Source organism: Alosa alosa, chromosome 18 (genome assembly GCF_017589495.1).
Source record: "Alosa alosa isolate M-15738 ecotype Scorff River chromosome 18, AALO_Geno_1.1, whole genome shotgun sequence".
NCBI classification, from domain to species: Eukaryota; Metazoa; Chordata; class Actinopteri; order Clupeiformes; family Clupeidae; genus Alosa; species Alosa alosa.
The window spans coordinates 11,699,877-11,844,055 of record NC_063206.1 but is presented as its reverse complement, the minus strand read 5'-3'; the positions used below and the strand labels follow the sequence as shown (position 1 = coordinate 11,844,055).

Sequence of the window (144,179 nt, the reverse complement as noted above, 5' to 3'; positions counted from 1 at the left end):
GGCTCGGTCAGCGCCCGCTGGCTGTACAGCTTCAGCAGCGAGATGTTGAAGATGGTCTGGCTGGAGCTGTGTCACGCATGACCGTGCCGCCCTGGTCACGAGGGAAGGACGGGCCTGGGGGCACCGCTGGGACGGGCGACACGCCTGTGGGACAGCACCGCCAGCGCTTTGCCTTCCAGCCCCTCTTCATCCTCGTCCAGCTTCCGCTTTGCACCTTTACCCAACATATATCTGCAGAGATGGAGAGAGAGAGGGATAAAGAAGGAGAGAGAGAGAGAGAGAGAGAGATAGAAAGAGAAAAAAAGGATTGAGGGCAAGAATTGAAAAGAGGAAGAGGTGCCATTAATAGAGGGAGCAGCAGAAAGAGACAGAGGTAGAGAGAGAGAGAGAGAGAGAGAGAGAGAGAGAGAAAGTGTGTGTTAGAGTGAGCGTGAAAAAAGGACAGAGGGAAAAAGAGAAAACAGAGAAACGAGAAACAATAATCAGCACAAAGCCACTCCAGACACAACACCGTCTGCTGCAGCTCTCATGCGATGTCACCTTTTTACCTTCTCAGCATGAAAGCCCAAGTGCTAGCACACCATATGCATCTGACACACATCGTTCCAGAATTTGAATGCAGATAAATATGTACAGGCACATTTTTATTTTCAAATTCAAATTCCAAAACAACAATCAGTCATCTTCAAAAAACATTTTTCCAAGTTACAACAAACTCCACAACAACAACAACAACAAACTCCACAACAACAACAACAACAACAATCTTAAGAACAAAACTGCCATAAGAAATCAGGGGAAAACAAACAAGGAAAAGAAAAACAACGATACTCAAACGCTGTTGCAGTGATAGCCGCTTATTTAGTAGATGAAGGTGGCGGTTACACGTGGTTAGGCAGATAGTCACCGATCACAGGAACAAAAGAACTGGAGAGATGAGCTGGAGCATGGGGCATGGGGGACGCAATACACAACCAACAGAAACGGACAACCAACAACCAACCGGCGCAGGGGCAATTGGTTCGAGCATAAACAACTTGACAAGAGGGGGTGGGGTGGAGGGGGGTGTTGTGCGGTAATGGGTACTGGGATAAAAGAGAGAGAGAGAGTGAGAGAGAACAAAAAAATAGGCAGAGGGGCAAAGAGAGAGAGAGAGAGAGAGAGAGAGAGAACCGTTTCTATTACCGGGTTGTAGCTTTGTTGCCATGACATTGGCCTGCGAGCGCGCGGTCGTCATGAGAGCGCGGTGAGGCTGTGCTGCTGGAGGGAGATGCCCTGCCTGCCTGGTGGCTCTCTGCTCAGCCAGCTCAGGGGGAGAGAGCACACATTACCTAACAGCGCCAACGCACAGCCGCTGGGACACAACACGCGCGCACACACACACATACACATACACATACAATCACCCTTGCTCTTTCTCTCTCATTCACATCTAATCACTCTCTCACTCATTTATATAAACACACACACACCAAAAATTACATACAATCTACGTATCTCTCACACCGACTCACATATAGATATTTAAACACACACTCATACACACAAATCACAAACAAATACAAATACAAACAATTCACTCCTACAGGCATCCATACATATATGGACAGTACACCCATTCTGACACACCATAAATACATTCATAAATAGGCACACAAAATCGCACACACAAACAAACTCATATGCACACAGGTAACAGTGACAGGACAAAAAGAGCTCTCAAAGCAAAGCATACAAAGTAACCAAAATCCATTCATGAAATATATCAAATAACTACTACTGCCTGTACAAAAGGTTTGTCATCCAAAGCTCAGCTTGCAAAAACTTAACAGGGTCTTAATGACATACGGGCACAAACCCTTTCAAAAGAAAAAGGAAAAAGAGTGGGTAAAAAAGGAATGACAGGTTTCATGTCTGACCACAGGGGCTTTTTAACGAGAATCACACTCTCCCTTACTGACCTGCCAATTCCTTCTTGGGACGTCACACTGCGTCCAGCGAATGAATGAATGTGTCAGATTGACAGCCAGTGGTAACGTGCAAATGTGTCACATGAACCGGAAGTGTGGACACTCACACACACACACACACACACACACACACACACACACACACACACACACTCCCATTCTGCACTGAGTGACCAGTCACGGTGGAGCAGAGGAGGAGCACTGGTGGGTTGTGGTATGGGCAGGAGCTACCTGATGCTGTGAGGCCATGTGATACCTGAGACGGGTTTATGTTCTTAGGGCCCACCATGCAGTTACATGACTCTGACTCACAATCTTCCCTTTACTAGAACCATATAGGCATTAGTCACGCACACCTAAGTATGCATACTGATACACACCCAATGCACAAACACACACACACACACAAACACTACAAACACACACACCCACACACACACACTACAAACACAGACACACACACACTACAGACACAGACACAGACACACACACACACATACTACAGACACGGAAGCCAACTGATCCAGTGCGAAATATATAAAATACAAAACTACATGAGACAGACAGAGAGAAAACAGAAGGTAGCGAGCAGGTTTCTTTAACCTTCCCCCCTATCACTTTTCTGCACACTGTGTGCAAACGCTTCTCTCTCCAGCACACTATTAAAAATTAACACACAATTGACGGAGATAGGAGCTACTGCATGTGATAGATGTCATAATAATCTTGTATGCATAATGTGCGAATAAAAGCCAAAAGGAACATGTTCACATGCAGCTGGGCTGGCTCTCCAGTGTAAAATGAAAACCACGGTGGAAAAACAAAGATCCTCTCTGTGATCTAAGCACTGAAGGAAAGAGAGGGAGGAAGAGAGAGAGAGAGGGAGGAAGAGAGAGAGAGAGGGAGAAAGAAAGAAAAAAGAGACGCTGCTCCTGAGGCCTCTTGATTTCCATAAAGTGGAGCCCAGTAGCGGTAGGCAGCGTTGCAGTTCGCTTGAATCTAATCCAGGCTGACAGCCTCACGCACCCCAGCCATGTCTGAGTGCGCACACTCGCGCGCACACACACACGCACACGCACATAAGCATTACACACACACACACACAGGCATACACGCACACACACACACATGCACATAAGCATTACACACACACACACACACACACACAAGCATACACACACACATGCACATAAGCATTACACACACACACACACACACACACAAAAAGCATACACACACACACATGCACATAAGCATTACACACACACACATGCAGATAAGCATTACACACACACACACACACAAGCACACACACACACACACACACACAAGCATACACACACACACACACACACACACATGCACGCAACGCGCAGTCGCAGCTTTGCCAGGCAGTCCCACTCACTCAGGAAGTGCAAGTGGCTGGGCCAGTCGCTTCGCCGCCTGTTACCATGACAAACACAGTCAGCTGGGAATCCACCCAAAGAGACGACAAAGAGGTGGAGAACAGAGGGAGAGAAGGGAGGGAGGGAGAGAGAGAGACTGGGGGTTAAAGTAGAAAAAGAAATGTTTCTGCTCTCTTGGCTTTCAGCTTGCGCTCAAGAGAAAAAAAGACTGCTCAGAGAGAGACACAGAGAGAGGGAGAGGGAGAGGGAGAGAGAGGGAAAACAAGAAAACGTCCTGAAATCTCCTGAATGTGCGGAGTACACTTTGATCCTGATCATGCATATTCTGGGAAGACTGCAGAAGTGTTTCTTCGAAACAATGGGACACACTCAACAATAAAAAAACGCTATATTTGAGTCTAGAGAATAGTATGCCATCAAATCAAGTGGAAATAAGAGAAATGGGACTTCATGTGATTAAGAAGCACACTTTTCACCTCAGAGCACGTGATGGGGATGACTAAACGGACAATCATCACCAGTCCCAAATGTGTACAGGCACTTCTCAGAGAATGTATGGAGAGAAACCAAGAGTGAACAGACAGAGAGAGAGAGAGAGAGAGAGAGAGAGAGAGATTGAGAGGGGGTGAGTAAGGGTGAGAATGAGTCACAGAGGTGAGGAGTAGAGGCTGTGGGCGTTAGGCTGGGGCAAGACAGACAGAAAGAGTAAGACAGAGAGAGAGAGAGAGAGATTGCATGAATGTGTGGAGGAATCATTAAGAGTTGCTGAGTGTGTAGCCTACTTGTGTCTGAGAGAGAGTGTGTAGCCTACTTGAGGAGTGCTTTAAGAGTGAGAGGACTCACTGCTACTGAACAAAACACACACACACACACACACACACACCCTGCGCACAAGGGCTTGAGGGTGTTTAGGGGTGAAATGATATGCTGAAGAGTGATAATGATTATTTAAGAGAGTGTGAGAGACACAACTGGGGTTATGTGTGTGTGTGTGTGTGTTTGTGAGTATGTGCATGTGAGTCTGAAGATAAGGGGGAGAGAGGACAAGGAATGCTGCAGCAGCTGAAGCTGTCCTTGTGACTCATTCTGGTGTGTTTTACACACATACACCACTCACACTCACACACACACACACACACACGGAACACTTCTGCAGGACTGAAATGCCACTGCAACCCCACCCTCCACATTCCATTTGATTGTGTTCTCCTCTCCTCCTCTCCTCTGTTCTACTCCTCTGTCCGCCCCTCTCCCTCTCTTCGCCCACCTTCCGCTGTCTGCACCAAGGGTGAAAGGTCACGCAAAGAGAAGACTGAGTTGAACACAGATGGGGAATACTGGCCCCTGGCCTCCATGTGCACACCTACACAGACTCACACACAACCACATCCAAAAGAAGGGAACGTCCCATTAAACAATACTGACATGCTTCTTGGGGCCCGTTAAAGCACCTTTCTTTCACACATGACACAGAAGACACTCTCTCCCAAACAAACTGTTTTAATCGGTGCATAGTCAAACTGAGACCTGCCTGGGATGCACAGCTACAGAAAAATCACCTCCCACCAAAACAATAAAAAAAAAAACCAACAACAGTAAGATGAAATCCGCACAAGCTGTCCCCTGAACCGGCGCGGGAGCCTTTGAAGAGGGGTTATATAACGGACATTTTGCAGCTGCACTCCTAGAGGCCGGTCAGGCCGGCCAGCCACCCTTGCTTCCTGAATGCAGCTCCCGGTTTAAGATGAGTTCCTGAACCGAGCCGCAGCAGCAGGCTTCAGCCAAGAGGGGCTGGGAAGAATTACTGACTGGACAACACGTGCCATGTTGACCATGTTACTGACACATGGTCATGTCAGGGGCTGGAGCGGAGAGGGAGAGTGGAGCTGATTGACTCAAGATTGATTGACAGCTGCCAGTGTGAATGGGTTGGGGATTGTGTGGAGGGTAAAAATGCAGGCGATGACAGTGGTGGACACAGAGGGACTGAAGTGGCCAGTCCAGTGTAAGACAGAGAGGGGGACGGGCTTTGCAGTGATATTATGATCCTGTAACTGGATATGCACGTTTCCATGCCTGAGCTTCAAGCATACCCTGCTCACCTCCTACCCAACCAACCCCCTCTCCCTGGCCTCGTCGCTGCTCCATGCTGTGCTTTTTTTAGGTCCTCAGGGTACACACACACACACACACACACACACACATGACTGCTCACATATGTATGTGCTCAAACACAACACAAGCTTGCAATGTTGTCATCATGCACCAACACCTGGCAAACATACACAAGCACAAACACACACACACACACACACACACACAGAAACAGACTATTCGCAAAATATAAAATAGACACAAATACACATTCTGCAAATGCATTCCAAGCTGAGAGGCAGAGTAACAGCAAAGAAACAGAGACAACATGAGAGAGATAGAGAGAGAGTGAGAAAGGGAGGGAAAGACTGAGAAATAGACAGACACAGAGCAAGAATAAAAAACTGAGAAACAGACACAGTCAGAGAGAGAGAGAGAGACAGAGTGCAAGAGAAGGAGAGAGAGAGAAACAGACAGAAGAAGACACAGGCAGAGAGGATGTGACTGGCTGAGAAAGACGGAGGGAGGGAGAGAGAGGCAGTACGCGGCAGCATGCACTCCTGGGCTCATCTTACAGTATCATTACAGGCACATAATACATCCTCATCCTCCTGTGTGCCGGGGCTCTGGGAGCCCTCAGTGCGCTTTGTCATGCCACTTGACGGCACAAAGAGAGGGTGTCACTGGTGCAGGCCCTCCTGATGGAGACTCAATACCACACCGCCACCATCACCGATAGCACACATAGCAAACAGAAAGAGAGAAAGAGCAAGGGTGTAAGAGAGAAAGAAAATAGGGAAACGATAAAGAGAGAGAGAGAGAGAAATGGTAAAAAGAGAGAAAGAGAAACGGTAAAGAGAGAGAGAGCAAAAGAAATGGTAAAAAGAGAGAGAGAGAACCGGTAAAGAGCGAGAGAGGGAGAGAAAGAAATGGTAAAAAGCACAGACACAGAGAGACGGTGTGCCAGAGGGATGGACAGACAAGCAGACAGAGCGAGCGAGAGAGAGAGTGAAAGAGAGAGGGAGAGAGGGAGAGAGAGGAAGGGAGGGAGCGCGAGACACACAGGGAGAGAACGCGAGAGAGAGCAAGCAGCAGAAGCAGCATGCGATGGAGATGAGGGGGTGAGCCACATGCGGCACGCTTTGAAAATGCCTCGTGAGGAGAAACCAGCAGGCATTTTGGCACAGCAGAATAAAACGAAATCAGCCCTGCTCTCCCTTGGCTGCGTTAATACCACATATAATATCAGGCAGCACAAAGACAAATGTGACAGAAAGCTGCTGTAAGTTGATCAAGGCTGCCAGGTTCAATAAATATTTTGGGGAAACAAGTGTAAGTCGCATGAATCTCCGCAACAGTGTCAAAAAGCCACCGTGTTCCAGTGCTGGATGGGAAAGCGATTCATTTTTTATTGTGGAAATGATAATAAATTATAACACAGCTTATTATGGAGGCTGCTGTTCTGATGTAAATTCTGAGCTTTGGCATCCGTGGCATCTGAGAAGCTCTCCAAGCATGCAATTCAGAGGTGATAAAAATGGCTACAGGGAATGTAACAAGCTAGCAAGCCTTCAGCTGACATCTAGACTGGTCCTCTAAGACTGGCACACAAACACTTTGGGGTCTGAGACTCCACAGAGAGCGTTTGAGGCCCCGTTAACAATGCTTTTCTAGTTGGGAGTGAGTGGTCGACACTGATAAGACAGCCAGGTGATGGGAGGATGCGGCAGCAATGCTGAACTGAAAGTGAACTCAGTAGTGTGTTGCTTCGGAGCACCAAGGCCAATCGGACACACACACACACACACACAAAGATACACACACACACACATACATACACACACACAGTCAGACAGAAAAACAGACAGACAGACACACACGCAAAAGCACATACGCTACAGACAAGTTGTAGCACCAGGCAAGTATTCACTTGTGTATATGTATACATATAATAGGCTATGACATACATGTAAACACACGTTAACTGTAGTAGTAGTAATAATCATAAAAGGGAATTCCAATTAAAGAGCAACATCATGTTACATGTTACAGTTCTGGGCTTGTAATCTCTGTGCATGCACTTTTACCTCAGAGCCAGAAAAAGTGAAAGTAACTGCGAAGAGGACAACCCAATTCACTTGAAACCGGTTTGACTGGAGGGGCCAAAGGCTGCATGTCATGTGTGGGGGTGTGAGGCAGACACGCGCACACAAAATTGCAACAGATACATGCCTTCTCTCCCTTATTAAAAAATATGCTTACTCACACGTCCACAATGATGTTCACATCGTGTGTGAACTCAACCTCTTCGCCTGAGCATGAAATTATTTTGAGGGTTTGGATTTAGGCAAAACTCCAACCTCTAGAGGTGTCTTTTCCAGGGAGTGAGATGGGAACTTTTACTGTCCGAGCAGAACACAGCTGGAACAAGGTATGATCTTAAACAACCATGCATTTGTTGGTGAAACTGAACTCACGTGCAATGAGTATGGAGTCAATATGATCCAGTTTTATCCAAATCTTTCCCACACAAGCTATCCCTTCAAAACATGACTCTTCCTTTACAGACAACATTCATATGTGTGAGTATATGGTAAATAATACTCGTATTGGCGGATTCTCCATGGTCTCTACACATTGTCACTACAAAGGAGCCATGACAGAACAGAATATGGACAGAACGCGTTGTCTGTTACATAATGCTATGACACACTCAATTACGGTAAACAATTGGCCACTGAGACCAAGAAGAGAGACGACAGGACAGTCATCCCTGGAATGAAGCAGATGTTTGGGTGCACTCTGAGAAAAGACACACAGGTTTACAAGCACAGGCTCCCAGAGGCAGGAAATAAATTAATTAAAAGAGCTGAACTAAGGAACTGTTTAACTGGACACCGTTTAGGCATGTGGCTGGGTGCGCATGCACATTCATTCTGCTATATCATTCAGATGTATGTGAAAAAGCTACACCCTAATGTTTTTTTATATACATGTATATATATAGGCCTACTAGGGAGTGTGACTGACTGCAAGGGTTAGAAGAACAAAGAGGGAAAGCTCCACTTATTCACAGTGAAAATGACTGAAGCCAGGGCTGCATGAGTACTGGCACTTATAATCTACTTTGTTTCATGTGAAATTAACATTGGTTAGCAAATCCAAGTGAACTTTGAGCTCTCTTGAACTGAGAGAGAGAGAGAGATTGTGTGAGAGAGAGAGAAAGAGAGAGACTGTGTTCACTTTTGCTCTTTGGACTCTGAATTCACAAACCAGTGCCTTTCATATGATCTCAACCATATGCTTATCTGAGTGACAAACCAACGTCCAAGGGTATAATTCAGAGAGAAAGAACTTTTACACAAATTGATGCACACACAATTCGACATCACCTTTCAGACGATTGCTGTCAGTCTCAACTGACACCAAACCTAAAAACCCAATTGATCTGAATGAGATTTCACCAAGGAAATTATTTCCTTGTATCAAATGAAGAATCATTCTGTTAAGAACAGCACATATGTCCCACAGACTCAAACGGAAAAGTCTTCCATTTGCTCTGCTGTGGCAGGTCTTAGTCACACTTGCATTTTCACGGCCTGAGATGTTAGTCAGCTAGGCAGACTAATGCGAGACACATAAAAACCATGTAGAAGAGCGCCCTCTCAGCCCGAGACTTACAACCTGTCTTCACACACTTGCCGACTCTTGAACAATGCAACTAATACACGGTGGTCAGCCGAGACGATTTTGCTCTCACCTGCCAAATTTCAGGTTCAGTCAAACGGTTAGGCGATTCCAGGCAGACAGTCTAAATGGCCACCAGGGTGGGAGCGATGTTCACACACTCACTCTACAAGAATTTGTGAGGAGATAAGAGCTGCGGCAAAAGCAGCGTTGTGGGATTAACAACAATGACTTAATTGAAAAGGAGCCCGTGTCAAGTTTCAAATGTTAGCCTACATATATTAGATAATGAAGTCCTACTTTAAATAACTGTTACAATGTTAGAAGACACGGCGAGTGACAGTAGCAATGGTGGAAAGGAAGGAACCATAACTCCCGTTCAACAAGAGAAATATAACCTCAATATCGTGTGGCAAAAGCAATGACAATGTAATGATAATTATCTGAAGTGAAACACAAAAATACCGCCCAAGCGTTACCCAAAAACAAGGCACAATCATCCAGAGTCGTCTGCCCCAGCCTCACACAACAAAGATATAATTTACATAAGAAGTATAAATTAAGTAGCAGACTAATTTGAACCTAGAAGGTCAATAACGGCAGCACAGACTATCCCTGTTGGCTGTCGTGACCTGCCTGCACTGTTTTGCTGGCTTAGTTCGCAACATGCAGAAACTTCACGGAGCAAACGAGTGGCACAAGAGTGAGCGTAAGACAAAAAAAAAATAATAATGCGATCAGTCGTATTATGTATATTTAGCCTACTGCTTGTGTCTAATGTTATTGTTTAAAACAGTACATTAGTTCCTCCTGTAAATAGCCGACATTATGTTAGTGTAATTCCCCTGTATCCCAGTGAAATAGCCCGTAAGGATTACCTACCACATATAGTTCCAACGGAGGTTTAAAATGAAGCATCAGGATGAATCTTTCTTAATGTGAAGTGTTGGTTCCGAGGCAAGCGACGGTAACGTTAGACTAACGATTAAAGTCTTTCTCGTTTACACTTGCACTTTAATTCCCTGTTTCTTGAATAGGCTACAAGGAGTCGTGCCGTTCAGCAATGGCGTTGATTCGGGCTAAGCGAGAGAATAAAAATTGCCGTGTGGTGGTGAATAACAGAGTAATAGCGCTGCCACCACAGTTGTCCCCGAAGAGGAATGACGTCGAGTGAGGCTTTAACTACGCTGCAAGTCGGCTATATGTCGTCGGTGTTGTCCGCCCGCCCCCTACAGACGCAAACAGCATGTCTCTCTCTCGCTCGCACGCTCTCAGGCTCCTGTAAGTAAGTTGCACTCCTAGCATTCTGTAATGTAGTGAGAGCATATTTTATTTCTTCCGTAAACATATATTTTCGTTTGTTTGCTACTATTTAGTCTGAATATGTAGTTTATGCCCTGGTGTCCTTTTAAACGTTATCTCCTTAAGAATAGCATTCTACAATAGCATTCTACAATAGCCTCATATTAATAAAACAATGTTAACACAAAAACAAGTATGACTCGTGGTCTGAAAATAGAGTGGGCTAGAGGCTATTCTGGTTATCTAAGTCATAACTGCCAGTCCCCGTCCCACTCGGTAGAGTGGGTAGATTGAAGTGTGACGACCACAAGAAGTCTGTTAATCCTTCCACAAAAATCAACTAGCACGTCTTGTGATTCCTAAAGGTCTATAGTTCCTCTCCTGACAGCTATGGCTATGTTTCATGTCTTAATAAAGAGGCCAGTTCCAACATATGTCATCTACCCTGAGCAAGGAACATATGCTGCCTATCTGTAATAGTTCACCTCAGGCTTTACTGACCAGAGAATGTAACTGTCACCAGATGGCAAGGACAAGCCCGGTACACTTCACTACAATGGAGACTGGTCGTGTCTGGTGGGTAAAGTGGCACCCAATAGCATACTAAGAGTGCCAAGTGGTGCCAAATGTTGTGCGGCAGTTTTTTGATTGTTGAACAGATCTTGAAATATACAAGTAATATGCAGCCTGTGAAAAATGTAACAGTCAAGTTGGATTTGAATGCACTGGAGATATGTTCTTTGAGGCCAAAAACATCCTCTGTAGTCCAATGCTTTCTTTTGCACCTCTGTGAGGCACCATTTTTAGAGTCTTGACTACTGCAAGACCGACTAATGACATATGCACACGTGACTCACACCATTTTCACCATGGCAACCTGTGGTGTACATCAAAATCAAACACACCATAACACAAGCTTTACACCTCATACAACCTGTGCTTAAACCTCAGACCTTGGTGGTTCATTCACATTACTCTCAGATGCATCCCACACTTGTGGCTACAGAGCAGACTGGGTGAACAGGCAAAAAGATAACTGTTAGCTCCCTGGGCCATGGCTTGCATGCCCACACAGAGCACCATTCCTGAATCATATGGTTTCGTGGGAAACTGTGCCCAAACAGTTGCTGAGCCTACTGCACCAAACCAAACCAGGACTCCATCCATATGAACATGAGACAGCTTGGAGAGAGAGCGAGAGAGAGAGAGAGTAAGAGATTTAAAAAAAGACAGGTGAGAGATACAGAAGTCCAGCTAGATACTTGAGAAAGAGAAAGAGAGAACAGGAATGACAAAAAGTATAAGTGTTCAAAAAATTACAGCTTCTAGTTATCACCAACATATATATTAGGCATGTGCATGAAGGTTTTCATAGAGAGAGAGAGAGAGAGAGAGAGAGAGAGAGAGAGAGAGAGAGAGAGCAGGAATAGCTCTCAGAGGAGAGTCACGGCCTGTGTGACTGTCGGTGGGGCATGACGACTGGCTGCAAGCTCACCTATTTTAAGGCTGCAGCATTCTCAGATTTAGGGCAGCCAGTTTCAGGAGCCAAGCAGCAGCAGCAGCAGCAGCAGCAGCAGCAGCAGCTGGTTCAGCAACCTCTTCAGACAGCGAGCGAGCAAGCTTGAGGACACAGCTTTGGAATAATCTGTACCTTTCTACAGGCAGACGAGCAACCAAGAACATGTTCCTGTCTGTATGTGGAATATATAAAAAAGAAAAAACCTGGGAACACATAAACAAGCTGAGGTCTCCCAGACAACGGATGGTGTCAGTTTCAGCCTGGATCCCCGGAGTCTCTCTCTCTCTCTCTCTCTCTCTCTCTCTCTGTCTGTCTGTCTGCCTCCCTCTCACTCTCACTGCTGTCTCTTTCTGGTCATCTCAGTGTTGTCACGAACGAACGGGGGAGTGTGTGGTGCGTGTCGTGTAGTGGAGAGAGAGAGCTGGTTCTAAATAAAGCGTTTTCAGGTCAAAAACAGGAAATGGCTCAGTGAGCAGTCAGGGCAGGACTGAGCACAGCAGGCTGCTGGGCGGCATCCACAACATCCCCTTTGTTCCCTCTCCAGAAGGAGCCACAGCCCTTCTGCTCTGTCCCCCTCCCTCTCTCTCTCTCTCTCTCTCTCTGTCTCTCTCTGTCTCTCTCTCTCTCTCTCTCTCTCTGTCTCTCTCTCTCTCTCTCTCTCTCTCTCTCTCTCTCTCTCTCTCTCTCTGTCTCTCTCTCTCTCTCTCTCTGTCTCTCTCTGTCTCTCTCTCTGTCTCTCTCTCTGTTGGTCACCCTCTATTACCCAATCAGTTCTATTCTCTCTCTTTCTTTCAGTCTCCCCTTCTCTCATTCCCCCTCTCTCATAGCTTTTTAAAAAAAAATAAATAATATTTTTTATATATTTGTTAAAAATGTTATTTTTTCCTAACTCTCTGTCCTTAGGTCGCCCTATCGTCTTCGCCTTACAAACTCTGTCCAGTTGTAAACACATCTGTCATATACTCTCTCGCTCTCTGGCATTCAGTTGTGCTCTCTCTTAACTTGTCCCTCAAACACACTGTGATCTCTTGTAGCCACTTAGTGACTGTCTTTCTATCTCTCCTTCTTTCTACCCCAGTTATCTCTTTCCTCTTTCTTGTCTCCTTCTGCTGGTTTCATACTTGATGGAATTGTTTCCCTTGATCCTATCATCCTCTTTTCCTCTCTCTCTTTCTGAATCTGTATCTTGTTCCATCTTTGCCAAGAGTGCTTTGGCACAAAGCTATGATAATTTATTCTGCCCCCTCAACTCCCTCCCTCCACACACACACACACACACTGACTCAGCAGTGAGCCAATGAGAGGAGACCATGTGCGTACATCGTGTGGGTAATCATCACTCACTAAAGCATGAATCACCATGGCACAAGCAACAGTTAGCCGCCATGAATATGTACAGTACGTGGTCACAACATGTTCGGAGAGACAAGCATCAGAAAGTCTCACATGCCACATTATCATAGAACACAATATGGCAGGACTGTTGACTGAAGGTTGATAGAACAAGGCCTCATTACAGTTGGTGTAATTTTATAATTGATCCAAGATTAGGATTAAGATTATGTTTTTTTAACTACTGCAATGCAAGGCCATTCTAACTGGAAAAACAGACTATAAACTTTTTCTAATGCCATTTGGACTTCCGTACAAAAACAAATCTGTAGAGGAAAGACCAGTTAATAAGTTAATATTGCTAATGGAAGAAAAAAAAAAACAGAACAGAAACTACAGTATAGAGTCACAATGAGTTGTCTGTATTTATATCTGAGAGGGCAGAAAAATGACACTACCTCCTCTAAAATCAAGCCTATTATAAACACCGTCACGCAGACAAAAAGGCTGCTTGATTATAGTGCTCTTAATGACAGGCCTCTGCAACAGAGAGCCACTACTCTACGCCAGCCATTCAGCCTACAAGCCGCCCCCCCACACACACCTCTCTCACTCCCCACCTCTACCTTACTTCTGCATAAACTCCTCCTTTCTGTCCATTTCTTTGGTCTCAGTAGCACACACACGCTCTCTCTCTCTCTCTCCCTCTCTATCTCTCTCTCTCTCCCTGTCTGTCTGTCCCCACAGTATCTCTCTTTTTCTCTCTCTGGTCCCCTCTCTCCTGTCTCACCATCAACTGGAAGGCCCTCGGTGGGTGCACCCCACTCCCCCCCTTCCGTCATGATCTAATTAAGCTCGTTAACTAATCTGCCTCTTGGGTGTGGAGGGTGTAATTGAGAGAGTCCCATCAAGAGCGCCTACTTCATTACCGCCCTCTTCTCTCCAGTGGCAGGCGGCTCGGCGAAGGTGAGTTTTGAGAGAGAGAGAGAGAGAGAGAGGCCTTGGTAGCTTGATGCTGATTCAGGCTCTGCATACCATGTTCAATGCTTTTTGAAATGGCCAGTGTCGAATGAAAAAAGGCTGTCTCAGTTAGCAACAGGCCTTGGTAGCTTGCAACAGGCCTTGGTAGCTTGATGCTGATTCAGGCTCTGCATACCATGTTCAATGCTTTTTGAAATGGCCAGTGTCGAATGAAAAAAGGCTGTCTCAGTTAGCAACACACGTGCGGGCGGCATGATGGTCCTAGCAGTGCCCAGTGTCCTGAGAGATACAAGAGGGTGTTCAGCGTGTGGGAAGGATGCTACCCACACTCACGCCACCTACTGCCATCAGCCCCCCACGCTCTGATGTGGGCAGTGAGAGTACTGAGTACTAAATCAGAATTCATGTCTTATGATTTTTATAGATATTATTATATATAAGTATATATATACAATTATATATACTCTTTTGATCCCGTGAGGGAAATTTGGTCTCTGCATTTATCCCAATCTGTGAAAAAGTGAAACACTCAGCGAGGTGAAGCACACACTAATTCAGGCGCAGTGAGCTGCCTGCATCAACAGCGGTGCTCGGGGAGCAGTGAGGGGTTAGATGCCTTGCTCAAGGGCACTTCAGCCGTGCCTACTGGTCGGGGTTCGAACCGGCAACCCTCCGGTTACAAGTCCGAAGCGCTAACCAGTAGGCCACGGCTGTTAACTATTATAAATAGTTTAGGTCCTTATGTTTCTTATTTATGTTTCCTATGTGTCCTTATGTTTAAAGTTAAATTTATGGTTGGATAGAAGAACTCAACTAAGTTAGCTGTTTCAATGTTCTGTGTTCCCGAGTATATCTTTGTGTGACTATGTCTTTAGAGATAAGAGGAAATATTGTGTTTTGCAGTGTATCACTGTTCTGCATGAATGCATCACCCTGCATCAAAATAGTTATCTGCTCTGATTGGCAGGTTGGCACTAATTAGTGTCTCATTCAGTGTGGTCCACGTAAACTGGGATGACCAACAGCATCTCTTGGCAATCTTGACTGTTTGCTTATGCAGTGAGAGCAGCGGGTGGATCTTTATGTGAAGCCAGGCTGTTTCTCCTCATGATGCGTAGCATTGTAAATAAAACTCTGTTAATGACTTTCCCTATCATTGCCTGACTGCTGGGTCTTCATTCATCTGTGCTGCTAACAGAGCCTGTGATGAAGGCATTTAGATGACAAAAATGAAAATGAAAAAGTTATTAATGTGTCCAAGCTGACAGTACTGTGTCTAACCAGTTAAATGACATCTAACAGGACTGTGTCTAACCAGTTACATGACATAGAACAGGACTGTGTCTAACCAGTTACATGACATCTAACAGGACTGTGTCTAACCAGTTACATGACATAGAACAGGACTGTGTCTAACCAGTTACATGACATAGAACAGGACATTGTTTTTGCACTGATAGCATGGGACATTGGGGGGCACTCTTCCTCTTCCCTGCTGGACCTGGGGCTCTGACTCTTCACTACTCACTCTAGACATGATCTCATGAAGTCACGCCATATACGTTAAATGCTGCTGTGCCCCTTCCAGTCTTGAGATATCAGTGTGCATGTGTGTCTCTGTGTGTGTGTGTGTCTCTGTGTGTGTGTGTGTGTGTGTCAGAGAGAGAGAGAGAGAGAGAGAGAGAGAGGGAAGTCTGTCCAGTGCAGACCACTGTCTCCTTGTGCTCAGGCCTCACGGCAGCCTTTCTGTCTGAGTCTGGTCCTCAGCTTCCTGTCCTCCTCAGCAGCACACAGCTAATGATGACTCGACACTTTTCAGCAACTGGAAACAATCTGACAGGAATTGGTGTGTGACTGAACGCTCGTGAACATGTGTGTGTGAGTTTGTGTGTGTATGTGTGTGTGTGTGTGTGTGTGTGTGTGTGTGTGTGTGCACATGCTCGTGTGTGGGAGGAAGAGTGCTGTTGCTGATGGCTCACACTGGTAGAGTTTTGCCAGGAAGAGAGGAAAGAGGAGGAGGAAGAGAAGGTAGAAGAGGAGGAGAGGAGACAGGCAGAGGACAGAGACAGAGAGAAAGTCTGAGAGGCAGGCAGATGTAGAGATGGGATTTTTGTTGCATTCATTGCAAGTGTTTGTCAGTCAACACACACACACACACACACACACACACACACTGCAGAGACAGTGCTTTGTTTAACTAAACAAAACTGTTTCATGAAGCAAACTTAAAGCTGCGGGAGTGGTGGGAAAATACTATTTACAGCACAGTGGCACTAAAGACGCAGCATTTATCGCATTGATCCATTTGCAGGCACTCTCTCGGCCCTGTGGAGAGGGCTTGTTAACCAGACGAGTGTGCGTCTGCTGGAGACTAACTGGTGCCTGTGCCGCCAGAGACGCTGAGAGCTCAAGAGTAAGCACACGCTCTGTTGTTTAATCCCGTTGTCATGGTAATCATACAGAACAATGTTGGTTTAACCCAAGGTTTGGAGATATCACACACCCCTACCAACACACACACACACACACACTCACATACATACACACACGCAAATACACACTCACATACACTCTCACACACACACACACACACACACACACACACACACACACACACACACAGCACATGCTTGCACATACCATTGGCACACACACATATTACATGAACACACATACACACACCCACGCGTGCGCGTCTGCACACACAACCGCTCTCAGCTGGAACTAAACCAAGACAGTAATGGCTGTGGTTTTGGAAGTGGACTCCTCGTATGACAGGCGCCCATTCATCACACTGTTTTTCCTTTTCATTTTCAGACCTCTTGGCCCCGTCGCAAGAGCAGCCAAAAAAAGAAAAGGGCTCTATGTTGCGTTTATTGAGAGTAAATTTCTTAAAAGCAATGAAACAAAACAAATTTTAAAAGAAAAGGGGGAAAAACTGTGCAGAAGTTTCACATGAAAAGGGGAAGGAGGAAAAATGTCTGACCAAAGTTCTGAACTGCTGTAAAGCTGTGGACGATGACGTAGGGATTGGAACTGAGGTCCATTAAAAGCTGTGCTGACAAAGAACAGGAGAATTCTAGAGAAAGAACAGAATATTCAGGAGCGAAGACAAGAGAAATCAGTGTGCATCTGATAAATGATCTTGGATGTGTAAGCCTCTTACACATGCATACATTATGTGTGTCAATGCAAGCTTGTGTGTGTGTGTGTGTGTGTGTGTGTGTGTGTGTGTGAGTGTGTGTGAACACATTGGCTGAGCATGCAGTGTCCATACCCTAGTGGGCCCATGTGTTTGTGTGCTGCTGGATGAACGGGAGCCTTTGCACTCAACCCATTTATGATCCTCTGTTTGACTTTGATGTTGCAGATAACAGCTTCACCAACACCCTGCTCAGATGAGCAATAGAGTTTCACCTTCTCTTTCTAAGACGTGAACAGCAGAACAGCACTAAGCTCGGGGTCCAGTCCAAACAGGGAGGTCCTACCTACAGTGGCTTCCATCCCACTGTGCCCTCCCCCTCTCATACCTAAAAAACAAGAGCAGCAATATCTGCAGTTGAGAAATAGGTGAAACATATAGGTCAGTGCAGTGTGCCTCTTGGCTTGCAAACATTTCAGTGTCACCTACACATCGCTGTTTATAATTTTTCTTGTTATGTACTGCAAATGCCTGACCACATTGATACACATTCCAGTGTTTTGGACATTGACCTTTACTCCAAGTTGGTAAAAAATATTTCGCCCACACAGTGCTCCACTGAAGCAAATCCCTATGTCTCAATTCCACATCAGACTCCTGAACACAAAACTCATCTGGAATATTTATCTATTTAACATTATTTTATTGCTTATTTTTTTCTTTCTTTCTGTACTTTCTGTAAACAATTACCACCAACATTGTTGTGTGGCAATAAAGTATATCTAAAGTATATATAAAGTATATCTAATCAAAATCCAGTTACGTGTATAACAGAAAACCATGCTTTTTATGCAAGTAGGTGTGAAGATAAAGAAGCTTGTTAGGTCTGAAAAGGTAGCTTGTTTGTTGTGTGAATTATGCTTGTGTAAACATGAGTGTTATACTTTGTGTTGCTGAGTCCAATGAAAAGAGGTTAAATGCAGTAATAACTGCACCACACACACAAGCACACATGCACACACGCACATACACACACACACACACACACACACACACACACACACACACACACACACACAACACACACACAGTCACACACACACACACACACACACACACACACACACACACACACACACACATCTCTTGAGTGTCTGCAGTACTGCACCAGCTCCGGGTCTGTCTGGAGCTGGCATGACGCGTGCAGACACAGACCAGCAGGGCAGACACACATGAAAAAAAAAACCCAGAGATCAAGTATCTTGGTGAAAAACAAGCCAGATGAAAGGCAATCATTTCAGCATTTAGTGCCCCTGGAAAGAAGCACCTTCTTAGTTAGAGACAGGGAGTAAAAACTCTTGTCAGTATTTCCAAACTGTGGGCTCAAATGGAATGCCTTGAATGCCGATCTGTATTCGTCTCCTCTATGTGTGTGTGTGTGTGTGTGTGTGTGTGTGTGTGTGTGCGTCCCCATGTATTTTATTATTTTGTGTTTTTTTCTCCCTTGTTTTTTTGGAGTTTTTGGGTTGACCATTCCGGTTATTTTAAGTTGTTGGTAACACACTGGGCCATTTGTCTCCCCCCATACACACACACACACACACACACACACCTCTTGTGCATGAGAGCCTTGCCCCAGGAGAATGTGGCTCTCAAGGTCACGAGGAACATCAGTCGCACCAGCGTCAAAGACACCTCAGTCCCCCCGCCCTCTCTCTCTCCCTCTCTCTCTCTCCCTCTCTCTCTATCTCTCTCTCTGTCTCCCTCTCTCTCTCTCTCTCTCTCCCTCTCTCTGTCTCCCTCTCTCTCTATCTCTCTCTCTGCGTTCGGCCACACGAAAAATGCATTCTCAAAAAAGGAGTGCCCATCACCACCGCCACACTGTGGTGACTTCTGCACAGAACACTCTAACCAGACTGACCGCTCACAGTCCTCCATCTAAAACACTCTCACAGGCTGTTTGCATTGTGATATCTAGCAGGTTAAACGTCAGGTGTTGACCATTAGAAACCATTAGAATATACTTTACTCGGATATTCCACCCATAGAGACTTACAGTAACAGATAATCTGTTAAGATTCAAGTACAGAATGTAAAATTGTTATTGATTACTGTACATCACCTTAACCAAATCTGACCCCTAACCTTAACCATAACTGTGGTTAACAGTATCAACAGACAGTTTGTTGATAAAATCTGAGCTGAGTAGTCTGTGGACGGACTAGTATCCAAGTAAACTGTAACAGATTATTTTACCATATACCACCACTCTGGATAAAAGCAAGGCATTAATAATACCTGCACAGTAATAAATATGTGGTTGACCTCAGTTTATGTGGTCTGTGTTGACTGTTATTTTTTAAATCTATCTATCTATCTATCTATCTATCTATCTATCTATCTATCTACCGGTATCTATCTATCTATCTGTGTCTGCCTGCCTGTGCAATCATGAAGTTGTGCACTTGTGAGACAGGCTCAGTCACGACGCCTCTCACCCCACGCTTGTCTGTGGGTGCTCTGTGGGCATGAGCGACCCACAGTCATGTCTGGCAGCGCAGAGGCTGCAGTGGGGTGGGGGACGAGTGTGTGTGTGTGTGGGGGGCGTTGGGTGTGTGCCTGTGCGTGTGCATGTGTATGCGTGCGTGTGTCTGTGTGCGTGCGCTGCTCACACGAGGGAGGAGGACCCCTGTGGTGAGTTCATCTACAGTGTCTGCTGCCCTACAAACCACCAGTCTCTCTCTCTCTCTCTCTCTCTCTCTCTCTCTATCTCTCTCTCTCTCTCTCCCCAAACAATAACAGCCTAGTCTACAGCAGTCTCCTCTGCAGCCTCTACCAACACCAGATGAGTCCTTTCCCACTGAACTCATTGTATGCGGCTCTGCCACTGCTGCCGCTGCACATGCCTTTCACAAGGGCTGGCACTTTATATTCCGCTGCCCTCCGTATACCAGACAGTCCTCATACAATGGCGCGCACTGTTTCCTTAAGTCAAATCAGTGTAGCAGTCTTTCACCAACAATCACACATAGTGAGCGACGGCCTGCTGCTGACGTTCCCTTGAATCTTCTCCAGTCTCGAACAGTAACTCACATTGTATGCTTAACTTAACCAAAAAACACACGCCAGGGAAGATTTTTCCTCACAGTTTCTTGCGTTGTACACAGCTGTTTCTGGATCAGTGTAGTACAGCTGGATGAACGGGAGTCTGTGCGCTCGATCCATTTATGATCCTCTGTTTGCCTACAGTGTGTTGCAGATAACAGCCTACTACACTGTCTGGTTTCAGTGGCAATTGTGGAAAGATAATGTGGCTAATGTTTGGGTTACTTGTAACAGAAACACTGCCTTTGAGAATACAGGCACTCAAATGACCACTTTCAGGAATCGGAAATGAACAAAACCTGCTCCTACCCTTCCCTTACTCTAACACTTCTGTTGTCTTTTGAGAATTGAGTGTTAAATCTAAATGTCACAGGTCTGCAGTTTCACATTCTTTTCTTTAATTATTCTTCATCATTTTTGGTTCCACAACAAAAATTTTCACCTTAGTATTAAATATGATTGAAATCAAGATTTCTGCAATCATGTTTTGGCAACTGTCCTTTCTGGCGATCTGGATACCTATTTTTACACCCCCCCATCTCTCTCTCTCTCACTCTCTCTCTCTCTCACACACACACACACACACACACACACACACACACACACACACACACACCACACACACACACACACACACACACACACACACACACACACACACACACACACACACACACACACACACACACACACACACACCACATGATCTGGACAGTCCCACTCCTGAGCGTTTCCCTCCTTTCTTCCCCCCCTTTCCCTCTCCTTCCCTCCCTCCTTCCCTCCCTCCCTCCCTCATTCCCTCCCTCCCTCCTTCATTCCCTCCCTGGCTCCCCTCCCTTTTTTCCTTGGCTGGCTGGGTGAGGCGTCCGGGCAGGCAGCCGGGCGGGCGGGCGGGCGGGAGGAGAGACAGCTGAGTGATCAGTGGGCTGCTGCATCAGAGCAGAGCCTCCAGGGCCTCCGCCAGTGCAGGGGAAGGGAAAGAGCTGCAGCCCCCACAGCTGTTCCTAATGCTTTAGTCCCCATTGCCCGGCAACTGAGAACAAAACAAAAGCACCCCCCCACACACACACACACACACACACACACACACACACACACACACACACACACACACACACACGCCTCCTCCCTCTGTCCCAGTCTCTCCATCTCCTCCCCTCATCTCCTCCTGCACCAATACCACCACCTCCAGTCCCACCCCAACCCTTACCCCACCCACTTCACACACACACACACACGTACCCTTCTTGCCACACACACACCCACACCACACTCCCCCCACACACACACACACACACACACACACACACACACACACACACACACACACACACACACACACACACACAAACCCCTGCCCATCCACCCACACCCGCCATCAACACACATACAAACACAAAGTCCCTTTGTCCACATTTGCTTGGCAAAATATATATTTTGAAGCGATTAGGAGTCTGGCCAAAACAGTGGCAGAAACAGCACAAGAACATGGGACTTTCCGCCCCCGATACAAACAAATAATCATGTGTCTCCAAAGGCCGCTACGTGCCTCCGTGTGTCCTGTCATGTGCTTTTTTCTTCCCTTTTTTCACTTATTGTTTATGACAAGCGCAAATGAGACGTGTTTGTGTTGACAATGAGACACTTTTTCACATGCTGTAAGAAGTGACCCGGTAAACATGTGTGAGTGGGCCCGGTAAACAACTTGCTATCAGAACAGAACATTTGTTTACACGACTGGTTGTACACGTTTACAAGTTCTACATGTCACCTATTAGCAGACCTCAGAGAGTGACTGATGAAGGCGCTAATGTCATATTGCTACACTTGAATCTAATTAGACAGACAGGCTGGCAGACAGACAGACAGACAGTCAGGGCAGATGTGTTCTCAAGTTGAGGGGTTGAGACTGAGGTTCCTATTCAAGTTCTAAATGCTATGAGCTCCCAGACTGACTGCTCTGGTGTGGGTGAGGTATGTACTTGTGAATACAGAGACCAACAGACACACATACATAGAGCTGCACACACACACAAATAAGCAAACACAAATACACAGACACACAAAAACATTCACACACACTAATAAACAGCAGAGACACATATACAGTACACATGGAGCATATATGCTGACCCAAGAAACACAGACAGATACAACATTAGTTAAACACAAAGGTACAGGCAGACAGAAAATGACCCGAAAGATAGACAGACAGGCACAGAGACAGACAGACAGACAGACACACACACACACACACACACACACACACACACACACACACACACACACACACACACAGACAGGGCAGACATTTAGCAGTTGGAAGGTGGCAGCTGGCTCCCACGTACCCAGAATCAGACCATGGGAGTCACTGCAACTGCCTGTCTGTCTCAGTCTCTTTGATTTCCCTTTATAGGAGGTAACATGACCAGGGATGGCCCACAGGCTAACAAAGGCGCAGAACCCTGATGCTTGCGATGCCTGGGCCACGCACAATGGAGGCAGAAGGCCGGCTGTTGTGAGGAGTAGGCAGTAGGCAGTAGGCACAGTCTGTGTTCAGGTGACGCCACAGCACCGTGCCATGCTGGGAACAACACTGGCAATCTCCCCTCACATCTGCTCCCTATCCCCTCTCCCTCTCCACCCTCTCTCTCTCTCTCCACACACACACACACACACACACACACACACACACACACACACACACACACACACACACATACACACACACACACACACACACACACACACACACACACAAACCCTCTCTCTCTAATACCAAAATCCTCACAAACACTCACTCTTAGGCAATCTCTCTCTCTCTCACACACACACTCTGTCTCTCTGTCCCACCCACTCTGTAAAACTGGACACTGGTCCCATCCTTCTCCACCCCTGCTACTCTCCCACTTTTCTCTCCTACTCTATGATAAACAGACTCTCCACAGGGCATCTATCCCCTCTATACAGGGCATCTATCCCCTCCATCCCTACAGGGCATCTATCCCCTCTATACAGGGCATCTATCCCCTCGATCCCTACAGGGCCTCCATCCCCTCGTCCACTGGGCGGCATGTTGGCCTGCATCATTCACATCTGAGGGATCACACAATGCTGTTGTGGCCGGAGGCGCTTTCCAGTGGCTGAGTCTTTGTGGGATCTTTGTGTTGACACTGGGGATATAGTATCGAAGACCTGACCTTCAGCCCAGCTGTAAATGATAGGCCCGGGCTGAGGCTGATTTGTTTGCTTTAAAATGGCTGCTTTGGACACTTATTGTATATTATCACAGTTGCACTTCACTAGATGAAATGATGGCAAAACAAACAACCAGATATCCTTTTCAGAGTCTCTTACACAGTCTGCAGACTCTTCACAGTGTGTATAATGAAGCGGACCACACCAGAGGAAGGTAAATAAGAAAAATGAACAGCTACCAAATTATGACAAAAAAGAAAATAATTGGACAAAACCTCCACTGCCTTTGTTCTCCAAAGGCCACAATCGTGCCATTCCACAGGCATTCTGATTTCCCCAACACTGTCTCTAAAATAGATAGTGGTGATTAAGCCAGCCTGTGGGAGACAGAGTCTTGGAGCCGGTGTGGTGTGATAATACACAGTATTATAACTGGGGTGGAGTGGTCCTCACACCACGTAATGAGGGGGTTTGGGATGGTGGACCGGCCCAGGCAGTGGGGGGGGGTGTACTGGGGTGGGGTACATGAGGGCGGGTAAATGTGCCCTTTATTCTAGTCGTCCCCTTTGCTGACTGCTGCCTCTGTTTGCCCACGTCTGCCGGGCATTTAACAGGCCAGCGTGTCGCGCCATTAGACTGGTGACGTGCATGCCGAGACATAACACCACACATGCCACTCATGGCCTTCATGCTAGAATTTTAATCATTCAGCACTTATGTTTGACGTCATATAACACCAGCAAACAACACTATAGTGTTAACAACTTCAAATTAGTTGCACTCTGAATAAAAAGCTGGAAGCTATTCAACTTTACACTAGGATCATCACTGCCACAATGACATCCATATGCAACAAACCCCCACCCATAAGGCAACCCACTTTGTACTCTTAGTTGCCTAGTTCACCATCACTGACTGGCAGACTGAACTTGAATTAGCAGGTCAGATCAGGATAAGAGGTCTCGTTCATGTGACCCCAGATGACCAGGACATCCCAAGCTCAGCCCCCCGGATATCTGACCCTTTCACAGGCAGAAGCATGGCACTGCAGAGCAGAGCGCTTCCCTCTGATCACTGCCCAATGTGACACTTGCCGTGAATTATTGAGAGTAAAACAATTCAGAGTACAATGAGCAGAGCGGCGCAATCTGTCGTATTCACAAGCAAAGAGGAAAGCAAGTTTGGCGCATTAAATCGTTATCTCGGGGGAAGCGACTCACCCAGTGGAACTCCACCAATGAAATCGTTTCTTTAAAAAAGGGGACGAACAAACTTTTCAACAACTTCATAGTCCCACATGTAACAAATATTTGTGCCCAAAAGTTACCCACACATTTGTTCCCAACATTTAAGAGCAGCCCTGTAGCGTCCATATCAGCTCCATAGCTGTGATTGTAGTATAATGACCATACACGCAGACCTACAGGAGGGAAAGTGCCTTGCTGCTGAGTCATCAGAATTCCCCTCCTTTCTAATTTTGCACACATCGGGGCAGAGATACTGGGACGAGGCAGGAAATGAGACAGGCGAAAGGGAGGGCCCAAGGCATGCAATCTGCTATCGAATGCTATCTATTACACCAACTGAACATCGAACACAAATCACGCTCCAATCAATAGACAGCACAAGCATCCCTCTGTAGTTTCGATGTCGGAAGTATCTAGGTGGCTCTGGCAGCTAATGTCTGTAGAATGAAGTGTTCATAAGAACAAAAGTCACTTTGGTGTATGTATGTCTCAGATCAGAATTGAAATACCCAAAACTACTCGCTCAACCTTCCCATTCACTACACATATGGTTATTATGACTTTATTGGTCTGAATTATTAAGTTATAAGTAGGCTATATCAGTATCACGACCACTCCCATTTTTGATCAGGTGTGGGTCTGGACTCTGGAGGGAGGCTGGAGGGGTTTTCTGGTGCTGGAGGATCTCCTCCCTGACTGGCTTTCAGCAGACAAGTAATAACGTTCCTAAACTGAGCCATACACAAGAGGTGAAAATAATGGATTATAGACAGACATACAGACAGATGAATAGATAGATAGATAGATAGATAGATAGATAGATAGATAGATAGATAGATTGTGTGTGAGAGAATGAGTGAGTGAGTGTGTGTGTGTGTGAGAGAGAAAGAGAGAGAGAGAAGCCTGATGTGTTGATGCTGAGTCTCCTCTGACTGTGTGTTGCTCTGCGTTGCTCTGCTTAGATCAGCTCTGCTGAGGAGAATCTCCTCAGTCCCAGCAGGTCGTTCGTCTGAGGCCCCTCCTTTCCCTCCATTTCCCTCCACTCCTGAGTCTCCTCCTTGCCTTAAGGTGGGTGCATGAAATATTAATGCTGCAGCACTGCCGGCAGTAGAACCCTGTGTGTGTGTGTGTATGTGCATCCGTGACAATGCTAGTGTGTGGGGATGTGTGTGTGTGTGTGTGTGTGTGTGTGTGTGTGTGTGTGTGTGTGTGTGTGTGTGTGTGTGTGTGTGTGTGTGAGTATCAGAGTGTGTGAGCGTGAGTGTGTGTGTGCCTACACTGACACGGCCGTTGCTCCAGTGACACCCGATCCCTGTCTGCACTTCCCTCCCTCCTGTGCTGAGAGGACTACTGCTGCTGCTGCTGCTGCTGCTGCTGTGGACCTTAATGTATAGACCCTACTCCACCAGCAGGGAGCTCCACCTCAAACCTCAGGAGTGAACTATAGCTGTGTGTGTGTGTGTGTGTGTGTGTGTGTGTGTGAGAGAGAGAGAGAGAGAGAGAGAGAGAGAATGTGAAGTACAGAAAGACAGAGAAAGAGGGAGCAAAAGAAAGGGTGCTAGTGAAAAAGAGATAGAGAGAAAAGATTTATTCCAACGTCGTTGTGTTTGTTCCAACCTACAGCATACTGTGTGTTGGACAGATGCAACGAGGGCTGCATCGCCACTCCACATCAAGACCAGCCCTTCTGTATATAACCCCAAGCAGCTCACGACACCGATAGTACGTGTGCGACGTGTGAGAAAGAGAGTAGAGGGGGACTCCAGGGAGTGAGAGGCAGAGACTTATAAGAAATGAGTATGCTAAAAGTGCCACAGCACATGTGCACATTTTCCTGTGTGTTTCCTGGGTGAGGTGCTGAGTGTGATACACATATGACAGGCCCCGTTCGGGGAATCCCGCCCGAGGCCAGCTGACACTGCCAGCAACCACCCCCCCCCACACTCTCAAAATCCCAACACCTACCCGACCCAACCACTACCACAACCCACACTCGCACACAACAGCCGAGAGTCACAACATGGCCACGACATCGGGAGATTGACAGTAGTAGGAGAAGTCTAAGCTGACTTCACCTTGGTTGCTTGTCACATAAAGGTGCTTCCTGTGAGTGTAATAATAAAAAGGAAGCCATTACCCCAAGAGGCCTCTGCTGTTAAATTTACACTGAGCTCATTTCCAATATGCTTCAGCACCTCAGCCAGACCTGATTATTACTTCTGGTAACAGGGGCGCTGCTAGAAAATTTGGGCCCTATGAAAGACAATAATTCTGGGCCTCCCCCAATAATATATAATATTATTGGGGGGGCTCTCTAGGGCCCCCCAGTCAGTGCTGGGCCCTTAGAATTGTCCTAACACCCCCCCCCCTCCTTTAGCGGTGTCCCTGCTTCTGAATATGGACATAAGAATGAGATGCTGGGATGGTGACTTTTCTAACATGACTCCTATTGAACCATCTCTACAGGAATGCACACCGTATTGGTATTGGTGACTGATTACATTTACAGCAGTTGATGTTGGTGACTAACTCTGAGTAAAACGAAAGCCATGTCATAACTGAAATGTGCAGAAAAGGGAGAATCCATGGTGCACCAATGCACACACCACATTAGCACTGAATTTGCGTTTGTACCATGCAGCATGAACTCCTACTACTGAACACGATAGCATGCTAACACAATGTGTACCATTAAGTACAATTAATGGACATTAAATATTTCATTACAAATACTCAAACAAATTACAAATATGTATAACAATACATTATTGAATCCATTCTCTGAATCCAGTAGTTGACGGACTTCTTTAGACTGATAGTGGTGACCAACTGACTGCGATCAACTGGAACACACAGCACAACCCTCGCTGTCCTAATCTGGATTATAAGTAAAATTAGACATGCCTGTCTAATCCGCCATTGACAAGTGGCGGCCACAGTCATTTGATGGTTGAAAAAAACCTGGATGCTACATAATCCAGCAGTTACAGGTCCATCTCCAAACTTCAATTGATTTTGACAGTTTAAAGAAGGGTGCAGCTAAACTGCTACTTTGATGTGTTAGAACAAAACCACATTGTTGAAAATGTTCAGTCAAATACTTTCTAATGAGGAGACACAGCACTCAAAAAATCCTCAATAGAAATGCATGGGGTTAGTTTGTAACGCCAATATGGCAATTGTCTACACTTATCCACCCATGGGAAAACGTCGACGTGTGAATACATTGAGCCAATCATGTGTTGTGTTGTGAATACATTGAGCCAATCATGTGGTGTGTTGTAAAGACATCTTGCCAATCATGTGTTGTGAATGTGAATACATTGAGCCAATCATGTGTTGTGTTGTGAATACATTGAGCCAATCATGTGGTGTGTTGTAAAGACATCTTGCCAATCATGTGTTGTGATCTCGCCGCTGGAGCAAGGTTTGTGTCGTGAAGCCTAACGCACGCACATTTCTGCCGAAATAGATGCCCGATAAGTGCCCAAAAGGTGTGGCAATATGGCCGCTGAGTGAAGGGACTTGCCAAAAAGGACTTTGGTTCAGTCTTGTCTTTCAGATGCATGAAGTGGGCAAGTTGCAAACAATCAGTGCTGCATGCATATCTGACATTAATACCTCAACACCTCAAAAACTACTCTTACTCTTCAGACAATCTCTAGGGAAGTTGCTAAACAGGTGTCCAGAAATATGGGTGTGCTTTCTGACTTCAATGTTTGCTTGATCAAGTGCATGGTACAGTCCTGATGTAGAAGTGAGTTCATTTTTGAACCATGAAGTTACACTCTTAAAACTAACATACTGTGTCTATGTCCAGATAGGGATAACACAGTGTGTGTTGTTTCCAACACATTCGTTTTAAGTGTACAAAATACTTTTCAATGAGTTTATCCTCTCATGCCTTGATTACTCTAATGATCTATTTTTCTGTGTCAAGTGGGAAATTACAAACACATTCAATTCATTCAAAATACTGCAATATGCCTGATAATGTCAAGGGAACCCACATTGTCCCAATTCTGGTTTCCATGCAGTAGCTCCTCAATATGATATTGGGCTCTATCGGATACTCGCTTTGTATACTCGCGCTTTTGTCTTTCCTATTTTGCAGTCAGCGCATATTGGAATTTTCCCTCCACAGGTACGTGCCTGTAAATTAGAAATTGATTGCCCACCGGGCGGTTCAGCTTAAAAGATCGGGTGTTCGGTAAACGTTCACTGTTGATATTTTGCTGTTTCAGAAAACAATTCCGCCACAGACCAGGAACTCCCTGGTCTAAAGTTTGTGGCGCAAATGCAGATGCTATTTTGAGGGCCTGCGTGAATGAATGTGTTGCACACCAATCTACAGACACCCCGTGATAATATTTGTCCATTTCCGTTTTTGTTCGTGCATTGGTGACCTAAAAATTAGTAGCCTACAACATCTACATGCAATATATTTACAACAACAACGCCTAATTATGACCTATTCATTTGGACAACTTTATACAGCCCTATAAAGGCCAAAGTTACCTTTAGTTTTGTTCCAATTTACCGTTATGTATGGCTTTAAACATAGCGTGCGCTTTAACATCAGCCTAAGCATTATTCCAGCTAAACTTAAGGGTTTAAGCACCAGAATTTTGCCTACCTTGTTGTAGCCCATCTGAAATAACTCCAAGCTTTATGTTCCCTCCATCCTTTCGTTATTTTCAAAAACGTTTTATATCCATGATGGCCTTAAAGTCTTGAGTTAGTGAATTAGCTTAAATCAGCTTTTATGAGCTGTTAACCAGCAAATAGTTACAAGAAAGCAGCAAGTAGGCTATGGCTACAATTTCTGTAGTTGCTGCACCCATTCATTCTCTCTTGCTCAAACTTAATGTTGTGCGTGCATTAAGTTGATGATAAAGTGTTTACAAACTCTACTTAACAGAAAATATTGTAAATAGCCTACTGTCATGCAGTTAATGGGATATACTGTGCAGAGTTGAAAGTTAGGTCAACTTGGAAACTGTTTCTCACAGGCGCCTGTGCTGCGCCAGCGCACACTTTGCTCCACTCATCTATACAACATAGTTCCCATTTCGTAAACCATACATAATTTCAAAGAAAAATATCACCACTCGAGGGAAATCAGTGTGGTGTCCATTAAGATGTGAAATCTAAGCGTACACATTTTCCACGAATCACGGATGTGTTGATGACATAAATTAGGAAATATTAGATGACTTAAGGAGGCGTGATGTTGAATTGCATGCCGATGCCATTTAACCCAAATGCCCCAGCGGCAGCAGGGAGAGAAGAGATTAACTGACAGAAGATCTGCATTGTCTATAGAGAGGTAATGTTAGATTACATTGTACATAGCAAAAAATATCACCATGCATTCATAATCTCGTGATTCAGTGAGAGTGATCCCAAAACATCGGAAAGTATGTCTTTGTGACAATTCTGTATTACATTTTGTCAAGAGGAAAAATCAATAGCTGACAGTTCCTAACTGAACACTAAAATTATAAGCTGTGAACGGCTCCTGGCTGCGCCCAGGCAAATACGCCACCATAATAGCAATCAGCTATGGAACAAAGCGTGCCTGTTGTTAAAGGGAATGTGAGATGGCCTTCCCTGATTGGTTTATTGCACGTTACGCCCAAACCACACCCATGATTAATGTAGCTACTTCAGACCACCCCATTTTAGATTTGTGCCTGGCGCAACAGTCAAATATCCCGCTGGTAAAATAGCATCAGCGCCCAAGATCCGCCCACAAAGTGACTTGCGTTTTGCGCAAAAACACTTCCGTTTCAGACCGTTAAAATATAGCCCTTAGAGTTGATATTAAAATGATCTTTATCACCTTTAAAGCATTACATGGTCAAACATGCACTTTATACAACTACTCAATTTGTACAGCACTGCAAAGCGTTTAAGGCCTTAAAACCATGACCTCTTGGCAGTTCCAAATTCCTACAATTGATAAAGCCTTTACAGTAGTGTACCGTCCCCATGACATCACAACACCGCCAACACCGTCCCCATGACATCACAACCACTGACCTTTTCATTGGCTGGCCATCACCATAGTATAGAACTGAATATTAGGTCTTCTTATTATGGATGTTTATTCATTTGATTATTTGTTTACACACATATTTGTATACTAACTTGATCTGTCTTGGTCCTGTTTTGAGTGCTCCTGGCATGTCATATTGGTTTTCTTCCTCTTTTATTGTTGTTTTGGGCTATAAAGCACTTCAGGTGTCAATGCTTGATTAATGCAATATAGATGAAATCACTGAAATATTATTCATTTTCATGAGTTAACACTGCAATCCACGGTGGATAGAAGCCTTTAGCCAGAATCACGGCAGAAGCCACATCCTACACTCTTCCCACACCACACACACACACACACACACACACACACATCTTCATTCATATGACATTACGGAGTGCTTGAACATGCTTTTGCTTGCATGATCCTTAGTTATAATGTATGACAGTCATTTTGAATGAATAATCATGAGTAAATGCTGGCAAAGTATCAGCATGAATTGATGAACTTGAGTAAGCCTGCTTTTGGAAATGGTTCTCGACTAGTTTGTGCCCTAGCTGATACACATATCATTATTTTCAAATAGTGCAGCCAGTGTCTTACAGAACTAAATTAGTCTAAAGGCTTTGATTCTATTTCCATTGGTCTGGCACATAAGGGTATGTGAAACAGCCACTTTATATTTTCTAAAAAGGAAAAACACCAACTGTCCTATCTAGGTTACTAAAAGGGACCGTCATTGCAGTAGAAAGGAGCATATCAGCCAAGTATCCTGCCCTTACAAAACTGTTATATAATATCGCCTCGGCAAATGTGTCCTGCTTTCCCGGAGGGAGAAAAGAGGTGCTGCATGCCTCTGACTAGGTCATATAAGCGTCATTGAACGGTTTGTAAGGTTACATTTTTAAGAATTCAACAAAACAATCAAATTGCCAGAAAATGCTGACTTCTTTCACGGATATGTTACACGTTTGTCCCTGTAGTGGGCTACTTGTGTCAGGTTCATGACTGCTTAGAATGACTTGTACTTCTAGTGCGCTCCCTGACAACCTACACACACACACACACACACACACACACACTCTCTCTCTCTCTCTCTCTCTCTCTCTCTCTCTCTCTCACACACACACACACACACACACACACACACACACACCGTAACTCCCTGACCTAAATTACAATGTATATATCATGCGACAGTCCACGCTGCGCTTACACTTTTGCCAGTTAAATCATTCACCCTTACCCGTTTCGGGAGTCCGGTCCAGTCCGGTTCCACGGAAATCAGAAGTAACTCATGAAATAAGACAAACCAGCAAGCTACTTCAAAAGACCAGCAGGAACGACTCAGCTGTATTCTTCTGTACACCGTGATTCGGGCTGCATTCAACGAACACTTTCTCTTTGAAAGACGCTCTCTAAATTCACTGCGAGAAGGCGATCATTCGCTCATCTCAATGTCACAAGTCCGGGCTGCCCGTGGAGTAGGCAGTTGGTTAGAGTCGGCAGCTGCGAGCTCCGGTTGCAAGCGCAAGACATTTAATTTGATTGATGGGCTGTGCAGTGGCTCGTGGGCAGAGTCTTGGCGACACGCCCCGCCTATTCGAGTCGCCAGCTAATCGGATTGCGCGGCGATGGAACTCTAGTGGTCAACTGTCTTCCATTTAGAGAGACTTGAGGTTGCCATTACACCACAGGCCCACGAAACATATTTGCAATGAAATATATAAGTGTTTACGTTTTTGCACAGATTCTCTATCTGATAATACAGAACTTACAGAAGAAAGGTGAACACAGATTTTCAGTGTCAATTTCATAAACCCAATCACACGAGTCCACGGTAAGGATGTAGACCTAATGTTCTACCAAAGAGTTTAACACCTTTCTCTACTCACTCAAGTTCAAATGTATTGATTTGTGACACGTTTGATCAGATGTGAAGTTGTCTAGACTAGAGAATAGTCAAGTGTGGTGGAATATAATAGTAGGCTAACAAGTGGTCTATAACCAGACTGTATTTGATGCTGTAAAATTGGCAAATCTCAACAAGCTGCCGATTTGTTGTTTCAAAACAGCAAATGGAGAACAAAATGCAGACTTTGGTTAGAATAGCTAATATTCATTCTAATAGCCTATATTGTAACTGAATCACAGCATAGCCTCTAATACACCTAGTAGTCTTAAAATACAATCTATTAGGCTAATTGATTGTCTATATGGTTTTAGAGAAAGTAGATCAACATCGAAGGCTTTGATGGAACTTATGGAAGAGCTTTCAAGTAGGCCTACAGTTTGATGTTAATTTTGATACCATAGATTTAATAGAGACCCAGTCAGACCAATAGTATGAAAAATCAGGAACAGAGTTTATTTACAATGATGCGCATCAAGGGAGAGACAGCATGACTTCACCTCCATCAGCTGTTCTAACTAGACAAGGAAATAGTTAGGGTTTAAGTATCCTTCCAGGCTGACAGGAGATGGCGTTGGTCATCCCATCTCACGTGGACTACACTGAATCAGACTCTGATTAGTGGCAACCTGGCAATTCGGAGCAGATAGCTACTGACGCAGCCATGCAGAACAGTAAAACACTGCAAAGTCATAATATTCCCGCTTATCTCTAAATACAGTCACACAGATATACACAGGGACAGTACAGATATCATACAGTCATTATAGAATCACACTTTTAGTATCAAAGTGACCCACTAATGAGAAATGCAGAACATTAAACCACATATTGGAATATTGGGCATAATGCAGAACATTAAACCATATATTGGAATATTGGACATAATGTTCTATTCCACTTTCTCTCAAGTTGATGATAAGAAGTTTGCAGTGGGAGTGTTCATAGACCTTAGGAAAGCATTTGACACCATAGACCACAATATTATGTTGGAGAAAATGGAAAGGTTTGGAATGGCTGAAGAGTTATATAAAAAATAGGAGATAGTACAAGTGGGCAATGCCATGTACAAGCTAGCTAACATCATGTGCGGTGTGCCACAAGGTTTGATAGTTGGACCAAAATTATTCATTTTGTACATAAACAATATTTGTAAAGTGTCCAATATGTTGAAATAAATCATTTTCACAGATGATACCAACACTTTCTGTTCAGACGACTGTTTACAGAGGCTAATGGAGAAGGTGACAGTAGAACTAGGTAAATTGAAACTGTGGTTTGATGTAAATAAGTTAACTTTAAATTTGAAAAAAAAAAAAAAAAAGAAGTTTACGATTTTTGGAGATCGCAAAACACATGTAACAGCTCAGGTAAGCTTAAGGATAAAAACTGTTGAGTTAGAAAGAGTTGGAAACCACAAGTAAACCATATAAGATCCAAAATTTCCAGAAGCATCGGGGTATTGAGTAAAGTCAGACGCTTTCTTAACCACAGATCTATGAACACTCTTTACAGCAAGCTGATTCTACCTTACTGTGTTGAGATCTGGCGTAATGAAAGGTTTCATTCATTCATTCATTCATTCAATGCCTGCAAAACCACTCTACAGACAGTGTGCGCAGTTCAGATAAGAGCAATATGAATTGTGAATAATGTTGGCTTCAATGATCATACCAATTCATTATTTCTTAAGTCAAAAACACTGAAATTCACAGACCTGGTGAACCAGAAAACTGAGATGGTTCTGTATAAAGCTTGAAATAACCTACTTCCTCCCAACAAACAAATCATGTTTAGAAAAAGAGAAGGGGGTTATGCCCTCAGAGGCGAACTCAATTGGAAACAACCTACCCATAACACAGTGATGAAAAGCAGGAACATATCTGTCTGTGGCGTGTTATGGAACGCATTGCCAGATTAATTAAAACATAGTAGGAATGTCTTGACATGACACTAGATACAGTATAGATATTGAGTAGTATTATTCTGTGAGAATGTTGATAATGGTGATGATGATGATGAACATTGTTATTATCATTATGGTTCTCATCATTATTTTAGATATTATTCACCTTATGGTGGCAAAGTACTGTATATAAGTATTGACTCTTATGGGTATATGTAGGCATGTATGTATGTAGGTAAGTGTATGCATGCATATGCAAACACACTGTATGTATGCATGAATGTAGGAAGTTATCTGGGTGTGTATATTCTAAAAGTGTATATATTCTTTTCTTTAATTTTATCTTGCTTGTCTTGTCAATTTTTGCTTGACAATGTGTTTGTTAAAAATGTGAGAAGGGGGGCCTGATAAAAGCTGAAGCTTCTGACCCTACCCTTTGGTTACGACCAATAAAATTAATTAATTAATTAATTCATCCAAAACTGAATCCCAGGCATGCAGGATAGGGATGCTACTATCAGCCACTGGCTAGGGGAGGCATTGGGAGGTGAAGTTTCAGATTATGCCAATGTAAAAGTACAAATTAGGGTCTAACTCCACTGTTACTGTTGACAACACCCCAAGATGCCATTACAAATGCCTTGTCATGCCTTTTGTGGCCGCAAATGTTCCAATATTGCAAGCCCACATCAATGACATCCTTTGTGACAGCATGTTTTGGGTTTTGCTATATTACTTCATTAGCACAGTTACTATATTGACCAGATCTTGAAGAGGGGCATGAATTCTAATGCCTGATCTATTTACTGGACCACCTCACTACAACAAGATGAAGCCAGCCCAGTCTATCTTCACTAAGCATGTCGAGTAGTCTTCTGCGGTCTGCCAAAGAGCTCTATATGGACTGGGTCTTGCCTGGAACAGACATGCAGACAATAACATGAGAAAGACAGGGTGCGGGAAAGTTAAAAATAAGTCCATATTGATTGCTCCACAGTAATGTGGAGTAACCCTGGGATTAACTTTTAAAGATGATGATGTTCACATTCTTTGTTTCAAACAGACAGACTCAGCCCCTCAGTTGGGATTCAGCCTCTACTGTCAGTGTGCGTGCACTGTGCACATGCCGAATAGTTGGCAGGCTGGGGTGGCTGACTGTCTGGAAGTGTCCTGATTGGTTAACAGAGCTGGTTAGTGTTGAAACTTTATTTACTGAATCCAGATCCTAGGGGAGTCATAGATATATAGTTCTCCCTCAGAGCATCTATTTGTATTAACTATGTGAGTATGAAGCCAATAAGTTAAACTATTATTTTTAAAAAAAAAAAGGTATCGCCTGCAGTAACTTTGCACAGGCAGCCCTCTGAATAAACTACTACTTTGGGACAAATACTCGATGTAACGCTTAAGTGTAAACCATAAATAAAATTGACTCTGTTCCACACTATTACAAACGAAGCGTCAAGTTGCACAATTTGGATATTTATTGATCCCGCCTCAGTTCAGCGGCTGCAGTTTTACAAGCAGGCCGCCGAGCTTCTCCCTTCATGAATCGTGCGCCGTCAGCGAAGGAGGAGGGAAGCAGAGAGAGTAGCATGCACTGGCACCATGCCTGCTGTGCTTGGCTGGATCTTTTTGTTACAAGTTCAATCTGTGCTGCATAACAGGAAATGGAGTGCTGAAGTACCATATCTGAAAATAGTCAGAGAGCTAAGACAGCGATGTGAATCTGTTTCATTTTTAGTGTAATGACCATTGTGGGCTGGTCGAGGAATATGCTAATATAGGTTGCCATTAGATCCAGCACATAGCTGGTGCAGTATTGTTTGCACAAGACTGAACATGTGAGAGCTAGTGTGTGTGTGTGTGTGTGTGTGGAGTGCACTGTGCTTGTGCACAAGAACACTGAGTGTAGGCCACACAGTCATTAATCTTGGGGTCTGACAGTTGATGTTGAGGTAAGGCTGGTCATTATCTGTGAAGGGTTTCATCTTTCATTGTGTGCTATAAAACACCAGTTACATTACATATTGTGAGTAGGTCTATATGAACAGGGGTGTATTTGAGTTATACGATTACTAGATCTCTTATTGGTTTGCTAATAAATTAATTAACAGTAGGCCACTATATCATATCATTATTGCACTGCTAAATCACAATAACTGAGCCACTGATTTTAACTGGACTGTCTGTAGCCTACAATTATTCACAACAATATGTCATAGGCTGTTGGCATTACTCAGAGATTACTCAGAGGTAAAAATACTTTAAGGAAGACTCTTCAGATTTTCTGTATGATGGGCTAGAATCATAAATATTTTTACTCTCTCTCACTCTCTCTCACACACACACACACACACACACAACGACAACTTCCAGAGAAAGTTGTGAGTATTGCTCCCCCAGGCGTTGCCAGACAATAAAATTAGCCTACATGAGGCTTCCTCATTTTACTTCATTTGGTTCCACAAAAAACACACAACACATATGCTATATGTACGTTTAAAGACATTTTCCTATTAATTCTCATTTCTGTCGCAGAATTAGTAATTGGTTATTTGCTTACTGTAGTTGCAGTTGGCTACAAGAACAGAACATGAACTGAAACAGCTCTGTGCAGCCTTTGTTTCTACGGAAGGGAGGCTATGCCATCTAGTGGTGGAGTGAGTGTACAACTTACATTAAAGTGGAAATGTTGAAAATAGCATGGTATTTCGTGCCATTAAGACAATAAGTTAATAGCTTTATTTAAATAATGCCTATACTTCCAGGTCATCCATGCATAAAAGAGTAACTTTTCTTGTGGTTTCATAATTCCTAGAATTCATGTAGGCCTAGTTATTCCACGTTCAATAAAGAGATGTTGAACAAAATTAATAATTTGCCAGTCATCTTTAAAACAATTACAAATAGGAAGGGAATGGCTTTAAACAATAACAAATAGGAACGGAATGACTGGACTGCTGAGTAAGCTCCTCAGCTCGTCTCCTTTGGCAGCTGATAGTTGTTATTTTAGGAACCCAAAAACAAGTATGTGTTTGGTCATATAGAGGGGCAGTCTCCGGCGCCAGAGATGAACAAAAGAGAAAATGGGAACTTCAAATCACTCGCCGAGTTTCCCCAGTCCCTTGTCAAAAAGGGAAAATTATTAATTTGACCGAATATGTGTACATTTTCAACTGAACAAAGCAGCTGATAGCTTACAAGTAACCTGCATATTATGTTCCTAATGTTTAATTTTAGAGTAGGTCTATGCACATTTTAGGTAAACATTTAAATGCAAATAAAAAACATTTATACTTAACATGCAATAAGAGCAGATGCTGGCAATATCTTTCCTTGTTGCATCATTTTATCCTAGGTTATAAGAACGAGAGGGGGAAGTGCGCATGCTTGGCTCTTTTTTGTCCAGGCACTCGCTCGCCATTGGCAGATGAGCACGCTTCGCCTGGCAGAAGTAGGACTATAGCTGAGCGTACATCCCACACGAGCGCACGCCTTGTAGAGAACAGTACCGGTACCCGTGAAATCCGCGTGTTTCATTTCGTTCGCTATGGAGAAGTGTGAGTTAAACGGACACACTGTGTCTAAATGCCCAGAATCTTCCGGCTCAGTCAAATGTGAAAAGAAAGGGTGCAAAAACAGGTTTATGGATTTCTTTAGGAGAAATCTGTTAGTTATTCTCACGGTGTCAGGGGTTTTGGTAGGAGTTGGACTTGGTATGATTATTCGGAAAATGGATCTCACTCGGGCGCAGATGACATATTTCGCCTTTCCGGGCGAGATGTTGCTGAGGATGCTGAAGATGATCATTCTTCCCCTAGTGGTGTGCAGTCTGATCTCAGGCGCTGCCAGCCTTGACACTCGCTCGCTGGGAAAACTTGGAGGAATCGCGGTGTCTTATTTTTTGGTGACTACCCTGATAGCCTCATCCATCGGCGTGGCTCTTGCATTCATCATCAAGCCCGGTGTCGGTGCCGGTGCTCTAAACACCAATAGCTTATCTCTGGAAAGCGTGAGCACCGACAAAGAAACTACGGACTCATTTTTAGATCTTGCCAGGTAAATTATTCCACTTTCTTCTCTGCAGAACTTCAACAGCATTATAAAAACCCACAGTGATTGAAAACCACGCACTACAATGCGTTTAACATGGAAGGCCAGGCTAGAATTGGCACTTGCCCACTCGCTCACTTGCTCACTCCTACCCATCAGCGTGATTAGCCGTATATGGGTTATACACATGGACGCATCCGACCATGCTGTCACTGAACTGGCAGAGACCGGTATTGCGCGACTCGAGAGTCTTCTATTCTTAAAGCAATAGGCTGGTTCATACCAGCTAATGTGAAACTTCATGCGTATTATATACTCTGCCCTATTCACTTCAGTGAAACAGATGCATGGTGCTTATGCTTAAATGTCATGCTCTATTCCAGATCTCTGCATGATGAGAAATCAAGAACTCATAGAGCATATTTTTCTTATGATCTGTGTGGCTCCAGAACACGAAGCTCAGGGCTTGTGCAATGAACTGGCTCTAAGTTGAGGAAAAGCAGACAGCTGTTAAAACACAATCACGTTCCAGTGGACCTGAGTAAGTCTTGGCTGGAGAGTGTCCCAACTGGCAAAGCCAGCACATGCCACTTATCTCTAGCCTTTCCACATCCCACTCTGGGAGAACAGTCTGCTGTTTATCTCCTGTTTTTCCAACTAGGGCTCCACATGTTGGGTTGCCTCTGTTCAGCATGCACATGTTGGTCAGTGTGAACCTTAAGACATGCCAGCAATTACTACTTGTTCACACTAATTCAGCCTATCCCTCAAGCTCACACACTACCCCAGATTGCTAAGAACACAGAGGCACTAACTGAGTTACGCAATGGTGGGATTTTAAAATCACTGGACAATAATGGGCTTTGATTGGGGGTGTTGTGAAAACCAAGTTATCGCTCCATTTGTCCGCTTGTTTCAGAAAAGGTTGTAATCCTGATCCTTACTGACGTCATGTGATATGATCAGCTGAGAACTGCTTCTCTCCACCCCCTTTAATACTGTATATGTGCATCCACTTTAACTGCTCACTTAAATATCCCATCAAATGTGCTAACTAATTTGAGCAGAGCTTGTCTGAAACAAAGAGCGAAGGAGTCGTATTATACAACAAACTCTGTTGCAGCTCTCTTCACTGTAAAACAGAGTTCATAAAGAACAGCTGTTGTGTCCCATGAGGTCCTCAAGGTAACAGTAATCCTGTGTGCAGTTCAGTTCATGTAAATAGAAAGCAATCAAATCCACTGGTGCATGGATTCTCCGGTTCCCCAGCATGTGAGTTGCTTGTAGAGACAGTAGGAGTAGTGAGAGACCAGTAGGGAGAGGGTAAATAACAGCTGTATCTGTTCTCACTTAGAGGAGGACACAGGCCAAGGACCCATGCTGCTGTGTAGCTTAGGAAAACGGAACCTGGAGGTTTATTCAAACAAGTCAAGACACATCCCTCCTATCGAGTTATCAAGTGAAGTTGTCTTAGTGTTTTTTGTTTTTTTTTATTTGCTCACTCTTTCCACAGAAATTTGTTCCCGTCAAACCTTGTGGCAGCCGCATTCCGCTCGGTAAGTTTCTCACGAAGTTTTTCCCAACTCTCACATGATTTTCCTCACATCTTCTCCCTCTCAGCACACACAGCACACACACACACACACACACACACACACACACACACACACACACACACACACACACTCACACACAATTGGCTGAAAAAAAAGGTGAAATAGAGTCCAGTCTTCTGCACGGTGTGTGCTACCTCATTACCCCTGGGTAGTTAGTGTGGAAAACACACACACAATTCTCAGCCACCAGCTCCTGACGTTTTATAGGATACAACCCCCTGTCCCATAAAGAGTCTATTAAAACGCCCATGAGGTGCGCTGGTTGAGTGTAGAGAGCATTCCTCTATCTCCCCTGGATAATGCCTGCCTTGTAGCTCTGCTCACCTTCTCTCATCAGGAAGAACAGAATGGCCATCTCCACGGAGATGGGCCATTCTTTTCCACCAACTCCTAGCAACGGCGCTCACACGCCTCACTGCCACCCGAAGTCTGCTGCCAGGGCCAGTCTCTCGAACAGAATGGAAGTGGAGTGGAGGGAGGCTTCTCTGTGTGCATATGTGTGTGTGTGTGTGTGTGCATGTGTGTGTGTGTGTGTGTGTGTGTGTGTGTGTGTGTAAAAGAGTCAACGTTAAGCTTCTGTGTGTGTATTTAAAGAGTCAGTGTGTGTGACTGAGTCCATGCAAAATGTCAGTTTGAGCGAGTGTGTGTGTGTGTGTGTGTGTGTGTGTGTGTATGTGTGTGTGTGTTTGTTTGTGTGTGTGTGTGTGTGTGTGTGTGTGTGTGTGTGTGTGCAAAAAGCTTCTGTGTGTGTATTTAAAAAGTCAGTGTGTGTGACTGAGTCCATGCAAAATGTCAGTTTGAGCGAGTGTGTGTGTGTGTGTGTGTGTGTGTGTGTATGTGTGTGTGTATGTGTGTGTGTGTGCGTTTAATAGGTTGGTGGGGACGAGGGTCAGGGGGTTCATAGAGGTGACTGGGTTGAGCAGAAGTCTCGCTTGCTCTCTTTCTCTCTCTCTCTCAGCCCATCGCGGCTTTAGCCAAGAGGTGTGTGGGGGCGGACAGATGGATCCCCGACTCCGGTTAGACTAACTTACTCAGTCAATAATGAGCCCATAAACGGGTCCGTCCGCGCCTGTTGCAGCACAGAGCTTAAGGGCCTACGAGACCAACAGGACCACTGAGGGTGGTTGTGTACTTTTCCACATCCCTTGCTCATTGAGAGAGGGGGACAGAGAAAGAGGGGAGAAAGAGAGAGAGAGGTAGTGGTGGTCACCTGGATACAGTCCAGAATGAGGATTAAAAAGCAAATAGGGGAGGAGAGAGACAAGATGGGACCAGTGCGACCTAACCATATGGATGAAAGATGTTTTAGCCAATCAGGAGGGCTTATCCTCAGTGTCACAAAGAACCTGTTCCAGGCTGTGGGAATTCCATCTCAGTGCAGGAGTCATGAGGAGATTCCAGTTTGGAGACCACAAGAAATTAAAGCTGTGTCATGCTTCTGGTCTCCCACAGAATTTGACCTTTTAACTAACATATATCTTCCTGAGGAACTATTAAGGGCTCAAAAATCTTTAACAATGTCTGATCTGGCCATTTCCTGGGTCATATCTTTCAATCAGCACCTCAAAATTCTTTGGAATTTGTTTTAAACTGAAAATTATGCAATTTGGTTTTCATTTTCCGAAAATAAACGTAGTTATCAGAGGAACCTCAAAACCACTTCTAAATGGACCATCTCACCAGGGGCCCTTAGGAGGCCCTTTAAAGAGGCCCTTCTTTAGGTCCGGCTGCTATGGCTGCCAGTGCATGTGGTGTGGATGTGGTATTCAGGGCCTGGGGGGGGGGCACATACCCACATAGTGGGTGGGATCTTAGGCACGGGAAGCTCTGAATGAGCCACTGAGGAGGAGAGGGTCACCAGCATTGTCAGAGGGGGAAGCGGTTGCCAGGTTCTCCTCAGTGCTGCTCTGAAGGCGGCTTTGTCCCAGCGCTGGCCCAGCGCCCAACGTCTGATAGACGTGCTCAATGCAGGGGGCCCTAACTACATGATGTAACATGGAGAGAGGCTGGCAGGGTAAGAGTTAACCGTGTTTAGGGAAAGAGGAGTGCCATTGAACATTGAAGCAGGACTGTCTGCTGTCAAACTTGAGTATTAACTGCTTTGCCTGATGTCTTTGACATGGAGAGAAACTGGCAGGGAAGGAGTTAACTGTGACGTTCAACATTGATGCAGAACTGTCTACTGTCAAACTTGAGTCTTATCTGCTTTGTCTGATGTCTTTGATGTTTGTGTTATAGTATGCCACGGATTACAAGAACATCTCAGTGAAGACAGGCACCAATGGAACCCTCCTCTACCAGAAGGTTGTCATTCCAAATCTACTGATTGTAATGGTTTATTTAAAACAAATCTGTAACAGTATGTGGTGAAAATAATAATATTAAAAAATACTACTACTACTACTACTACTACTACTACTACTAATAATAATAATAATAATAATAATAATAACTGTAGTGTGAAAATGATTAAAAGAATAGTGTGGATTTGAAATGGGATGCTTGTTTGGCATCTTTCTGCCGGGTTGGTGAAAAAACTCCACACGGGCTGTTTCCTTTTCAGGAAACACTGCAAACATACTCAATGAATCAACATGTGTGTTTGTATTTGTCAGTCAGCTCTCGCAATGAGCACAGGGCATGTAGAAGGAAGTCCGTTTTGATGACGGAGAGTAACAAGTGGGCTGGGTGGACATTGGACACAAACATAATTGACTGTAAGTGACAGACCTATTAAGGAAAGAATTTGGATTATGGTGATGAAAAAAGACCTCTGAGAAGACCCCCTGTCAATGTGTATGTGTCAATGTGTTTCCTAGTAGTCACTCATCAGTATTGCATTGCATCTATGCCATTCAGAATCAGTTCTGGCTCTCAGTGGGGACATTTCCTTCACTGTGGAAATTCACCCCTGAGAGGTAATCCCTTTCTGGGAAAAAAAATCATCTCTTGTTTTCTGCTTCCACTGATCCTTCACCCAGAGTCATTTGGCTTCAATTAGAGTCACAGTGATCCAGCAGCGGAGCAAGTCTCTGTGACCGTGCCCTCTCGAGTGTGCACAGGGCATGAAGTCCACTCTGGGCTTGGGAGCGAGTGAGCGAGAGAGGAGAGGAGTGGCAGCAGCGTCTGCAGTAGCACTAGTGCCCTGTGTTTCTGGGCTGTCTCTGGGCCTCGACCAGCTACTTGGCTGTACTTAGATAGCACGCTGTTTGTTTGCCTGTGTTGGGGGCGAGGGGGGGTGAAGCTGTTTGCTCCAACTACCGGAGAGCTCAAGTCAAGCAGCTGGGGATGGCAAGTCTTTCCCAGAGTGCTTTTCAAAGGCTCAGCATTTTTTTTCCACTGAAAGGGCCTTCAGATAGAATGCCTCAAAAATCCTTATTCACTCCAGTGTCAAGACACAGAGGTCTTGATTAAAATAAAAGGAAAATAGAATTTTCTCTTACTGAGAGAGAAAAAGAGAAAGGCTCTGAATACCTCACCAAAAAAGACAAAGCAAGCCTCACTGGGTTCAGTAGTTTCTTGACAAGCTAAAATCTGATGGAGGGCACCTCTCCACCCGGACCGTGATGGTTCTTACCCACTGGTGCATATCTAAAGCAGGGCGCAATCGTTGTTGATCTGTGGGGATCTCCATTCCTGGCCCTCGGTCAAACTGGGGCTTACTCACACCACACACACACCCAGCGCAAACCGTGAGCCAACCCTCGCCGCCTGACATGGCCCTGAACAAGGGGAGGATTGAGGCGTGCGTGAGCTTCTGTCCTGTCCGATCCCCATCACAGACACTTTGGTGCCCAATGCACCCCGTAGCCCCTACACCCCTCAACCCTCCCTTGAAAGAGATGCAGGCCGATAAGCTCAGTCCCTTTAGCCCAGGGCCTTTAGCAGCTCAGTTAGCCAGATACAATGAGATCACACACACTCGGCTGTGCATGGGCAGGGTTAGGGCCGTGGGATACCCGGAAGTGGGAATCACCATCCAGGTGCCTGGACGATGACATGGAAGTTGTTGTTGTTGGAAGTAGTTCAAAAGGAGAGAAGTGAATGCTACTCTATTAAGCTACCTTCAAGTCCCACTGCATGAACAGAGGCAGCTGTAGACAGTTTATTCACCCTGTGTTAAAGTGACTGTGTGCGACACAGCTCCAGTCTGCTCCACCCCTGTCTTCTGGCTTCCATTTCTGCTGCTGTGAACTCGCTGCCCTTTTGGAAGCGCAGACCATGAGTTGGAGCCTCTCAGAGTTTCTGATTGACAAATTCTCACTGAGAAACTCCAGAAGGGAATGTCTCAATGCAGCATGCCGCCCAGACTTCTTGCTCAGTCAGCCTGGCTTCCAGAGGAGTTTGCACTCCGAAGAGTTGTTTTCAAACATGTACTGGTAGTTAATAAATGTTGCACTGGTTAAAATTAAACACGGCAATGATTAAATCCAAAAATCTGTTTTGGTGCCTACTTGAAAACATGTTTTGTCATGGCCACTACTACACAGTGCATAACAATGTATGTCTATCCACTTAACAACTCCCACCGTAACCCAAAAGGATACCTGCACACTAATAATGTATAGTGGATAGTGGTAACATCCAGGGTACTCATGCTGTTGTGCTGGCTACAGGTTCCTTATGGCACTGAGACAGATGGCATGAACATCCTGGGCCTGGTGCTCTTCGCCATGGTGTTCGGGGTGGCCCTCAGGAAGCTGGGCTCAGAGGGAGAGGAGCTCATCCGCTTCTTCAACGCTTTCAACGAGGCCACCATGGTGCTGGTGTCCTGGATCATGTGGTAAGTGAGTGTAGAGAAGACCAACACTAGTACTGCCTCAGCAGCCTGACCAGTGGCTTTAGAGTCAGCCCTTCACCAGCTACATTTTCATATTTTGTTACCACCACCAGTCAGAGTGTATGTAACATTTACAACTAACTATTTGCTGTAGTTGTCAGTATTCTCCAAAGCAACTAACAATATGGCTATGATATCCATTGTATCCATATGTGTGGTAGGAAACACATCACTGACAAGTACAGCATTCGACTGGAAAAGTTTGTTAGGACTAGTAGGGTTAGGGCTATGACTCTATGAAGTAGGGTTAGGGCTATGACTCTATGAAGTAGGGTTAGGACTCTATGTGGTAGGGTTAGGGTTAGGACTCTATGTGGTAGGGTTAGGGCTATGACTATAAAGTAGGGTTAGGACTCTATGAAGTAGGGTTAGGGTTAGGACTCTATGAACTGGGTTAGAGTTAGGACTGATGACAGTCAGCAGTAACATAAGCACCTGACAGCCAGTAGTGCACTATCTGGGCAGCCGTGGCCTACTGTGGGCAGCCGTGGCCTACTGTGGGCAGCCGTGGCCTACTGGTTAGCACTTCGGACCTGTAACCGGAGGGTTGCCGGTTCGAACCCCGACCAGTAGGCACGGCTGAAGTGCCCTTGAGCAAGGCACCTAACCCCTCACTGCTCCCCGAGCGCCGCTATTGATGCAGGCAGCTCACTGCGCCGGGATTAATGTGTGCTTCACCTCACTGTGTGTACACTGTGTGCTGTGTGTGTTTCACTAATTCACGGATTGGGATAAATGCCGAGACCAAATTTCCCTCACGGGATCAAAAGAGTATACTTACTTATACTTATCTGGCCCCATAAACCTGTCACCCAGATGACCTCCGCTGAAGAGTTGTAATGTCTGTAATAATAATAATAATAATCTTTATTTATATAGCACTTTTCAAAACAAAGTTACAAAGTGCTGTACAATATCAACATAAATGAAAATGCAAATAAGACATAATAATATAACAATCAAATAATACGAATTCAATTAGAACTTAACATAAATTTGAAAAAGGAAAATAAACTTACACTGAAATAAAACTTACTGAAATAAAACTTGACACTGAAATAAAACTTAAGATACTGAAATAAAACTTGACACTGAAATAAAACGAAGGCTTGCTTGTAAAGATGAGTTTTAAGGAGGGATTTAAAAGAGCAAACACTACACTCATTGGTCAGCAGGGGTATCCACGTGTGCTCCTCATTGGTCAGCAGGTGTGTCCATGTGTGTTCCTCATTGGTCAGCAGGCGTGTGTGTTCCTCATTGGTCAGCAGGCCTGTCCATGTGTGCTCCTTATTGGTCAGCAGGCCTGTCCATGTGTGCTCCTCATTGGTCAGCAGGCATGTCCATGTGTGCTCCTCATTGGTCAGCAGGTGTGTCCATGTGTGCTCCTCAGGTACGTGCCTCTGGGCATCATGTTCCTGGTGGGCAGTAAGATCGTGGAGATGGAGGACGTGGTGCTGCTGGTCACCAGCCTGGGCAAGTACATCTTCGCCTCCATCCTGGGCCACCTCATCCACGGGGGCATCGTCCTGCCCCTCATCTATTTCGCTTTCACCCGCAAGAACCCCTTCACTTTCCTCTCAGGACTCATAACGCCCTTCACCACAGCCTTCGCCACCTGCTCCAGGTAAGCTTATCTCGCACCACTGTTTGCATACAGGTCATAAACACCCGTTTGCAAATCCATGTATACACTGTATATACGCATATACTGTTCATTTACTTTTAGTAGTTGTACTAAACACTCACACATAGTTAAGCTTGAAGAGGCTCAGACAGCTTCCTATAAGGTTGTGAAAACTCTTGGCTTGACCTAGTGGTTTTTATTCTCCTTTAAGATTCATCCGCTTAGTGTATTACTACAGGGCTTTGTCCTCAGTCACTCTAAGGACTGTAGGCCTTACCTTTAAACCTTTGTCCTACTTGCCAACAATACCTTACAGTTCTCTTTCTGCTAGGTGGACAGATTAATCCACAGTGCAACAGGCATTCTTAATGGGTTTTATATGTTAGTTAAGAGTTCAATCTAAGGTTGTCTCACTGCCAATTTAAATTAAACCCAGCTCTGCATCTCCTTACCACTGCTGGGTGTTTCTTGACCTCAAAGTGGTGTTTGACCTTGATGAACCTGATGAACTTTGACCTGTGTTCCATCAGCTCAGCGACCCTGCCTTCCATGATGAAGTGTGTGGAGGAGAACAACGGCGTGGACAAGAGAATCAGCCGCTTCATCCTCCCCATCGGTGCAACCGTCAACATGGACGGGGCGGCCATCTTCCAGTGCGTTGCCGCTGTGTTCATCGCCCAGCTGAACAACCACGAACTGAACGCCGGCCAGATCTTCACCATCCTGTGAGTGTGTCCAGCTCTCCCTGAGTCAGAGGCTAAGCCCTTTGTGAGCATGGCCTGAGTGGCCTCTTCCACAGGATGTTTGTGAAATATAACAATGTCATTTTCCTAGAGATAACGATCTCCTGCTTTCTCTTTAAGATGTGCACAATATTCAATACAATTTAGCACATACCGGTACTAATAGGAATATATGTTTGTGTAATAAACAATGAGCGCTGGGATGTCTTCGGAGCTACGGTGAAGGGCTTGCATTTATGTGTACATGCAGACAGATCCATAGAGTTGAGCAGGAACTATACTTAAGTCAGAAGTGAGGCATCTCTCCACAGGCCCCACCAGAGCAGGAAGTCCAGAACCACAGTCTTAAAAACAGAGAAGGGGTGGCCTTCTAGGAGAGAGAGAGAGAGAAAGAGAGAGAGAGGGAGAGAGAGAGAGAGAGAGAGAGAGAGAGAGAGAGAGAGAGAGAGAGAGGGAGAGAGAGAGAACCTTAGAGACAGCATGATATGAAAGAAACAGAGAGGAGGAGGATCCCTTAAGTAAGAGGGATAAAGTTTCATGTCTGAAATGCCATTCGTTCCCTCGATAGGGTTACTGCCACAGCCTCCAGTGTTGGAGCGGCGGGGATCCCAGCTGGCGGAATCATCACTATCGCCATCATCCTGGAGGCCATCGGGCTGCCCACCAACGACCTGTCACTCATGCTGGCTGTCGACTGGATTGTGTGAGTGCACCACCCCGGCCTCCCTGCCTCTATTTCCTTCCTGCCTTCCTTCCATGTGCACAGACGTGCCTGCATGCACACACACACACACACACACACACACACAAACACACACAGACAGACAGACACACACACACACACACACACACACACACACACACACACACACACACACACACACACACACACACACACACACACACACACACACACACACACACACACACACACACCTTCACACGCGTGTGTACACATGTGAATACAGACAGACAGACAGACAGACAGACAGACAGACAGACAGACAGACAGACAGCCTACATTCTTCCCACCACACACCCGGGTGTATGTGCACACACATGCTCAGACATACACAGATAAGCGTGAAGACACTCATCTGAGACAGCCAATGTCTATATCATTGAGACAGCCAATGTCTTATCTATAACGTTAAAGAATCCGAACCATAGAGCACATATTCTTACTGTTTCTCTGTACAAGCCAATAAGGTAAAATTGTGTACCTGACAAGTTTCGGCTACCTTGCCTCTGTAGCCTTCATCAGAGGTGTCACGTGATGTTGGTGTGACGTCATCTGAGCTGTGTTATATGGAGTTTTCCATCCCACCTGATGTGGTGGGATGGCTGTGTCCCATGGGGTGCTCCGGGGGTGGGGGGGGTGGGGCGCCCTCTGCTGTCTGGTGGTTTTTCATACAGCCGGGGGCAGCCCTGCAGGACTGTGTCCCAGGTGTGGGATAGCTGGTAGGCTCCTTCATCCCGGTTCACAGCCTTTGGGGCCCGCTCCCCAAAGTATGCTGTATGCTGCCCAATGCCTTTAATGTAACATAATCACAGACGCAAGCTGTACTTTACACATCTATTTTTGTAATGATCTCTCCTAATGCCTGGGCAACTAGATGAGAATCTCTCACAATAGTAAGCAAGCTATTTTTGAGGAAGGTAGACCTCACTCGTGAGCCCTCTAGAGGCTCACTAGTAAAAGAAACAACAGTCACTGCTCTAATGTCCCTGTCTACAAGTACAGTAACTCCCCTTGTGAATCCGAGACTTCTAGTGGAGGGAGGAACTTTGTGTAATTTTAGCACTGTGCGCTGGACTAATTGCAGTGTAAGAAGAGAGGACTGGACTAGCGCTGGACTGGACTAGTGGTGCAAGGAGAGAAGTATACTGTAATAGCAGCAAAGTGGTGTGAAGACCTATGTGCTGTGAACACCCCCCCCTGACCTACATGCATTAAAGCTAAACTTCTAAGCTTCAGCCTCCTAGAAAGTGCCGCGATTATAAGGCAGAGCACACTTTACAATGAGCAGTGCATGTATGTAATGAATTTAACATGAATGTCATATATGATTTTGCTTGCATATGTGTATATATATATATATATGGTATGATACTCAAATGTATGTGTGTGTGTGGGACCCTGCAGTGACCGCACTACCACCGTAGTGAACGTGGAGGGCGACGCCCTGGGGGCTGGCATCCTGCACCACATCAACGAGGAGGAGCAGAAGAAGCTACGGCAGCAGGAGGAGGAGGAACAGGGTGCGCACGAGCTCGCCGAGGTCAAGGTGGAGGCGGTGGCTAACGTGCAGGCGGACGGCGAGACTTCCCCGCTGGTCACACACCGCCCGCTCGCGCCAGACTCGTCCTGCGCCAACCTGCTGGACAAGGAGGGCATGGAGTCCGTGCTCTGAGCCCAGGGACCCTGCATGTTCTCACACTCTCTTCTCTCTCTCGCTGCCTGTGTCCAGTACTACCACCACAGGGTAGTACAGTTAACGTACGCCGAAACGCATACTGAACACTGTTACCTCTTACCTGGAAAGTTTACTTGTATCTGTCATTCTGTTTTTCAGTTCAGAGAAAAAATAACAACAGAGAAAATGTCTAAATGTGCCATAGTTGACATTGTTCTGGTGACAGATGGGCCATGGTTATGTTTGTGTGGTGAAAGTGCTTGCAAGTGTCCTGCAGAATCTTTTTTTCCAATCACTACTGCCCTTTCTTCCTTCTCTCAAATTTAGTGGAAGAGGAAACTGCTTGTTTGTTTTTGTAAATCCAAAGGGAACTCTCCCAAGCTTGAAGTAGTCAGTGTTAGTGTAAACAAATAGGAGAATTATTTGCAGAGTAACCCAGGTTTTTTGTTTGTTCTATACTCTACTTGCGTGACATATTAACCGCATATTTTAATGCTAGAGAAGAGAACCTGTTTGTTGTAAATATTTGCGTGGGTTGTTCAGTGATGTATTTTTCTGGCCAGCCAGGGATGCTGGTAAACGGTATGGACTGCATCTCTTTGTGACCGCTCAGTGCATGTTCACCAGTCCAGTTTGAATAGTCTGAGTCAAATCATGGTAGACACAACACCCTAACTGCCAAATATTCATGAAGTAGACAAATATTCTTGTGGATCATGATCATCTCTTGCATAATTTGAAGAATGAATCCAAAACTTCCATGAAATGGAAGGATATTTTTTGTCAAAATGTTGTGTCTTATGGAGATGGTCATGGGGAAACATTGGTCCGTTTTTGTGGTCACACAGCTCCAACTGCTGGTTCTTTTCAGAAAACCTAAATGCAGAACTTTTTCTATGACTGTAGCGCCACCCTGAGGTAAAATATCAGTATTCATTTTCTCTAAAAGAGAACTGTGATATTCAGCTAATTGTTTTACTCAACATAAACATTGTCTTGTGTCAATACAAAGATAACCACTAAATGAAGGGATTGAATGACCATTTAAATTTTGCAATTATTTGAAACATTTCTCATCAATGTGAATCTCAATGTCAAAATGAATGCTAAATGTATATATTTAAATGTATACTTTTCTCACATCATGAGCTTAATATCATCATTTTGTGACGGTCACAAATTTTGAGCTGGTGAAAAGATTATCTAAAAGATCATCTGAAATGTTGTATGCATGTTAGATGATATATAGCACTTGTTTTCTGCAATTTCTGGATCTGGCTTATTTCATGGTTGCTGCAGCAGATAGATTTGCATGTTAAATGTTTGGGTTTCCCCTTGCACCTTATTAGTGCTTTGGATCAGCCAGACTGAGGAGGTGTTACACGGCCAGCTCTTGGTTTTATGATTGTCGCAAATAGTCAAATGTATGGATCAGCTCTTAATGTCAGAAAAGTTTTGCTGAGCCGGACTGCAACCATTACAGAACTGTTTAGTTAGAAGTGCAGAATGTGTCTGGAGCAATCACAGATAGATAAGCTAAATGAAAGACTGTAATTTATTTTAATTATTTTGAAATACTGTGTAATTTGTATTGTGTTGGATACGATGGATGCCATGTCTGAATTTATTGTAATCAAATTGCAATATAGCCTATATTTTATTAACATCTTTAACACTATTAGTTTAAAGAGGGCTAGTAAAAAGTTATTATCTTCTTAACTGTGTTATACTGCCTTTCACCTTTATGTGTGAACTATCTTTGTAATACTTCTTTATACTTTTCATGGTCAAACCTCTGCTTTTAACATTAAATCTGAGCATCTATGTTGAATCAGTCTGACAAAAACTTATTTGAGGAGTTATTTATTGATTAATTGATTTATTTGAGAGTTTTCTTCATAATGGTTAATTTGTCCTGCTCTTTGTATGCAGGACCAAACTGTCCAATGGGTGGCGCCCAACCATATCATTTGTACAGAGTACGGTCCCCTTTTTTTGAAAAGTGGGCCATTAGCTTTTTACACAGATAATGTAAAAATAGCGCAATGACTGGCGTCAGGACATCTTTATTGACACAGATCTACATAGTAACCTAGGCTTACACACTACAAAGTACAAGTTACTGATACTTTGTTTGAGACCGGAACGTGGACTGGACAGCCTTTGTCTTCTTAAAAAAAAACTACAGATGTGTGTCATTGGCTGGTAGCAGCAATCTCTTCCGTTAGCCCCGCCTGTTTGCAAACCATTTCCTTCACTGGGAGGAAGAATGGCTGCTGATGTTACCTCTTTGTAACTCTAATTCCGCAATTTTAGTGCAATGTATCTTATCATGCGTCACTGAAACAGATCAACGTTCTGGGAAGCGTCTGGTGGAGAAAACGGTAGGCACCAAACGTTTTAGGTTTACGGAATTGTTGCTCAAACTTGTGTTTAATTCAATCAGCCTAACCTAATGATGATGTCTGATAACCACAGGGCGAGAATCATGCATTAACTATTGTTAATGCAATCTTATATAGGCCTGTAGCCAATAACCTTAGGCTATGTCAGTGAGCTTGTAGAGGCTAAATCTATAGCTTGAGGATAACCTACAATAGCCTACTCATTTTCAGTGCTCTCATCATCATGCCACTATAACAATACATTGGGGTTTATATTACAGTGTTATACCTAATAATTGATACCCAGCTGAGAAGACACAGACACAGCGTTTGTTTGTAGTTAAAATGTGTCCTTTCTTTTTATCTCCCGCACTCCCTTGTTCAACTGTTTCAAATATAGCCAGTGGTGACGAACGAATTCTTTTACACGTTCCTTGCTCTCATTCCAGAGTCTCAGATAACTTTCCATGAGCTAGTTTAAGTAGCCGTGACTGGAGGAGTCAAGCGCTGACTTATGGTCTGGATGACGCAATGACAGCAAGTAGCCTAATGATAGTAAGTTAAATTGTTTGAGAATAGAGAATCACTAAGAATCTAACATACTTAGACTCTGGGTTTCACTCTGCTTTTTCGTGACGTGATTCTGAGTTGCATAGGTTTATTTGCAAAAAGTGATTTGCAAGACCTATTCTAGGTCCTGTCAGCTAGGTCCCAATGCAAACATAGCCTACTTATTTGGTGCCTAGATGACACTATGGTAACCTGAGAAGTGATCACATTGCTCAGGACACAGTTTGTCCAGTTTAAATAATAGAACATTCCCTGTTGAAAAGGTTGTGAACTCAAAGTCCTGCTCAAGTGGACAACCTGAGAAGATCTTGTTTTGAGGGCTGACTATTATTGTGGGTATATCAACAACATTTAAGTAGCCCGATTGACTTTTGGGGTCTTTGCATTCTGGGGTCATTTGTTTGGGGTCCTGGACCACCTGTTGCTATGACACCCAGCGAGGTGGTCCAGGGGGTCTCTTTGGATCCTGCATGAGCGTGAAGGGTGCAATCTCTCATCTATTCCAAAGTTTGTCCCTCTCTTTTCATCTGTGTGACCTTAGAGCTGAAACTATTATAACAGTCTGTGTCCTTCAAAACCTTTCAGCCCACAAAGCTTCCACATACCCACCCTGTCATGAAGAAGTCTACCATAACTTGTGGAAATATGCTTGCTTTTAGGCTTGCTTGTTAAAGAGATAATATTTTTTTTAGATATTAATTTTAGATATTATTTTTTTTTAGAAATAAATTCAATAGACCTGTTATGGCACTTTTATCATGTTGGAACGCTGGCTGGTTTGTTTACTTCAGAACAAGCATCAGATGCGTTCTGAAGACCTCTCTCTCTGGACTCTCTCTCTCTCAGGAATGAGGAGTGCTGTTCATATCTCTTGAAAGTTTTGAACAGTTTTCTCGGTTTTACATTTTTGCCTGTCATGTTCAGAGTTAACCAATTTAAATAACCCATAGATTCCCACAAGTGTCAATGTGTCACATCATGTCACAGCTATGAAACCACAGTTGTGCTATAACTTAAGTGTTTCCCATACACTGACTTACTTGTGGCGGCCCACCACAATATCAACTTTGACCACCACACAATGATTTGCCATGTTGTACTATTTAAATGGGATGAAATAATTTTATTGTAGAGCTATAGGCACCTTTGCGAAGCCTCTCCTCTCTCTCTCTCTCTCTCTCTCTCACAAACCTGCCCCTCCTCTGCATGCAAGTTTAAAGAAAACATTGTCAATTGTGCAAGGATTGTGGTTGGCATAGAAGATGACTGGTTAAATCGTGGTTAAATCAGGTTAGCATCATAAACATGATGCGTAAAACTGTTGCAACCCCCACCGCTACCTACCACCACAAGTAGAATTGAATTCTGTGGGAAACACTGAACTTTGATGCACGGAATAATATGTTAATTTGGGACAATCTGTTTTTAGTGAAGTCTCCTCCATATACATCCCTCTGCAGGAATAACTGACTTCAAAGCTGGCACACAACACTGGACAGCCCCTAAATAATTTTTCGTCATGTAATGATGCACAATTATTCAGTAGTGCTGTAAGTGAGATTGTAAACTGGGCCTGAAAAAGACTCCAATGTAAAGCCTCAGTCAGACATTAGTGAAAGTAATATGATGTCAGATACCAGCTGGTACCAGAAAGAAGCTGGTCCTCTGTTTCTCAAGGGCACTATAGATACATGTACTTACAAGACCTTTGAATGAATAATGTTGTTTTCTGCGGTTGTTTAGGATTTTTAGGTAACAAATTGAGCAACACCTGTTTGCCCCATAGACACCAGCCACAAGCCAACAGTTTACTAAATTCAGGAAGTCACATTTGTAAAGGAAATGATCAGCAGACACAAATAATCTGTCTATGGAAGTTGAGAACTGTGATGAATAGAAAACTATTGACAATAGAAAGAGATAGACTTGGCTTTGTGCATATGAAAATAATGTCTGTCATATGGTGTAGCCTGAACCCTCTCAGGTTTTCATTCTCTCTCAGCCTCAACACATGAGCTCTGGAGTGATTTACCGTGTGCAGACAGACACTTCACTTCAATTTGTCTAACATCGTTTATGGTGTTTTAGGTTCCCTGGTGAGGCGGTGAAAGTCAAAACCGAAAGGTTTACATGCCAGAAACAGCACTCAGTGCACCCGTCTTTGTTACAGACAGTGTGCCATCCATATTTCACAGACTCCTCTGTTGTTTGCCATGGCAACCAGAGGTACTTGAAATATGGTGACCACAAAGCACTACAGCAGCCCCACCATATGAATCTGACAATCACCAGCAGACTGGATATGAATTACTAAAATACATTGTTCATTAACACCCCTTTCTGTTTAGACGGTTCATATCAGAATTTTAATAAATGTATGTGTGAATCTCTCTCTCTCTTTCTTTCTCTCTCTCTCTCTCTCTCTCTCTCTCTCTCTCTTTCTCTCTTTCTCTTTGTTTGTCTGTCCATGCCCAGTGTAGAGGTGGATGAAGCACTGTGTTGTGTGTTTGGTCTCAACAAGCCTGGACATGCAGCCTTAATAAAATTACTGATGCAAGCCAAGAGCAAACATATCATTACCCTCAGCTGCTCCGTGTACTTGTCCTTGTTTTGTAAATGGCCAACCTGAAAAGAACCTGCCCTTTACAGGACATGTAATATCATTACCTTGTTTCTAAAACAAACCAACCCAATAGTCCATTAAAATGAATCCTGCACAGCTACTGCAAATGTGAACACTGCTTTGTTTGTGCGAGCATGACACAGCCATGTTATGTCATTACACAGCCATCACCGTGGCCACATGATGCATCAGTGGGCCTCACTGGGTTGCCATGACGCTGGGAGTTGACAGAAAGGTGCCCGAGACGCTTTGTCAGATGGAACAGACGGGGAGGTGGAGGACACGGATACCCGAGTTTGTCCGGAGCGGGCATGCTCACAAGCGATCCCAGGCACCAGGGGACAGAGAGCGAACACAGTCCACACCCAGCAATGGGGCAAAGGACTCGGACAAAGAGAGGAATTCTAACAAAAAGACGGTCACCATGGCACCAATGTCCAGGTGCATGACAAGCAAAGGGCAGTACATCGCTAGAAGACCACTAGTGTCCGCAGAGCGGCATACGTCAATATTAAAGAACCCCCTCTCACATGAGCTCATGGTACAGGTGAAATAAAATAATTTACGTTATGTTATGTTATGTCATCTTTGTTATATGTGTTATGCTAATGTTATTGACTAATGCTAATGTTATTCACAGTGCTATAGAATTACATGGATTTTGGACTGTATGGAATTAGTGTTAATTTACATCCCTAATCTCTATCATTACATACAACTACTGTAGTGTGTTTGATTGATAGTATGTGTAGTGATTTGTTTGATTTGAATTATTGTAGTGTGTAGTGATTTGTTTGATTTGATTGAGATAGTTGAGAAGACCTAGACATATCTGTATTAAATATTTAATTCAATGTTTATCCCTCTTACAGGAAAAACACCAAACTGGTTTTACCAGAGACACCCTTCTCCACAATGAGAGGGAGTCACATTCCCATCGTGGGTTCAAAGACACTCTTACATGCCCCAGCCCTTCCAAGTCTTATGGCCTGTCCCCCTCAGTCTCCAGGGAGGACTTGACCTCTCCTCTCACCACTGCTGATCTGAGGACCTGGTCGACATGGGAGGAGCCGTCCTTCAGGTCCACGGCATCCCAAAACACGCCATCCAAAAAACACAGCAGACGTAGTCTCTCCAGTCCCCCGATGGACGTCTACAGCCTCACAGTGCCTCTGAGCCCCAAGTTCTCCTCCACTCAGCGATCCACCCAGACGCCGTCATTACGTCCATCGAGAAAGACCGACGCAGACCTTATGTACGTACGAGAGCCTGCTTTGAGAAGTAGCAGTAAAGTCAGCCCACCTCCATTTCATCAGATGTCACCTTACCAAGCAAATTACTGGACTTGTGCCATTCCCACTTCTCTGCCTCCTTCCCCAGACCGCAGGTCCCCAAACTGGGACCCGGACAAAGAGTACCAAGCCCTCTTGGACTACACCTACCCCCTGAGGCCAGGTCATACTAGCAAACGTGACTCTGTCGATTTAGGATCACATCTGAAGACGGACATGATTTTGGAGGACTCGGGGATCGAACTTGACCGTTTCTGTAGCTCTTCCACCCTGTCCTGTTTAGATCAGTCATTATGTGCTACTAGAAGGGGCAAAGGAGGCAACCCTCAGTCAGCCCACAAGCCTTTAGGACTGCATGGTCTCAGTTCAAGAGAGCTGTCTCAGTCTAAATCATCAGACGGCAGACTGTCAAGTAGTCTGTACTCAGTCGACCACATTGGGCTTTCAGTCGAAAGCTTGGAGTGCGACGGCAAGCAACAAAGTCAGCAGTGGTTTCACTATAAAAAACTCGGTGTTTTCTCCACATCAAGGTCTCCCTCGACTTTCATCCCCACTCTGCATGTCTTGCCCCGTCCGGGGCTGCTAGGAGACAGCGACGAGGAGTTCTTGGCTCTGCCTGATCGGCTTCAGGAGATCCAAGCACTCTCCCAGCACCTGAAGGACATCTCAGCCCAGATCAGCCAGCCTGCCACCTCCAGCTGGGAGTCTCTGGAGAGGGAGACCTCCTCTACAGAGAAGCAGTCTGGAGAAACCACAGTGGTGCAGGAAGAAGATGAAGACACAGTGGAAGAGGAAGAGGAGGGAGAGGGATCTGTCTCCGGGGGTCTACCGAGAATTGAGGAACCCTTGGAGGAAATGTTTGAGTCCAGGCTGCACATGTTGAGCACAGAGGTTAATCAAAGCAGTGTGAGGGAAGTGGCGTCCATTATGGATCGGCTGGGTGGAGTTTCTCTGTCAGAGTTGAGGAAGAGCTCACAGATGGACCAAGAAGATGCAGACACCAAAGAGTCGCTCATGCAGCACATTCAGGTGAGAGTGTCTATGGTAGTTATCACTGGGAAGTATTACAGGTACAACAAGAAGTTTTGGTTATACTGTAAATTCTGTGAGATTCAGAAAGGCATATCACTTCACTTCCCCTCCTTTAACACAAAAGATTGTCTCCGATTAGCATACATAACATTGCTTGCCATTCACAAAAGTGAACATTGCAGCATCTGTCGTTGTGTATACTTAAAACACAGCAGCCTCTTCTAATATGTTACAACTCGTCGGTCTGTTTGCTTTGGCTTCTCCAACAGACATTTTGTGCAAATCTCCAAGAACTTATTCAGTGGCTATACAGGGTGGTGCATAAAATGGAGGTCCTCACTCCACCCTCTGTGGATATAGAGAGTGTCAAAACCTCTCTGACGGATTACAAGGTAAGTGGTTGTAACAAGCAGAGTGCTAATTATGTCAGGATGCACTCATTTCAAGCTGCGCCTGGAAGTATTAACTTGTCCTCCATCTTTTTTTCCCTATACTCACTTCCCCTTTCTGTTTGCCAGAATTTCCAGAGGGACGTCCAAGCCCATCGCCCTCTGACTGGTGCTGTCCTGCACACAGGGGAGGCTCTGCTGCGCTGCATGAACTCTACCTCTCCTGGTGAGGCTCTCCGGTTCTCAAGCTGATCAGCCGCATCATGAATGTTTAAACACAGAGAAAGAGAAAGATACACACCCAATACCTGGAAACACTCAGAGGGAGCAGAGACTTCAAAAAACACTCTCACCTTAACCTAAAGGACCTTAACCTAAGGACTGTTGCACATATCATTGTGTAGAGATCAGTAATAAAGAAGCGCACAGCAAATCATGTAAGAAGTTTGGCTGTTATTCACACAATACCACGGTTTTACCTTTACATTCTCAGGACTATCATAAATGTACACACCCGGTTAGCTATAGTGAGTTTATCGCCTCCTAGTGTTCAACATGAAGTCCGCCCCCCCAGCTCCTTTGATGTCAGTTTATGTTGTGTTGTCGTTTATGTGTTCGTTCTTGCTAAACTCAAGTGTTCCTTACGCATAAAATGAAGGCTGGGCAGGAGAGAAAACCAGCCGAGCTGCTTGTCAAGTTTCTCTTCATTCAATCATTTTACAGAAGTGAAACAGAAAACCAAGTTACCATCAAACCTTTGTAAGGGGGGGAAGAATGGATACCATTGTGTTCCTCCTTTGTCCCAAACAATGGGAAGTAGAAGTGGCCTAATGTGTCATGAAATTCAGCTGAACTTTTCAAATGTTTTTTGAAGACCATGTGGCCAAAGCCATTATTGCATTCTCCTCCAGCAGAAGCAAGTCTTTTAAATGTCTGCAGCAGGTCAGCAGATGTCCCTGGCTTTGTTCCTCTGTACACCACTGCAGGATGTGGTGCTGTGTAACTTCATACCCATAGTCCCCTGTTCTGGCTGGAAGAGGTAGAGAGGTCAGCCAGGAGAGGGCAGCCATGCATGTCCATCCAGAAAACCAGCAGTGGCAGAGGTCTCAACTGTTTATTTTTACTCTAGTCTCCAATCCAGCCATACCTCACAAGCAAATGCTCCAGTCTCACTCCTGCAGATGGCTAGGGCTGTTAATAAACTATATTTGGCCATCCTGTGCTCATTATCTTTCTCCTCACTCTGTTGAATGGTGTTAAGTCTAAGTCTAGATGTGAGAATGTACTTGTTGCTGCGTAACCTATTTTGGCTTTGGTTGGTCTGTAATGTTTTCTCATCTGTCTCCTGTCAGTGTTGAAGGAAACTCTGGAGTTGATTGAGAGACAGTCCCGAGCCTTGGAGACCCACGCTGAACACCTGTTCTCCTCCATCCTCTCAGCTATGGACAGCCTCACAGAGGCCAGCTCCAAAGAGGGTACTGGTAAGCAGCTGACATTAAAGTCTGGTTTCATACCAAAATTTGTTGTTGACTATTTTCTTGTATCGGCTACATTATTTATTGATTCAATGACTGAACAATGTTTTACAAAATTAAATGACTGAGCGCTACACTTCACCGACTAACTAGCCACCAAATATACAGTTTGTCCTAATTTTTTATTTTATTTTTTCTTACTTTGGAGGTATGTTTTTGATTTATTCCCCACTGCTAAACTCCAGTGAATTCCACCTAGTGTTTCCAACTAATAACATCCAGATGACATCTCGTTTTTTGTGGCCAAGTCTCAATACTTTATGATAACCCTTGTTATTTTTCCTCCACAGAATGCTCTGACTAGGAGTACATGTGAGGTGCGGGCTTCTGAATTTCTCTGCCTTAAGGTGTGGACACTTCTGAGGACCAGCAACATACTCCACAACATCACATTAAAAGGAGGAAAGCCACCTTTAAATGCATTAACATCACTACATAGTGTCTAGTCTCACTTTTCACACAGACACAGTCTTTTTTTAACAAATACTGTAAGTGTACTTCAGCCATAAGTGTTTGCGGTTCACTTGTTCACCACAGTTCAAGCATACATCAATGTACTTGTCACCAGCTCCGCTCTAGAATCTTTGCTTGTCACTCCCATCTTTGACAAATGTTGTCCTGAGGTTTTTATGATAACTTTGTTTAGCCACTATCATTCTCTTTGAAATGACTTGTCGTCATCTCAAGGTGTTGGCACAGCTGCACTAATTCCCAATAATGTTGGAGCTGAATTTGGCTATGGTGGTAGCAGTACAGATCATGACTGTGATCTCAGGTAATTGCCTTATTAAATATGAATGAAAAGCACAGGGCCTGTTCTTGGCAGCTCTTTAGGTATTAGTTTTCAGTTTGAGAGATGTACAGTATGTTTACTGGTGTTCAAGTTGTGTTGTATTCTTATTCACTCAATGTGTATTATGCTGTGTAATGTTCTATCATAAACAGTGTTAGCCCTGCAATAATACTTGCTGTTTGGTTGGGATGTAACCATGCCACCTAGCCTTTGCTCTGGGAAGTTTGGAGGAATTTGCACCAATTCTGTTTTTATATTCAGTATTGACAGTTATTACACACTCACTGAAATACCTTGAGCACCATATACTCGGTGTCCTCGAACTGAACACTTAAAGTTAAATGTGAGGTCGTTGTCAAGTTTCAGGAAAGAATATTAGCCCTTCAGGCAAAACAAAATATGAGTTTTCTAAAAGCAGCTTTAAGCACTTTTTACAAATAGGCAAACTGGCCGGCTTTACACTGATTGCCATGGCAAAAACAAATGGACTAAAAGATGGACCCTGGACTATAACAGGTTCTGGGCTTTATAATCGGTAACATAATTTCCCCTACCATACAAACCAGTCAGGAGGACTCGGTCCGGCCCGTCACATATTTCGGTATGAGGACTGAAGGGAAGTGAAGTCCAACTACAGCTAAGTCAAGACATGTTAACATCTCTCCTACAGCAGGAGTAGGACTATGAGAAATAAATCCAGAAGAATGGAGCATAACTTGTTTTTAATACATGAATACTCACCATCTTCTAAATAAATGTTTCTTTTTTACATAAATATTCCTCGTCTTTCTTGAAGCCACTTGTTGATCTACTTCAGTTTGGAGGAATCTTTGCTGGTCAGCTTTAGTAACTAATCCAATAGCATTCCTGGAGTGTATGGGATTCCCTGCCCTAAGCAAAATTCTTATCATTCTGGGCCAAATCCTTGGGGTTATGAAAAGGATGTCTGCCTGAATGTCAGCCTGAGTAGAACGTCTACTTTGTATGGTATTTAACAAACACTAGGTTACTATGGTGACAGCTTTGATTGCCAGACCATCCAAGGCTGGTCATTGGGCAAGACCCTGCACTAAGGAAAACATGGGGACCTCACTTTGCGCACAGGGCCAGGCTGTAGTAAATTAATTTTAGGTAGGTGTGCTGAAACTGAAGGATTCTAAACAAATAGCTAGATACAATTTTACCAAGTTCCTTTAAAACCGAAATCAGTTGCCTTTATTATGAAAAAAGAGAACATAGTGTTTTATATATGCAATTGTGAAATTGCCACTTGCAATCAAGATATTCCACAGGTTATGGCCAATTTGTCAAACAGATTCTAAATTGGAACAACATATTTGCCATATGAGTGTAGAATAAATAATTAAAACACAATCTGTTTTCTACATGTTTCACCAAGAATTGCAGACATATTTAATATCGTACAGTCCGGTAGTACAATATTTATTTAACTTTTTTCCTGTTAAATGTTACATATTGCGCAACAAAATTACAATAGTCTGCAGCCACAAATTAATAGCAAAGATTGAGAGGTAAAACTACTCAGATAATGCATTTAACTACAGAACTAGCAAATCAGATCTTACATATATATACATAATGTTTATGTACATATATATTTCACTAGACTCTTTTTTTAAGTTGGACAGTGAGACACTGTTGTGCAGTTGGTTGACACGCAAATTGGCGATAACACCTTCCAAGGGGACAGAACTACACACGCCGATATAGACAGCAAAAAAAACAAACAAGAAAGAAAAAAAAGAATTTAAAAAAAGACAGGAAAAAAAAAAAAAGTCACTGAATTTTGACCACAGACCAGCCCTGCAGTGGGAATGCAGTGAGAAAACACATGTTATTCCAGGAAACCTGCACACAGAGAAGATTTCAAACGCTCAGTGGAAAAAAAATGTGTTCTCTCTACAAGGGGTGGAGAGGGGGCCCATGGCGGAAAAAAACAAGTGTGTGAGTGTGTGCGTGTACAGGGCAAGTGGCAGGCTATGGGATGGTACCGTTAATGGATCATAAACCTTACTGAATTCTGTTTGGGGCAGGGGGCATTTTGTACTGAATCTGTCATTTTACATAACCATTGCTTTTGGTAGTGCGGCTACATACAGCACAAATCAGGCAACTTGCTTTAGTTTTTTTTCTCTTCTCCTCTCCCTTCTCGCTGCACCTTGTCCTCTTAACATCTGCCTCTTAACATCTTGTCTTGTGGGCATTGTTGCAATTTATTTTTTGTGACATTTCAAGTGGTGGGGGTGAGTGTGTTTTGGGGGGCAGGAGCAGGAGACTGGGCCAGAGGAGCTGGGTTTGTGAGCCGGAGACGGGAGGGCTCAACAACAGCCCCCAGACGCAGGCTTCACTGGAGTGCTTGAGATCTTCACGTTGGACTTTTCTGAGCCTCCTGCAGTGGCCCCGGGGCCCATCCTCTTCTTGATCTCCGCAGCCATGGTCATGAAGGCCTGCTCGACATTAGTGGCGTTTTTGGCGCTGGTTTCCAAGAACGGGATGCCCAGGGAGTCTGCAAATTCCTAGGAGGAAGAGGGGAGGGGGGAGCAAAGTCATTTGGGAATCACAACGTCATTTGACCTTACGGTAAATACAATAACAGACAAATGATGACAAATGTACTGAAAGTTTAAACAACTTCATCTAAATTCAAATTGTTCAGTTAAAATGATTTATGTTCAAGAGCCTGTTACCTTCGCTGTTGTGTAGTCCACTACTTTCTTTGTTGTTAGGTCACACTTGTTGCCAACCAATAGCTTGTTGACGTTTTCACTGGCATAGCGGTCAATCTCCTGTAGCCACTGTTTAACGTTATTGAAAGACTCCTGTGAGGAGAAAACAAAAAGGTTGTTTTTTAAAAAAAATTATTATCAGGGACTGGTAAACACTTGACTTCCATTAGTCATGACTTCCATTAGTCAAGATTAGGTGAAGACACACAGGTACAAAATGTATTCAAAACTACTTAAACCGTTTGACTATCTTTTTGTTTAACAAAGTTAGCCAAACGAACCAATAGCACAGTATTCACAAGAATGCTGTTCAATTGGATAGACTATTGTGTAAAATCAAACAGAACCAATGGAATGCACTTGTGTGTTGAACCCACCTGATCTGTAACATCATAGACTACGATAATGCCGTGAGCTCCTCTATAGTAACTGGAGGTTATTGTGCGAAATCGCTCCTGCCCCGCCGTGTCCCACTACAGAGAGAGAGGACATCATATACAGGAGGTTATTATGACGTGTAGCCTTCAAGGACTCTGGTTTCTCCTTGCAACACAGAAAAAGTGGTTCAGTTCAGTCTTTGTCAGAGAGGAAACTACTATTCATGGCATGCACTTGCCCAAGGAAAATTTGGCAATATTTGTAACTGCCCATGGATCTCCAACATGTCCACATTGTAAAAGAGTGATTACATACTGGTTAGCATTGTAAAGATGGAAATTTAAGACAAGAAAAAGCAATGTAAGGGACTTACGATTTGAAGTTTGATCGTCTTTCCGTCTAACTCTATAGTTCTTATTTTGAAGTCCACACCAATAGTGCTAATGTAGCTCTCTGTGTATGTATCATCCTGAAAAGGAGGGGAAGAAGGAAGTGGGTCAAGGAAAGCTGGGGCTCTGTGCCCTGGAAGCGCAGAGTCACATCCTGCACTGCACGCGCATACACACACTCACTCCAGTCGTTTCGCACAAAGCCCTGGCCTGACTCGGCAAAATCCACTAAACCCTGCCAAATCCTTTCTGTGCGTAACTTCAGAAGAAAAGTCTGTATGTGAGTGTGTGGTCCCACACTAAGCAGGCCTGCACAGGTAAAAGGGCTAACAGCATTTTTATTCATCGTTGACTCACCTAGTGCCTTTAACACACACTAGGCAACATGTAAAGGGAGCACAGCTGGGATACTTACTGCGAATCGGAGGAGGAGGCAGGACTTTCCAACGCCAGAGTCACCAATCAGCAGCAGCTTGAATAAATAGTCACTGAGGAGAGAAAAGAAGAGGAAGGGAGAGAGTATGTGTTAATGAGCATGCTCGCTAAAATAGCTATAAATAACTGTGATCAGTGCGCCTTGAGACAGGAAATGGAATCACGAATCATGCTGCCATGACTTCTGGGAGAGTGGACACAGTGACACTGCTTGTGACCCATCCTAATCAATCTGACCCACAATCCAGCGCTGAATCGACACACTGGACCAGAAACCCACAGAGATTAGACATCAAACCCTGCCAGTGTTGAGCAGAATGAATAGGGAGAACAAGGGGTACAAGGCTGACATTCACACAGGGAGAGCACTAGCCTGGGCCCTGCAGGCTCTGGAGTAAGGCCTAGTCATTCACAGTCACGCACCATGACCTACTATAAACTCTAACTGCCATGTGCATCATTATCTACTGCACAACTAACACTTACATAATCCTGGCTTCTCCTCTGACAACAACAAAACAGAAATCTTGACGACTTCCATTCCACACCGGCTAATAACTTTCCCAGCCTTTGTGAGCAAAAAAAAAAAAAAAAAAAAAAAGAGACAAATAGAACAGAAAGGGTAAAAGAACTATGGACATAGTGATAGTAAAATCAGCACTATGCTTTCCCCTCATGTGACTTCCTGTCTGGGCAGACCTGCATTGTCATATCCCAAGACCACAGTTCATCCTTTAAGGACAGCCCATCCTTTTCCAGTGTATAGTTTTTTTCCCCTCCAAAAGATGCTGAGCTGGCACCACATACCATTGCCTCCTTGTTAGTGAGAGGTGTGGTGAAGTGCTCAAAGGATCAGACTAGGGCTTGGCAGTTTATTGCAGTTTTTTTTTAATATAGGTTTGGTGCATTTAGCTAACCAGCTAACAATATATTCCAGCCACGTCTGCGATCCATTCGCCAACAATATGTCCCTTTTGGTAGAGTTTTCCTTTGTGCATTCACCACCATTAAACAGCTAGGAATAGCCATCTCATATGGTCAGCCACAGTTATCCAGTCAAGATTGACTGATCTAATGAGCACTCAGTCGTGTGTGCACTCACTTTTTCCGTGCCGTGGAAAGTGAGTTGTATTATTAACTTTCTGGTGAACTTACTTAGGCACCAGCCACAGGTTTAGATAACTGCAGACTAACTTTGGTTTCAGACAAGTTCAAAGTTACTGCTGCACCACGCACAGCATGAACGTTATAACAGACTAATTAGCCCACTGTGAAGTGCTTCGCCCTTTCATGAGTACATTTACAGGCTTGCTCCTGACAATGCAACAATAAAGATCAAAACAGATAGGACTACTCATACGCATGCTTGCAAACATGCCGAAATAGCTCCATTATACATACATAAAAAAGTAAATAACATGAAATCAAAATCAGTTCGCAAATTTCTGTCCAATCAATCCAGTCAAAACAATGTGTTAAATATTGGTGGTTTTAAAAATGTTACAGTCCCCTTGTCTCAGCCACAGAAATGGCTGAGACAGGATGTTTATTTGTGAGAAGACTGAATGTTTCGCCAAATGGTAGTCAATTAATTGCTCCCCCCATTCAGACACATTTACATCGCAAAGGTGTTTTGGAGAACCCGCCCAGGATGCCCGTATTTGGACTTTCCTGTAGCTGATTTGCTCTCTCCCATCTGACTCCAGACAGATACCTGTGGAGAACTGTTTGTTTAATGTGTATTGTAATTTCGCTATTTCTAACCAAGAGCGTTATGGCTCAGGGAGTTCATGGTCTTGGCTTCACTTTGCAACAATGTGCTGTGCTGTGTGTACAACAGAGCTATCAGAACTCTATTGTTAACATCCAGAATAAAGAACTATTCTTTCGAAAGCCAGCCTCAAGTTTTACCTGCTTTTAACTACACATTAACAAATGTTACAGTGAAGGAGACATCTGTGTTTACGTTCCCACTCGAGCTCTCCCGGATACAGCGTGTGACGTCATCCACTCCACAATCGCAAGGCTTCAAACCCAACACACTGACGCCTTTTTTGTGATCTCTGGCGACTTCAATCACATAACACTGGATTCCACACTCACAAATTTCTACCAGTATGTTGACTGCCCTACAAGGAAAAACAGGACAATAGACTTCATGTATGCAAACGTGAGGGATGCATACAGCGCAAACCCCCTCCCCCCACTGGGAAAGTCAGACCACAACCTCATTCATCTCCAGCCAATGTACAAGCCCAAAGTACAGAGGCTACCAGTTGCCACACGCACCATCAGGAAGTGGACACCTGAAGCGGATGAGGCTCCGAGAGACTGCTTCGAGTGCACTGACTGGAGTGTGTTACAGAATGGAGAGGACTTAAGAGGTCACACAGTGCACAACTGACTACCTGAACTTCTGCATGGACATGGTTGTTCCCACCAGAACTGTACGCTGCTTTCCCAACAACAAGCCTTGGATAACCAGCAATGTCAAGACCCTTCTTAACAGGAAAAAGATGGCGTTCAGAGAGGGGGGCATGGCAGAGCTGAGGCACGTGCAAGGGGAACTCAAATTCAAGCTGAAGGAGGCTAAGGAGGACTACAGAAGGAAGGTGGAACAGAAGTTGCAGGAAAACAACTTGAAGACATGGGACTGCATGAAGGTCATCACTGGCCTGAAGAAGAACAGCAGCTCTGTGGAGGGGGACCTGGACAGGGCGAACCAGTTGAACCACTTCTACAACAGGTTTGACTGCACTGCTCCAGCTCCAATGGCGGTGGTCTGTCCACCATCCCCCACCCCCTCAATACCAGTGCAACACTCACCTCCATCATCACAGGCTATCGTACCCCCACCATCACTGGATTTTGCACCCCTCCCCCACATGGCGATCACGAACAATGAGGTGACAACGACTTCAGTCAACAGCCATCAGACACACAGATCCCAGATGCACCCCTCCCCCTCCCCTCCCATCATGTCTCACCCCTGTCCCTAAGAAGCCACACCCTAGTGAGCTTAATGACTACAGACCTGTCGCTCTTACATCACATGTGATGAAGACAATGGAGCGATTCAGGATTCGCCCCAGGTACGCCATGCACTAGACCCGTTACAGTTTGCATACCAGGAGAATGTGGCCGTGGACGATGCCATCACTTATCTTCTACACAGGACACATTCCCACCTAGACAAGGGGAAAAGTGCTGTGAGAATCATGTTCTTTGATTTCTCAAGTGCTTTTAACACCATCCAACCCCTCAGATTGGGAGACAAGCTCTTGCAGATGGGTGTGGACGCTCACCTGGTAACCTGGATTACAGATTACCTGACCGAGCGACCAGTTCGTCAGACTGAAGAACTGTCTTTCTAACACTGATCAGCAGCACCGGAGCGCCACAGGGAACTGTGCTCTCTCCAGTCCTGTTCACCCTGTACACATCTGACTTCTGCTACAACACCGAGTCATGCCACATGCAGAAGTTTTCTGATGATACTGCAATTGTGGGGTGTATCAGGAACGGGCAGGAGGAGGAGTACAGGAGCCTGGTGGAGGACTTTGTGCAATGGTGCAAACTCAATCATCTTCAACTCAACACTTCAAAGACCAAGGACAAGGAGATGGTGGTGGATTTCCGCAGGTCTAAGCCCACTCTGCTACCAGTCCACATTGATGGGGTCAATGTGAAGGTGGTAAGCACCTACAAGTATCTGGGTCTCCACCTGGACAATAAACTGGACTGGTCAGCCAACACTGATGCACTCTACAAGATAGGGCAGAGCAGGCTGTAATTCCTGAGGAGGCTGCGGTCCTTCAATGTGTGCAGCAAGCTCCTCAGGATGTTCTACCAGTCTGTTGTTGCCAGCGTTCTCTTCTATGCAGTAGTATGCTGGGGAGGAAGCACAAGGAAGAAGGATGACAAGGGCCAATTGACAGGCTGGTAAGGAAAGCTGGCTCTGTAGTGGGAGCTGAACTGGAGTGCATCACTTCACTATCTGACAAAAGGACCCTGAACAAACTGATCAACATCTTGGACAATGAGTGTCACCCACTCCACAGCACTATTGTTAAGCAGAAGAGCCTGATCAGCTGGAGACTTCGCTCAGACAGACAGACTGAGAAAGTAATTTGTCCCCAGGGCCATTGAACTGTTCAATGCTTCACTTAAGGGAAGAGGAGAGATGGACTTCTCTGCATAGTCTGTCTGCCTCTTCACCCCCTCCATGTTTGGATACTGTCTGTCCACTAGCCACTTTTACCACTGTCTTTCTGCCTCACTGTTTGCCTGCTATATTAGCACATATGCATAACCCCTCCCTCCATGCCACAGCTGAACTGTGGCCACACTTATACCTTTTCTTAAAATAGTTAAATATATAGACTTTATTTCTGCATTGTTGCACTTACTCATTTGCACCATCACCATGACCACTATCACCATTGCAGTATCACCATGACACTCATTCACACAGAGCAGCTTACCTTACCTTACTATGCACAGAGAATCACAGGCTCAGTCCCTGCCTCAGTCATTGCAAGCGCCTCTGATTGATTAATCACCACTATGTGGATACTGTTTTTAGAATTGATTTAGATTAAGTGTTAGTTAGTATAATTTGTATTTTAGTTTATTCTTTATCTTCTACTGTCCTTATTGCTTAGTTGTGTTTTTATATTATATACTTTAATTACTTTTTCTGCTGTTAAAGAATGTGTATGTGTTGTCTGTATGCTGCTGATACCTTGAATTTCCCCTGGGGATCAATAAAGTATCTATCTATCTATCTTCTCAGAGATTCTGAATTTGGCCTATATCGCCCAGCCCTATATCTGACCTGAACCAACAGACAAAAGCCTCACCCTGCATACAAGCCTGAAAGGAAGAAAAAAAAAAAAAAAAAAAAAAAAAAAAAGAGAAAGCCTGACTAATTTGTTACCCACAATGGCATGAATGGGATGAGTTTGGAGGGCTGTGGCATAATACTCTTGGTAATTTAAAGTAAATGTGAAGGTGCTCTTTGGTAGAAAAAATATATGTATAAGTATGGATAGTCCAAGGCACTCTTCAAAAAAAGGTTAAAAAAGCTTTAATAGGTAGGCTTAATCATCATGCTAAAATTGCCAACATGTTTCGGCCTTGAATAGGCCTTCATTAGGGCAAAATCTATTACAGGCAAGGTGTTCAGACAAGTAAGATAAATCAGCTGTTCAACTAACACCAGCTGACGTGGGCGGAGTTAGATAATTACAATGAGGTCTAGACATTAACACATATACAAGCAGACACTAGGTGGAGTCCATATCAATTCATCAACATAGCAATGTAATAAAAACAAATAAACAATCACACAAACATGGCTCATCGAATCTACAAGAAAGCCAACATTTCAATTGAGTCATTCAATCCCGGGGCTGTCATGGCATTCAGTTTGTATATCCAACGACTTTCTTTTTGGTTTAATATTTTTTGTCTATCCCCTCTCCTAGACGTAAAAGGCACATGATCAATTCCTATGGCAGTAAATACAATGGTTTTGTCTATATGCGTTTCTTTGAAGTGTTGTCATTGCATAGTCACAATTTCCTGTTTTTGTGGCATATCTGTGCTCCCCACATAGAAAGCGTCGCATAGAGAACATTGTAAAATATAGACGACAAATGTGCTCTTACAATTTATGAAATGGTTAGTAACAAATGTGTGTAGTGTTACTGGGTGGGTGAACCCTTTAGACTTAGATACCAAATGACAGATTTTACAATGCCCACATTTAAATGTACCGTTAGGCACTTGGGGTAACCAAGTGGATTTCTCCTTAGCTGGCAAGTAACTGTGCACCAGTCTATCACCCAATGAAGGTGCCCTTCTGAAGGAGAAAATAGGGGGCTCCTCAAAGATATTATTCAACGAGTCATCACATTTTAGGAGATTCCAATTATTTTTAATTACATTGTGTATGGAATACGCGTCTGTGCTGTAGCGCGTCGAGAAGAAAACCCTATAATTTTTAGCAGAAGTAGGCCTCCTAATTAGCAGACAGTTTTGTTCGATCGAGCTAGCCCTCTCCAGGGCTGTATAGAACTTTAGAGGAGTAGCCCCTTTGTCTGAAGCGATTATACATCTCTACACTCTTCCTGTCAAAATCTTGTGCATTATCGCAGATCCGACGTAGTCTCTGAAATAGTCCGGGATGTTCCTATTTAGTGTAGGTGAATGGAAACTTTTCGCATGTAGCAACGTGTTTTTATGTGCCACCTTCCCAAATATTGTCGAGTGTAGATTAGGGATGGCGAAATTTAAAAAAAATCTTAACCAGCCACTGAGCATCATTAACCGGTTAAAGTCGGTCACCGAAAATTCTATAACTGCCATTTATGATACCCGTGTCCTGTCGCGCGTCTTTCTCTGCCCGTGAAACAAGTTATCCCCCCATTTTAGAATGGTTAGGCTCCCATCACACAATGTTAGTTCGTGCCCTTTGTATTATACATTTTCCCCAATCATTGTCCACTACTTGTGGAGGAATAAGGAAAATAAGGATAAGGAATAAGGAAAATTTTAACCGGTCAACGTTGATTCGGTCAACCACCGGTTAAACGGCTACCGGTTAACATCCCTAGTGTAGATACCCCTGGATATCCTTATAAATATCAAGATCAAGGAAATGTATTCCATCTTTATCAAAATCCAGGGATAGTTTAATATTGGAATTCGCTGCATTTAAGTATCGATGAAACGCCAATAATTCATTTTTTGTACCACTCCATCACAAGATTACATCGTCAATAAATCTAGCCCACCATATGATCTTATCCCTAAAGACATTGCAATCGTTAAATACGACGTCTTCTTCCCATTTCTCCATGAACAAGCCCGCATACGATGGGCTAAAGCACGCCCCCATTGCGCAGCCTTTGATTTGCTTAAAAAGTTTATCCTGAAATAAAAAAACACATTGTTATTTAATGTCCATTCAGTTAGCTCCACCAAAAAATCAGTGGGGGGGCTGTGTGGGTGTGGGCGTTTGTCAAGGAAGTGTCTTAGGGCTATAAGGCCTTGGTTGTGATTGTGTTGTACAGGGCCTCCACATCCATAGTCACCAGAAGCGCGTCAGGACCGATGAAGTTATGGTCCCTAATTTTGCAAAGCACATCCGTTGTGTCCTGTATATACGCTGGAAGAAGCGGTTTAATGAAAAAGTCCACATATTTAGAAATGAGTGTCATTTCCCGAGATCACTGGTCTCCCAGGTGGGTTTATCATGTTCTTGTGTACCTTTGGTAAGAGGTAAAAGGATGCCATCCGAGGATGGGGTTTAAATAGAAACTCCAGTTCTTGCGTAGATATAAGGTCTTCATCCCTGGCTGTAGTGAGTATTTGTTGAAGCTCCTTTACTAGTGTTTCTATTGGATTGCTCTTTAGAGGGACATAGAAAGTTGTATATTCCAACTGTCAATGGGCCTCTTCAATATATTGCTCATAACCCCATACAACTACCGCTCCTCCTTTATCCGCCCTTTTAATTATGATGTTATCATTTTCCGTTAGCTCTTTAAGCGCCTCTCGTTTGTCCCTTGTCAGATTAGGTTGACATTGGAAAAATTATAACAAAGAGAAACGCACAATCTCGTAGTTGACCTTCTTCTCAAATGTCTCCAAAGTAGCTTTCTGCACTCTGGGGCAGAATTGTGACTTTGGTTTAAAAGGAGTAAGCGACTTAGATATGGCAGATGTGGGTGGCCGTGCCTGATTAAGTTTATACCAAGCCTTAAGGTGTACGCTTCTATAAAACCTAAATAGGTCAATCTTAATATCAAAGTCAGTGGAGGAGCTGATAGGGGAAAACGTTAAGCCTTGAGAGTACTTTAATTTGTGTATCAGAAAGGGAGGTACCCGATAGGTTGATCACCATGTCCGTTTCTGCATCCGTGTGGGGTAATTGTGTGGCGGATTTCTTACGTCCCCTTCTCGTCCTTGTTTTCTTCCGTTTTTTCTCTGTTGTTTGTTTTTCCCCCCATTGCTGACGGGTTGACAGTTTCCCGAAGACTCTCCCATCAGAGCGCGGCCTTGTGTAGGTCCATCCTGGTCCTCTTCCTCGCTGGTGAAGTTAAAGGATACCGTGCGTGCGCCTCTTCTATGCGGCCCTTGGTCAAGTGGAGCTCTAAATCTCTGCCATAAATAAACTTTATTCTCTTTGTAATCCTTTTGATCGCGTTTAAATTTACGAAGTTTCTCCTGTTTCAGTTGTTCTTTAAATTTCATCAGGTCGTCGTTGAGCTTAGTCCAAGAGGTCGTAATTTCAATACTTTGTATTTCCTCCAATTTCTTATTTACTTGTTCAATCTCTTGCTGGATAACGGCTTTATCCTTTTTGGCTTCTTCGATCATAAGGAGCATCAAGTCAAAAGAGCATTTACTAAGAATGGCTTCCCATTTAGTCTTGAAATCTTCATTGTCTTTGGAACCCACTATCGGGAATTTCTTAATTCTAAGGCCGCGTGGGATAAGTCCTTTCCTCCAGTAGTCCGAGAGCGTAATTGAGTTCAAGTCCAATTTAATATCCTTTTCCTTCAAACGTTTGAGATCGTGGAGTAGATGTCGATGATCCATGTTCTCCTGTGGAGCAGTAGTTTCCTCATCAAGTAAAGAAGCACTGGTAATAATCCGTTTTTCTTCATCTTCGGAGTACGCAAATGTCGTCGCCATGCTCATGCGAAATGGCATCACTCAAGATCTCTACAAACAAAGAATTTCAAAATGCCCCACATATAACATGAGAAACATAATAATTAAGCTAAGCCTCAACAACTCAGCAGTGCATGTTTAATATTTCGCCTCTTTCCGCTCAAGTCTGCTGCCCCCACCGCTACAGCTTGTGGCTGTCGGAGCGGATCCGTACGGTTCGGTTCCTGAAGCAGACCAGAGATTAAAGAGTGGAGTTGGACCTGGGAGCGAACAAGCGAGCAAGCAGGCTGGCGCTGGAGCGAGAGGGGGTGAGGGGCTTATTTCTGAGCGAAACCAAACATAAGCTCATTAAACGGATCCGTGCTGGTGGAGATGGGTAGAAGCCTTGGTCTAGCTGAACTTGGCTGAAGGTCACCATAGACCTGAGACTCTCTTCCCTGGTCAACATAGAAAGGAAGGGAAAAGCCCTGGCAAGCACAGGCAAAAAGACAGCACTGGGCATGACGCATCATGCCAACATTTCTTATTGCACCTCATTAGACTACTAGTATGAGTGAGTGCTGTATCAATTCTTAGCCTATTAAATGAGAATTTATTTTTTGAAGAGGCTATTCCTTCCCCTGTGGTGAAAATCAGCAGTCATGTGTAATCAGTGATAGTGGCAATCAGAATTCTTGGATCAGAAAAAGATAAAAGGATGACTGAGGGGAATGAAAGGGTTCAGGGCATTGGAGAAATGGGCGACCTATTCTCATTATGATTCTGTGATTCTGACACCATGACTAACCTAGCCTACATCACATAACCTAGCCTTCGGCCTACATCACAAGGCCAAAATCATGACAGCCTGATTACAAACAGAATACAACACTCCCCTTTAGCCAAAATATATCTCCATTTGGTTTAGACCTAACTTTAATCACCTTAACAGCTGGGATTACCACCACTACCAAGATGTGGGAAGACTAGGCGGCAATACGTCTTGAAAACAATTAGTTAAATCCCGAGACACAGAACACAAAAAGCTTCAACTATCACACCATTCAGATATGGCATCCTGAAGTGGGCGTACTATTAAGCACTTGTTAGAGCAGTTTGCACCTGCTAGAACCTGCCCAGGTCAGGTTTCTACGTATTAGAAACAAACTGTAGAGGAAAGACAATTCCTGACGTGCAAAATCCTGGTTGACCGTAGTTAGCCATCGAAGTGACAGGGTTCAACTCAGACCATTTATGGCACCGAGTCTGACAATCTGAAGTGCTATGAATTACTATAAGGAAGACTTGCAGTACCTTTCCTACATTTAATTGGTCAGTTAAACCCATCACAAACTTAAGTGATCCCTAAAAACGTTTATTGTTATAGACCTCTAAATCTTTTTCCTATAGTCTAATTCAACACTGTAAGCTGTAGCTACATTTCACTCTCGGAACCATCCCTCTTTCTGCCTCATTCAGAATGACCCTAACAGGCCTTCAATGTTAAACAAAACATTTAAATGCCTACCTGCTACAATAGACCATACCTGTTGGGCAGTAAGACTATGAGGCTATTGTCCACCATTAACATTACACAGCTGTATCCATGGCAAAGAACAAACACAGAGGACAGTCTTCAGCGATACCCCCACCCACTCCCCCATCCGTCCTCCACTGCCCTACCATGTCAACCTGCAGTGGGCCAGCATAGCCGTTTATTGAATACTACTCCATACACAGCGGCCCAACACAGGGGGAAATTCGAGTAAGCCGATTAAGCATTCCATTGAAGGTGGGGGTGGAGCGGGGGCCCCATCACCCCGAGTGCCCAGCACTTCGAGCCTCCGACCCACCTTGCCACTGCTCCACAAAAATGGAGCCTCAAGGCAAGAGACCCGCCTCTAAATAGAGTTGCAGCTTGCCACCATGGATGCCCACCCGGTCCGGGTGTCGTCTGAGAGGCCTGGTTGCTTCCTGACTTCCCCCTGTTCCCATTGTAATGAATTCCAGTCATGCTCCCTTCATTAGCCCAGCTCACGCTGGACAATGAGCTGCCCTGTGTACACACGCCGCCCTACGGACAGATTCAGCGCTTCCCTAACCAATCTCCATGACCCACCAACCTCCAGGGATTTCCAAACACTATCTAGGACACGTTTGAGCCAAGCAGAGGCTTTTTCTAGTGTGTTCTTGAACACAAAGTAGAATTTTCCACATAACAGTGCAACATTCACCAATCTCCGGAGAGGTCAAACACTAAGTTCTTGCATTTTTGCCACCTTCTACACAGATAAGAGACAAACTGAGGGAAGGCCAGACATTTTCAGGAGATTAAAAAAAGTGGCCACTGAGGCATCTAGAGCATTTGGCCCTTCTGCCAGCTCTAAGTGAACACAGCACACAGGTCATCCACCCACAGAAGTGGGATGTAGTTGTGAGGAAGGAATCAGAGTATACGACTTCAGCAGTATAAGGATTCTGACAATGCTGAGTGTGAGCATAGCAGTTGCGTGTCCAAACTTTGGGCACAGAAGAAGAAGAAATGCGAAGACAGAACATTGTGCAAGCACAAAAGTACACAATGTCTGTGGCAAGAATCAAAGTTAAACTCTACGTGTAAATACCTCTGTAGAACAAAGAAAACTAACACACAATGGCAAACAGGGGCAGTAGGAAAAACTGCTGATATTATGAGATGATGTCAACATATCAGCAAGATCATACCTGTTGAATGTAGGCTACTGACAACGAAAAGTATTAAAAATATATATTTATGATAACACTGACTAAATCAGTAGATTCACTTTGAAGAAAAACAACAACTGTGGGGATAGGAATTAAGCACACCAACATTTAAAACCGAGAGTAGACTGTTAGCCAATGACCATTACTTGGCAGCAAACAATTAACGTCTAATTTCACTAACTACACTACCACTACAGTCAATGTAATAAATATAACATGTTAATAAATTGACAATAATACAAAAAACATCAAACAGCACTTTGGCAGGAAAAAAAGAGTTAAGACTCAAAACATGGGTTGGACTCCTGTGTTTCCGTAGTAGCTGAGGCAGTGTTGTAAGCAGCATGTCACATGGCATGTGACCTACACATGACTGACTCACAACTTCAGCGGATGGGTGTCTCCTGGACGTCGACTTACACTTGCCTGTGATGGCAAAGCAATCATTTAACAAATGTAGCCTAGCCTATCCCTTGGGCTAAACTTCTACTCCAGGCAAACATCAGCCAAGATCTCACTGACCGAGTAACAGCTGAGAATTTATACCGGAAAAACATACTAGTTTTGCCCTAAACTGCTACAGGACCAACAATTTTGAGGCATCAACCTCTAACAGTGCAGTTAGGCTACCTCTGTACATCTGTAAGTGGCTTTAAAATCAACAGCCAGGTGAACATCCGGGTTGTCAAACAGATGAAAGAAATATAGAGGCAGGTGCTTATTAGTTTTAAACTGAAAACTACAATGGCTCTACAACTCAGACTTGCCACAGCAGTGGGGAAAGTGAGAAGAAGTGGTGCTGTAAATGTGATCGTATCAATATAGTTAGGCATATCACTTGGACTTGGTTGGTCGTATGAGCCATCTGTAAAGGATCAAATTTGTCATACGTAGACGGCCTATTTCTGCCCACACCATGTGTGTCAGATAGTAAAAAAACATGTCAGCTGTATAATAGCAACCTTTACATTATATATTGAACGACCATGTAACGTCCTATAAATCGAAATTAACTGACTGAAGAAAGACTGACTAACAGCACAGAACTAAAGTCACACATATCCAGCTAACTATCGCCTATGTAGGATGACCAACTAGTAACTAAAACTGCTGCCGGGATTGTTTAACTGCTGCATGTTGTTGACAATATTCTTACACTGTGCAGCTCAATATTCTGAAAACATTGGTTCCGAAGATGTGAACTAAAACCAAACCATTCGTCTCGGTAGGACATTGGAACACCACTTTACAAAACCGGGGATGGAATGATTTTTCGCCGGGGCTAGTTTGCTAGCTTGCTAAATAACCTTACAATAGCACCTGTAACGTACTATTACATAATTACAAAGTGCCAAAATATATACACCACTAACAATGTTAACAAACCTACGTGGATCAAAATGTAATTCTAGGTCGCTAGCATTGTATGTGCTTTTGACATAAAGACAATAACCCGATACCTAGCTAGAGTAGGCAGCTTTCGATAGTAACGTTAATGCTAACAGGGTATGAAACCCCTTTTGCCGTTGACTGTCAACTGGAAACAGGGAGCGCTATGCTAAGATACACCGCTGCATTTCTACTTACTATTCAGGATTCATCGTGGCTTGACACTGTTAAACCACTCTTCTTATAAGATGAGACTCCCTTTAGATTTGATGAACAACAGAAGCGCCGCGTTTAACAGATTTAAAAAGTAACTAGAGACTAGCTACTCCCCCAGACCCAAGGCGGCTAGTCGTCTGAACCCAAAATGGCTGCCACTTCAACCAGGAAATAGAGACGCTTCAACTGGGCTGCTTTACAACGGCGTAAGCCATCCACGTCATACCAGTTACTGGAAGTTGTAGTCCTACATAAAGCAATGCTGGTTGCTTCAGTTGACTCTGTATCCTGTGTAAACTACATCGCCCTCTCATCAATTCGCATACACCGGCGTTATGCGATGTTTTAATGCCTCGTTCGCTTCGGCCACAACCCTCTCTACTGTCAAAAAAAGAACAAATTACGTCATTAGTGAAACGTGGCATAACGTTGGCACGGATTTTGAGCCAGCAAAATCAATAATTATATGGCTGTTTGATTGCTCATATTTTTTATCTGTCTTAGGGAAATGTCTGTGTGATGTTCTAAATATGGCTACTGTTTTATGTTATTGTGCCACTAAAGTGGCCTAAGATGTTCAGTCGCCTGTCGCCTATTTTAAAATGATTTTGTTTTGAACTGTAGGCCTATCTGTTATAACTGTGATGGTCCACTGAAACTTCTCGAATGCTTGTCGGACTATGTCACACGTCACACGAGACTGATGTGTTTGAGACTGATGATTCACGATTGACTCAGTGTCGAGTTGATTATCTGGGTGAGCAGGAGTTAAGTTCAACCACGTCAGCTAATTTGACAATAAGAATAAGCATTACGAAAAGAGTAGGCTAATTGTAGTAGGTTTATAGGCTTGCCTAGGCCTACTAACTGCACTCATGTGTAGGCCTATACCTGTAAATTATGGCTATTGGATCAGACAGTATACAGCCCTAAAAACACACACACAGGAAACAATTTATAAAGAAAACATTTAATAACAGGTTCTGAATTAGGCATAAGAGGTCGAAGACTGTGTGCATTTCTGTACAGATTCATATGACTGATTCCAAAATGTGTATGGGAACTCAACAGAAGAAGCAGTCCCCACCTCTCCCTGTGGAAGAGTCAGTGTTTAGGCAAGAGCAGATGGAAAGCAGAACCAAAGACATGCTGACCCTTAACCCAGAGTAAGCCAAATACATTAAGGTATTCGTTACCATATGAAAGTTTTCTAAAGCAGGTCTCGCAAAATGTATTATTTAATAGCCTATTTAAGGTGACACTGTTGGCAGAACATGTAAACACTAAAACATTAACTTTTTGGGATTTGGTGAAATAGGCTACTGCAGGTTAAAACTATTTTTATATCAGGCATCTTAAAGACAAGATTAGGTCTTAAGTCTAGCCTACATTGTTGTGAACATTATTATATAATAGGGCAATTCCACGCAAAACTGTCATGTCCATACCGGCAACACAATGCCATGGTATGGACGTGACAGTTTTGCATGGAATTACCCAATAGTCTCTACAAACGACCACTGTCTCTTGTAAAACATCTTTAATGGTAACAATACCACAACTAACATTATCATGATGTAATACCTTCATGTTCAAAGCAATCAGTCCAATCTCAAAGCATTTGTCCTGGCCGGTTTTCATCATGATGTCAGCAAGGACAGTATGGCAAGCTTCTCTGGGGGTTGATCCCTACAGAGCATAGAGAGGGTTTACGTCGGTCTATTTGGTTCATCTCATTGATAGCAATGCATTTAGGGATATTCATAGAACAATGAGATAGGAGAATGATAAATGACAAGCATTTTAAAGTTGAACAAAAATTTAAAGTTTACCTGTTTCATCAACTGCACCACGTGGAAGCTTGGGCAGAAGCACATGATTTTATCTCCATCTCCTGTGGCTGACATGGGTTTAAATACAAACACCACCTCAATGTAACATGTTATAACATTTTTCATGGAAATACCTACATTTCAATCTGCTATAGAAGCCAGTAACCTATGATCTGAAAAAAAAAAAAAAAAAACATATGCCTACTATAAGTGGTCCGGGAAGTACAGACTAATGACTTGGTCCTGCGAAATCTTACCGTCAGAAGGGTGCAAAACAAATCAGAGCTAAAATCTGTGAATAACTTGAACGAAAAAATATACAGAAATGATTATATACAGACCTGAGGACAGCATGAACAGTAATGAAAGTAAACTCAAGAAACTAACCTGCTGCTGCACCAACCTAGGAAAGACAGAATGTTGTTGTAAACATACTTTAATTCTTAAATGAGAAAACGGTAATAAATTATAAAAAGATAAGATAATTTACATATAGTGATTACACTGCAGTGAAAACCCTAGTTAATGGGATGCTATTTAAATCTATTATATCAAATGAGGTGTTGAGGTACAATATAATGCACAATTCACTATTGTCTACAGAAAATGTTGTTTTATTTTTGTAAAAATTGTAAAAAGTTTTCCTTTTTTACATCTTACTGGCAGGCTACATTGGGAATGTAACTGAAGCCCTCTGTTTACAGAGTGTATGCTGCAACAATTAGCTTCCACTATAATCAAAACTAGCTACTGAACCTGACAGCAGTGTGTGCACATAATGCATTGGCATGTCCATCCATGCTTAAAACTCCTAGTTCCACTTTTACTCACTGGGTACTTACTGTGCGGTCTGCAAAAAGGCCACAACCTGGCAGTGGAGAGTCCCCAACTCTCCCAGGGGATTTAAAAGGGGCTCCTGATGTGGAAACTCCTAAAATTTCAAGTAGAAGAAAGCTAAACAAAGCCAATATATTTAAAACAAACATGGCAGCTCACTTATTATAGAGATAAAATTAGTACTGGACATAGGTCTAGATGTCCGTCCTCACCGACTGTTATGTTTCCCATGAGGTCCAAGGCTACAAGTCCTGCGAGATTCAGAGTAACAAATATTTTAATTGATTAAAAATCTTTTCAATTTCTTCAGGGAAAAATAATACTACATTTATGTATTTATTCAAGCCTTAATCATTGCATAAAAAGGAGTCATAACAGTCATTGACAGTTCACACAGTTAAGGTTTTTGACCAAGTGTGAAGGGACTTGGACACCCTCTAGTGCATACAATGGTTCACTACAAGCACATCTTCAGGTTTAAGGTAAAGGATCTAAAAATTCACTATGGGGGAAAAAATCAGTGTGATGTAATGATCTCAGGGTAGAAAATGATGTGAAATCTAACCTAATGTATCGTGACCACTGAGCCCTTTCTTCTTCTCAAGGAATTCCTTTAAGAGAACACAAAAGAGAGATTCACCGAAGGCCTATACTCCAGCTGTATAATCATGAGCATTGAAAAGTGAGCAACGGGACTCCTTGACACCTTCCTTTACAATAATAGAAAATAACTGTCTATAACACAAATTCTAACTGATTACAAAGCAAAGAGAACACAGATTCTACTAACATTTACAGCATGCCACTGACAGTGGAAGATAAAATGGCTAATCATTAATCATAGGGAGTGTGTATCATCCTCTTTATAGCTGTAGTGTTTTATGTTGTGTAGTGTCCTTGCTTAGCCTGGCATTCATTATTCATACCTGGTTTGTAGTACAATGGGTTACCTGATAAGCAGAGGCAGAGCGGTCGCTTAGCAATTTGTCATTGGGCTCCACTGTAATGCCCTGCTCCACAGCGAACTGTAGAGCACCCTCTCCTACCAGCAGACTGTGAGGGCTTCTCTCCATCACCTTGCGAGCCACTTGACATGGCGTCCCCACCCTGACCCACACACAGATGAGTTGGATTAACATTCTGAAAAGCACTACAGGAAAAGAGCCTACAGTATGCCCTGTACTGTTGAGGACAATAGATTATTATTAATTGATTAAAGGTTAATTATGTAAGTAAAGGGAGAAAAATGGATGTATATTTTTTCATAATAACAGTGTTAGAAAGTTGAATGGTGAATATTTACAGTATGAGATATATTTCTTTCATGGGAATGTAGTTTTTCTTTGTGATTCAAATAAACCTAATTATTCAGGGTTAAGGACTAGACAAAAGCAATGATTTGTTTACATTAGATGTTGTTTATCAAAGGTCACCACAAAATGTGTATCAAAATGATCAGATCACAATGTTTCTGTTAAACATACATCTTACACACCCATTTCATTTAAATGCCTAATTCAACTGCAGAGAGACAACTGAATTATGGCAGTCTGAAGAATCGGAGCCGTGAGTGGAATGTGAGGACCTCATTGAATCTTATCTGGTTTTCTCCTGCTGAAGAGGCCGTAAGGTCTTCACCCTCTATTGGCTGAAGAGTAACTACACAGAGTCCAAATTTAAACCCTTTATCCACTGGAATATGTTTTTAATATTTTGTATTGCTCTTACCCTCTTAGTGCAGCAACAGCCCCAAATCTTCCAGGGGTGCCCTCCATTATTGCCGCGTCACATTCTACCACTCCAATGCTGTTTGGGAATCCTCCTCGACCCACAATATGATGTCCTGTCTCCCTGTCATTTTCCACCCCTGAAAGTCAGAGAATGAAATGGATGTTATAGGCCCACGGAAGGGTATGCGAACTTAAAAAAAAAAAAAAAAAAAAAACATTCACTGTTTAAGTGCCATATTTTGGCTGATCAAACGTAATTGAAACTATTTCTGAGGACCAGGTCACCAAGAGAAGTATCAATACAGGTGTTCATGGAGAAACCAGGCAAACCTGTTTGTCGTTGAACAGGTGCAGCAAACCTGAGCTCACCTGCCATGGCTCTCTCTACAACATCTGTGGCAAGTTGACCTGACAAAATCAAGTCCCTCATTTCCCTCACAGCTGGGTAGGAGAAAGCCCATGTCCCAATTGCAGCCATCACCCCTATGTTTAAAAGCATATGCATACAATTTAATAATGATTGATGCATATTCCCAGAGGTTACATTTTCTTCATTAATCATATGGGATTCTTAAAGCTCTTATCCAGTTTTCTTCGTCTTGGAGGTTCAAATGCTGTTGTATTTCAGGCGTAGGCCTACTTATTGCATTGATTTAACTGTCTCTTGAAATTCCTTTTTGATACTGGAGGTGTACATAACCAAATACTTGCCTTACAATGTCACAAACCACAAAGGTATTTTAAAATAAGACACGGGTCCAGTCGGTGCTGATTTCTACCTCTTCGTGCAAAAACGTCTCTGTATCACCTCCCATGTCAAAGCTATGTGATAATGTGACTGGGTTGTAGGTCTGTCATTCACACTTCATTGTCAAATAAAATCATTACATTTCTCTTTACCAAGCCACTATTTGCTATTATCTTTGTCAATCATGTTATGTAGTCAACGTGTTCACAACACCGGAAGATACCCTTTCTCATCGCCGGGGTGGCAATTTCCGGCTTGCTGAAGAAAGTTGATCAGGGAAGGTCTACTGGTTCCTGGATTTTGAAAAATGGATAGCCAGGGAAGGAAAGTGGTGGTTTGTGACAATGGAACCGGGGTAGGTCACGAGACATAATGCTGCTGGAAGTCGATTTTTATTCACCTGATTTTTTTTCAAGGTTGTTTGACTGGGAAAAATCAGATTACCCTAAAACAGGAAGTCAGTAGTGCTTAGCTAGCAAGCTAACTGGGTGGGTAGGGAGTGGAATGTGTTTGTCAGCTTGATAATAATGTAACACTTTCAGGGATGTACGCGAAACTTTGTGTACAATTTTAACACTCTGCAGAGTTTGTAACTTTTTAGAACGACAAAGTAACTAGCTGGGTGTTGCATTGTGTGTAGAATACTACCGGTTCCGCTCATCCTCTGTGATGTTCCATAGTCTAACTACGCTCATAACCAATAGTCTTGTGTGCGTAAAATGACTAAGTTAGTTTTTTTCTGATTATTCACGTGACTCTGAATAAAGTCGGATCAATGCAATTGGTATTATTATTGCTGTATCGTTAACATGCACCATATTTTTCATTTTCATGTAGCCTACTTCGCCTTCGTCCATTGGTCTTTTTTTTCTGTCAGAGCAAGAACGCTCATTCAGTTCTCTGTGGGCGAGGTTGCTAATGTTAGCTGAATGAGCTAATCTCTGCTAGCGACAACGTCAGCTGATGGACGGATAACAACATCCATTCGTGATTATTAGGACTGGCAGTAGCATTTCCTAATGTTCGGTATATTATTTGCATTGGTGCAATAAATGCTGAATTGCCGATTGGTTAATTTTAGTAAGCACGACTTGCCTATGGCTATGAGAATAGCCTATAAGAGCCCACTGCCATGTTGGTATTCGGACCTATGTCACCACTTTTTCATTACCTCAATAGGAGGTGTGTCCTCCTTTTGACAAGACTTCCGAATCGATTTCGCGATTGGTTGTAGTGAAGCGCTCATTAGTCAAGGAAGCGTCCATGTGTTTCCAAGCAGTTGTCAACAAATAGCTGTGTAATTTACAAGTAATTGATGATTCGTTTGTAAACGTATTTAGCTCCTGAACCCAAACACTGCTATTGAGTAAAATAGGATTTTCACACGCAAATAAAATATATGCCAGATTCATCTAGGATTGCGCTCAGATCTTCATTCCAGAATGCTATAGCCTACCCTAATGTCCGAAGCACAGCTTTGGGGGAAACTAACCATTTCCTCTATCAGACAGTTTCATTAAATGTATACTTGGTAGGTCAAATGGTCAAATCCTTACATCAGCTGGACTTGTGGTTCCTGCTTTGGCATGGCAAGCCTGTGCAGTCAGACAAAAACCTCAGTGAGTCTGTCTCAGCACAGCACTAGCATGTTGGCTGAGCGTGCTCAGTAGTGAAAACACTGGTGCTGCTGCCACTGCCTCGTCTGGCTCACAGACGCTGCTCTCTCAGGCCAAATGAGTCAGAGGGAAGTGAGATCAGCCGTTTTTAGAAAACCACACCGCCGCCTAGGCTGGGGCCAGAGAGCTGGGCCTGTGCTAAAACAGCTCATCTGAAGTCAGGGCCTTGTGAGAGGATGTGTGGTGCAGATTTGTTCAAAGCTGGCAACGCAAAGGAGTGGCTTGTGCTGAGACACGACAGGTTGTTTGCCACCTCTGCTGAGGTTTGTGTGTTTGTAGGTTAACTTTTCCTCACCACATTTCCCCACATCACATGGCCCCATATGTGGCCACACTATGATGTAGTGATGTTCAGCATTGCTTCAGACCATGTTTTACTGAAAGGAGCGTTCTGGGGTACATCCGGTATGCCTTAATAATTTAAACTGTTTGGGTGTACTTGCGAGCATAACCCAAATTTCTGCGGCTCACGATAACATATACAGCAAGAACATGTTTGGGGTGACAAGAATGTCTTGTTTATATTGCTGAAAGTGAGTTTATGTTAATATGGAATTGAGTACTGCCAAAAGTTTACTTTGCACTCAGGTCAAGTTGAAGTAGGTCTGTGCAGTGTCTGACCAGACCTACTTCTGTTGGTTTCTGGAGCCTATGTTAACCCTTAAAGGAGAACCGTCACACCGGTGTGACGGGAATGTTGGGAAATTAACATTCTAAAGAATATCTGGGTTCATTGAATTCAACATAGAATTTTAGAACCTTCAATTGTTGCGGAACTTAGAATGTTCAAAAACCTACACCTTTAAGGTTAATCACCTTCTTTCTCTGCCTCTGTCCTCTCCTCTCTGTTCTCTCTCCTTCCTTAGTTTGTGAAGTGCGGCTATGCAGGGTCCAACTTCCCTGAGCACATCTTCCCAGCGCTGGTGGGCAGGCCTATCATCCGCTCCACGGCCAAAGTGGGCAACATTGAGATCAAGGTAAGGGCCCACCTCTGCTTCATCACCACGTCCCCCAATATGGAACATCACCTCTGAAAAACAGCCACATTGTGCTCGCAGACTGTCGTCTCTGTAAAATCCTCCCGAGGGAATCCAGCCCAGACACCACTGAGGAACAAAATTGATCTCTCTCTCTCACACTCACCTCACACTCACACTCACACTCACACTCACTCTCTCTCTCTCTCTCTCTCTCTCTCTCTCTCTCTCTCTCTCTCTCTCACTCTCTCTCTCTTTCACACACTCTCTCCCTCTCTCCCTCTCTCTCTCTCTCTCTCTCTCTCTCTCACACTCAATCTCTCTCTCTTTCACACACTCTCTCTCTCTCTCTCTCTCTCTCTCTCTCCCTCCCTCTGCCTTTTTCACACTCAGACTCCTTCAGCTGCTCTGGGTTTCCATCGAACGTTTTAATGCACATTTTGATCATTCGAATGAGAAATCCTGACTGGAAACACTTGGAATTTGCATACAATCTTCTAATGCCTATAACAAATTGCTTCGCTACAGTGGGGTGGATTAACTAACTCTCGATTTGCATAGGTATAATGTGATTAAAGTTGAAGGAAACAGTTTTGCATTTGTTGCATTTTTATCTTCGTGTTTCCATAAACATTGCCCTGATAACCTTTCGTTTTGATCCCTCAGCTGTTTAGAATGTTTCCCTTGATTAGGAGATAGTCCAGTTTTTCTTTCACATAGCACACATAACGCATGCAGATGTGCATTTCTTGAGCGGAACTGTCATGAACACATTGACTATTGGCTTCTACACACAGTTGCGTGCGTTGCAGTGCTAGAGACGCATCCCATTTACTTTACATGGGCTCACGTCATCCGTTGCCGAACTGAATTGTGGGTCCGTTGCGTCGCATTTCTCCCGTCGCTTGCGTTAAGAAGTTCAGCTGTTACTGCACCGACAGACGGCACCGGCCAATCGACGGACGGCACCAACCAATCAAATTACGGTTATACTTCAAGTCATTTGCATAGCTACCGTCGAGAACACCCACTGGCATGTGTTAACTGAACGCAACTGTGTGTAGAAGCCGTAAGCGAATGAGCTGAATGGAAACCCAGCTTATGATACCCTGAGGTATCTCTCACCTGTCAGTCTCTCTTGGAATGTCCCTCATCTCTATTCTCTCTCTCTCCTCTCTTCTCCCTCTCCTCCCATGTTGAGATAGAGTAATAAGAAGATGGTAAGTTTGCTGTACCGTGGTGTGCCTCTCTGCCCAAACTGCCTGTTCAGGGATGTGTGATGCAGTGCTGTTCTTGTTAATGACAAAACTCTGACCAAAGCGCCGTCTCTTTCCTATCAAAGCGTTGGTTAGCGTTTCATGTACTTGCTGCATTTTGTTTGAATTCTTTGAACATTGTTTAGTGCTTTAGAGGTGTATTTGACTGCTGTTTGCTTTTCTGGGTTCAGTCGTCAACAGTTCTCACACACCCCCTCCTCCCTCGAATGTTCATTGGAGAGGGATTGAACACTCTGCGTTGTTTTTATTTAACACAACATACAAATTAATCCAAACTCGGGACATGGAATGTTCTACTGATAACAGGTGGTGATCTTTGGTAAAAGGAGTTTAGGTTATTTTTCAGATTTCAATTGGCTTAGCAAGACATTTGAGGTTAAACGCCATTGCCACTAACAGTTGGATATTAAAATCAAAATTTAAATAGGTTTAAGAGATTTTCCTTTTGTGTGCCTTAGTCAGTTATGACTTAGTTAGTGATTTACTTGTATGTCAAACAACAAATGTCACTGCAGGAGTTCCCCTTTCTCTGGGCCATAGATAGATATGTGACACATTACCAGATGACGTTGGGTGACCATTTTTCCTTCCTGTTCTGTGTATGTCCTTCTCCGCTTCTTTATTGGAATTGAGAAAAGTCCAATCTGGCCGTTAAATGCTTTTATGGAGAAATCTTCATAGTTGTTTAGTGTCTGATCATTCATCATCACCCAAATATTTCACAGATAGACAAAGCTATCTATTTCCCCTTGAATCTTCTGTAATAGGCAGGAGCTCATGGGACTGTTCCTTTACACAAATTTCACTTCTGTTATATGTGGTCAGCATCCAAATTTAATTTCTGATCTGACTTCATGTTTGCATTGCAGTTCATGCAGTGAGTTTAAGCCTCTCAAATTAACCAGATTAAAATTATTTCAGCATTGAATGTTATTGTCTCTTAGTAGTTCATTTACAGTATTTATATATACTTATACATACTTGAAAGTATGAATACTGCATGAAATTGCTGTTGAAGAGAGTCAGGAAGGATTCCCTTTGCTGCTATGCAGGAACAGTCAATGGCAGTGCAGATGAGTTTGAACGCACAAGTTGAGCACACAGGAAGTTGATCAGACGGCTGCATTTTGAGGACAGAAGCTCCTCATTGGAAACACATGGGCTTCCCAGACTAGGGCTTTATCAGTGCCAAAGCACACATACTGTGCACCCTTCTTTTCTCGGAGAGAGAAAACTAAGGCATGCAGCACCGGATGAGAGGGAGGTGGCTTGGTACCCCCCATGCAGAGTTTCATACGATGGCAAAAGAGATTTACCCTAATGAGGTCATTGCCGCATGATGTAGGTAATGGTCTCACATGAGCTGTTATTAAACCTGTCACTTGATGTCTCAAAAATTGACCTCATTGTAGACAGATAATGGAATGAATGGCTAGAAGCCATATATTTTTTCAGTGTGACTGACAGTGACTAATACTAAATTACTAAAACTGGATGCATGGGATTTTTGTCTTGTGCATGCTGGATAACTGGCTGGTTCTGGAGAAACCTTTCTGCGGTATATGTGCGTTCATTCATCCCATCATTCTGGCTGTGCAGCTTGCCTGTGCTCGTTTTGAGCCAAAATGCAGGCTTGAGTTGTATACCATTGCCAACACTCCAGAATGGGAAGAAGAGAAACTAGTGGATGTGCTTCTAGTTTTGGCCCCTATAACTCTCACATCAGCAACAATGGGTATAAAAGTTTCTAATGGCCTATTTTATGGAGATTAACTGACTTTGAAAAGAAAGTGAGACGTAAGACAATTTAACACATTTCTCCCTCTGCTGGTATGGCAACATTTGTTTTTTTCAAAGCATCATGGAAGATATCTGAATAGTCACATGTGACTATTGCCTCTTTCTCACACGATACCCTTTGACCTTTGACCTTTAACCTCTCTCAGGACCTGATGGTGGGGGACGAGGCAAGCGAGCTGCGCTCCATGCTGGAGGTCAACTACCCCATGGAGAACGGCATCGTGCGCAACTGGGACGACATGCGCCACCTCTGGGACTACACGTTTGGCCCTGAGAAACTCAACATCGACTCGCGCAACTGCAAGATCCTGCTCACTGAGCCGCCCATGAACCCCACTAAGAACAGGGAGAAGATCATTGAGGTGAGTGATTCAGTTATCTACATATGTGAACTCCCTTTTTTTTTTGACGTAGCCTTGATGACTTGCCTTTTTCTACTCTGATACAGTTTCCCCCTATTTCTAACTTCAATATTTCTAACTTCTTATTACTTCAATAATTTTGCTGTCAAAATAAGTCCACTGAGTGAGTGCAGACTATGGAGTTCAAAACAGTTCAAAACAATCGTCAGACTGACCGACCATTGTAACTGCTGGCCATGTGTGCTCAAGGTGTGGGCACAGATGCTTGGTGTTTCTTAGCAGTGGCACGTACCAACCCTCCCACCTGGGCCTTGCGAAAGTTAGTTTGAACTTCCTGAGCAGCATACAGTGGGGAGAATAAGTATTTGAACCCATGCTAAAATTGACTAAAAAGAAAAATAAAAAACATCTGTTAGAAATTGATCTTAATGCCTTAATTAAAACAAATAGTAAAAATCCAACATTTAAGGACACCAATTGTCTTAGTGAATGAAGAATGTATCGTAAATAAATAAATGTTCTTCCTTAAATTACAGGGGCAATAAGTATTTGACCCCATAGAGGCAGGCAGATTTTTTATTTTTAAAGGCCACTTATTTCATGGATCCAGGATACTATGCATCCTGATAAAGTTCCCTTGGCCTTTGGAATTAAAATAGTTCCACATCATCACATACCCTTCACCATACCTAGAGATTGGCATGGTGTGTTTTTCAGTTAGCCTATTAGCTGGTTTGATTTGCATTGAACCCAATGAGCATTTTAGTCAACTTAAGCATGGGTTCAAATACTTATTCTCCCCACTGTATGTCTTCCTAGTGCTCTCAGTACAGAGAGTAACTCGTACAATAAAATATGTATTTTTGAATTGAAAGGGGTAGAATTTACAAGTCGTTTACCTCATTCGTGTGGCAGAGATGAGATTTGTTCATGTTTATCTTGTTTTGTAGGCCTCAAGAATGCACATTTTATTCTTCAGCATATACCTTTATTTTAGAAGAATGCTTTTTTGATCGATTCACATTTGACTGACCTTGAGCATCCATCAAATGACACATCTGTCTCGTATGGCATAATATATTAAAGACAACAACCAAGGTCATTGGTAAATTCTCTAAAACTATGAATAAAATTGGTGAATTGTATTCATAGTAACTGACCTCCATGTCTGGAGCCTGTGTGCCATTATTGTGAAATAGTTTCATGAATGAATGAAAGACCTGTGTTGGTAGTGTCTCTCCAGGATGATTGTGTGTGTGTTTGTGTGTGTTTTTGTGTGTGTGTAACCTATGTGTGTTTAGCTTGTGAATCACACACACCCTCATGCTTTCACACAAGCCCTGGTGACTCTGAAATAGTCAATAATTCAGGAGTGCCTGACCGCACGACTCCTGACGACAGCTGATAGGATCTCTGTGTGACCTGCAGATCACCTTCACATTTTCTGCTCTCTCTGTCAGTTTGACTTTCTCATCTCTGTGTTTATACACACCCACACAACCATGCGAATTATTGGGTAAATTAGTTTCATGATTTGTATAAGTCAAGCTTCATGTTTTGACCATGTCAATTGACCTTTTCCTCTATAGGATGTTCTCCTTTCTGTGCAATTGTACATTTTTTTTATATTATGTTTGTCTTTTGTGCAGGTGATGTTTGAGACATATCAGTTTGGTGGTGTTTACATCGCAATCCAGGCTGTGCTCACTCTTTATGCTCAAGGTAGGATAGAAAGTATAGATAAATAAATATGAATCATTTTGCTGCATGATATTTCTCTTTTTCAGTTGAATTAAATATAATAGGATAACTTTTCAACTAGGTTTCATTTCCCCCATTGGTGCTAAATTCACTTCCAGAAATTCTTTTATCTCTTTCCTGCCAGAAAATGTATAAAATCTTCACTCCCCAATCCATGATGGTCGTGTGCTTGTGTGTGCAGGTCTTCTCACTGGAGTGGTCGTGGATTCAGGTGATGGAGTCACACACATCTGTCCGGTTTATGAAGGTTTCTCTCTTCCCCATCTTACCAGACGACTAGACATTGCAGGGCGTGACATCACTCGCTACCTCATCAAGGTGTGTGTGTGTGTGTGTGTGTGTGTGTGTGTGTGTGGTTACTATGTTACAGGCTTTGGTTCGTGTGCATCTTAGTGGGCAGCCACATCCGTTCAGGGAATGTTCGTTATGCTTTGGCTCGTGCATATGTAGGGCAGTATGCCCACTTATTCATGAATGTATTTTGAGTGTATGTTTCTTGCTGTGGTGTACATGCAGCTGCTGTTGCTGAGGGGCTATGCCTTCAACCACTCTGCTGACTTTGAAACGGTGCGCATGATGAAGGAGAAGCTGTGTTATGTGGGCTACAACATAGAGCAGGAGCAGAAATTGGCCCTGGAAACCACTGTCCTCGTGGAGTCCTACACGGTACGTACGTACATACATACACATGGACTTTCATCTCTTCCAGAGGAACCACGCCTCATGCATATGTGGTCTCACTATTCTCATATAATCCTGCTTTGTAAATGACATTGTTGAAGGAACACACCAACTTTTTGTGAAATGAGCTTATTTTCCGTCTACCCCAAAGTTAGATAATGGGATACTTACCCTTCTCTGTTTGTGCAATAACCCAGTCTCATGTCATTAGCCTAGCTTAGCATAATTCACTGAAAGTGAGTTATACCAGTTAGCCTAATAGCTAGTCTGTTGGCTGTTGGCCTGCCTTTAAGAAGCCAAGTGTTTGGAGAGTTAGCTTCAGCCAGTTAGCATCCAAGTTGGCCACTTGTTCGACATAATTTGCAGCCATCTGTAATGTAGTACCTAATTTGCTCGCTTGTGAAAATGTGCCTGGAAGTGAGCATTTTTAAAGATGGCGGTAGCCAATAAAGTATATTTTTTGCTAAGCTAGCCTAGTATCGACAATTGAATGAGTGTTGGTGGTATTTCCTCACTCCAGCTTTATGTAATACCTCCATATAGTCTGGACCAAACATTGAAAAAAGGCTTCAGAAAAGAGGCAGTATAGGCTTTTTTGAGGAAAAGTTGTTATACAGCATTTTTAGATAGTTCAAAGGGTCCTTAATACAAATCCACCATATAACATTTTTTTTTAGGTCCCAAGTTTCTCAGAATTTTCCTTCAAAAATGGATGCCTTGCTCTCAGGCGAGAAAATACTGGTAGATGGGGTAAAAATTTAAACCTTAATGGATCACCACAAAACTTTCCCAGTTTGTCACTTACATTAAGACAAGTATTTTGTATTACAAGTTTTACTTACATTAAGACTTGTATTTTGTATTACAAGTTTTCTGAAATGTAATGTTTAAATATGCAAATGAGGCTTAATCTACTGAAAAATGCGCTAATATGCACAAATTTCCCAACTTGACACGTACACATTGGATGAAGCATCAATTGCATTTTTGAGGAAAAATTGTTATACAGCATTTTTAGACAGTTCAAAGGGTCCTAAATACAAATCCACCATATAACATTTTTTTTAGGTCACTAAGTTTCTCAACTTGACACATTTCCAATTCAAAAAAAATTGGATTTTAGACAGTTCAAAGGGTCCTAAATACAAATCCACCATATAACATTTTTTTTTTTAGGTCACAAGTTTCTCAAAAAAAAAATGGATGCCTTGCTCTCAGTAGAGATGGGGTAAAAATGTAAACCTTAATGGATCACCACAAAACTTTCCCAGTTTGTCACCTACATTAAGACAAGTATTTTTTGTATTACAAGTTTTCTGAAATGTAATGTTTAAATATGAAAATGAGGCTTAACCTACTGAAATATGCGCTAATATGCACACGTTTCCAAACTTGACATGTACACATTGGATGAAGCATCAATTGCATTTTTGAGGAAAAATTGTTATACAGCATTTTTAGACAGTTCAAAGGGTCCTAAATACAAATCCACCGTATAACGTTTTTTTTTTAGGTCCCCAGTTTCTCGGAATTTTCATTTAAAAATGGATGCCTTGCTCTCAGGCGAGAAAATACTGGTAGATAGGGAAAAAATTTAACTTCTACACCACAAAACTTTCCCAGTTGGTGTCTTACATTAAGACAAGTATTTTTTGTATTACAAGTTTTCTGAAACGTAATGTTTAAATATGCAGATGAGGCTTAATCTACTGAAATATGCACTAATATGCACACATTTCCAAACTTAGGCTAGGAGTACTACTATGATCGCATCAGAATGGCCAGTTTTAAAATACTAAGGCGGCTTGACACAACTTGACACTTTGCTTGTACTATTATCAGGCAGGCTTCCTACTTGAGCATTGATAACATTGTTCGTTGCAAAGAATTTACTTTAAAGACGTTTTTGTTAGCACAGGACCTACATTGCCTTGTCTTCCGGTTGTTGCCATAGGTAAGGTCCAGTGTTGTTATTTTAAGGAAACTTCTTCTATACAAACAATGTTCCCAATGCTCGAGTTCATGTGTAGAGACCCTGGTGATCCTACGAGCAAAGTTTCATGTTGTGTCGAGCCTTCTTAGTGTTTTAAAAATAGCGGTGCCCCTATCGCTTCCATTCAAAAAGCCAATAGTTTGGCCAGGGACCAGATGATGACTACATCCATAGTGAAACGACAAAAGGCAGAATGAAACGGGACAATGCAGATGAAGATGCTTTGCTTGCAGTCTTGCAGAGGTTTGCCCTTTTCTCTGCCAACCTGTCCCAGACCCTGCAAAACATTGCAAACTTGGCCACGCAGGATATTGAAAGCGAGCTGTTGACAGCACCACAGAAAGGTCAAAGTCAATTAGATACATTTGTTGTTGAGAGGCTGTTGCACAAGTATTTAACGTTTGCGTCTTTGTTTGAAGTTAAGAAGTCAGATCCAAAAACTGGAAAGGTGAAAACTGTCAAGGCAGACCGAAACATTCTGCAACGCATCATTGCTGCATATGATGCAGGGCGCCCAGTCAATCTTGACAGCATTATGATGCATGAACTATTTGTTGTGCCCTTGTCTCTGGCAGATGTAAATGGACAGCTTCGTTCAGGTTCAAAGGCAGTGTTTACTAAGATTCTAGCTGCTGGCATTCCATGTCCCAACCACCTTGATAACAGAGACCTTCGGGATGAACCAATGCTACATACTTGAACAGAAGTAGCCGCATAAAATCCCAAGTAGGCTACTCTCGCTGCACAAAATAAACATTAGGCTGCGTGGGACAACGCTTCTCCCGCATAGCCTACCTCCTGGGAATGTATGAATCTTCAGTGCGTGATTTCGAGTGTTTTTCCCCCATAAGTAATTTAAATACTCGATAATGTAAATTTGCACATCGTTAAAACAACAATCACAATATTATCGCAGGCGATATATATCGCCCACCCCTAATTTGACCTTATATTTAATTTAAATTAAATTAAACATAGAACATTCATCTGTGGCGGCCGATTTTTATTTCGTGGCCCCGCCACAGATTAGTCAATGTATGGGAAACACTGTGATATAACTTGAAAGTATACATAATCCAGAACATTTTGAATATTTATTTTGCATAATTGATGCCTGATTATCCAGATATGGATTTTTATGTGCCTGGACATTTTGTGCTGGCCATTTAATGTAAACAAAAGAATGAATGGGGAAAATAAATGCTTACACATTAAGCTAAATATATCCACATACCACAGGTGGACAAGCAAAGCGTGCACCTGGGTAAACACTTTTGAGAAGGTGGTTGGCCACTTGACAACCATGTGAATTGAAGATTTGTTCACTCCTGTTCACCCCTGTTAAAGGCATTGACATTATATTTAAGTCGTCAAAAACTTTTTGTCACAATTTGTCATGTTTTATAATGTTTAAGCAGTATCCAACAGATATATTACAAACTACACTTAACTATTGCTAACATTTTGAACATGGTAACAAGTAGTTATACACAGGAGAGATGTTACATTTCTGAATGCTATAGGTAGGGAATTTCCCACGGCGGCCAGTCAACAAGAGACCTCTGATCATTCAGACAAAAAAGAGAAAGTATAGCATAGGGGTGTTGTGGCTGGTGGAGTTTTTAAGGAGTGTTTTATTGTTTCCAGGACTCCTCACAGGGAGATATTAATGTCATTCATCTTCTCAGGATCTCATGTTGCACAGGGTTTGAACAGTAGGGGGATTTCCTCTGTGGCCCTTGGTACTGTGCTTTGGATATATGCCTGAGCACTGATTGGGTGGTCTCATTGTGGGCGGGACACACCTCTGCCCCAGGGGCAATCTGTGATTGGTGTGTAGGCGGCAGGGGGGAGATGCAGTGCTGACCAACAGTTTCTTTCGTTCTCGTGACTTGACACAAAAATGATTGAAATTGAAAAAGCGTGTGGGTGGAATTTTCCTCCAGAGGTTCCATCTCTTTCTCTTCAGAAGTAGGCAGCATAGTAGGGAGATGATGATGATGATGATGATGATGGGCAATCTCACTACCTGGTCACCTTCTCTAAAACATATACAAAAAGTCTTTAAAGAGAAAAAAAAAACCTGCTGAGTGTTAGCCGAAACAAGGAGGGCAGTGTGGTTTCAGATCCGCCCTCGACCCGCCGCAAAACATCATTTCCTGTGCGGCCGAGCTCCCCACTGGCCCTGCTGCCTCCACCCCCGCCCTTCTCTGGCCAGGCTGCTCCGCATTTCTGCCTCTGGCTCCCCATCAATGGGCCCTTTATGTGTGCCCGGGCAGACGACGGCCATCTTGATGATGACTCACCACTGGCCAGTCAGTCCTGGATGTGGCCGCCCTCGGCTCTGGCCTATAGGGGTCTGATGTGGCCTCCCTCTCTCTCTTCATCTCTCTCTCTCTCTCTCTGTCTGTCTCTCTTTCCCTCTGTCTCTGTTGTGGTAGAACATCAGATTATCTAGGCGGAATCTCGTGGACTTTGATGGAGGAATCTCTCTCCGCCATGATGGAGGATGCCCGGGCCTGGAATGAGATCCGGGTGATTGAGTTTCTCCGAAGAGACTGGCGTTTCAGAGAGGATCTCTCTCTCTCTCTCTCTCTCTCTCTCTGTCCGCTTGCCACCGGACCCATAATAGAATTTGATTACGCCGAGATTTGATCTGGAGCACAGAACGGCATGGTCTGCATCACAGAGCTGGGCCAATTGGTTTCATGTGCTGTCCACATGCATCACATTCACTCATTCCATCCCCCACCCCTCCTCCTGACTTCAAAGTCCATATGAAACATGATTTGAGAGGATATCTTCACATAAAAGAAGCACCATTAGCTTCATAATGCAAATTCAATCCGGCTCAATCACATTTGAACATTGTCCTGAGGCACTTCCAGAACCTGAGGGCTTTAAAGCCTTTCCCAGAGTATGTTTGTGGTGGCTGAAGGCTTTAGAGTCTCCACAATTGAGAACCTTATGCAAAACATGGCTTAAAATGGGGGCTGTGGGCATATGGTGCATCCTGGCCTGTGAGTGGTAGAATGACAGGAGCAGGCAACCAAAGGATGGGGGCCAAAGGTGTGATGGAATGACTGAACTACGAGTCGCAAGTGGACCAGGTGTGCAAGGAACAGCATGTGTTTATAACATAGTAAGGCAAAAGTCAACATGTAGCAAAAGACAGAGCGCAACAAGGACTAGTATGTGCACAGACTGCATATGTTCAGGGGAACTACAAGGAACACTGCAATAACATAAAGCGTTAGGCAGGGGTAACTTTAAAGCTGCAACACCAATCTGCTCTAGATCCCCAGAATGGACCAGGAGAAAGAATGTGTTTGACAGACACAGTATTGAGGTGGAGTGTAATTTATATTTTTACAGACAAACAATACAACTCGGTAGTAAAGAAAGGGGGTAATATGACTAATGAATATGGTCATATTGTTCCAACATACCTTACCTGTTTCTTACCCTTACTACCACTTCTTGTCATTCTCCGACCGTCATGACCCCTGATTTTTCTTTAATTTTTCTGTCCATCTTTCCCACAGCTTCCTGACGGCAGGGTTATTAAGGTGGGTGGGGAGCGCTTCGAGGCCCCAGAGGCGCTGTTCCAACCGCACTTGATCAACGTGGAGGGGGTTGGAGTGGCTGAGCTGCTCTTTAACACTATCCAGGCAGCCGACATCGACACCAGGTGAGAACTCTTCCCCTTCAGCCTAGCAACGTCTAGCCTTAAAGGAAAGGTCAAATAGAGGGTGTCGGTTCTCGCTTCAGGTCTATTTTTTTCTGTTTGGCAGCAATTTCAGGTATATACAGTGTTTATTAATTCCTGCTAACCATTTCAAGTTGTGTAATTATCTCAGTGCCTTAAATTGTGATGGTACAGTAATGGGTCATTTTCATTTGGCTGCTTGCACATGCATAGAATGACGTGTATAAATAATGTTCAGTTGTTCTTTAGATCATTCCTGTTTTATGCCACTAGAGTTCCTTTCTACTTATGGCACCAGCCACCAAGGTCTTGCACTTAGTGTTCTCTCTTCCTCGTGTCAGAGCGGAGTTCTACAAACACATTGTTCTATCGGGCGGCTCCACCATGTATCCCGGGCTGCCCTCTCGTCTGGAACGTGAGCTGAAGCAGCTGTACCTGGAGCGTGTGCTGAAGGGAGACGTGGAGAAACTCTCGGTGAGTGGACTGCCACTTGGCACAGACGGCCTCCCCACACCCCTGGGTTCTGTACTCTCTCGTTCACTTTGAATAACAGTCAAATTATAAGAGAGAATTTGGGGCCTCGGACATGAAATAAATAGGCTTTTTTCGAAGTACTTTCTCCCAATGTCCTCTTCTGTAGTATCTTTTACACCAAGTGGTGCATGTGGCTTCACTGCCGGGCAGGGCATGCCCCATAATGTGGTCAAAATCAGCAGGCGTGTGGCAGCGAGTCTCAAGGCTTGCACAGGCCGCCTTCGGCCACTGCCCTGGACGGGCAGTCTTGTGGAAGCCTTTTTGGCTGCCCAGTGCCTGCGTGTCGCAGCCCTATTTTTAGAGGATCAATTACATTTGGAACGCAGGCTACAGTTAAAGTAGCATGTCTGTCTGTGGGCCGGACTGACCGTCTCTGCCCGTCTGTCCTCGCATTGTTTTTAAGGTAAATTAGAGGCTCATTTTTCCCTCATGTGTCAACTTTCATGAGGGTCCCCAAACAAGCCACCTGTTCAGCTTGCAGGCCAATGATAATGGATAATAATAGACAAATCATGTTGCTGGAACCACGCACACAACAAGGATGCATAGCATGAACACAGGCATGTTTAGATTGCCTTGTTTGCCCACATTGTTTGGAGGACTTGGGAAGGCTATTTCATTTAAGGAAGCAACAAGAGAGTGGGGGCCCATCACAGTTGGCGAATTGTGGGATTTAAATGGTCACACACACACACACATACACATGCACACTGATGTACTCGGACAAGGTAGACTGGTATGCCGGTGTGGTTTGGCATTTCTCTCTCCTGCTACTGTCATTGCATTCTTGTAATCGTGTGTCTATTTGCTGCCTCACCAATCCCCCCCCACCCTCAATACAGAAATTCAAGATCCGAATTGAAGACCCCCCACGACGTAAGCACATGGTGTTCCTGGGCGGGGCGGTGCTGGCAGACATCATGAAAGACAAGGACAACTTCTGGCTGACGCGCGAGGAGTACCAGGAGAAGGGTGTACGCGTCCTGGAGAAGTTAGGCGTCACCGTCAGATAAACCTACGAAAACAACCCCCCCCCCCTACCCTCGCCCCAACCACTCCTCACGGACCCACACCACAGCATCTCCTCCGATACGATACCATTATATATACGAAAACAAATATCTATCATTTCACTTCACTTCCTAAGTTCTGCATCTTCTTTCACAGATTCACGCCATCCATAGACAGAGGGAGAGAGAGAGGGGAAAAAAAGGGAGGGAGGTGTTGTTAGGTGGGGGGGTTGAGATTTGATATGTGGGTTTTGGGGTAGAATCCCTGTCTCTATTCTCTACTTCTTTGGCTAGGGGGGGATGCCATTTTACCCCAAATAGTAACCATAGTAATTGGACAAACCAAATTAACTCACCCATTTTGTTGTCATGATTACCACTTGTCACCCCGGCCAACGTGCTGGGGTTGTTTTATAGGCAGGCTTCTCAGAACGAGTGCAGGTTTCTCTCTCTTTTCTTGGTTTTGTATCTCTCTCCCTCCTGTCTCGGCTGGCTTATTGCACCAGGCATATTTGTCCTTTGAGAAGACAAGTCCTAGGTTACGGAATTGGTCCATTTGGGTGTTTTGAAGTCAAAGTGCGGCTTTCTCTTTGCCCTGGTTTGGGTTTGTAGTCTGTAATGGCCTCCAGTTGACCTCTTCTCTGACCCCTGGATGTTATTTAAAACCAGGCATTGGCCAGACCCCCCCCATCCCCCCCTCCAGAATCCTTAACAATTCCATATGAGGACTGTTCTGATTTCTGTGTCAGTGTCTTTATTATTATGATTTTATATAATTTCTTTTATAGAAGGGGATTGGTTTGTATGTTTTCTTCTGTTGGATGATGTAGATTTTATTTTCTTCTTTTCTTTACGGTCTATCTACTTTTCATATGCTTTCTCTCTTTCTTTTGCAGTGTATTACTTTCATTGTGTCAGTGTTGGGGCACAGACATTTGTAAAAGTCATGTGTTCATTAAGAAGATGTCATCTTCACTCTGACCCTTTGAGAAATTCCTCATATTTTATTGCTTTTTTGTTTTCTTTTTGAACTATGGGCATCTGTAAGGACTCTTATAAGGGGCAAGGATCCCCAGATTCTGCTATGGTCTGGTGTCATCGCTAGGGTCATTGGGGAGAGAGTGTAATGGTCAAAATGAAGAAAGGACCAGGTGTCTTTGGGCATGGAGATGTTTAAAAACCAACGTTGAGGTCTCTGTCTGCCCCTCAAACGAACGTGTGTACATTGAAGGCACTTCATACTCAATATATAACTATATATATTATTTTTTTTTCATAAATGTTCATCCAGTGCCAAGCGCAGTTATTGTAACTGGATATTTTTTGTTGTTTTGTTTTATTTTGTTTTGTTTTGTTCATAGCATAACTGCCTAACGCTGATTTAAATAAAGAAAGTGATTTATAAATTGTCATTTGTGAGTTTGAGAAATGAACATACTCCTAGGTATGTACTGCATTGCACTCCAGTAACTGGTTTTATACTGCACATACCATAGTATTGTTAGACTGTTGTGTCTTTAAATGTAATGTAGGAAAATGTGCCCTTGATTGTTTTGACTTGCTGTGATTGGGCAGTTTAAGGTAATATACAATTAGTTTATTTCATGTGTGTCTAAATTAATGGAAGTGTAGTCAGCTGTGTTTTGGCTGTGATAAGCACGCCACCAAAGCATTTCTCAAAATTCAAGTTCCATACTGCTTGATGGTATGCTGTGTTTTGACTGTGATAAGCACGCCATCGATAAGCACGCCACCAAAGCATTTCTCAAAATTCAAGTTCCATACTGCTTGATGGTATGTCTAAATGTCGGGGTTATACTATTCTAATGTGGAACATTTTTGACGACGCTTAAGTGATAATTCAACCTACTATGCTGAGGAGCAGGCCTAGCCTTCATGGTTTAGGCGTAGGGTGAGCTAGTAGCCAGCTGGGGGCGTCGTAATGTCACAGTCAAGCCCTTATGCTGTGACCTAAAAAGTCTATGAGTCCCTGATCAAACTTCAATAATGATGGGAAACTGCCGACAATACTTTTGAGGATTTCTTTATCATCAATACATAGGCTATAGGCCAACCCAATACATTTATTTAGCCTCATGAAATGGAGTATGTTGATCACAGAAATAATTTGACTTTGTCTTCAAAACTATGAATTGTGTCTAGTTATAGGCCTAAAACGCCACTGTCATTGCAACAGATTCTGATGACAAACAGTGAGTCAGTTCTTCATGAATATCAAGAACTGTTTGTTAGTTAGGCCTATTTGAATATCAAGAACACATTCAAAGAGCTGCCGTTGCCCATCGGGAAAGCTTTACAGAACTCATCACTTGTTCGATTTCCTTAAAATCCCACTTTTACTTGGTAGGCTGCACGGCATTAACCTTTTGTGTTCTGGAAGAGCTATAGCCTAAGCCATAAGAACTGTCCACCTTTGATCTCCGCCACACGTCCCAGTGGAAATTGTCTATTGAAGAGCGACTCAGAAACTGACAGTTTAGTGATGCATGTGTGGTGTGCAGGCATATGTCCATCTAACTGATCATAGGTCTACTGGATTTTAAAACTGGAATCAGAGTTGTTAAAGTAGGTCTGCCTGTTAGGACATTTTAGGACAGAATTAACAGGACAAAGTCTTCTTATATGGCCACAGAAGTTGACATCGGTCAATACTGTACAGGGAAGTAGCATGCAGGAGACAGAATAGATTCTCAGATCGTCCGCGCAGGCAACAGCATTCACTAATGAGAACACCTTTCAGTCCAAACGGCCTGCGTTGAAGTGTGTGGAGACTGACGTCATGCTTCCGTCCTGCAAGCCCTCCTCCCCTTGTGTGTGTCGGCGGTGCTGCTTGGGCTGCTGCTGTCTGCCTGCTTGCCTGCTGCACAATCCAACATGGAGTAACCAGAGATGGGGCTCGTACGGGGCCACCCTCAGCAACATCAACCTACATTCTCAACCGAGGAATTCACGGACAGTCCATTAAGCGCTCCAGAACTTTAAATCCGGAAAATACCTTTGGAGATATTGACCAACGGGATACACATTCGCCGTGCGTCTGCGTCTTCAAGAGCAACTGGTTTGCTTCCATAGGAGAGAGCGAGTAGGAGAGAGAGCGAAGCGGAGAGGGAAAAAAAGCAAAAGCATCAAGACGAAGACGGGAGAGAAAGAACAAAACAAACACCTAAGGGTTCGATTAAACCATACATCGAGGAGTATTGTTTCAGAGTGGCAAGAACATGACGAGCGAAATGCGCGCACCCATTGTGGGATTGTTTTGGAGGTGAAACGAGAAAATGATTGAAGAAACACACCCAAACGAGTAAGAAGCCCAATTTAAACATTTTTTTCACCCTAAAGTAAGACTTGCATGTAATGTTTTATTCGGATAAATTTAACCGACTCAGTGGAAACGAAACTTTTACTATAATGCAGATCGTGTGCTAGACGGAAGTTTGGGTTTTGGCAAGTTTAGGCACTATTTTAGGAGTTGAAAGTGCTTTGTGGTATGGAGCATACGAAGTGACAGTGGACGCAGGGAAAAAGGGGGATTGGGGCCCCCTCCTTGTTCTCCGGATCTTGACTTGGGGAGGGAGAGGGAGGGAGCGAGTAGGCTATGGCGGGGGTGGATCGGAAACATTTTGTAAAGGGATTTACTGTTTTAAAGATATGGAAATCATCTCAATTTGTAAACCCAGACTGCCTCTCGGAAAGTTAATTTAATGCAATCTAACATCCTTCAATTATTTGTAACTGTGTTTTTTTGCCTTTGAGTGATCGCATTCTTTATTCTTTACTTTTAAGTGCTTCTTAGACTGTTTGTCTAATCGCGTGAGTCCAACAGAAAGTACTGATGAAGTTCCAAGTTAACCAATAACCTCGGTTAGGTTGTATCCGCCATTTGTTTTCTTTTTCTTGAATCGCACTCATTTGCATACTGTGCTTCATTCATAAAAAAGACACCGATCAGCTTCAACGACTTGAATGCCAGTTAGTTGTTAGGTGTGACATTTGGGTGTTTAATATTTGAGCTCATACAAAAATATAGACATTTGCTAAATAGGTTGAACTTCAAATGCTACCACTTACAAATTATCGCAGCCTAACCAAAGAGACTCACAGAGATAGGCCTACCTCATGCCAGCCAGCCAAACATATCCTTGGTAAGGGAGACATGTGTAACTGAGATTGTACATTTCTTCCAAACATAGTTTATTTCAAAGGACGTCACTAACAGTGTTGTGGTGTTTGTCATGTTTTTAGTCGTCATGTTTGTAGGTTGCCTATGTAGCGATCCTCTACTGGGCCTGGATGAGATGAAAGTATTGCAAACCCGTCATCTTTCTGGCTGTCTCCTCCGTTTATATTTATTTATACATACAGGACATGCACGGCATGTTGCCGCACCAGCATTTCAACATGCACGCACACCGGTCTCAAGTGAGTGGAAGTGCTTGTGCCGGTGCTTTTGGAACGGAAGGGCGAAGGGCAGGGGAGCTGTTTGCGCCAGCCAGGGTCGCATGACGCCCGCCGGCCCATTCATAAAAGCGCTAACCTTCTGTCCGCTTCATTCATGACTAGCTACACTCGCTCGCTTCGACAAGGTAACGATCATGAGAGGACATATCGATTAGGATTGAACCTGAACATTATTACGGTCTTAAAATAGAGACGACTGAGCGATACAGAAATTACACCTCCTTCTCCAGATATCTTCCGATAATAGCCTATTCCTTGACCTTTTTTGAGCTGGTTAGCCTAACCTACTTAAATAGAATTGTAATTGAATTAAACCTTTACACATTTTGTAATCGCAAACAAATTTGGCTAGTCTAGTTAGTGTACTCATATGTGCGAAATGTGGTTTAAATGTTACCCCCAGAAGAGACTGCAAGGAATCGCATTTGTTCATGTAGTGATTTTAGTCAATGGCAGCCTGCACATTGAACAGTGATTGTAGAGAGCATATCACAAAAAAACAAGACGCTACTGGCACGTGATAGCTCCACGTGCCTACTACAATTGCATGGATCTGACTAAACGAAGCCCTCCCCCACGTTCCCCCACAATACACACGACAGGGAAAGGGTATGGCAGCTGTATTGATCCTACGTTGCCTCTGAAGCATGAAGATGTCCAGCTCTGTCAGTGGTGACACAGAAGGGAACAATGCAAAATGACATTCAGAAAAGGTCAGAGCTGCATCCTCGCCAGAGCCGGAGCCCTATAGCTCTGCGGTGGGAATCGATTTTGGATCCCCATTCCTGCCCTGACTCAGGAGTCTAGCGACTGGAAATGTGGAACTGAAAAAGGGCTGGAGTGCTGATGTAACCAACATGCATGCCTGTTTTTCTTGCTCTGTGCTACAGAGTTGGTGAATGACTTGTATAGCCTTTACTGAGCAGGCCGTTTGTCTTAAAAAAGACATGCAAGTCACTGTTTTTTAGGCTGCCCCCAACCCCATACAACTATTTAAATTATTGAAAGACTTGCTACACTCAGTATTGTATTAATAACCACCCTGACATATCTACAGTCAGGAGATGGAAATGTGCATTATACCCTAAAGGGTATTTGGTATTTATATGTTTTTATCAGTCTTATGTCTGGTGTTTTGTCAGTGGTCTTTCTCTGCATTTGTGAATGGGAGGTGTTTGTGTGTATCACCACTACTATGTTCCCAGAGCTGTTTTTCTTATGTTTAAAGAAGGGTGTGTTCTGGTGCCCAAAGAAGTTCCAAAATATATATTTATTTAAAAGAATTCAAAGTACTAGACTGATGTTTTGATCTTCACTGAAGTCAAAGGTGGCGATGCCCTATACAGTTATTCTAGAATTAGCCTACTGTCTGCTTTTTTTATGTTTTGTTGTTCACCTGGGAAATACGGGTGAATGTGTTTTTTATATTTTTTTTTGTCATATTATTAGTAGAACCATATTTGACAGTTCACTTGGTACATTTGTTAGTCCAGAATCCACCTTTTCATAAAGTTGTACTTCCATTACTATCAATTGTTATATGCATGAAAGTCACTCAGGTGCTTCATCTGGTGTAATAGAACTGAGTTGTTAATTATTTTATATTAGTACTGGCCATTGCTCATGTGGCTCATGCAAGCCCACTATATCCTCTAAGAAGAACTTTAGTCCAATCTGTTCATTTTCGATATAGATCACATTTCCTCTTGCCTGCAAAGTCACCTTTGTCTTAATGGCTTAAACCTGGAATTATCTTACATCACTACCCCCCCTGTCCTTGTTTTTTTCCTCTGTGTCCCCTCTTCCAGTCTTTTTTTGGTCAAGCCTAAAGAAAATGTGCTGGTTAGTATTTTTTGTGTGTGTGTGTGTGTGTGTGTGTGTGTGTGTGTGGGCGGGGGGGTGGGGGCTAAGCGAGTGGAAGTGACCGAGAGGCCTAATGGTAGATGGATTTTCTCCTCTGTGGCTCGATGGTGGTATGGGCCTGTCGGGGCCACGCTTCCCTATCGACTGCGCTGCCAAACTCCACACGTTTCGGATTTCTGTTGACAGTGATGAGCCTGCACAGTGGATGCAAGGTCACCACCCTTTTAAAAAGCTGCTAAGCCCCCTCTCTGGAAGCACTGAAACAAACACATGCAAACACTGCAAGTAATTAAAGGTACATGACAATGCTTTTTGTCTCTTCTAGGCACATATGGGCCAATTAAAAGTTTGTGTTTTTAAAAGATATGAGGGTTATTTCTTAGTTAAGTATATTGTTTTGTTTTTAAATGGTGGTTGATTTCTGTGCCAGTATTAAAAGGTGGACAATGGAGACATTTACTCTCTGAAGGACTAGTTGTCCTTGCAAATCAATCTCAAGAACCAGTGTCCTTGAGGGGCTATCCTAAAGGACTAGGCTGTTGTCTCACTGACTAGCACTAGTGCCACATGTTCAGGATGCTGACTTGGAAGAGGGGATGTAGGTGGTGTGGGGGACAAATGCCTCAGCCTGACCTGCCAGGTTGTTAATATTTAATTTGATTGTTTCCTAGAACTTTATTGGTCAACCTAAGCAGTAAAATGGAACAGTTTATTTGTGTAGGCGGCTCCGCTATTGTAAACGGTCCTGCACAAACAAGGCCTCCTCTTAGGAATATGTTCCACCCTGAATGATAGCCATTCACTCCCCCCACCTTTTCTCTGTCACTCTCACACACACCCACATCCATACCCACACCTTATATCCTTGATGAGAGGGTGGCAGAGACTGTCCCCTTAGTCATGTCCTGAACAGGAAACCATTATGTGTGTTTTATTGCGGCAGTCAAGTCTCTCTTCATTTGCAAACGCGACCCTTTTTAAATGGTGTCTGGAGGCCTGACAAGGTACCCTAGTTCATTTGGATGGGTTCATTTGGTATGCTAATGCTCCCGGTGCCTTTGGTGGTACTCCCTGCCACTAGACAGGGAACCCCATGGGCCCTCAGCACCCACCACCAAGCCCAGAAGGTCCCCCAAGAATAAGTCTATGGGCAGACAGGGCGGTTAGCAAGCCTCAGACAGTAGAAGGGCAGAGTGAGACATGGGGATTGCCAAGGGTCTAGGTCTATAGTAATGTTAAGAGTAGTGGAAAAGTGTTGTAACTAGTTTCAATAGGCAGCCCACTGACTGGTGTGGTGTGGTGTGTCTGTGATAAAAAGGGAGTTTCTCTCGTGGCTGTTTTTGAGTTTGACTTCTGTGGGTTGGATTAGCTAGATTGTGTTTTTGTTTGTTTGACTGTATGTGCAGCTTGTTTGAGTTTAAGTTTGCCCCTTTACTTTATGGATTTGGTTCCCACAAGTTGGTGTTTTGAAAGCTCATCTGGCAGGAAGTCATTGGACTGCGTGTGTGAGTGAGGGTATCCAACACGTGAGATTGGTTCACTGAGGCTGGAGCTATTGACCAAACATCTGATATTAAATAAAAGCTCCCTGGAGGGCTTTGGCTTTCAATAATCAGACATGAGGCTTTGGTAATCAGTTTCCCAATGTGTTAACATGGATGCCGGGATCAATTGTGGATTCTGCTGACTGTGACCTTTTCCTCTTGATGTTAGCACGCTAATATGCCCTTATTGAACCCTGTAACTACATGCCCTGGTGTAATCACCAGTCCATTATTGTTTGTGAATGTGTTGCTCATTCTGTGTGAATGGAAGTTGGGTTTGTGTGTGTGTGTGTGTGTGTGTGTGTGTGTGTGTGTGTTTGTCATTGGAGGTTGGATCATGGGCCTACTATATTGTCTGTTGCTCCACTCCTGTGTTGTTTGGAGGGTGGTGTGGGCCAGGCGGGGTTGCGCTGGCCTTATCTGAGGAAGTAACAGCACCACTCTTATCTGGATTAGTGCAACTGCTCAGCCCACCTGCCAAAGAAGGGCGGAAGCCACTCAGCCCGATAAAACTTCCCCCAGTTTCTTTCTTTTTTTATCGTTGTTTTTTGTCTCTCTTTCATGTGTTTGTGTGTGTGCTGTGTGGGGCGATGAGAGAGGGGCTAGAGAGGCAAGCTTTTCAGCTCTTAGGCACGAACAGGAGCTCTGTTCATGCACACACTGGTAGGTGCTACTCATAATAAGTGAAAATGCACTTAAGAGGACATCTAATGTAGAATCAAATTGACACCGCCGAGAGAGTGTTCTTCTCTTGTTCTTACTTTTTGTATGTAGCTATATCAGAACTTTGTTAAATAAGTTTATTGATAGATATGCACACTGACAAACATGCTTTTCAGTTGAGGCTGAAAGTAGATGGTACATTAGTGCGGAAATTGGTAACATTTTTGAACAGCCCAAGTAGTAATGCTTCTTAATTGACCAAAGTATTCTTTGACAAAAGTCTACGTATGAAACAAAGGTGAAAAATATATGCTGCGGTACACCCTCAAGACTATATATACTGTATATATATTTATAAATACATCCCTTGAAATATAACTTTAACAACACCTAGATTCAAATGTCTGTCCTTGTCTCCAGTGATGTTACTGAAGTTTGATGTAGGCAGACCAACACGACTTGTAGTGGAGATATGTGTGTTGTGTGTGTGTGTGTGTGTGTGTGTGTGTGTGTGTGTGTGTGTGTGTGTGTGTATCTCTGTGTGTGTCTGTGGCAGCAGTGGTCTGTGTTTGCCGTGTCTGGAGTAAAATGCCGCGCTCCTCGTGTCTCGCAGTGGGCCCGACAAGCCTGTGTTTGTGTGACCACAAATTACACGGCTGTCTGTGACTCCTGCTTCCCCTTTCCAGTGGTATGGCCCATACTCAGAGTGAGGACTCAATCCTCGTCATTCCACACACACACAAGGCTCAAGTTACCCTATTATTAGTGTTTAGCCTGCTGTCTAGATATCTAACAGCAAAACATCGGATACAGTTGGGCACTTGGTTTTAGAAGAAGAATCTTTTTTTCATTGTTTGTTTGGTTTGTCACTTTAGCACGAACACACAGTATATACCCCACAAGACACTAGATTGCACTGTGGCATGCTGCATAGTGACAGCAGGACATTAACACCAAAGAGTATTCAGTGTATCCATCTGTGTGCGTGTAGCCATACGATTTTGGGAGTACTGCGCCAACTAATGGAAGTCGATGGGTGCTGCTACACAGGGCCTGTTGGGGCTGGTTTGGGCCCGGTTGCTGGCACAGGATCGGGGCCAGCGGGGTCATATCTCCCTCTCCAGACTGCACGTGTTTGTCCCTGGAGAAGGGAGCAAACGGAACACAGAATCCCTGCTGGAACAACACCCTCATGTGATCATGGTCATGTGACGGCAACGTCCCCCGCTCTGCTCTCGCCCTCCAGAGACAGCGGCCTCTCTTATGCTCATCCTCTTATAACCCCCACACACACACACACACACACACACACTCAACCCTCTCCCACCTCCTCCTCCTCCCTCACCTTCCTGTGGTCAATGCCAGCATTGTGCTCAGAAAACACCACACGGTGGCCCTGATTTCCGACAGGCCTGCACTAATGGGGTTAGTGTCCGTCAGTAAAGCATCCTTTGAAAAGTAGGAAGTTGCTTTTTTTTACATCCCTCCCCACCAGAGGTGAGCCCGCGGCAGCACCAGGATGTGGCGTATTGGCACGGCACCGCTCCCTCATGACCCCGGGGGCTGTTTCACACCGATTTGTCCACCATCCATCCCGCCAGCAGATAGGAATTGGTCTCTTATCAGCGATGACTCGGATACTTTGCTTCCGCCCATCGGCGTGAACCTTGACCCTTTTATAGCTCTTGATGTGGTCAGATAAGGTGTTGCACCACAGGCTTAATGGAGTCATAAGGATGCAATCAGGAACTGATACATGTAATACAAGGTCTTATCTGGATGAGGTTTGTCCCCCCACACACACACACACACAAAAGGGGCAATCACTGACACAATCAGGTGTGTGAAAGGCCTGTGGCCTAAGCAGCAGTTGCGGCTTCATGAAGCCTTAACCATTTCTAAAACCAAGTCTTTTAGTTGGGGGTTGGGAGTCCTCCTCTTACCCATCTAGGTATAGTTGCACACCATTCCTCCATGTTTGTCTTCAACTTCTTCCCCCAGGTGTGTTTTAATAACACCTTCACATCCGCAATAAAGGTGCTTTTCAGTGATTGTGCCGAGTCATACAAGAAATGCAAAAATCTTGCTCAGTCATCCTCTTTCCATGTGCCATATATTTATATGTATGTGTGTGAGAGAGAGAGTAATTGAATGTGAGAACATGCACCAGTCAGGCATGTATGGCTGTGTAAATTAGAGACAGTGCTTTGGACTGTGTGGGCGTACATGTACATGGCATGTGTGGCAGCGTAGCTCTGCTAGCTATCGCGAGGACTGCCCGTTTAACGGCTCCCTTTGAATGTGCGAATCTGCGTGGGCGTCGCTATGTAGGTGCACTGCAGGTTTTAAGAACGGATTGATCAGGCACACACACACACATACACACACACAGGCTCTCAATCCTCTCGTTCTTTCTCTGTCTTTTCCTGCTCTCTTTTTTATGACAGACAAGAGGGTAGATAGAGAGGGAGAAAGAAGGGGAGACCGAGGGAGAGAGGAGAGACGACAGGCAGCGCTGGGCTCCAGGCCTCCGGCTCAAGGCAGAATGGCTGCTTGCTGATGACTCATCCCCGACACCGTGTGTTTGTCAAGGAGACTGAATCATACGTGCTGTGTATGTGTGTGAGTGCGTGTGTGTGTGTGTGAGCGTATGTACGTTCTCGCGACTGTGTGTGTGTTGGGGAGGGGGAGTAGAGGCAGCAGCAGCAGCAGTAGTGTGTGTGTGTGTGGGGCTGCAGAGACAACCGTCGTGCTGATGGCAGAGGAGGGGTGCGGCTCTGGGAGCGCCGGGGCGAGAGCTGCCTGACCGGCTGGCTGGCGGGCTTTGGCCACCCTGCCAGCGTGGAGCCACAGTCCTAGCCACAGGCATGGCGCACGGCTGCCGGTAAGCACCGGGCACAGGGGCTGGTCCGACCAGACCGTTCACTGGTGGTGTTGTGTTGTGTTGTGTTGTGTGTCTGTGGTTTGCTTGTTCTGCTACTGCTGTCTCTTCCAATTTCTATCTTGTTTTTCCTCCTCTCTCTTTCTCTCAGATTCTGTCTCTCTATCTCTTTCCCTTGTTTTCTATCCCTCTTTCCCCTCTCTTGTCTTTCTCTCTCTCTCTCTCTCCCTCTCATTCTCTCTTCTGTTTCCATACACTGCTGCTGTGTCCACCGTAGTTCGTGGCTGGTTGTGTGGTGTCCAGTAAGGGGCAGAGAGTTGCTGGCTGGCTGGTTGTCTGACTGTCTGGCTGTCTGGCTGGCTCCCCTCTGGCGGTGTGGAATGGCGAGGCTGTTTGTAGCTCTCTTTGTGTGTGTGTGTGTGTGTGTGTGTGTGTGTGGGTGAGCCGATGCGGAGGCCGTCCACGCGGTGCCATCTTTTCAGACGAGGGCTAGGGGGGAAACGGAGAGATTGAAAAAGGGAGAAAGGGGGGGACCGAGAAAGAGTGTAAAATAGATCCACTGGGGAGATTTAAGCTTATTGCTCCCTGTATGAAGGAGATGGGGAAATATGCTTCAGAAAAGAGAGAGTGAGAGAGAGGACACAGAAATGTACAAGCCATTTTTATTCATGTGTGCCGTCATCTGGTCGTGTGTCATTCTCCACTGAGCACTGTGAGACAAGTGTGTGTGTGTGTGTATGTGTATATGAGAGTTTGTGTGTGAGAGAGAGTGTGCCTGTGTGTGCATTTGCTCATTACCAGCAGTTTGCTTCCTCTGATTTTGGATGTAAACGATGACTAAGAAGGGACATGAGAGTGCCAGTGGTTGTGTAACGGCGAGAACATGGAACTGAGATGTGATTGTTGTGGTTTCAGTATACTTCAGTATCTCAGCAAACCCCCACCCCCCAAAATGTGTATGAATGTGCATACACAAAATAAAAAATGAAATGATTGGTTTCAAACAGATACTGTGGTCATGATTGCATTGTAGTTTATGTATCACATAGCTTTGTGTGTGTGTTAATATTTGTGTATGTCTGTATATGCCAGTTTTCGCCATCAGAATCACAATCACAACACAATCAACAGCTACAGTATGAGTTAAGCATGCAAAAAAGTGAGCTTGACAATGTGTATTGAATTTGCAACGTCTATCAACTGATTTATCTGGACTCAGTTCGCCTCATTCTGAATCAGCTCATCATTTAAACAAGCCAATCTGCAATTGCCATCCACCACTTATGTTGTCAGGAAGGATTTCATGACTTTCAGTTGATTTGGATGCTGTTGACCCAAGCATTGTTCAGTTGCACGTATGTCTGGGTCAGCTTCGTTCCATGAGATGAAGATTGTGCTGAAACAATGAGGGCAAATTCAGTCCCATGCTCCTCATTAAAAAGTAGGGACCACAACTAAATGGACTTCTGGAGACATGGACGCCTCTCCCATCATTCCTGGCTTCTGAGTGTCCTAGGCGCCATCCCCAATATGAGGACTGGCGTTTGTTCTCTTCGACATTGGAATCGCACTTGCTGTTGTGTGCTTTTTTTTTTTTTTTTTTTTTTTTTTCCTGCGGCCATCCCAGTCATAATGTTCTGTATTATCCATTGTTGGCATCGTTGAGAAGTGCCCCAGGGCGACCTAGGAAAGAGGTGGCGATTTTCATGTAAGATGCAGACAAAACGCACACAATCACTCATTGTGTCCTCACCATTGTGCTCCATTGTCGCCCAGGCGTGGTGCCCCCAGATTGCGGCCGGACAGACTAAACTGTGGCCGGCGCTAATCTGCTGCCCCTCGTCTCCATCCCCTCCTCCTCCTTTTTGGGGGGGCCTGCATGCCAGCACGTACACCATGTCCACCGGACTGAAAACCAGGCCTGATCCTTCACGGTTCGGAAGTAAGATGCTGCCCAGAAGCCAGAAATTAGCGCGTCCATTTACGCCATCATTTGTCTTGTCACGTGTGTGTTTTCTTCCTTGAATGGCCTCCTCCTCCGAAGTGGTGAAACTTGCTTTTAGAGTTTTTAAATGAATTGTGGCAAATCTGAGGTTTTAGCCCAAGAGATTTCTAGTGCTTATGTAAATATGGACTTTGCCCCCATGTTGGTAATCATTTTGACACTTTAAGTGATTTAGTGAGACCGTATACGGCGCAAAGATAAAGAAATGGAGAGCAGTACAGAAATGCAAAAAGCCATCTCACCTTTTTTATTCCTCAGTGGTTTTGGCCAGTCTGACACTATGAAGTGCAAAATTAAACTTTGAACTTCCAACTCTCAGTGTTCTTTCTGTTGGTCCTTTGGGCTTATGTCAAAAGGTTCAAGGGTGGCTAATTCAGGAGTCCTGTGTGTGTGTGTGTGTGTGTGTGTGTGTTTTCGTTGGCACAATCGTCTGAAAGAATGAGTGTGTCATCATGTTGACCTGCTCTGCGTCTACCCCTCGCCATGTAGACTGTCCTGCCGTGTGGAAGGTTGGAAGGTATGTGTGTGTGTGTGTGTGTGTTTGTTCTGAGTGCATCCACCCCCCCACCCCCCCGTCGGTAAGCGGGTCGAGGAGGCTGGGAGGCTGTAGCCGTGGTGGCTGTGGTCCGGCCGGGTGTGTCGCTGGAGCTGGGCCCAGACTACAGATGGGAAAGGAGGAGGAGGAGGAGGCCGCAACCAGACACCTTCCAGCCCGGGAGAGTGCTCCACACAGGGAGTCACGGCTTCAGACGCCTTCGTACATTCTGTTACTCTCCTGTGTGTGTGTGTGTGTGTGTGTGTGTGTGTGTGTGTGTGTGTGTGTGTGTGTGTGTGTGTGTGTGTGTGTGTGTGTGTGTGTGTGTGTGAGAGAGAGAGAGAGAGAATTTACACTCATGCACTCACTTAATTCAATCCCTCCAACACACACACATACACACACAGACACAGACACTACGCTCACACAACTTGTGTTTATCACAGCCCTAGAAAGCCATGGGTCTGACTTCTGCTCAGAGTCTTGTAAACCAGATGGTAGGCGTCTCAATTCTCAAAGGGGACATCCACCAAACTATTTTCAACAACAAAACAAACTTCCTAATGGCTTCATCTTTGTCCAAGTTCTGATTAGTGGCTGAGCACAGTTTGGTGTGAAGGCATTTGTTTCTTATCCCCTTTATCTGATTCTTTGCCATGTCTAGTAGTTGACATGGAGAGCCGGCTTATGAGTCGGATAATTCCACAGGGGATTATTGATCTTTAATTGCGTTCATTGCAGCCAGTGTAAAGCTGGATAACATATATATATATATGTGTGTGTGTATATATATATATATATATATATATATATATATATATATATATATATATATATATATATACACACACACACACACACACACACACACACACACACACACACTGCTCAAAAAAATTAAGAGAACACTTCAATCATTCAATTGGTGTTGAGGTGAAACTGTTATGAGGCGATTGTTTGATTTTGCAAGACAGTCTCTGAATGTAGTTTGAGAAAGTTGCAAACAATGCGTTGTAGCAATTGTGAAAAATTGTTCCCTTAATATTTTTTGAGCGGTATGCTTCTGTCAAGGGAACTACATGTTATGGCAGTGCCTCTCTCTTTCTCTTGCACCAGTCTTTCTTTCTTTCCTCTCTCTCTCTCTCTCTCTCCCTCCCTCTTACTCTCTCCCCCTCTCACTCTCTGTATATGTCTCTCTGTATCCAGACAGTGTTTAAGCCAGAAGGTGAGGGGGTGACCGAGAGGGAGTGAAGAAAAAAGAAAACGTTTTTGTGAATTTCCACATCACAGATGGACCAAGTGACTCACATGCACACTTATTCCAGGGCCTGTTTTTTTTTTTTTTTTTTTTTTTTTTTTTCGCTATCTGTTTGAGAAAATAAATGTTCATCTCAGACAGCACCCATGTTTTTTTCTTTTTTGATTCTGAAAATTTGCACAACATCTATATTTGCGCCGTAGTCAGTGTTGTTAGCTGGTGTCTGCTGGCTATGTGTTTTACTAGCGTTGGTCAGGTCAAGGGCTAGTCTGGCTCCTTTGGTTTGTGTTCTTAAACCAGCTTTGGTCAGCCGTGAGGAAAAGAAACCGTGTGGCAGTCTGCTGGTGGGTGTGGGCTGCTGCGACTGCTGCTGCTGCTCCCCCCCCATCAGGGCTGTACAGTGCTACATCTTTGTAGCACATGCTACATAAAAATCAGTCTGTGCTATGGATGATTTACCAGCTTAGTGACACCTTATTTAAAACGTTTTCTAGGGTGTAGCCTACAGATGAGGTGTTTGTAAATACACACCAATGCAGATTTTGAGAGATTTTGTGGATTGTGCTGCAAAACTATCAACCTCTCCAGCGCCAGTGCTAAGAACAAAAAAAGTTAACATACAGCCCTGCCCCCTAGTCACACTGGACTTGTGGCTTACTCTACTCTTGCTAGCCGTTAGCATACCAGAACATACTGCCTGTACAGTCTCTCCTTCATATGCACCCACTCACATTTGCAGTTACACAATATATACATACACACACACACACACACACACACCCGTCTCCTGTAGAGCTAGTGTAGGCCTATATTAATTACAAAGGTCATAAAATGGCTGAATAGTCTTAATAACTGGGAGAAGGGCATGGACTAGAGCCAAGTCTGGCCTGTGTTGTCGGGGTATATACTCACCTCCACTCCCCCCTCCTCTCTCTCTCTGTCTATGTCTATGTCTATGTCTATGTCTACTCATTGACCACAAGAGGATGTTGTGTTGGGGTTCCTGTTTTCGGGGTATGGGGTGTGGCTTACAATGAACCAGAATCACTTCATGACTTATCACAGTCGTAACTGTGGCCTGATTCCTGGTATCACATTTTTGCGTGCGTGTGTGTGTGTGGCACCCTTTCTCGTGGGGTGTGTATTGATTTAGTGACACTCAGGTGCCGAGACGCTGCCTCTCCTCCTTGCAACTCTGAGCTCTCTGGCCTGCCTGGTTAATTATTGAACAGGCCAGCTCGGATTACCTTATAAGGCCGACCGGCCAACCCTACCGACCGCTGGTTGGCTGGGCCACATTGCTCCGCACAGGATGCAGGGCTTGGGTGTGGGTGGGTGTGTGGAGGGGGGTGTCCTCTGTGTGTTTTGGGGTTGGATGAGAGGAAGAGGAAGAATAAAAAAAAGGCTCTGAGCTGCTGATTCAACTGAAATCAAATGGCACTGGCGATACTTGAGCTTCTGGTCTGTCTGTGCCGTTAAAACGGATGAGGCAGGGGCCACTTAATCGGGACAGCCAACAGAGCGTCCGATTATTTCCCATATATACTGAGCGCCCAGTTTCCTATACATGAATTAAGCCTAGTCCAAGACTAAATAGAAAATTCTGTGAAAATCTCCACTAAAAAAATGTAGAGTTGTGTATAAGTTTAAAAAAGTTTAGCCCAGGACTAAGCTTAATGTGTTCATGGGAAACTGGCCGTGTGAGAAGGCTTCCATCCTCTCCTCCACCCTCTCTGATGGGACTTTATGAACGTCATCCACAGCATTCATCCTGAATGGGAATAACGGATGAGCTGATGTTGCCGTGACGCCACATGCCGCCACATATCATCATCAGTTTGGCTTCTTATGAAATGTGTGGTTTTTGAGTCTCACGTCTTTACTCTTGTGTTTTCCCCCCTCTGTGTCTTTTGTGCAGTGACAGTTACGTTGTGCGCGTCAAAGCGGTGGTCATGACACGGGACGACTCGAGCGGGGGCTGGCTGGCGCAGGAGGGCGGCGGCCTCAGCCGGGTGGGCGTGTGCAAGGTGCCGCCGGCCGAGCTGACGGGACGCTGCAGCTTCCTCATCCACGGCGAGCGGCTCAAGGATAAGCAGGTAACGCTGCCCACGCACTGCCATCGCTGGCTCCTGACCCTGACCCCTCTCCCTTATATTCCTGCTCCCATTTCGGAGACACAATCCTCAGATGTCCAGCTCCTGCACACACACACACACACACACACACTGTAGTCATCTTCCTCTTAATAGCTAATGAACAAGACAAGTGCAGCGTTGAGGGGATTAATTTGAATAAAACCTCAAATATGCTGTTATTTTGTTTATACGTCAATCCTCAAAGCATGAACACAGAGCACCTAAGGTCACCTAAGATCTCTGTCTCCACACCATAGCCTGTTTTCCTACCAGTCACTCTGAGGGAGAAACTCTGGCCCACATAAGTAGAGTTTAATGGCTGTAATAATAATAATAATAATAATAATAATAATAATAATAATCTTTATTTATATAGCATTTTAAACAGCAAAAACCAAGTTACAAAGTGCTGTAAAACCAAGTTACCAACCAAGTATTGTTAAGTAGTAAGCATTAAAGAGTTTGTTTAGTAATGGAGCTAGTTTCTTTAGTGTTCAGATTAAAATTAACAGATTAAACATCCGATCCTGCTAACTCTAGATTCCACCCTACAGCAGTCGGTCAGTGTTTAGAGCCCAGTCTCACTGATGTATCTTTTTGTGAATGGTAGCCAGTGCTTTCGCTTGAATTGAATCATCTCAGCGGACATGTTTTCCTGGTCAAATGACTGATTTGGCTCTAGTGTACTAAGTGAATTTTGACAAATAAACTAAATAGCTAAATAGGTCAGTGTAGTTCTGTCCTCTTGACACTGATCTCAGAGACACCCTGAATTCCTCAAATTTTATTTGCGTCCAAAATCTAATTTTGGTGACACTGCCATTTTGGATTGGGGCGAACAATGTAGTCACTATTTTTCTGATTATTTATCTGATGCGCCGTCCAGTCCGCCTTGGCCGCTCAAACTCGCAGCGGTCCAGATGAGTTTCTAGTTGCTCAAATGGTAAAGAAGCCTTTGAACTGCCAAGATCTGAGGTTCTCTGTCTCATGGGTGCATATATATATAGACTTGACAGACAATGCTGTGCATTCAGCGTGCCCTCAGTGGCTTTTGGAAAGGAATAAATGTATGTAAATGGCAGAACTTTCTGGGCCAACAGCAACCGAGCGCCGATGTTTTGATTGGCAGGTGATCTTGGAGTGCTTCGTGCGGAAGGACCTGATCTACACCCGGGCTACGCCCACCTTCCATCACTGGCGAGTGGACAACAGGAAGTGCGGCCTGACCTTCCAGAGTCCGGCGGACGCCCGTGCCTTCGACAGGGGCGTGCGCAAAGCCCAGGAGGACCTGACGGAAGGTACGCTACGGCATGGCACCTCCTGCCAGAGCAAGCCAACCACCCACAAGCCCTTTCCCAATATTCATTCAGACACATCTACAGTGTTATTCTTCCATCACTAGGGATCGGGTGTGGTGGTGCTCATGAATATGTCATTACATGCCAACACAGTCTGATTTACTGCTGTACCTACAGTATATGTGTGTGTACATTAGTTCTGGTTTTCTTCCACTGCTCTTCTGCTTTGAGTCTTCTTCGGTTTCGTGGAAAAGAGAGAGTGTGTATGTGCGTTTGCGTGCGCCTGCGCGGCACAGTTATTGGTGTGAGAAAATAGAGCCAGCATGTTGACAATGCGGCACAGGGCCGGGGGACGTTATGTTTAGCAGTGGCAGTCGGGGCTCTGTTACATCCATCCATCAAGCAGCCCCTCTCTCCTAGTGACCCCAGCTCCTCAGATGCCCAAGGTCCCCTTTGTTCCCAGGGCTGCCAGGCAGCTAAGTTAACACCTCCAGACAAGGGCATGAAGGGTCCCCACTCACCCCTCACCCCGGGGTGCACAGGGCTGTTGAGGGACCCGTTTATGTTTAGTGTCTAAGACCATTTGTCTTTTTTTTTTAAAAATTTTTTTTAGGCTCCACCACTTCCTCCTCTACACTCCAGAATGAGGCTGAGTTGGGTGATGATGATGTATTCACGGTAAGCAATTGTTTGTTTGTTTGTTTGTTTACTTACTCTGTTACTTAATGAGCCTAGTTTGACGTAAAGCGCTTTTGGCATGTCTCTCGCGCAAATGACTTGTAATAACACTCAGTCAGGGAGGATGTAAGTTGGCTTCAAAGTTTGTTTTCATCTTTTTATTTTTCGTCTCATCATTTCCTTGTGTTTTTTTCCCTCTTCCTCCTGCCTCCACTCCTTTTATTTCTGGAAGCGTGTGAATTGTCCCAGAAAGGGCTGGGTATTTTTATCCTGTGGCCCATGTGCTCCAGGACAGAGTGATGGGTCTTTGTTTGGTGGGGAGATGGTTGCAGTGATAGCTGTTGAAGGGATGGGGTGGGGGCTGTGTGTGTGTGTGTGTGTGTGTGTGTGTGTGTGTGTGTGTGTGTGGGGGGGTTGTGCTGTTTGTGTGTGAGCGAGGGCGTGTCTGTGGAGGAATCAGAACTGGGGTGTGGTGTGTATAAGTGTCTTGGCATGTGTGTGTCTGTGTGTGTGTGTGCTCGTGCACAAGAGCCAGGTTTCCTGCCGTGTTTTGACCAGACTGCCACGCCGCCGCCGCCACTGCCGCCTGGCATTGGCTGGAGTTTGGTCCCCTTTTGACAGCGCCACAGGAGATGTGCAGCAGCAGGCAGGGTCAGGAGGTGACTTCCTGCTCCCGCCAGTAAAACTACCATTGGCAGCTGCTTCCTAGCTAACTGCCACCGTGATTTACTGCTGCCCAGGGGGAAGCAAGGGAGAGGAGAGAGAGAGAAAGAGAGAGAGAGAGAGAGAGGGGGGGAGAGGGCAGAGGGGGAAGCCTCAACGATGGCTCATCTTCCACCATCTGACTTTAGCACAGGTCTGGAGTGAGGCAGCAGCACTACCAAAGTCTCCACATCCTGTCTGATCGTGCAAGGAAATTCTAATCATCATATTGATAATAACAATATAACTGATAATAATAGTACAACTGCCAGTACCACTACCATTACTACATTACTACTACTAGTAGTAGTAATAATAATAATAATAATAATAATAATAATAGGGCAGTTCCAGCGTTGTGGATGTGACAATTGTACTCATATTGGTAAACAAAATGCCTTAGAGTGGGGGCAAAATTAGTATCAGTGAATTAATTTGCACAACTTTTAATGCAACCTCTGTCCTCTAAATACTGAGAAATCCTCAATTTTCATATAATCAATTTCATCCTAAGAATACAAGGCATTTTATCAGCGTTATGGATGTGACATGAAATGGACACACTTTTGTGAGAGATTACAGGTTACTACAAACTCTGTGAATTTTGAAGTAAACTGCCGAAACTATGATATATGTAGCATGAAGGAGACTTGAATGAACACAAAAAGTGTGTTTTTGAAACTATGCGTCATTTTCGTAATGCATTATGTCGGAAAAACGGGCGTTATGGATGTTACGGTTTCACGTTATGGATGTGACGTGTCTGAACCTGTCCTCAACAAACTACATAAAACACATAATTAAGTAGTGAATTTTGATATGAAACAATTGAAATAGTAATCATGAAAAACTAGCGATGAAATTATTGCTTCTTTAGTGCCCACAAGTCATTTAAAATATAAAAAATAAATTTATTTTTTTCTTTTACCGTCATCAATTTTGGTCAGTGATTCCCGGGTTACTGAAACACCAGGGAACATGAAACTTGGTGGCCACTCCCCTAAATAACTAGCCCTACCTGAACCGTTGCACCCAAGATGACAAAATATTTATGGTATGTTAGTCTCAAGAGCCCGCATCAACCTAACCCATACCCACTCATTTGAGATTTGCACACATAAAGTACATGCACGCGCACGTGCACACACACACACACACTCACACACATACAGACAGGCAAGCACACACACACATGCACAAACACCCACCCACATGAATGCAGACACATAAACACACACACACAGGCACGCATACGCATGTGCGCATGCAAACACACACACACACACACATAAACACACAAACACAGCACACACAAACATATGCACACACTCATTTACATGCACATGAGTTGCAAGAGTAGGAGATGGAAACTAATTGACAAGCGTGATTTATTTTTGCGAAGAGAATATGCAGGACTGAGAGGCGGTCATATTTTGTACCGCTATGCGGTACATCTAGTTTATTGCTGCCCTTACTCATGTTACTCTGTGGGTATTAGCTACAGAGGACCTGACACTTCAAATGCTGTCATATCACGTCACATTTAAAATTAAACTGTGTTAAGCAGACGTGAACGGCAGGCTGAACAAATCTGCAACAGGAGGTTGCTATGTTAACTCCAGCTGCAAAGTCAGCCTTCTTCACCAGCTAACACGATAATCCAGTTACTGTACAACAACAGTATGACAGTTACAGGAAGATAATCGCTCAGATTTTCGTTATTAGGCCACTTGAAAATAGGCTATGGCTAGGCTAATCACTGGAGGTATTTTAATATTATGTTTGTTTTGCTAATGGTTAGGCAAGGCCTCCCTGAGGTTTTGATCCCACAATCTTTGAAATGTCAATTGTAAACACTAAGTTGAAATGCGTTGAAACTGACATGCCACCAGAACAGACGTTTTATCGGCTTTGAGGTATAATAAAGTCCCCAGTCTTGTAAATTCACATTATGTAACATCCATAACGTCACATCCATAACGCACCATTAAAGGTTTTAAAAGTAAGAAAGGGGCACAATTTGGTCATCACACTTTACATTGATCTCAGCTTTGCACAGACACTATGGACATTGTCACATCAACACTGTACGTGTAGCATAAACTTTTCCTATAAAACGTTATGGATGTGACATGGCCATGGAACTTGCTGACTTAAAAACAAAAGCCTTACAAATGTAAGGAGTTGTGCTCTTAAAGGCAAGCTGAGCATAGACATTGCTCTACCATTCCCTTGTCAATCTGGAATTTGTCAAATGACACAATTTGTTTGAACCTTGGGTCCATTTATCCACTTTTTAAATATGTATAATATTACCATGTGAAAAATGTTGTTTCTGTATGGTTGCACACAATATTTATGATGTAAAAAGAGTGTCATTCTCTATCAAATTCAATCAGATCAGTTACAAACAATAAAATATAGACCTAAATGAAGATTTTAACAACAGTTCTATTTGCGTATGCACAACTTTTTTTTCCCATGGTAAGGATGACCTTTGCATGGAATTGCCCAATAATAATAACAGTAATAATAATGTTTTTTTAAAGGGGTCATGCCGTAGGGAACCATTTTTTGTTGGCTTTGAAATAAGATATGTCACTGTGACATACCAGGCTTTTCAAATGTGATTGTTGCTTACCCTGCCTGTGTTGGCCATAGAAAGGAAATGCTCATTTCACGGGTGAATTAAAAAAGTGTGTCAATTCTACATCACAACTGCTAGTATTTATTATGCTCCCACCCCTGTTTGCAATCTAGCAATTCACCTGGAAGAAGTCTAAAGATGTTTGCTAATCAGAGTGAAGCCCATCATGCAAGTAAAATTTTATATCAAAATCAAAGCTCAGCTGCAAAATTAGCTTATTGTGCGCCTGTAGGTATTCAGAGCATGCTAGATCAGGAGGAAAAATAAGCCAAGGCATTGATTTTTTCAGTAAAACCTTGCAGACTTTACAAAAGCATATCAGGGAATGTTATAAAATAATTGAAAAGTATAAATGTATGACATAGCTCCTTTAAGCCAACTGATTGTGGGGTATTCACTGTTTCTTTTTGCTCATAGTCAGGGTATGTGTGGATTGAGTTTGTGCTGCCTCTGTTCTGAGCTCCCTGGACTGTGTGTGCATGTGCGTGTGTGTGCTGGCAGTCCGGGATGCCAGCATTTCGAACTGGCGGTATGTTTTTTTATTTTGGAGGAGGAGGGGGCAGTTATGTCTGTGCATGCCCACTGAATGCCCTTTAGTGCAACAGGAGGGGGCAGAGGAGAGGGGCCCGTGGTCCGTGGTAGTGACCTTTTCCAAAAATTGCCAGTGCAAGGCAAGTGGCCACAGACAGCAGAAATGCTGCTTTGGATTTATAGCTTCAGGAGACCGGCCTTGTGTGTGTGTGTGTGTGTGTGTGTGTGTGTGTGTGTGTGTGTGTGTGTGTGTGTGGGGGGGGGTTGGGTAGCTGTTTCTGGGATGCACATTCTTCCCAAATTATTCCTCATGAGCCAACCTATACTTAACCCCCACCCCGGCTCCCTGCCATGGACTATTTTAGTTCATTCAGATCAGTAGAGGGAGGAAGGGATGAAGGGAGAGAGGGGAGTCAGTTCCCCTCTCTCCCTTCAGTTCTCCCTCCCCTCTGTTCAGTATCTCAAATAGACTGTGTATAACCTGCTGTCTTTTAATAGGATAGAAGTGATAATTTATCATTCTGGAGATATAAAAATAGAATACCTTGTCACATTATTAACATATATAAATGTCTCTCTCAAATTTGAGTTAGTTAGTTAAGCATGAGATGGACAATGTACACTTGCATTTGACGTTGATTCTCATTGCCACCTCATCTGGAGTAACCTGGCTCTGCAGTTTTGGGAGTGTTTTTAGGAATACACCTGATTACACAGCTCTATGCAACCAAACAGTAGTCCCATTGTGGATTATAATTGCTGCTCAGTAAGCAGCTCATGTCTTCCATTTCACAAATGTAGTTGTTTTAGTTTGGGCTGACAAATATATTCCATGATATGAAGTAGGACTGCACACTTTGTGTGTGTGTGTGTGTGTGTGTGTGTGTGTGTGTGTGTGTGTGTGTGTGTGTGTGTGTGTGTGTGTGTGTGTGTGTGTGTGTGTGTGTGTGTGTGTGTGTGTGTGTGTGCGTACTAGCCTTACTGTGACCACCAGCTGCACAGGGAAGATTGCTGTATGAAAGCACAGAAATCACACATTCGAGAGTGCATGTCACATGTGCCGCCCTATACGAACGGGAGCCAGGGGTTGCGAATGATTCCATCAGGAAGTGCGGTTAACAGCACCATAAACTCTGGTCTAATTAGTTTAAGAGCTGTCTGAAAGGCAGCGGCAGGACTGGACGAGGGACCGGATGGCCAGCCGAAAGACTTCAGCTCTGTCTCCCCAGCGAGCCACTGAGAGCCGAGTCTGTCTGCTCACGTCTGGGATACACGAAACATTTCACGTTTTGCTGCCTGAGCTGTGTGTATGTGTATGTGTGTGTGTGTGTGTGTATTTAGTCACTACACAAACAGAACGATTCAGGTTTAGCGAGAAAACATTCTCCAGAAACGGGCAGTCTCTCTCTCTCTCTCTCTCTCTTTCTCTCTCTCCTTCTCTCTCTCTCTGTCTGTCTCTGGCTGCTGCTGCCTGAAGAGGGCTCGGGTTTGGGGGAGGGGAAGTCGTGCAGTGGGGGAGGGGGGGGGGGGGGTCAGATGATTGACAACTTCCTGTGCCGCAGCGAGGCAGGGGCTGGGGGAGAAGGCCTTGCGGCCCGCAGTGCTCACAGCCAGGGCCCGAGAGAGCGCCAGGGAGGAAGTGGGACGCGAAAGACTAACAGTCCTGAGGAGAGAGAGAGAGAGAGAGAGAGAGAGAGAGAGAGAGAGGACACAAAGTGGTGGGGGGGTGGGGAATCTCTACTTTTTATGTACGTTGAAGGAGTAGATTTTTTAAACCTCCCCTCTCCCATGTGCTCCACCTTTCCTCTGTGCTCCTGGACGCACTTATCTGCCCATCTGGTGTCAGTGTGGGGGAATCGCAGCAAATGGATTACAGGGTTGGTACTTTGCTAACAAACACTAAAAATAGCAGTGAAAAATAATGTTATATTCTTCCCCTTGGTTGTTGCCCCCCGGTAGTTGTCTTGTTATTTTCTTCTCATTTGTTTATGGATCTTGTTGTGTGTTTTCTTTTATGTTACAAATGTGTCTGTGTAATTGTGAACCGTCTTTGGCTTCGGCTATAACATTATTATTTTTAATTATTCTATGCCTTCGTCCTTCCCTTTCACTGTCCTTTCCTCATGACACCTCAAAAACTAAATCTGACAGGAAAGCTAAATAAAAGCGAAGCTAAAAATAGTCAATTAAATTCCTCAAAATGGAAATAAAACTAAATAAAACCATTCAGTGTTTAAACATATTTCTCAGACACACTTTGTGGGTGTTTTATGTAATGTAAATGCTGTTGCCCCGACTTGTTGTGTGGCGTGACTGTTCACAGGCTGGTTTTATTTGAGGAAGTTTGTGATGAGCCGAGGGCAGTTGTGGGGTTTATGGTGAGTTTGGCTGCTGGTGTGTGTGCGTGTGTGTGTGGGGGGGGGGGGGGTGTTTGTGGAGGCGAGAGACGACCAGGGAATGAAAGGGAGGCACTGGAGACTGAGGGCAAATGGGTCGTAAGATGTCGGCCTCCATATGTCAAGGAGCTACTTTCCACAGGCTCACCCTAGTTGACCCTAGTTTTCACTCAACACACACACACACACACACACACACACACACACACACATACACACACACTCTCTCTCACACACACACGTACATGTACATGCTTCAATTCTATGTTTTCTCGATGACTGGTATCCACAGACTTTTCTGCACCCATAATCTATCACAGTAAGTCTTTGCCTCCATTTTACGGATAGTTCAGCATCCAGACATGCTCACACACACACACACACACACATACGTATTTGAGCAGTGAAGGCTACATTTGGTCTGCAGGTTACTCGGTGAGGTCATTTTAGTATCATCAGCTGCCCCGGGACCTGTGGCTAAAGTAACACAGATAAAGATGACATCAGCGTGACTAGAATTATTCCACAGCACGCACACGCACACACACCACACACACCACACACACACCACACACACAGTCTCACCTCTGTCATTCCTCTCACAGGGTGTGTGTTTGCCTGTTTGTGTGAAGGGTGTAATTTTGGCTTTGGCTCGAGATACTGTATGTTTTGTCTCAAACGGCATACATGTGCACCTTCTCTGAAACGTCCCGGCATGGAAAACGGCCATGATGAATGCTGCAGCTCTCTCTCTCTTTCTTTCTTTCTTTCTTTCTTTCTTTTCTTTCTTTCTTTCTCTCTCTCTCTTGCTTTCTTTCTGGGAGGAAGATGCTCCTTTGTGAAAGTTTATTTGTATCTGTCCCTTCTGTGTTTCTTTCCATCCCTCCTCATCTGCCTCTGTAGTCGTTCTTGCTCATTCTCCCATTCTCAAATCCCACATCTCCATCTCTCTTTTTGCCCACTTGTTCTTGTAAAGTAAAGTATGGGTCATTTGTGGTCAAGATTTGGTCTTTGGGGGTCTCATGCCCAAGGCAAGGAGGAAGGACATGGGGAGGTACTTCTGGTCTTGTTCTGATGTGTGTGTGTGTGTGTGTGTGTGTGTGTGTGTGTGTGTAGGGGGTTGTTTGTGTAATTACCCCAAATGACTTCAGTCCCTAGAACACACATGCTACCCCCACCCCTTGCCCCTACTCAACCACCCTCAAGCATTCACCCTGCTCATTATACACCCACCCACCCCCATCCCCCCCCATGCACTGCCAAAGCACTGATTGCGAGTCATTAAGCAGGCTGCAGCGGCCCCCGCGCTGTGGAGGTATGCCTTTGAATGTGAGTCGGACCACATGGACTTCTTTTGAAGGCTCCCTTTATCTCCCACATGCCACTAAAAGCTCGGAGCCCCTGACGATAAGATGGCTGATTGTGCGCCCTTTTTTAAGCCCTCATTTCAGACTATTCAAGGGGTTTGATGGTGAACTCTTATTGTAGTAGCCCTCGGTGTTCAAAATGAGAGTCTCAATTGGGGCTGAAATGTGTTTTTTTTGTTTTGTTTTTCGTGAATGACCACCACAGCGTTCAAGCATAGATGCAGTACCATTCAATCCCTTTAGTATCTTGTAGCACCTTGTGAACTGTATCTAGACATACAAACCACTTACTGTACACATCTTTTACATTGCCGAAACCGCCTCATTTCATCATACATACATCAACATGACTTCTAATAAATTACACCATACCTCGCTCTCTCACCAAGGAAAGTATTCATCAAATGACCTTCCTTTGTCCTTCAGTCACATTATGAATAAGAAATAGTTAGGTTCAAATGACGAATTTTGTGCAGATGTGGTACAGAATCCATGAACCCATTGAAACCCAGCCAGCTGCTTTTAATAGTTTTTCAAGAGTTTTTTTCTCTCTCTGTGTGCAAAACTATAGAACCACACAAGCGGCACATTTCAGCAATATGTTTACATAATAGACTGTATACAGTCTATGGTTGACACAGTGCTTTCAAAACTATGAATGTTGAATTCACACACAAGATTAATTTCAAACTACATATACAAAAATACAAGTTACACTGGTCAGTTAAAGACCTATAAACCTACCCATACCAATCCAACAGTAAAGGGGTTTACACATGCAAAATCTCTTTCCCTGCATTCTCTCTAAAACTTTTCTCCCTCCCTCTCTCTCTGCCCCCCTCTTGTTCTGTTCTCTCTCTCTCTCTCTTTCTCTCTCCCTCTCTCCTCTCCCTCACGCTCTCTGTAAAGCCCAGTGTTTTTCGTCCGGCAGTGTAAACATTCAAGCGGGTCTGTGTTTTTAATTATCTGCAGCCGACGGGGCCCAGCTATCCTCTTAAACATATTTTTAAATCGTGCTGGCTCGGGCTTTTGGCAGGCCTTCGAGGGACGCCTGTATTATTTTTGGCCAGCGGTTCTGAAGTGTCTGTAAGAGTGCGCCGGGGAAGCTGCAGCCCTGGGCCCTGAGCGCGTAGCCCAGCCCAGCTCAGCCCAACCCTGCCCAGGGTACACGGCTCCTCGCCGCACCTCACCACCAGGCCAGGGCAGACCGTGCCAGCGCCTTCAGACGCCGGCTGGCCCAGAGAGCCGAGAGAGCGAAAGAGAGAGAGAGAGAAAGACATGGAAATCTATTTCTACTGAAAATAGAGCTGAGAGCAGCTTGCGTGGGAGTTTTGAATGGGCATGGTGGCTCTGGAGAGAGAAGCATCTGATCTGAGCAAAGCCTGTGTCACTGTCTGGCTTTCTGTCTGTCTTTTTGGTCATTCCTTCATCTCGCTCTCTCTCTCTCCTACTTTAAGTACATCTCCAATGTGGCCCGTCTTCCCCTTTGTCTGTGTGTGTGTGTGTGTGTGTGTGTGTGTGTGTGTGTGTGTGTGTGTGTGTCAGAGTGTCCTAACCGTATGTGTCTGCTGGTGTTTATGGTGGCTGAAGGCGGATCCATATAAACAGTTATTAGGGTCTGTGTCTTGTCTGTGCCTGTTAAATGACTGGCTGGAGTGGGGGCAGCTCTCAGTGTCCTCCTGATCGCACTGGGAGCATGGGCTGCTGACTCTGCAGGTGTGTGTGTGTGTTTGTGGTTGCCATGCAGAAAACTTGACTGTGTCAGTGCAGGTGTGTGTGAGTGTTAGTAAAAGAGAGAGAGAGAGAGAGTGTGTGTGTGTGTGTGTGTGTGAGAGTGAGTGAGAGAGAGCGAGACAGAGAGAGAGTTAATTCATGCATGCATGCACACACATGCACTTCACGTCTGAAAGACTGTGTTTGTTTTGCTCTTGTGTGTGTGTTTTGCTTGTGTGTGTGTGTGTGTGTGTGTGCACTGGCAGGTGGAGAAATGAATATTTTAGGGGTTTAGCCGGTTCACCCAAACAGCAACCATTAAGCAGCTAATCATGAAGCCCATCGAGTCTCTTCTGTCCTTGTTTTGTTTTGTTTTGTTTTGTCTGTCTGTCTGTCCTCGCTGTCTGTCTGTCCTCGCTGTCTGTCTGTCCTCGCTGTCTGTCTGCTGCTCATACATCTGTCCATCTGTCTGCCTGCTTCTTTCATTTGCTCTCCCTTTCTCTCTGTTTATGTGTGTGCTGTTACTGTTCCAGTGCCTGTGTCTTCCAACCACTGCTGTCTCTCTGCCTGTCCATCTGTTCGTCCGTCCGTCAGTGTGAGTGTGTGTGTGTGTGTGTGTGTGTGTGTGTGTGAGTGTGTGAGTGTGAGTGCGGGTCGGGCCAGCTCGCCCCCGCAGGGATCTGCCCGTCAGCAGTGCTCTTGTGTTGTGTCTCACCCGCGTGCCAAAGTTTTCCTTGGAGCACCACCGCCGAGAAGAAGGCAGCACTTCTGTTCGCAAGCTGGAAGTAGACCTGTGGATAGCAGAGAGAGAGAGGGAGAGAGAGAGAGAAGGAGTGACTGACTGGCAAGAGAGGGGTGAGGTTAGGATATGCCAAAGGAGGGAGGGGTGGCTAAAAAAAGTGAAAGGGAGACCAAGCGAGGGAGTGTGTGTGTGTGTGTGTGTGTGTGTGTGTGTGTGTGTGTGTGTGCCCTCGTTCAGACGTTCATTCAGACAGAGGGAGAGACCGAAATAGAGGCTGGCTGCTCTGCTCTCTGTCACCCGGCCTTTGGGCCACTCCCGCCTTCCTGCCTGCCCGCCACTGACACTGGCACCAGCCGACCAGAGCTGTGCCAGCCTCTCCTGCCCTGCTCTCTCAGCTGTGTGTGTGTGTGTGTATCAGTGACCCAAAGGCCAGTCATCCACTGTGTCCTCACCTGTGAGCACTGACCCCCCATCTCTGTTCCACGCAGCTGTGGTGTTGCATCGCCAAACAGGTCACACTGTTCCTGGTTCTCTGATTAGGCCTTGGAAAACATTCTCCAGCCCGCGTTCTCTAAAACACATCAGGGCGGGTTTCCCACCGTAGAGCCATAGAGGGGAGCCCATATGAGATGCCTGACTGCTGTTTCAGTGTGTGTTTAGTTCAGTGGAGCCTTGTTTTAAAAAAAGGAAAAGGCTTTTTTAGTTTGCTTTAGAAAGCACACAATGTGGTGGGAACGTGCAGGCTTTTTTGGTGTGTGTATATACCATAAGCAGTCTGCCCCAGTCTGGGACTCCATGACAACCACAGCGATGATGTAATGGCCTAGGCCTTCTTTGTGTGTGTGTGTGCGTGTGTGTGTGTGTACATGCACTCGTTCGCTCCAGACAAACTTGGAGCATGCTGTATTCATTTAGGCCCCAACTCTAATAACAGGGAGACTTCAGAAAAGGTTCTTACAAATTCTGCGGCTGGAGGGTCCGTTTTATTTATTTATTTATTTGAGTTTTAATTGCATGCTGAAGTTGTGCCACGTCACGTCGGTGGGATTGACTACAGAAGCATGTATGTGTGTATCAGAGAGAAAGAGAGTGTTTATGTATGAGAGAGGAAGAGAGTGTGTGTGTATGAGAGAGAAAGAGAGTGTGTGTCTGTTTAGTTGGGAAGCCTCGCCAGTGGCCTATGAGATCATGGAAAACTACGTTCACTCATCACTGCACCTGGCTGCCATGGGGTGTCTTATCTGAACCTGAGTTACAGGCCCACCAGGGTGTGTGTGTGTGTGATTTTGAATGATCTGGATTTGTGTGTGTGAGTGCATATCTCTCTCGCTCTGTGTGTGTGTGTGTGTGTGTGTGTGTGTGTGTGTGTGTTAAGAAGAGAAGTCGGTGTGGATCCAGTTCCTTGCGTTTGTGTTTGCACGTTTAAACGTTTGATTTAAAGACACTGTGGGTGTGCACAGGTTGCCGTTATCGTTGATGTTGTTTGTTGGAAAGAATCTCCTCATTCTTGCTATTGTTTCTTGTTTGTTTTCATCAGAACAATACCGACAGCTCATCCAACTCCTCTCAGAGGAAAGAGCCGCCTATGCAGCCTCTGGCCACCTCCACCTTTTATGAGCCCCACCGGCACCACTGCATCCTGGGGCACATCCACGAACCCTACCGCTCCTCAGACCACTACTTCCTGGATCAGGTGAGAAAACACACAAGGCATTCTGGGAGATTCAGTCCGAGAACTTTCTTGTGAATTTCAACAACTTTAAATAGATTTTTGCATTTTGTATTTTTCTATTATTTTTGTGGTACATTGAATTTTCAGGCACCATATTGTGGAAGATATGTTTTTACTGTAAAGTATTATATACAGCTTGTAGTGGGTGGGTGAGTTAGGTTTCTTAAGTAGCTCTGGGTGCTAAATGTCTCAGTGATGACATTAATCATTTGTGCTAATTGCTAACTGTACCATTGTCCCTTTTCTTTGCTGCTCTAGTCAGTGCCCAAGTTCCCCCGGCATGTCAGCTTCCTGGACGAGGAGGAGGACATTGTGCGGATCAACCCCCGCGAGCGCAACTGGATGACCGGCTACGAGGACTACCGGCACGCAGCCGTGCGCGACCGCTTCATCCAGCCCGATGAGCTAGACTCTTACGTGCACTTCGCCAAGAGCGAGCCCTCCAAGCACGACTACAGCTACCCCTACACGCCCGGCTCGGACCTGGGCTCGGGCCGCCCGGGGGACCTCAAAGTCGACGGCGGCGGAGGACTTCTGGGAGGCTCGGTCATCTCCACGCAGCCCAAGGGCCAGCGCAAGCGGGGCAAGGAGCAGGGCGAGCGCTCGCGCTGCAAGTACTGCCGGGACATGTTCAACCACGAGGAGAACCGGCGCGGGCGCTGCCACGACGCGCCCGACCCCGTGCGCTCTTGCATCCGCCGTGTCAGCTTCATGTGGTGCGCCGACAGCCTGCTCTACCACTGCATGTCGGACCCGGAGGGCGACTACTCGGACCCGTGCTCGTGCGACACGGCCGACGAACGCTTCTGCCTGCGCTGGGCCGCACTCCTCAGCCTGTCCGTACTGGCGCCCTGCCTGTGCTGCTACCCGCCGCTCCACGCCTGCCACCGCTGCGGCCTGGCTTGCGGCTGCTGCGGCGGCAAACACAAGGCCATGGTGTGAGACCAGCCGGATGGAGAGAGCGAGAGTGAACGACAGAGAGAGAAGGAGAGAAGGAAAGAAAGAAAGAAAGTGAAAGAGAAGCTGGTCAGGACTGATGGAAGAAAGGGTTCTCTTACTTTTTTTTTTTAAACTATTGCTCTCTCTCTGGGGTTCCAGATGGACAAAAAAGAACATGGTGCAGTTAACTTTCTATTTTTTTTAAATATATATAAATATATATATATAGAAGAATATATGTGTTCCTTTTTGTCCTGTGCATAAAGGAGGTTCCTCCTCATTTCCTTGTGAAACAAAATGGCTCTTGGTATTCCCCGGCTCCAGGCCTGTGTGCTTGTCATGCATCACATATGCAGGTACTTTATATTTTTTACACTGATTTTAGGTTTTAAGAACTTGAATTGTCTGTTTTGTTTGTTCTGTTGAAATATGATGGTTGGTATGTGTCCTCATCCCCTTTTGATGTTCTCATGGTTTGCTGTGGCCAGCCAGCCAGCTGCTCATTGGCTGGCTTCTTCCCCCCCCCCCCCTCGCCCCAGAGTAACTGTCATGGTTACTCCAAAAAAGCTCCTGAACGCAAATAGAACAATAAGCCTGAGGTGAACTTGAGACACTAAACCTGTAGTAACGTTGAGTTTAGAGTGAGTGGGAAAGAGTGATTGTTTGTGTACTGTGTGTGTGTGTGTGCGCGTGCGTGTGCGTGCGTGCGTGCGTGCGTGTGTGTGTGGGAGAGAGATGGACAGACAGAAAAACAGACACAGACAGACAGACAGAGGTGGGAGGAGTGGAGTTCTCTGCCCCTCTTTAGGGGTGTTTGTAAAGGAATGATACTGTTGTATAATGGAATAGTGTTGTTTATTCTATTTAAGCCAAATTGTCATAAGCTGCAGTCTGGTTACATGTGACAGATGCCCCTGTGCTCATTCAAACTTCTCAGTCTAATCACCCCCAAACAACTCTTTTCTTTTCTGCCAATAACATATTGGAAATTATTAAGCGTTTACCCCTATGTTGGTCTAAAAATGGGACAGGGGTCTCTTTTTTGTAGTTTAAAAAGTCTGAAATATCCAAAGATTATTTCTATTCTATTTATTTTCTCTGTGAATTTAAACCAACAGCCAAAGGAAAGGCAGGGAGATCGTATTGTATCTCTTAGTATCTAAGCACAGCCAGGGGTCTCAGAAATCTGTCCAGACTATTCTCTCTCTGACCACTACAGTGGTTGCCTAAAAACTTAGAACTCCACATGTACGTCAGGAAAAAGAAAAACAACCTCTGAATTGTTTCTTCTGGGATATGACAGAGGAATTTGGTGAAATTTGGGATATGCTTAACAATGGTGTCTGATTGGAATGTAATATCTTGGCTTTTAGGCGTGAGTGAGCTGATAGTTTTCTTGTTTTTTTCTTTACTATAATGTTATTTGTTTAAGCCTTAATCAGAGAGGGAGTTGAAGGTTTTATATTTTAATGTAAAAAGCTCTTGAATGCAGCGGGGAGGGGCCCTGCATAAAGTGTTCACCCTCAGCGAAGCAGGAACTCAGTTTCTCACGTGTTACAAGCTTGAATATCCCACAAGAGGAAATAATAAAATATTTTTGTAAGGTATTGAAAAAGAGGACCCAGGAAAAAAAAAAGATTTTTTTTTTTTTTAAATATAGGATGGAGTTCAAGCAGAATCGCATAGTACAATCTATGAGGCAGCTCAAGTGTGATTGTGTGCGGTGGACCTCGGACGGCCAATCACAGCTCCCAGTTGCCTCTCCAAACCCACCCATCCTGTGAATGATACTGCAACTGTCCAATCGTCTTTCCCCCCACGTTCCCGATGTTCTTGGCTGGGTTAGCTATACTGTGCCTCGCAGAAGTGTTTTCAGTCATTGTTTCCCCTCCTCTTCCCTGTTCTTCAGCTCTGTCGAGGGCCGCCAGGCCCCACAACTGGGACGTGCAGGAAGAGGTTGCAATAATTCATCAATTCCACATGCGTTGCTTTGCAGCCCTGGGAATGAAATGTAAAGACAACTTTATTGTGCTGTAGTATAGGGGTGGAGGAGAGAGGAATTAAATTCTCCCACGAGTGGATCCACAATGAATGCCAAAAATCACTTGCATTATGCTATTTTTATTTAAATTCAGTGTGTGCTTTTTTTAACTCTGAGGAAAGCAGAGTGGAAAAATCATTTGGGCAACATAAAAGTATCTTTGAAGCATTTGTATTTGATTTGACACATTGGAAAACCACTATCAAAGTTGTAAAATCTGTAAATTGAAATCAGATGATAGCTAAATTTGGTGCTAAATCTCTTACATTGATTAATACATTTTGTGCATAGTCCCTGAAAGAAACGTACTACAAACTAGACTCGACCAGTGATGACCAAGTCTGCATGTCCCAGGGGTGAAGTGAAGGGCACTGGACAGGAAGCCGGGGGTCGGTAAAGATTCACACCCATTCTTCTCTTCATCCTTTGTGTATGATAGCCATCATCATCATCCTCCTCTTCTGGCTCCCTATTGAGCAGATAGAAAAGCTGAAGTTTTTCCATTTTATTTTTCTTTTGTTTTCCTTTTTTTAATCTGTGGAAAAGGAACGTTAACCAAAAGCATCATGCCTGGTTGCAAAGTTTAGCTATGTCACTCATGTAACTCTTTAAGAAGTGCCTGAAGCATTGATTCATTATTCATTGTTCATCTATCTCCTTATATACTTAAAAAATGAAAATAAACCCTCTTGTATTGATTAGGTTTGTTTTTTACAATAAGAATTTTTACCTCTGTAAAAAGTAAAAAGCAAAAAATATATATATCAAGTGTATGATGTACATTTTTATTTCTATTTTTTTTAATCGTTTCTAACATGTATGATTGATGTAGCTCTTGCTTTTAAAAAAGAAGATGAAAAAGACAAAAGAAAAATCTGATGGCGTGAGAGAGAGAGTACTCTGTAAATACAAGTAGACCATATCAGATGATACCGGAAGTGAGGCCTGGCCAGTAAGTAATTGTGTGTCATAGGTCCCAATAAAAAATCGACAGAAACCACTATTTTGAGAACGCCTGCTTTTTGTCCTGTTTATTTGAAGCAATTCATTGTGGAGTTTAGTGTCATGCAAGCACACAGTATATGTATGGCAGATCCCACCTAGTCACACCACCCTTTGCCACTGGGAATGACGTCCGAGGGGTAGAGCTCAAGGACATTTGACTGTGTGCGTGTGTGTGTGTGTGTGTGTGTGTGTGTGTGAGAATGCCTGGCTCTCCCCGCTGAGCCAACGGTAATCGATACCTGATCGAAGCGGCTTGCTTGCATGCTCTCCCACTCGGACACGAGATCCGATGTACACCCCCACCATCACCATCACCTCTGTTCCCCTCTGCGATGGAAACGTGCACGTGGCGCCCATGCCCGCCTTGCCGCCCCCCCAGGCCTGGGTCGGCTCTCTGGGCTCCATCAGCGTGGTCGGGGCATGCAAAAAGCCATGGAGGACATTAAACTGTTTCGTTCAGGATGTTACTGGAAAAGCATATGGGTGATTATCTGGGAAGAAAAGAGGGGGAAAAAGGGGGGAAAGAGAGAGGAAGGGAAGAAGGGAGGAGAGGGAGAAAAAAAAAAAAAAAGAATGTCCCTGAGGGCTTGGCCTGCACCGCTGCTCGGCGACTGCAAATAGCATCAAACTCCACATGTGCAAACATTTAAGGCGTATTTTCTCATAATGAGGTCACTTTTTTCTCTTCCTCCTCTCTCCCCCTCTTTCTGAAAAGAAAGGAAGCGGTTCCTTACTTCTGCTGAGGGGCCCTTGTGTTTCCCCCCTCTCAGCAGAAGGCAAATGCAGCGTCCAGGTCCAGGGCTGATTAGCCAACATTTGCTGCTCTTCCTAAGCCCCACAACACACACACACCTCAGCTCTGATGTAAATGTCAACCTTACTCACGGCATATCTCTCAAATGTGCTCACTTCACTAACAACCCTTTCATCAGGCTGGGGCCTCTTTTTTTTATTTCCTTGCATCTCTGACACTAATCTAGTTTCAAATAAAATGGCGTAATAATAAAGTGCCTCAATAATAAGTAACAACTGGTGCAATGCACAGAACGGCGGGTGGCGAAGAAGGGGTGGAAAAAAAAGCAAGCGAGTAGAGCGACCCTAATGGTTCTCTGCTGTTTCCTGATCACTCCAGGTTTCCTGTGCGCAGCGGTGCTGCTAGACAGCTGTCTGCAGGGCCCCAGGGCCTGTAATAGCCCTGTTCCTGTTTGTCTGTTTGCCTTGTTTTCTGCACCTGTTGTTTGTGTCCCGCTGCGGGGTTGTTTTTTCGGGGTTGTCTCGGGGGCCGAGCGGGCGCTGGTCCAGGCGTCAGTCTGGCCCTGTTGGAGGGTTGGAGGTCAGTGGCGGTGTTTGGCCTACGGTGGCCCTATATGAGGGGAGAAAATGTGTCCCTCTGAGCCACTGTCATTGTCCCCTCTCTGTACAGTCCTGCATGCCCAGTTGAATATTGGAGTCACCACTGATGACAGTTGAGCATGTGTGTGGGTTGTTTGCAAATGGCGGCATGACGAAAACACACCTTTGTTAGCTGAAGCATAGACTACAGGTAATTACGACAAACAAAAAGGTACAGAGGTTAAATGCCCAGAAGAGCTCAGTGGCAGGACTGACACGCACATACAAGGCCCACAGTAGATGCACAAGGTACATGACCTTTGGAGAAACCATTTGGCCACCTCTCTCGCTCTCTCCCATCCTTACCAAGAGCTTGCTTTCTCATTGTGGTTTCTACATCCCCCTTCTCTTTTTGTCCAAACCAATCTTCTTTCTCAATGTGTTCTCCACCTACTTCTTCTCTCTCTCTCTCTCTCTCTCTCTCTCTCTCTCTCTCTCTCTCTGCTTTCTCTCTCTCTGTCTTTCTCTCTGTGTCTGTCGCTCCACAGGTCATATCCTCTCAGAGATCTGAAGCAGCGCTCCTTGTTCCTCCCTTGACCCAGCTGCGGATGTGGAAACAAACTGACAAACACCCTCCCACCCTCGTCCTCCTCATCCTCTTCCCCGTCCACCACCCCTACCCCCGGCCCCTGTCTCCTGTCCCCTCCCTGCCCTGTCCTGCCTCTTATTTGTGTCCCATTTCCCCTCGGAGGGAACATTGTGGTTCACGTACCAGGATGTTATTATGAGCAGATAACAGCAGAGAGAGCCTCCACATCCACTGCCGGCCGGGATGGAGAGGAGAGTGGGGCGGGGGGCGGGTGGTGGGGTTGGGGGGTGGGGGACACTTTCCCACACTGCCCAGCCAAGGAGGCCTCTCATCGGGCACCGTCTCCCTGGTGTCCCCCCTCCCCTGCTCGACACCTTTGGCTCCCCACATCCTCCAGGCTGACACAGTGGCAGCGGTTCAGTCTTCCTTGCACTGAAAGGAACCTGTCTTCCCCATAACAGCCCCCTCCCCACCACACACAGACACACACACACACACACATACACACACCACCGCCACTTTTTAGGCTCTGTGACCGACATGCCGGATTCCCATTGCATAACTCCCCCAAAGCTAACTCAATTTCGCCTCGGTGCGTCGCTTTTCCCTGAATCGCAACGAATTACAGTTTATCGCAGGCCAGGCCGGTATGTTCCCACTTCCTAATGAAAATGTGCGCCCAAAAAAGGCTGCCAGTGTGCGCGCGCGCTGACTGGGATAATTGTGAGGCATTTTAATTCCTCATACACGGGGCCTTCATTTCACGCACGTTCGTTCCTGGACGTTGTTTACACACGATCGCACCAGCCAATTGCAATCAACTGGAAGTAAAGAGTCTGTGGAGCCTGTAGCCTGGGCTGTGCCCAAGGGAGAGGAGCTGGACCATGCGCTCACTTAATTCAATAAGTACTTCCCCTACATCAATGCCAAGAATCTCCAATTCTTCAAAACATCTCTCCCTCTCGCGCGCGCTCTTGGTCTATTTCTCTGTTCTATCCGTTCCCTCTCTCTCCTTCTCGCTCTCTCTGCCTGACCTGGCTGTGGGGTTGGCCTGCTTGAGATAAAGCCCAGCTCTGTGCTGGGCTGTGTGTGAGGGCATTCATATCCTGCCCAGCCTCTGGAGTTTTCCCTGCAAACTTATAGCTGTCTGCCCCAGAGTGTGTCTAAGTGTGTGTGTGTGTGTGTGTGTGTGTCTTGGCGTGTGTGTGTGTGTCTTGTGTGTGTGTGTGTGTGTGTGTGTGTGTGTGTGCGTGTGTGTGTGTGTGTGTGTGTATGTGTGCGTGTGTGTGCGTGTGTGTGTGTGTGTGTGCGTGTGTGTGTGTGTGTGCTGCGCGTGTGTGTGTGTGTGAAAGTGTATGTGTATAAGCGAGCCTCACTTTCTCTCTTTTTCTTTCTTTGTTAATGTGTGTGTGTGTGTGTAGGTATGTGTGTCAGGGTGTGTCATATAAAGAAAGCCACTTGACAAATGGGCTGAAATGTATAGTGAGCTAACATGGCATTATAAAACCACTTAATTCACTGGAGGGGCCTCCTCATGAACTGAAGGTGGGCTCAGGCAACTCAATTACATACATGTTTAACGGTCTGCTATGGCTGAGCTCACTTCTTACCAACCCCAAACAAGGGAATATTCCTTACCACCAGACCCTCAAACTCTTCATAGGCCCACCATACACACACACACACACACACACACACACACACTCCCTACATCAGCACACACTTTGAAGGAGATGATGTCATTTGAGGGGGCATATGAAGACCCGATGTGGAAACAGTGTGATGCTGCTCCCGCCTCCGCTCTCCTCGTGTGTGTGTGTGTGTGTGTGTGTGTGTGTGTGTGTGTGTGTGTGTGTGTGTGTGTACGCTCGGGCAGCCTTCCATCCCCCCTTGCCTTCCCCCAAATCCATGCACCACCCCACCATGGCTGCTCCCTTGACGCAAAAACCAGGGAATAATTATTAAAACAAAAATAATTGTCGGAGCGAGCAAACCAAAGAAGCCCCATCAAAGGGCTGGGTCTGATTGGATTTGGGCTTTTGCGAGTGACTCGGGGCGGGAGGCTTCGACAGATCCTACTCTGGGGCCTGATTTAAACGGGCCCCGGCGCGTCTGCCCGCCTTCTTTTGTTTACTCGGCTGAAATCTGAAACAAATGTGAACATGATACCACTCTCTGTCCCCCTGCCTTCCTTGCTCACACACACACACACACACACACACACACATATATACACACACACACACACACACACACACACACACACACACAAGCAGATCCCTGTCCGGACACAAGCTTTTTCAGTGTGTGCATGTGTGTGTGTGTGTGTGTGTGTGTGTGTGTGTGTGTGTGTGTGTGTGTGCACAATTCACTCACTCACGGATATACACCACTCAAATCTCCTTGCACAAATACCTCTGTCCCCAAACCTAAATATTCTGATTATATACAATCTCTCTCACACTCCAATTGAACTCCCCCATTGCTGCATCGACTTGGCTAACTTTTCCCAATGGTTTTGAATTCTTTATTATCATTGGAGGTGATGCTTTAGCTATATATCCATTTATATGGAGATACAGTATGCGTATGTCCAATTCTGTTTTAATAGTGTGAGGGTGGAACTGCGGTGCCTGGGACGAGGAGGAGACCTTCTGGTCATGCACAGCTTCAGCCTTTGCATGCATTGTAAATTCTAGAGGAGCTGTGAGATTTTGCGCCTGCCCCTGGGAAAACACTTATCATTTCCTTAAACACCCCCCTTCTTGTTTCCCCCCTGAGGGCCTGTCCCAAAACAAAGGTCATCTTACCTCCTGTCCACTGTTCCTGTTGTTCCTCTGCCTACACATCACATCCTGAACGCCCATTAAGCGCGTCTCGTCCTCCCAGCAGCAGCAGAGCGGCCTGACCCATCCTACCAGCAGTGGGAACCAGTTACGGGATGGACACCAGCAGGAAGCTGAAGTGTCGAAACTCTGAGCCTCTCATTACCCCGGCCAGGACGTCGCTAAAAGAGATGGACAGAGGGTGTTGTGGAGGAGGATGGGTGGTTGGTGTGGTAGGGTATTGTGTGATAGGGAGTCATAAAGAAAAATAAAGGAGCGCCCCCTGCCCTACACACACACACACACACACACACACACACTGCCAGCCCCCCTCATTCTGTCATCTCTGCTACCTCTATTCCGGGCACGGAAACAGTGCCTCTTCCCCCTGATGGATCCAGAATTCCATGCCACATTTACATTTCCCTTCCTCTTTGTCCATGTGCCTCTGGATCGCCCCCTCTTTCTTGCTCTCTCTTTCTTCCCCTCCCTCTCTCTCTTTCTCCCTCCTCCCTCTGTCTTTTTTTCCCAAGGCCTCCTCTGTTTCTGCTCCAAAAATGACTTCCTTCCTTCCTTAACAACTGACCCCCTGAGGTCCAGAGGAGGTGTGTTTGACAGTCTCGCATGTAATTACCGCCTCTCCCACTCTCTGTCTTTACATTCCTTTCTGTCAATCTTGCTGCCTTAAACCTCCTGCTGTCTATCGTCTCTGTTCCCAATGGATTTACAGTTTAACAAAGCCTAGCGTACTGATACCTGTTCATTACATTAAAACAAATTATGGCAGAGAACCACGTTTTAAAGGGGAAGGCCTACACCACAGGTAAGATCATCACATTTTAGACTGGGGTCATCATCATGAGACTGGCAGATTAAGCTCCTCCCTAAGATATTTGTATTTCCATCACGGTTCAAGTTTTTGTTTTGTTTCTCAGTCAAAGAGAGGCAAGATAGCCTACACACAAAGAACTTGCAATGAGTTTCAGAGAACAGAGTGTACGATAAAAATAAAAAGGCAATGTCATGCTTAGGAGGTTTCACAAATCGTGACCCCTTAGTGTTAGCATGAGTGGGGGTGCTTAGACCGCATCAAATGCCCTTGGGCTGCTTGGTTCCGCCCCTGCCGTTTCCCGGGACACCAAAGGAACATCTGTGGAGAATTCAATGCAGTTCCACGGCCCGCGCCACATCAAAGACCCGGCTGCCTCTACTCAAAGGATGACCTGCCCTCCAGTCATCAACCTGTCCACCGACTACACAAAACACTCCCAAATTGACAGGTAATGATCTCAGTTTGAGTTGTTTCTGTCTTTTAAGTAAGTTAACTTCAAAGGCACAGTTCAAGGGCGGAAACTTGTGACCGATTTGTTCCACTATTGGACTGGATTCTTAAGCTTTCACAGTGACTGTGAATTTGTGATTTGTCCAAACTACCATTTCTCCAGAATACCATTGCGATTCCAATACATATGGCGATAATTTCTCAATCATATGTTAGGCTAGGCTACTTCATCGTAGAAGACGTGTTTTACGACCAATAGATCAACTCCGAGTGGACTCATTGTATTTTATTGCCATCTAGTGGTAAGCCTGGAGAACACACTTTCTTACATTTGAAAATGAGGCCTCCACTTTTTCCCGCTCTCCCTCACAATTTTGAAGGCATGGGCTAGGCCTATCCTAGGCTGCAAAGAAATTACCCTGATACTTAATAATACAGTAAAGCAACAAATAAAACAGAAAGAATCACCATATATATTGATTATCGCTGTTGGGTATATATTAGATTTGGCCAAAAACTAATTATGTCAAAAAATATATTAGGCTGAACCCAGCCTGATCTGCTGGCGATTGAGTTTGTTCTGGTGGAATTAGGTGAAATTAGGCTACAACCATGAAGAAATTAGACATGTAGGCTATGGATGGGCATTCTATGACACATGGTAACTGCTGTTACATTCTAGTGAATACAAAGAAAACAAGTGCTAAGACAGGCTACTATAGTCTCTCTGTGTGTATTTCTACAGAAAGCTGCTTGACAGATTTGGGCAGGGTTACATTCTATTCTTTGTTCTTAAGGAACAACAGAACAGCTTTAAAGAAATTGTAAAAAAGTTTTTTTCAGGCTGTAGTCCAACCAAAAGCTACAAATAGCTGAGTGCTTAATATATAATTACACTCTCGGCTGCCCTTGGGTTATAGAGAGTGGGCGGAAGTATGTGGTTTAACTGGTCCCATGGTAAGAAGCTGGGTCAGAGAGGACATAGCGCAGTGCACCCCCCCCCAGCCCTTTCAAGACACAAAAGAGAGATGTTATGCCTGAAGTTGAGCTGAAGGGGCTGGGTCATAGCATTATATGACAGGAAGAGAGTCTTAATTGCATAACAGTGTTGGTTGAACAGTAACAGCAACCTTTGAATCACTTGCTAACCCTTACACTCTTTCCAGGCAGTGAAAGTTCATGCTGTCTCATTCTGGAACTCGTTGCATAGTATTCTTTTGCTTCACCTGTAATCTAAACTCGGTCCATCTGTACTTTGACACCGTGGCTCTCAGAAATTCTAGAAACAGACTGGAGAGTGCGGCAGTGTTGCCATGAAATCAAATGCTGCATGTAAGCCATTTGTAAACAGTTTGTTCTCACAGAGTTTGGAAAATTCCATCTGTAATATGACAAACCAGCTGAGAGAGAAGGAAAATTGCCAATGTGTGAACCAGCACGCACACACCACACACACACACACACACACACACACACACACACACACACACACACACACACACACACACATTCATGCACACACACATGCACACACACACACACACACTCGCATGCACACACACACGCTGCCAATTGCATTTTTTCTTTTTAGGAAGGTATGGACCATCAAGTTCTTAAATCGACAAACAAATTCAAGAGGTCACTAAAATGAAGCTCAGGATGTTCTGCACAAATACAAACTTTTGTTCCCGCCATTAGAAATATGTTCCAAATTAGAGCACTGGAGCTAAAGGCAATTGCCTGCACTGTATGTACCAAGAATTACCACTAAGAGGCAGCACTGAACAGATAAAATGATTGGCTCAGTGTCTTTTGTGGGCACAATAGAATAGCTTTTAGTGATGGGAAAAGCTTGACCTATTATTCTGACCTCAACATGATGAGTCTGTCTATTTTTCTTTGGTTGATATGCGGTTGTGATTTACGACTTGTGGTTGATAATGCTCGCTCAATTTGTGACCCAAGTCAGTTTTGTGAGTTAATATCTTTAACCCACCCTATAGCCTCAACACAATCTTTGCTTTCATGTGTACTCTAACTGCATGTATCGGTGTGCTTGTATGCGGGTGTGTGTATGTGTGTGTGTGTGTGTGTGTGTGTATGAGTGTGTGTGTGTGCCCATCAATAGTATTTTCTAAGTTTTCAGCATTTTTTACTGTATGTTTGTGTGTGTCTGAAGAAAAAATGGAGAGGCCTAATTAGCCTGAAGGATATGTGCCACTCACCAGCCAGGGAGGTCAAGACTGGTCAGAGGACTGTGTCTCTCTGAGCCATGTAGAACATTACCAATGCGTGTGTGTGAGTATTAGAGTGTGTATGCAGGGCATATGTGAATGTGTGTGTGTGTGCACATGTGTGTTTGTGTGTGTGTGTGTGTGTGTGTGTGTGTGTGTGTGTGTGTGTGTGTGTGTGTGTGCATGTCATGCACGTGTGTGTGTGTGTGTGTGTGTGTGAGATATACAAACTGAGATGTCACCTTGGCCGTGCTCAAATGTTTGTGACAATTACAAGGTGCCACTCTCTCGGTGGCACGGGCTCCAATTTAAATGCGCATAAATTGTCACAGATGCTCTCCCCTCTCCCCCGAGTGCTTATGGCGCGGTCCAGGAGTCGCAGGAGCGGCGTGGAAATTCAATTTGGTCCCTCAATTCATGTAGTGGAAAACAGATGACTGCAGTATCAAGGCAAGGGGAGGCTTGACCTTGTTTACTGTTGACTGCTGCCGATCCGTGGCCAGTCAAGAGGAAACGATCCGGAAATATGGATACATACACTATACATTCACTTCTCTGATAATGGATTGGTATTCCATGGAGTGTGTCACTGGGGAGGATAGCGTAATGCTAGGCACTGGCATTCATGGGGAGATAGTGTGTGTGTGTGTGCGTGTGTGTGTGTGTGTGTGTGTGTGTGTGTGTGTGGGTGGTGATTGTAAAAAATGCCTTTGTATAAGTACACTGCTTGTCTCGCTTCACTGCCCTTTGCACAGTGATTGCCATACAAACTCCTGGTTGTCTCTTATCCACATGCACACACAGCAGGAGCTTCCAATAGTTTCCTGTGGTGATTGGAGTGTACCTTTACTCAGCGCTCAACTAGTGCCCATCTGTTGGGGGAAATCTCTATCTATTTTCTCACATACTGTATGTATACCTCTGTTTGTCTTGCTCACACACTCTCTCTCCCTCTCTCTCCCTCTCTCTCTCTCTCTCTCACACACACACACACACAGTCACAGCATATTTTGCAACATACATGAACTCATAAATAACCTGTTTCGTAGCTTTAACATAATTTTCTTTGCATGCTGGTTTCAGGAATTTTTTGTTGATATTGTGATATTTATTTTATGTTACCATAGAATCATATAATTGAACCATCTTGTAGGACATATTTAACAGTAGATGAAAGATGCACTGAAACATCCCTTTTTAGCATGCACATGTTCCAGTGTGTACCATGACAAACAAAAAGCCAGCTGCTGAAACAATCTGTGGTCAAAAGAGGGAGCCAAAGACTATCCTACAGGGAGTGTATCAGTGTTGGAGTGGATGGGTGTAATCCATCGCCATACCCTGCACTGTTAAGATCACCATTTTAAATGGTCAGCCTTGTCTCAGGTCACCCATAATGTAAAAGATGCAGATAGCCCTCTGATCCCTGGCAAATGTGCCTGAATTGCAATTGAAATGACTGAATTGCAGTTCAAGGCCACATACCTTAAAATTCTGAGTAGAATAAAATATAGAATAATTTATTAAAGTTTGGCATGGCAGGGTATGACAACATAAAAACATAATTTTTAAAACAGTGCAACCTGAATTGCGTCAAAAAGGAGAAAAAAACATAGGAAAAACATACAGCAACACAACAGAACACTGAAACTATAAGTACTCTTTTGATCCCTGCATTTATCCCAATCCGTGAATTAGTGAAACACATACAGCACACACTGAACACACAGTGAGGTGAAGCACACACTAACCCAGAGCAGTGAGCTGCCTGTTACAGCGGCGCTCGGGGAGCAGTGAGGGATTAGGTGCCTTGCTCAAGGGCACTTCATAGGGCATAGCAGAGCAGTGCTCAACCACTTTCCCCACCCACATTTTTCCTACTGGTCGGGGATCGAGCCGGCAACCCTTCGGTTACAAGTCCTAAGCTCTAACTAGTAGGCCACGGCTGCCCCCTATAGAACATTTGCGTAGAATTCTAGAAGGAACCAGGAAAATATTTCACTCCTCAACAGGCTAAAGAGGCAGAGGAGAATCAGTGTGTGCCACGGTGACAGTACCAGGAAGGAATACAAGGCCTGCAATCACAAATAACACTAGGTAGATGCTTCTCTCATA

General features: G+C 44.4%; 7 protein-coding genes across 10 annotated transcripts in view; 4 read left to right on the top strand and 3 right to left on the bottom strand.

The window, feature by feature from the left end:
- Window positions 1-10,359, bottom strand: part of sertad2b (SERTA domain containing 2b) — a 12,243-nt gene extending 1,884 nt beyond the window's left edge. Inside the window, 2 exon segments of the mRNA XM_048270356.1 lie at window positions 1-231; window positions 10,040-10,359. The exon segment at window positions 1-231 is cut by the window's left edge and continues 225 nt beyond it. Of these exon segments, the coding sequence (XP_048126313.1) occupies window positions 1-227 (227 nt within the window). The 5' untranslated portion in view covers window positions 228-231; window positions 10,040-10,359.
- Window positions 10,360-38,264: 27,905 nt separating this feature from the next.
- Window positions 38,265-51,971, top strand: slc1a4 (solute carrier family 1 member 4). Its single transcript, XM_048270082.1, has 8 exons — window positions 38,265-38,906; window positions 40,414-40,456; window positions 42,755-42,820; window positions 45,133-45,299; window positions 46,747-46,980; window positions 47,511-47,705; window positions 48,292-48,426; window positions 49,870-51,971. The coding sequence occupies exons 1-8, from the start codon at window positions 38,398-38,400 to the stop codon at window positions 50,135-50,137; spliced, it is 1,617 nt and encodes a 538-aa protein (XP_048126039.1). The 5' UTR covers window positions 38,265-38,397; the 3' UTR covers window positions 50,138-51,971.
- A 407-nt stretch (window positions 51,972-52,378) lies between these two features.
- Window positions 52,379-61,533, top strand: cep68 (centrosomal protein 68). 2 transcript variants are annotated; one of them, XM_048269264.1, is made up of 7 exons: window positions 52,379-52,524; window positions 55,882-56,258; window positions 56,590-58,038; window positions 58,311-58,433; window positions 58,560-58,656; window positions 59,783-59,911; window positions 60,256-61,533. In XM_048269264.1, the coding sequence occupies exons 2-7, from the start codon at window positions 55,929-55,931 to the stop codon at window positions 60,267-60,269; spliced, it is 2,142 nt and encodes a 713-aa protein (XP_048125221.1). In that variant the 5' UTR covers window positions 52,379-52,524; window positions 55,882-55,928; the 3' UTR covers window positions 60,270-61,533. The 2 variants fall into 2 exon arrangements, with proteins under 2 accessions (XP_048125221.1, XP_048125220.1); XM_048269263.1 differs by having other exon boundaries at window positions 55,882-56,264.
- Window positions 61,534-61,946: 413 nt separating this feature from the next.
- Window positions 61,947-78,043, bottom strand: rab1ab (RAB1A, member RAS oncogene family b). The gene is made up of 6 exons (XM_048269265.1): window positions 77,704-78,043; window positions 64,688-64,760; window positions 64,257-64,352; window positions 63,883-63,978; window positions 63,467-63,598; window positions 61,947-63,295 (listed from the first exon to the last, which is right to left on the bottom strand). The coding sequence occupies exons 1-6, from the start codon at window positions 77,715-77,717 to the stop codon at window positions 63,098-63,100; spliced, it is 609 nt and encodes a 202-aa protein (XP_048125222.1). The 5' UTR covers window positions 77,718-78,043; the 3' UTR covers window positions 61,947-63,097.
- A 661-nt stretch (window positions 78,044-78,704) lies between these two features.
- Window positions 78,705-82,945, bottom strand: zgc:153169 (uncharacterized protein LOC767799 homolog). 2 transcript variants are annotated; one of them, XM_048270136.1, is made up of 11 exons: window positions 82,832-82,945; window positions 82,490-82,603; window positions 82,119-82,257; window positions 81,341-81,497; window positions 80,956-81,001; window positions 80,603-80,641; window positions 80,396-80,484; window positions 79,941-79,956; window positions 79,554-79,621; window positions 79,306-79,410; window positions 78,705-78,814 (listed from the first exon to the last, which is right to left on the bottom strand). In XM_048270136.1, exons 2-11 carry the CDS (start codon window positions 82,596-82,598, stop codon window positions 78,710-78,712), a joined length of 873 nt encoding a protein of 290 aa, XP_048126093.1. In that variant the 5' UTR covers window positions 82,599-82,603; window positions 82,832-82,945; the 3' UTR covers window positions 78,705-78,709. The 2 variants fall into 2 exon arrangements, with proteins under 2 accessions (XP_048126093.1, XP_048126094.1); XM_048270137.1 differs by having other exon boundaries at window positions 79,554-79,615.
- Window positions 82,946-83,072: 127 nt separating this feature from the next.
- LOC125311294 (actin-related protein 2-A) lies at window positions 83,073-100,054 on the top strand. The gene is made up of 9 exons (XM_048269190.1): window positions 83,073-83,223; window positions 85,411-85,521; window positions 88,745-88,960; window positions 90,610-90,682; window positions 90,903-91,039; window positions 91,238-91,387; window positions 96,941-97,086; window positions 97,446-97,578; window positions 98,481-100,054. Exons 1-9 carry the CDS (start codon window positions 83,176-83,178, stop codon window positions 98,649-98,651), a joined length of 1,185 nt encoding a protein of 394 aa, XP_048125147.1. The 5' UTR covers window positions 83,073-83,175; the 3' UTR covers window positions 98,652-100,054.
- Window positions 100,055-101,422: 1,368 nt separating this feature from the next.
- Window positions 101,423-131,287, top strand: spred2b (sprouty related EVH1 domain containing 2b). Of its 2 annotated transcripts, none has more exons than XM_048269829.1 (6): window positions 101,423-101,970; window positions 115,795-115,972; window positions 117,141-117,309; window positions 117,923-117,987; window positions 129,623-129,778; window positions 130,076-131,287. In XM_048269829.1, exons 1-6 carry the CDS (start codon window positions 101,945-101,947, stop codon window positions 130,757-130,759), a joined length of 1,278 nt encoding a protein of 425 aa, XP_048125786.1. In that variant the 5' UTR covers window positions 101,423-101,944; the 3' UTR covers window positions 130,760-131,287. The 2 variants fall into 2 exon arrangements, with proteins under 2 accessions (XP_048125786.1, XP_048125787.1); XM_048269830.1 differs by lacking the exon at window positions 101,423-101,970 and adding an exon at window positions 109,454-110,081.
- Window positions 131,288-144,179: the final 12,892 nt, after the last annotated feature.

Coding starts and splice junctions, on each gene's coding strand:
- zgc:153169 (XM_048270136.1), bottom strand. CDS start 82,598: ATGGCTGCAATTGGGACATGGGCTTTCTCCTACCCAGCTGTGAGGGAA. Junction 80,485..80,602: donor CATGGGAAACATAACAGTCG/GTGAGGACGGAC, acceptor TTGAAATTTTAG/GAGTTTCCACATCAGGAGCC. Junction 79,411..79,553: donor TGGTGCAGTTGATGAAACAG/GTAAACTTTAAA, acceptor TATGCTCTGTAG/GGATCAACCCCCAGAGAAGC.
- rab1ab (XM_048269265.1), bottom strand. Junction 63,979..64,256: donor AGACGATCAAACTTCAAATC/GTAAGTCCCTTA, acceptor CTCTCTCTGTAG/TGGGACACGGCGGGGCAGGA. Junction 63,296..63,466: donor TGGACTACACAACAGCGAAG/GTAACAGGCTCT, acceptor TCTTCCTCCTAG/GAATTTGCAGACTCCCTGGG.
- cep68 (XM_048269263.1), top strand. CDS start 55,929: ATGACGCTGGGAGTTGACAGAAAGGTGCCCGAGACGCTTTGTCAGATG. Junction 56,265..56,589: donor CACATGAGCTCATGGTACAG/GTGAAATAAAAT, acceptor TCCCTCTTACAG/GAAAAACACCAAACTGGTTT. Junction 58,434..58,559: donor CCTCTCTGACGGATTACAAG/GTAAGTGGTTGT, acceptor TCTGTTTGCCAG/AATTTCCAGAGGGACGTCCA.
- slc1a4 (XM_048270082.1), top strand. CDS start 38,398: ATGGAGAAGTGTGAGTTAAACGGACACACTGTGTCTAAATGCCCAGAA. Junction 42,821..45,132: donor GAACCCTCCTCTACCAGAAG/GTTGTCATTCCA, acceptor TGCTGGCTACAG/GTTCCTTATGGCACTGAGAC. Junction 48,427..49,869: donor CTGGCTGTCGACTGGATTGT/GTGAGTGCACCA, acceptor GGGACCCTGCAG/TGACCGCACTACCACCGTAG.
- spred2b (XM_048269829.1), top strand. CDS start 101,945: ATGATTGAAGAAACACACCCAAACGA. Junction 115,973..117,140: donor AGCGGCTCAAGGATAAGCAG/GTAACGCTGCCC, acceptor TTTGATTGGCAG/GTGATCTTGGAGTGCTTCGT. Junction 117,310..117,922: donor CCAGGAGGACCTGACGGAAG/GTACGCTACGGC, acceptor AATTTTTTTTAG/GCTCCACCACTTCCTCCTCT.
- LOC125311294 (XM_048269190.1), top strand. CDS start 83,176: ATGGATAGCCAGGGAAGGAAAGTGGTGGTTTGTGACAATGGAACCGGG. Junction 90,683..90,902: donor GCTCACTCTTTATGCTCAAG/GTAGGATAGAAA, acceptor TTGTGTGTGCAG/GTCTTCTCACTGGAGTGGTC. Junction 97,579..98,480: donor GAGACGTGGAGAAACTCTCG/GTGAGTGGACTG, acceptor CCCTCAATACAG/AAATTCAAGATCCGAATTGA.